This window comes from Rhinatrema bivittatum, chromosome 5 (assembly GCF_901001135.1).
Source record: "Rhinatrema bivittatum chromosome 5, aRhiBiv1.1, whole genome shotgun sequence".
Taxonomy (NCBI): domain Eukaryota; kingdom Metazoa; phylum Chordata; class Amphibia; order Gymnophiona; family Rhinatrematidae; genus Rhinatrema; species Rhinatrema bivittatum.
This window is the reverse complement of record NC_042619.1, coordinates 276,857,640-277,001,818: the sequence shown is the minus strand read 5'-3', so window position 1 is coordinate 277,001,818 and position 144,179 is coordinate 276,857,640. Positions and strand designations below refer to the sequence as shown.

Below are 144,179 nucleotides of genomic sequence, written 5' to 3'. Positions count from 1 at the left end.
TATGAATCTGTAATGAGTAAAACTGAGAAGGGAGTTCAATGGACTCTAATGGGATGTGTTCTCCTTTAAGAAGGATGGTGAGAGAAGTCCAGTAGAGGAAGTGTTCCTCCAGTATAAACTGGTGTGTTTAGATTTTGGTGGGAGGAGTTGGAAGGGACCCTTTTGGGGGGTAGGTTCAGCCAGCGTGGCCTCTCTTCTGAGAGGGCTTTCTCCTTCAAGGGGAAAGGCCTAAGGTACAGAGGTGTTTTTACAGTAGGGAATGCAACCAGAGGCCCTGACCTAAGTCCAGAGGTGGAGGAGAGTCAGGGCATCCCACAGTTTGTGGAGAGAAAAAGAAGCAAGGACGTCTCAGAAAGATGAGAGCTGGGGACACTGAAGAATCTCTTTCTTTGCTTTGATGGGTGCTGGGAAAAAATCCTGAATCATTACTGAAGACAATTACTATGTGTCCACTAAGGGAGTACTGATGCATCTAATGTGATATACTTTATGCTAAGACTGTAAGAACCATGGACTACTACGTAAAAGGAGTATCTGAAGAGAGAAAATTCTATTGGAGTACAGATTAGGGAAGATTTTTCAAATAGTTCCCCTAACCAAGAGGAAGGTGCATATAATTGTTTAGAAGTGGGTGTGTTAATCTTTTATGTATTTTTGTAACTATTGCATCCTAGCTGTGGAAGCCTATGTTTCTTGATCAAATGAGTGACTTTAAAGTCTATGTTGTTATATACTCTGACTGTTGGTAGTCACACCAGAAAATATAAGTTATTTTGGGTGAAATATATTTTCAGAGTGAGTACCTATTTTCTGGTTATGTTGAGTTTTGGGGCAGTGAGGAGGTCATAGAAGGGGTTCTCTAAAGTGAGATGTCTATCCAGTTCAGGATGCCTATCTATGCCTCTGGGCCTGAGTCCACTATACCATCTGCTCGGCTCACCAGAACCTCTCACATTTTATGTGCCCTTTCTCTGAGGGGTTGCATATAAAATGCCTTCTCCAAAGACTGTTGCTTAGTATAATTTGAGTTTAGAATTAATACTCCTTTCTCTCTCTCTTCCCCTCCCCCCAATCCATGGTTTCCCTCTTGTTTCGGTGACGAGGGTAGGGCTTGCTTTAAAAGGCACTTTCTATTGCAACCCCACTATAACCCCTGCCCCGGGTGGCTGCTTGCCAACCAGTGTATTTCACAAGACATTTTTGCTTGCTCTGTCTAGTGCATGATTGAAAATGTACCATAAGGATTGACATTTCACCCTGCTTTTCAGATTTACTTTAATGCATTTTGTGCACTCAATGCCCGGAGAAAGCTAATGCATTTATGTCTGCAAACTAGTTATAAAGTATGGCACATATCATAACCAAATCATTAAAGGTCTCTTGGAGGTTATCTATGTAGCTTTCATTTTTTTTAACAAAATGAATTTAATTCTGTGCCCTGGTGCTTTATTATCCTCCATTCAATTCTTTTTTAAATATCTTTTCAGATTCAGGGAGAAGCTGTTAACCTCAGACTTGGGTATGACCCAGAGATAAGACTGCTTCTATCTTTGTAGAATCATGATAGCTCTTTGCGGAGATATCTCCAGTGCTGTCGCCGTATACACTTAGACTTGTGTCAATGCCTAATGAGACCTAGCTAGGGAAGAAAATTATGGTGAGCTTATTCTAAAGGCTTTGCTCGAGACAGTGTCAGGAAGAGGTTTAGATATATGAACTCACTGGATCTTGAAGGCAACACAGCAGGAAACTGGAGGTGGTTTCATCTCTGTGGGTGACAGTCATAGTAGATGCTGCAAACAAGGGTCTTGGCAGTGGCTATCAAGTCTATTAGTGACAGAAATATAATTAAAAAGGAGGCAAATATTAACATCTCCAGAATAAAATAAGCATTAAAATACTAAGTTTATTTATTCAGTCAATGGCTATTATTTAGATACTGGTAGTAATAATTTGCATGGCACTTTTCAACCAAAAACAGATGACTGTACATTTTCAAACATTTTCCAGAACACATTGGACACATGATGAGAGACACAAAAAGAGACTGAATTTGCAGGAGTTTTTAACTTGTGAGCAAAATGGGCCAGTTGTCAAGGCTTACATGCTAACTCTTGTCATTTTGCAAATCTTTTATATACATTCATAATTAAATTACCTTATAACAATATATGAAAAAATATGGGTGTCTGTATAGAAAACCTTTGCTTCATCTTTTTCTTTTTAAAACCCCTTCTCAGCCAGGAATCTCCTTTCTAGCCCTGAAGGGCACTGGTTTTGCTTAGCCAGGGTCGGAAAAAGTTCAGTCTCTCTCTGGGTAGTGAGGATGGGGGGGTGGGGGCAGGATGACCTGCCCTCCCCCCCCAAAAAAAACCCCCAAAAACCATACTGTCCACACCAGTTTTGTGCACCAAAGAAAAGTAATTTTCTGAAAAAAAAAAAAGGCAGCAGAATTACAAAACTTTCACAATCCACAATTCAGCTCAGCAGAAAACCTGTAGGGAAAACATAATTCAAACTTGAAACACAGTCTACAAGCCAGCTTTCCCAGCCCTGCCCTGAAGCTCCAAACAGATACAGCTCTCTATCCTGATCTGCAGGCTCCACCGCAGTTCCTTAAGCTTGACTCTAATTTCCAATTTCTCCAAGTGTTCACGCTTCCCAGATTCCCTCGAGGATTTGTAAAAGCACCCCACTCATCAACTCATTTCACAGCGCTCCTCCAAACTAAATCACTCTCTGCCCCTAGTGGGAAGAATATTTTATACCACCTTTGAGCCTAGTCCCCCTTTTTTTGTACTTAAATGTTAATCAAATTCAACCATCCAATACCAAGACAACAGAATGCAACCCTTTACTAAAGTGATGTCAATCAATACTGGATGTAACAAGAACCTCCTCCCTCAACTTACAAACCATAATCAGAACATCCTGGATCAGGGCCTAGGTTCCAGGTGAACATTTGGAGATGAATCAAACTGCCACTCAAAGTAACAGTTCACATACCCCTTGTCCTTTTGGTGAACTTTCCTTTCCAGCAAGTTCCTCATGATAAATTTTAGCAAACCCTTCAGAACACCTCTGTACACCATTTGCCCTTCCCTTGAGAAAGATTTCCATTGTTACAGATAGGCCCCATTCTTTCCCATTGCCGTTTTTTCATTTTATTTCTGTCATTTTATTTAGTTTGATTTATATTCTGCTTTTTCAGGCACTTCAAAGCAGATTACATTCAGGTACTCCTTGTCCCCAGTGGCTCACAATCTTAGGGCCGGATTCATCAAGGCATTATCCCATAGACACAGAATGGGAGAAATGCCTTAGTGAATCAGGTCCTAAGACCTAGATTCATCAAAATGCTATAAATTTAGCGGAAATAGCACCTGCAATAAAAAGGAGGCATGCTTAGGCTAATTCCCCCTCATTGCATAGGTAATTTCTGCACATTTATCGCACCCACGCTATAATCCGCCACAGGTGCTACTGACCAGGCAGGAGAGAAAGAGAGACTAATATGTAAGTTTACTATTTATACCACTGTAAGAGGGGGCACTATTAACTCGGGGTAAGGTTTGAGGGGGGGGGGGTAGGTTTTTTTTTTGGGGGGGGCAGTTTTTCATACAGTCAGAGGAAAAACCTACCCCAGCCCCCAAACCTCACCCCAAGTTAATAGTGCTCCGTCTTACAGTGGTATAAATAGTAAACTTAAATATCAGTCAGTCAGTAGGTCTCTTTCTCCCTCCCCTGCCCAAACTGCTATTTGCAATAAAATCATTCTCGATCAGTTAATACATAGCTAATGCAGGCACAATGCACAGAAAAAAGGTGTAGTTATTTCCAGCGTTAAAACCTGCATTGCTGTGCATTACTCTATCGCATTTGAAGGTAGGAGCTGCTCATTACCATTAACTCCACCCACTTGCATAGTAAATGTTGCATTTGCATACTAATGTGTGTTGCGCTATTTACCATGCACATTATGGTGTTATCACATGCGTTAGGGCCTGTTGGTTTGTACCTGAGGCAATGGAGGGTGAAGTAATTTGCCCAAGGTCACAAGGAGTGGCAGTAAGATTTGAATCCTGGTTTCTCTGTTTGGCAGCCACTGTTCTAACCACTAATTACTCCTCTTCTCCATGATTTTAGTATAAGCTAAATAATTTTTTTTTCATACATGTTTATTAGTTTTCAAAGCAATGAAATACAACCACCACTAAAAAAGAAAGAAAGACTGTTTAAATGCACAGACTTCTACAGTAAAATAGATTAGCATGCACTAAAAGATTTAGCGCATTCTAAAATGACAGAAACAAAACATTTACATTTTTTTTTGTTTCAATGGCAACCAACAGAAAAACAAAACAACAAATGTTATTTCCCTGTCATTTTAAAATGACAGCACATCCGTATGAAAAAGTATCTAAACCAAGTCTCATGTTTGGATCAGAAAGGGCTGGGCATTCTGGCTGCAAACTCAGAGGGAATCTCCTTATGAAATGTAAATATCAATGGGGGAACAGATTTGTAGGAGGACTTGGAAGGGAGATGGGAAGGTGAAGGCTAAGCAAGAAGAACATTTGTTTCTTCTTGCTTAGCCTTCACCTTGGTAATTCTTGGTAATTTTCAGCCTCTGTTGCCAAGTCAGAGTTCCAGCTGCTATAAACAAATGTTCTTCTTGCTTAGCCTTCACCTTCCCATCTCCCTTCCAAGTCCTCCTACAAATCTGTTCCCCCATTGATATTTACATTTCATAAGGAGATTCCCTCTGAGTTTGCAGCCAGAATGCCCAGCCCTTTCTGATCCAAACATGAGACTTGGTTTAGATACTTTTTCATACGGATGTGCTGTCATTTTAAAATGACAGGGAAATAACATTTGTTGTTTTGTTTTTCTGTTGGTTGCCATTGAAACAAAAAAAAATGTAAATGGATGAGTCACATTATCATGATCCTCATCCTCTTCCTACATAATTTTTCAGAATGTACATGAAGCCACTTCTAGGGTGTACAGCATGATGAAATCTCCTCATGCAAAGTACCCCCATCACAATCGACTTTTTAAACTATTATGTTTTTTCTCTCTAACTCTTCCATCCCCAATTCCATGAATTCATATTTTTTCTTTATTCTTTTAATAGGATTAATCTACAGAGACAGAGAGCTGGTGTTTACTTTCTCTCAAAATGAAATTAGCGCCTGCATCTTCCCTTTGCCCAGTCTTTGAATACCCCATGCACTGTGGGTTAGTTCTGTAGAGAAAAAAATAAGATTTGATGAACAACAGGTCGCATTCATATTCAGGCACCAGCAGTGCCAATGCAATGGGGTGGATAAATGACGAATTATGAAACAATGCATTTCTGAATTCCATAGGAATCCCTCCCCTTTGAATTTGCCATTCCCTGGGCTATAAAGACCCTTATTTTTCCTGTGTGAAATGTGTACCATATCATGGCAGGAATGTTTAAAGCAACACGTCAAACACTCAAAATGACAAATTGCTTTCGGAATGAATTAGTATGCATGGGGTATTAGCTGCTACGCTTGTTTTGTACAGAATTTGTCTGCCATTCTTAATAAACAAAGACAGCCTTTTTTTTATTAATTCATTCTTAAAATTAACTAGGCTTTTTAATTAGGAATCTTGTTAAAAGATGCCTTGTCAGTTTGAATATTTGGTTGGTGTTTTTCTTCTTTTTGTGCATGTCAGATGTATGGCAAACAGGATAATTTAGTGTTGAACTTTGCTTCTAGTGAATCTAAATTTCAACGCTGCATGTTGTACACCTACAGAGGCATGACCACACATGTACTCACAAACACACACCTATCTGTGTAAGAAATATTACACATAGTCATAACACATACATGCTCACACATACCAGATTCCCGCATCTTTTGCAAAGGTGTTAAAAATAAGATTAAATCTGTAGCGGTATATAATGATTTGCAGAAACAAATAAGAAAGAAACAAAAATAAATCTGGGGGGTTTACAAAAATATTTACAGTTAAATGCTGGGAACAATGAATTCAAGCGTGATCCTGAGAGCAGAGTTTATGAAGTTCCTTTGCAGTTCATTCTGCAGAAGAGCAATCATCTAAAGAAGATTATTAATGCCTTTTAATTGGGCATGCCAGTTCTCATTAAAGATGAATGTGAGAGAAAGGACACATTATTTTGTTTTCTTAGAGCTGACGGCAGTGCTACACACTACATTTTCAGCTAGGGGGGAAGGGGAAGAGAGAGATCTCTGGATTTCAACTCGCAACCCTGAAGAAAGATACTACCATTATTACTACTAAGAAACATTTCTATAGTACCCCTAGACATACCTAGTGCTGCACATCTACATAAAATAGTCCCTTCTCAGGGTTTTGTTTTGTTTTTTACTATCTTTTTTAACTTCTCCCCCAAGAAGGAACTTCCATCCTCACCTCCTCTTGCTCTCAGCTGCTCTGCTCCTAAAAAATGGAACAAGATACCTCTAGTGCTTCTCCTGGAGACGTTACCTCACCTTCGCGGGAAAAAAATTCAAAGCTTGGCTGTTTAGCCAGGCTTTCCTTTAGTCTCCTCAGCAAAGTCATTCTCTAGAGCAGGGGTGGGCAACTCCAGTCCTGGAGTACCACAAACGGGACTGGTTTGCAGGACATTCCCTAACATTTGCATACAGTGGAAACGGTGCATGTAAATATACTTCATGCATGTTAATTGTGGATCTCCAGAACACCAGACCTGTCTGTGATACTCCAGGACTGAAGTTGCCTACTCATATTCTATCCTCTGTCCACCCAAATCTCTCTGTGAATCACAAGATTCTCCAACTTCCAAGCTACATCTGTCCAACTAAAAATATGCAATTTTTACCCATTAGTCCAACCTGATATACTCCATTTTTTTAATGTATTTACTTGAAATCTATTTCATATTTGTATATATCCATTACATATGTCCTCAATGCCCTTTTACTTTATGAAATCCACCTTGGTTCTTCCTTTAAGAAAAGGTGGAATATTAGATGCTTACAACCAACCACATAAATAAATGCATTTTAAAAGATGTGGCTCTTTAAGTGGAATTGGAACACAGTGAGAGATGAACAAGATGCACCAGCTCAGGAAAGCCATTTTAGGCACACACAGTATTGCAAGCGTCTGGAGTTAGCAATGGGGAAGAAGGACAGATAGGAGGAGCTTCCCTGATGAACAGAGATCATGATGAGGGAAGTAGAGGGAAGATTAAAGGGTAAAAGTAGCATGCAGCTGTGAAGTGATTGCACTTGTAGGTGAGAAGTAGTTTGAACTGAATGCAGAAGCAGATAGGGAGCAAATGAACAGCCATGAGAAAAGGGATAACATGGTCATAATGATGATGGAGGAAAAGAAGTCACACAGCTGAATTTTGGATAGACTGTAGCTGAGAAAATAGATTCATTGACAGACCTGTGAGGAAGAGGTTGCAATAGTCCAGGCAGAAGGCAACAAGAGAGTGGATAAGAGTTTTGTTAGTATGTTCAAAAAGAAAAAGGCAGATTTTTTGGTGACACACAGAAAGAGAGGTTTCAATAAAAGCAAAAGTAGTCTATGTTCCTATAAGTAAAGAAACACCTGAGCTAAAGAATTCCAAATTATTCCTATCAACTGAAAAGCAGGTTGTTAATACAAACAAAAAGAGCACTTTGAAATGTCTGTATGCCAATGCCAGAAGTCTAAGAAGTAAGATGGGAGAGTTAGAGTGTATAGCAGTGAATGATGAGATAGGTTTAGGGGTAGATTTTAAAAGGTGTGCGCGCTTCTCGCGCACACACATGGATGCACTGATTTTATAACAAGCATGTGCCTGCGCACGCATGTTATAAAATCCTATGGCCATGTGCATGTGCGGTCAGTGCACGCAGGGGGGCCCAATTTTGTAAGATTACGCGTGGCGATGCAATCAGGCCTCCTCAAGTTCCCTCCCAGTCCGCTCCAAACCCTTTTACCTACCTTTCTTTTTTTTTTTTATTGTTTTATTGCTTACTGCTCTTTTGGAGCAGAAGCAACTTGCACGTGCTGGCCAATTGCTGGTGCGCGCTTCCCCAGCACAGCAGCAAATGGCTGCTGTACCGGCCACCTCCAGCCCCACCCCTTTCTCTGGGCCCAGCTCTTCTGCGCGTAACGGGGATTATACGTGGGGCTGGGCCCCTTTGAAAATGCGCGCGGCGCTCGCAAGGTCCGGCCACATGCATAATCCCCGTTTTATATGAGTGTGGCCGTTTTAAAATTCGGCCATTAATTACATCTTAGAGACATGGTGGAAGGAGGATAACTAGTGGGACAGTGCTATATCAGGGTAAAAATTATATCTTAATGATAGGGAACATCAACTTGGTGGGGGTGTAGCATTTTATGTCCGGGAGGGCATAGAGTCCAACAGGATCATACAAGAGACTAAATGCTCATTAGAATCTGTATGGATAGAAATCCCATGCGTGTTGGGTAAGAGTATTATGATGGGACTATACTACCGTCCACCTGGACTAAAGTAATCAGACAGATGATAAAATGCTAATCAGGTCAGGGAAGTTAACCAATTTGGCAGTGCAGTAACAATGGGAGATTTCAATTATCCCAATATTGACTGGGTAAATATAACCTCAGGGCATGCCATAGACATAGCATTTCTGGATGGAATAAACAACTGCTTCATGGAGCAATTTGTTCAGGAACCAATGACAGAGGGAGCTATTCTTAGTGGAACGCAAGATTTGGTGAGAGAAGTAACGGTGGTGGGGCCACTTGGCAATATTGATCATAACATGATCAAATTTGAACTAATGACTAGAAGGGAGACAATAAGTAAATCTACAGCTCTAAGACTAAATTTTCAAAAGGCAAACTTTGATAAAGTGAGGAAAATAGTTAGAAAAAAAACTGAATGGTGCAGCTGCAAACATTAAGTGTACAATGGGGGGGGGTTCACGTGGTGTGATGTGCTGAAGAGGACACGTTTCCCTTCAGCTCCGGGCACCTCGCTCACAAACCCACTGGCTTTGACCCTAAAAAATGGCTAAGTGACCAAGAAACCGTGATCGCAGGGATCCAGCACATGTTTATAGTAAGATACATGCAAAAATTACCGCAACCGATGGCCTCAAAAAACAGCAGAAAGGAAAAGGAAAAAGACAAGGGATGAACAGGGGAGCCCAAGATGGCGGCTGCAGTCGGCGAGGCGGAGCCTGACCCGCCGAGCTTATTAACTGTGGAACTGTTGAGGGAAACTCTAGCGGGAACTCTCGACGAAAAGCTGGCCGGCATCCACGCTAAACTTTCTGAGGTGAGTGGGGCGCTCTCTGATCTGGGCCTGCAATTAGAACATGTGGAGAGCAGGGTTTCGACTGTGGAGGATGAAATGGCGGTGGCTGCGACAAAAATTCAATCGAACGAGTCAGTATTAAAAGACTGTCAGGAGAAAATTGATGACCTCGAAAACAGGTCGCAGAGGGCAAATTTAAGATTTCTGGGGCTCTCAGAAGAAGTAGATGATAGAGGCTTGGGAGACTTCCTGGAGGAATGGCTCCCAGAGGCAGAGGGCCTGCCTGAACTGAAGGGGGTCCTATCTATCAAACGGGCTCACAGAATGGGCCCCAGGAAGACAACAGACCAACGCCCGAGAATAGCCATCACGGAAATCCTAAATTATGCACACAAACAAAGAGTGTGGCTGGCTTTCTGACAAAAAAAGAAATCTCATATAAAACTCACAGAATCTGTATCACACAGGACTATTCAGTCCGGGTGTCCCAGCTCCAGAGACAGTTCTCAGCAGTCTGCAGGCTCTTGGTGACGAACCAAATAAAATTTGCATTACAATACCCATTGACTTTAAAAGTATGGATGGATGGCAAAGCGCACACCTTCACCTCGCCGGAGGAGGCCAAAAAAATACTACAACCAGGGGCTAAATAAGAAAGAGGGACTGCCAAAGTTTTCAAGTTAGAAACACTGGTTAAAAGTTGCTGGTTCTTTGTTTTTCTTTTTCTAAACGCTATTACCAACTCGGCGGATGACTAGCTAGAGCAGATCTTCAATACCTATGGAGGAACGCTGGCCCAGCCAGAGTGGGTTCCAGCATTCGGGGACTACAACTAACTGCCATTTCAGATGAAAGAAGGGGACAATGGCCTAGAGGCAGTCTTGCAAAGATGGCACATAAACCATGGAGAGTCCGTCACCACTCCGACTATGCAGAGTAGGATTAAGAACTCTGAAGATTAGCTGGCAACGGGCCTTTACAGAGGATTATTTTTGGCACACATCAGAGGACGAAGGCATTTGGGTCTAGATTGGGTAGCGAGGTGCCCGAACACCCGGACACTGATCCTCAGCTCCCTTCTGCGTGCAGAGGGAGAAAATCTGTGTGTTGTTGAATGTTGATTTTTGTTCTGGGGTTGGGGGGGGGGGGGGGGAGGGAGGAAGGATGGAGAGAAGGGGGGTGAGAAAAACAAGGGGCAGTGAGGGAGGCATAGTATGAGCCAAGGGTACAAGTTTGCTGGTTGAGCTCTTAGGAGGAAGGGCACAAATGAGAGCGATGGTTAGAAGCTTAGAAGCAGAGATGGGGGGGGGGGGGGAGGGCTGGGCTCCCCTCCCAAATGGATTATGGATAATAACCAATGACATGCAGTATGGAAAATAGGCATAACATGAATAAGATTGTTTCTTGGAATGTTCACGGCCTGGGATCACCAATTAAGCGGAAAAAGATCTTAAATAATCTCAAAAAATTAGATGGGGAAATAGCCTGTTTACAGGAGACTCATTTAAATGACCAAGAAAGTCTGAAGTTAAAACACGATTGGGTTGGGAAATGTATCTTTGCCCCAGCAAGTGGGTGCAAAGCTGGGGTCGCAATTCTCATACACAAAACAGCGGACTTTAGTATAAAGAACATGGTAGCAGATCCGGAAGGTAGATTCATCTTAGTGACAGGCCATTGGAGGGGGCAGGACGTGACGGTTTGCAATGCCTATGCGCCAAACAATCACTCACAAGAATTTTTTGTGAAATTACTTAACATTTTACTAGTGCACTTGGCAGGCTCGTTACTCTTGGTAGGCGATTTAAATTGCTTACATGACCCGGTCATGGATAAAACCCCAGTGGGAATAACATAAACAAACAGGAAACTTACCGGAGTAAACCTTCTTTGCCGAAGTCTCGATTTAATAGATGTATGGAGAGTCCTACACCCAACAGAGAGGTACTTTACCTTCTTTTACAACCCGCATGGGTCAATGTCAAGAATAGGTTATATCCTCATCACAAAATGGCTTTTCCCTCTAGTCACCAGGGCAGATGTAGAGCTGCTGGTCATATCAGACCATTCCCCAGTATCAATAAAGCTTCGGCTAGGGGAAAAATGGGCAGGAGACAAAATCTGGAGATTCCCTAATGGATTAGTGATGGACAAAGAATTCCAGAATTTCTTAAAGGACAAATGGCTGGAATATAAATCCCATAATGTGCAACACATGGACTCCCCACACCTGTTCTGGGAGGCAGGAAAGGTGGTACTCAGAGGGTCATTATAGCCTATCTCAGCGCTAAGGCAAAAAGAACAGATGAAGAAATTCTACAACTAGAAGCCCGGCAGAAACAAACCAAGGTGCTGTGGGTAACTACGCCATTGTAGACACATAAAAACACTTATTACAGCACTTTGTGACGACTAAGTGTGAAGTTTTTCGCACATTTTACAACACACTATACTCAGATAATTTGGATCCAAAGCAAAGCCAAGAGCAGACTTTTTCTGATATAGGCCTCCCCAAATTATCGAAAAGCCAACAAGACTTCCTCGATAGACCCATCCAAACGTACAAAGTTCTACATGAGATCAAGGTGGTGGCAAAAGGACCAGATGGGTTCTCCTATGATTTCTACAAAATTCTACAGGAGCAAATCGTGGTCCCCTTAACCGACTAGATTTTGGAAGGCCTAGAGAAAAATAAGTTTCCAGAGGAGTTCAACAGTTCCCATATCATTGTTCTACCGAAGGAGGGGGAAAATCTGAGTTTACCGGTCTCCTACCAGCCCATAACGCTTTTAAACAGTAACCTGAAAATTTTGGCAAAAGTCCTTGCAGACAGGTTGAGCATCCTACTCCCTTCTTTAGTCTCAGACCATCAAGTGGAATTCATAAAGGGCAGGAAGGCCACGAGTCACATACTAAAATTGATAACCGCTATGAATATCTCACAGCTGAAGAAAATCCCATCGTTGGCAGTAGGATTCGACTCTTAAAAAGCCTTTGATAAAGTCTCCTGGGCTTATTTTCTGTCCTAGTCAATGGAAAAAGGTCATCAAAGTTCTATCTCCAGAGGGGGGTAATACAGTGGTGTCCCTTGTCACCACTCTTAAATGTCTTATCCATTGACCCGTTGTTGAGAAAAATAGAAGGCTATCCAGACATAAGGGGATTTGTAAAAGGAACGAAAGGATTCAAAGTGGCGGCGTTTGCCAATGATGTCCTGGTCTTTCTGACACAACCAAACAAATCACTCTCTATCCTGTTAGATATCCAATCGCAATTTGGGTCATTTGCTGGACAAAAAATTAACAGAGACAAGTCCGAAGCTTTAGACATCTGTCATACTGCTCAGCAAGCGTGGCAGGGTTCGTTCCCCTTAAAGTGGGCAACTGGCAAGCTGAAATATTTGGGAGTCCTGATCCCTAGTGAATTGGATACTATTTACAAGATCAACATCCAGCCCAAACTTAAGAGCACGATAGATTCACTAACGAAATGGAGAATGTTACCCTTATCTTTAACAGGACGCATCCACCTCTGTCAAATGGTGATTTTACCAAAATGGATGTATATTCTTCAAATGCTCCCCATCTGGCTCAGATTCCGTGACCTCCACTGTCTAGCTTCCTATGGGGAAGGAAAAAAGCGCGGATTTCCCTGAATATCTTACAAAGGCCGGCGCAGGAGGGGGGCCCTCGGTTGCCCAAACACTTTTAGATACAGCCTTGCCTGCAATCTCAGATTCCTCCATGACTGGCTCTATGAGACTAACTTTTTTACACTGGGACCCTATCTCAGGGAGTGGTATGGGGAAGCATCCCTAAATGTGCTCTTACACTGGTAAGGCCATGTCGAAATACTTGGAAATACATTTGCAAGAAGATAGGGCTGAAACAGTGCATAACTCCCTTGCTAAGTATATCAAATAATACCCACTTTGCTCCTGGCTGCGGGACGTCAGTCTTCACAAGATGGAAGGGCATAGGATTACAATACTTGTACCAAATGGTACATCCAGACACAGGAGTCATGTATAACTTCTTAGATCTCCAAAAATGCTTTGTGATCCCTAAATCAGACTTCTTTGCCTATTTGCAGCTCCGGTACTTTATGAGCTTACTCGGAGATGACCAGGTACAACCAAAAAAAATCGAGTCTCTCACCAATCTCACGATGGCAAGAGATAAGAAAGACCCAAGCATCTCCAGATTCTATAGAGAACTGACGCTGGGCTGAGAAACAGATAACATTAGACCAATTTATATAAAATGGTCAACATGGTCCTCATTTCATCTATCCATTGAGGATTTTAAAGCTCTTTACTCAGGGAGACCCAATATAAATTCCTCTGGTGGGGATATATCTCTCCAGCCCAGGCTTTCAAATATAAATTATGTGCACCGCCTATCTGTCAAAAATGTGGGCAGCTTGACGGATCCTATACTCATTGTTTCTGGGAATGTCCCAAGATAAGGTCATTCTGGAGAGAAATAATACAATCACGCTCGAAGATATGGCAATGCCCACTACCAGGCAATCCTGACAACTGGCTTTTTGGGGCCCCTCGAGAAGCTTCCTCTGTCAACTCAGAACTGCTAGCATTCATAACAAAGGCAGCGATCATAGGGAAGTTGGTTATCCTGGCTGGCTGGCTAAAGGATAACGCGCCAGATACTGAACACTGGTTCCAGAGAATGTTGAATCTCAGCTCCCACGAATATCAATTAGCTCAAAACTCAACTACAAAAGGCAGAGAAAAAATGAATAAGATATGGAAACACTTCTTTTCATATATACAACTGAAGGTATCATCTTCTTAAGCACCAGACACTGCCGTTGCAAACCACTAGCCGGGAACTATACACCGGGAAAAAATGTGTGTATCGTTTCCCGGTGATGAAAATCTGATTAGATTACTCATTCACCAGCCGTGGTGGAACTCAGTTTGCGTTGGGTACCCTATGTGCTCTGTCAGTGCTGCGGAGTCCTCCAGCCTCTGTATACACGTAAAAGCCACTCTAACATAACTGCCATCTAAGGACATAGGGGAGGGGAAAGGGGAGGGGGAGGTAAGGGAGATAACCCTTAATGTGCACTACATGGAGCAGACCAAGATCGTGGGGATAAGGGACGCTCTTCTTTACGGGATGGAAAGAAGTAAAAACAGGAGTTGCGTACGAGCTTGAAGAAGGATGGGTTGTATGGTGTCACACAATAAGCTGACATAACTGTATCTGTATTCCAAATTGTGGTTTTGTGTTTAAGTTCAAGCTATAAAGTTTAATAGTTCATGTTCATATAACTTCAATAATAAACAGATGGAAAAAAAAAGTGTACAACAGGCATGGACATTGTTTAAAAATGAAATCTTAGAAGCACAGTCCAGATGTATTCCATACATTAAGAAAGGTGGAAGGAAAGCAAAATGATTACCGTCAAGGTTAAAAGGTGAGGTGATAGATTTTAGCCAAAAAAAATCCTTCAAAAATTGGAAGAAGGATCCATCTGAATAAAATAGGAAAAAGCATAAGCATAGTCAAGTGTAAAACATTGATAGGGCAGGCTAAAAGTGAATTTGAAATAAAGTTGGCCGTAGAGGCAAAAATTCATAATAAAAACGTTTTAAAATAAATCAGAAGCAAGAAACCTGTGAAGGAGTCATTTGGACCGTTAGATGACCAAGGGGTTAAAGGGGCTCTTAGGAAAGATAAGGCCATTGCAGAAAAACTAAATTAATTCTTTGCTTCTGGTTTACTAATGAGGATGTTGGGGAGATACCGGTTCTGGGATGGTTTTCAAGGGTGATGAATCAGGTGAACTGAACCAAATCACCTGGAAGATGTAGTAGGCCAGATTGACAAACTAAAGACTAGCAATTCACCTGGACTAGATGGCATGCACTTCAGGGTTCTGAAAGAACTAAAAAATGAAATTTCAGATCTATTAGTTAAAATTTGTAACCTATCTTAAAATCATCCATTGTACCTGAAGACTGGAGGGTGGCTAATGCAATCCCAATATTTAGAAAAGGCTCCAGGGGCAATCCAGGAAACTATAAACTACTGACCCTTACTTCAGTGCCAGGAAAAATAGTGGAAACTATTCTAAAGATCAAAATCACAGAGCATATAGAAAGACATGTTTTAATGGAACACAGTCAGCATGGATTTACCCCAAGGCAAGTCTTGCCTCACAAATCTTCATTTTTTTGAAGGGGTTAAAGGTGAGCCAGCAGATGTAGTGTATTTGGATTTTCAGAAAGCATTTGACAAAGTCCCTCAAAAGAGGCATCTAAGAAAACTAAAAGTCATGGGATAAGAGGTGGTGGCCTTTCGTGGATTACAAACTGGTTAAAAGACAGGAAACAGAGAGTAGGATTCAATGGTCAATTTTCTCAGTCAAAAATGGCAAACAGTGGAGTGCCTCAGGGATCTGTACTTGGAACAGTCCTTTTCAATATATTTATAAATGATCTGGAAAGGAATATGAAGAGTGAGGTAATCAAATTTGCAGATGATACAAAATTATTCAGAATAGTTAAATCACAAGCAGATTGTAATAAATTGCAAGAGGACCTTATAAGACTGGAAGACTGGGCATCCAAATGGCAGATGAAATTTAATGTGAACAAGTGCAAGGTAATGCATATAGGGAAAAATAATCCATGCTCTAGTTACATGATGTTAGGTTCCGTACAGGAAAAAGATGTAAGCGCCATAGTGAATAATACATAGAAATCATCGGCTCAGTGTGCTGCGGCAGTCAAAAAAGCAAACAGAATGTTAAGAATTATTAGGAAGGGAATGGTGAATAAAACAGAAAATGTCATAATGCCTCTGTATCACTCCATGGTGAGACTGCAGCTTGAGTACTGCTGTTTGAAATGCTGGGGGGGGGGGAGGCAGAATCAGGGCTGCCAGAGGAGTGGCACGTAGTGTCAGTGATAATATTTCTAAGGAGCTGGAAACCCAGTCATACTCCTGGGGTCCACATTCAGCTGCGGAGCGGCTACTTAGTTCAGCCGGATACACCTACTTGGCTAACTTAACCATGATATTCAGTGGCGTAGCAGCGTCGCTGAATATACCTGGCTATCTTAAAAGTTATCTGGACAGGCATACCTGGCTAACTTTAGACCTGCCCAGCAGTGCAGAGAGAGTGAGCTGGTTAACCTAGCAGGCTACCTCCACTCCTCCCAGAAATGCCCAGCCACGGAACGCCTCCAACTTGCCCAGCTATATGCTAGCTGGATAACTCGACATCTGGCTAGAATATAGACAGGTAAGCGTTTTAAAGTCACGGTTTGGCCATTTAGACGGATAATTTTTCAGTTTGCCGTCTAAATGGCATTTGAATATCTGTCCCCTAGAAACCCTACCTCCTGTCCTCCACCCTTCCCCAGCATTTGCCCCCTGGAGATTTGAGAGATGGGTGAGTGTTGGGATGCTGTGTGTGTGCTGCAATTTCTTAGGGCTGGTGCAAGATTATTAGGTGTCCTAGACAAACCTTACAAATTTGTGGCCCCCCCCCCCCAGCCCTCCCCATACACAATTAAAATGTATGCATTTATTTTTAAATTTCTTATTAACCATTTCCCCAACCATAACCTAAAAAGGGTGATTTTAATGAAAAAGGGCATTCAAAGCACAGTCTTCTGAGATAAAAATAATCACTTGCAACAGCATGTGGCCAACGAGAAAATCCTGCAGAAAAGACACTTGGAATCCATATGGTATTATGGCTACTGTAAAGCAAGTTGGGTGTAGGCTAGGCAATCAGAATAAATAGTCATGAATAAATAGAATTAAAATATAGTAAACCTCCCATAATCAAAACAGCATTAACTGCCAGCACTCAAAACAGTAATAACCCTGCTTAAGAAAAGGCAACACTGCAAATATTACACCAGGCCTTAAAACACCAATACACCTCTTATTAGGAAAACAGAACAAGCCAGGCTGCTATAGATACCTACACAGATATTAAACATTAGCAGTATACCTCACCTTGGTCACAAATGCAGAACACAGATAGACTGTCACCAAATAAGAATAAAAAGACCATAAAGTATAAATAGAAACATGCAGTTAAAACCTGAACTGGAAACCACTACAAGTCAGACTCATATGCAGTGCAATAGTACAAAAACAGAAACATCATCATTCCTCTTAAAACAAAATCAAGAAATACAGTATAAATCAATCATAAATAGTAAACCATAATAATAAAAAAATAATTTCAAAATAGATGATGGATAAAACAACATCTAATAATTAAGAAGAATAAGGATTAAAAAAAAAGTTTAAATGTTTCCCAATAATCAATTAAATATTTCAAAACAGCATTTGTATCAAATAACCCCCAATAATAAAAATTAATAAGGATACAAAATTTCCCACTCTTCATACCTGGAAAACTTTTGATTTTCAGTCACTCTTAGATTAGCCATGGATTAGTGGAGGGGAGGTGGAGTAGCAGGCAAGGAGGGAAAGTTCACATTTTCTCTTCTCCCTCTCATATACACACAAGTTAATTCTCACACACACACACACATGCGTGCGCGCACACACACACACACACACACACACACTCACACACACACACAGACACCTTTTAACCTTCTCTTCTCACTCCTCTCCCTCTTTCCTTCTCTCTCACTCACCTTTCAGTTATTCACCCCTTCTCTTCCTAACTTCCCTTTCCTCTCACTCACGCCTCTCTCCATCACTCCCCTCCTCCCCTTCCAGTCAGTCCCATCCACTCATTCCTCCCTCACCCCATCCTCTTCCCTTCCCTCATTCTCATCCCTTCTCCATTCCTCCCAGTCACTCACCTCCTCACTCCTTCCGTTGAACCCATCTTCTTCTTCTGACATTCTAACCACTTCCCTTCCCTTTCACACACAACCTCACTTCCACTTATCCCTTCTCTTTGTCACTCACCTCCACTTACCCCTCCCCTCCAAATCATTCATTTCCCCTTACCCCTTACCCCTTACCCTCATCCTACCCTCTTTAATTCCCTCAATATCAATCCCTTCTATGTCTTCTTTCACTCACCCTCACCGTTCTCCTTTGTCACTCCCACTTACCGCCTCCCAATCACTCAGCTCTACTCACGCTCTTCTCATCACTCACATTCTTCCCTCCTGTCACTTCCCTCCACTCAGTCCCTACCCTCCCCTTAGTAGAACTCACGGATAGTTGAGGTGTTCCAGAGGTAGTCCGGAGGAATGGGAGGCCTTGCAGGTTAGAACCCAGGAGCCGCAGAGCCAGCCCGAGGAGCGTGGTAGGCAAGGAAAGCGAGTCCCCAGTGTTACAGTTTTGGCTGCAGTGCAACCGCCTCACCACAAGGGGTCCCTCTAGTGCTGGCTTTCCGGACAGGCCCCGTCCATCTCCTCTGTCCACTCTATGCTCTGGGTGTGTCCTTATAACCCTGCCTGACAGTTGCCTTGGTGCTTCGGCATCGAGCTCACCTGGGCTCCCTGCTCTAGCCCTGCGCGGCCTTCGGGCCTTTCCTTGCCTAGCCCTGCGCGGCCTTCGGGCCTTTCCTTGCCTTGCCCTGCCCGGCCTTCGGGCCTTTCCTTGCCTAGCCCTGCGCGGCCTTCGGGCCTTTCCTTGCCTTGCCCTGCCCGGCCTTCGGGCCTTTCCTTGCCTTGCCCTGTGCGGCCTTCGGGCCTTTTCCTTGCCTTGCCTTGTGTGGCCTACGGGCCTTCTGACCTGCCTTGCTCTGCTTACGGCGTGTGGCCTACGGGCCTTCTGTGTATGTGTGGCCTACGGGCCTTCTGACCTGCCTTGCTCTGCTTACGGTGTGTGGCCTACGGGCCTTCTGTGTATGTGTGGCCTACGGGCCTTCTGACCTGCCTTGCTCTGCTTACGGTGTGTGTGTGGCCTACGGGCCTTCTGTGTGTGTGTGTGGCCTACGGGCCTTCTGTGTGTGCGTGTGGCCTACGGGCCTTCTGACCTGCCTTGCTCTGCTTACGGTGTGTGTGTGGCCTACGGGCCTTCTGTGTGTGTGTGTGGCCTACGGGCCTTCTGTGTGTGTGTGTGACCTACGGGCCTTCTGTGGGTGCGTGTGGCCTACGGGCCTTCTGACCTGCCTTGCCCTGCTTACTGTGCCCTGACCCAGCCTGAACCTAGACACTGCTATCTGCCGCCTGCCCTGACCCAGCCTGAACCTAGACACTGCTATCTGCCGCCTGCCCTGACCCAGCCTGAACCTAGACACTGCTATCTGCCGCCTGCCCTGACCCAGCCTGAACCTAGACACTGCTTTCTGCCGCCTGCCCTGACCCAGCCTGAACCTAGACACTGCTGTCTGCCGCCTGCCCTGACCCAGCCTGGACCCAGACACTGCTATCTGCCGCCTGCCCTGACCCAGCCTGGACCCAGACCCTGTATCAGCCATTCTTGTCTCTCTCAATCTGGAGCCACCCTTCTGGGTGGTGTTCACGACTCCTGACCGGAGCCCAGTCGTAACAGTATGCCGAAGCCATTTACATTGGGAGAGACAGTAAGGACTCAGTATTCAGACGGTGAGTCTCCACGCTTTATTATCTGTACCATTTGTCAAACTCTGAATTATCCTACGTACCTGAACTGTTTAGCTTGTCAGCTCTCGGACCAGGAGCACTGGATTTGCAGCAACTGTCACAAAAGGAATGTGTCTGTATACCAAGAATGCCTTAATTGCAATTCTCCCAAACCAGGCTGGTGGAAGTGTCTCTGTCTTCCTTGTCTTTTGCCTCCAGGCAAACCCTGCCCCCGCTGCACAGCTAACGGGCCACCTTCTCCTCCGAAAGATTCAGCCAGAGCTATCACACTCTGCCCTGCTTCTGGCTCAGCTAGGAATGTTTTCACCCTGGACAGTTTGCTAACAGAAGATTGTAGCATAACTTGTCACAAAACTTTTTACCAAAAAGCAGCTTATACTCCAAGAAAACCAAAAACTTACCTGGCCAACAGAACTTCTAGGACTTCCGTTCTAGGAGAGCAAGCACAAAAACAGATGGAACTCATTAACCCGAGCAGGGCTCTGCTTCCCACAGCTGCTGAACAGCCTGTAACGAGCACCTTCCCTAGACGTCCTAGAACTGCCTGTGCCTTCTCTAAAATGCTCCCCCAGAAACAAAATCAGGAGCTTCAGACTTTGGCTCGAGGTATCAAGCCCTTGGCAGTACAATCTGTGTCTTCCATGTACACTACTTCTAACCTTGCTGCTCTGCCATCTGAGCCTGCTTCATCACCCCAAGAGGGGGCCACGCCTGCTGCATCGCCCCGAGGAGGATCCAAGCCTGCTGCATCGCCCCAAGAGGGGGCCGAGCCTGCTTCATCGCCCCGAGAGGGGTCTGAGTCTGCTTCATCGCCCCGAGAGGGGTCCGAACCTGCTACCATGCCCCAAGAGGGGTCCGAACCTGCTACAACGCTCGGAGAGGGGTCCGAGCCTGCTACATCGCCCCGAGAGGGGTCCGAACCTGCTACATCGCCCCGAGAGGGGTCCGAGCCTGCTACATCGCCCCGAGAGGGGTCCGAGCCTGCTTCATCGCCCCGAGAGGGGTCCGAACCTGCTACAAAGCCCCGAGAGGGGTCCGAACCTGCTACAACACCCGGAGAGGTGTTCGAGCCTGTTTCATCGCCCCGAGAGGGGTCCGAGCCTGCCTCATCACCCCGAGAGGAGTCCGAGCCTGCTGCATCGCCCCGAGAGGGGTCCGAACCTGCTACCATGCCCCAAGAGGGGTCCGAACCTGCTACAACGCTCGGAGAGGGGTCCGAGCCTGCTTCATCGCCCCGAGAGGGGTCCGAACCTGCTACATCGCCCGGAGAGGTGTTCGAGCCTGCTTCATCGCCCCGAGAGGGGTCCAAGCCTGCCTCATCACCCCGAGAGGGGTCCGAACCTGCTACAACGCCCGGAGAGGTGTTCGAGCCTGCTTCATCGCCCCGAGAGGGGTCCGAACCTGCTACCATGCCCCAAGAGGGGTCCGAACCTGCTACAACGCTCAGAGAGGGGTCCGAACCTGCTACAACGCTCAGAGAGGGGTCCGAGCCTGCTTCATCGCCCCGAGAGGGGTCCGAACCTGTTTCAACGCCCCGAGAGGGGTCCGAGCCTGTTTCATCGCCCGGAGAGGGGTCCGAGCCTGTTTCATCGCCCCGAGAGGGGTCCGAGCCTGCCTCATCACCCCGAGAGGGGTCCGAGCCTGCCTCATCGCCCCGAGAGGGGTCCGAACCTGCTACAACGCCCCGAGAGGGGTCCGAACCTGCTACAACACCCGGAGTGGTGTTCGAGCCTGCTTCATCGCCCCGAGAGGGGTCCGAACCTGCTACAACGCCCCGAGGGGGGTCCGAACCTGCTACAACGCCCGGAGAGGTGTTCGAGCCTGTTTCATCGCCCCGAGAGGGGTCCGAGCCTGCCTCATCACCCCGAGAGGGGTCCGAGCCTGCTTCATCGCCCCGAGAGGGGTCCGAGCCTGCTACAATGCCCCGAGAGGGGTCCGAACCTGCTACAATGCCCCGAGAGGGGTCCGAGCCTGCTACAACGCCCCGAGAGGGGTCCGAACCTGCTACAACGCCCCGAGAGGGGTCCGAACCTGCTACAACGCCCCGAGAGGGGTCCGAACCTGCCTCATCGCCCCGAGAGGGGTCCGAGCCTGCCTCATCGCCCCGAGAGGGGTCCGAGCCTGCCTCATCACCCCGAGAGGGGTCCGAACCTGCCTCATCGCCCCGAGAGGGGTCCGAACCTGCCTCATCGCCCCGAGAGGGGTCCGAGCCTGCCTCATCGCCCCGAGAGGGGTCCGAGCCTGCCTCATCGCCCCGAGAGGGGTCCGAGCCTGCTTCATTGCCCCGAGAGGGGTCCGAGCCTGCTGCACTACCCCGAGAAGAGCCTGCTAAACCGGTCCTGCTGCCACCCCCGGAGGGGCTCAAACCAGTACCACTTACAGACTTTCTGACTCAGCCATCTGAGCCTGTTGAATTGCTCCAGCTGTTGTTGCCCTCGGAGGGGCCAGATTTCATCTTTGAGTACCCCCTGCTAAGATGGGACCCAGGAGGAGGGGGAGGCCTTGAGGAGGGGGTACTGTTACAGTTTTGGCTGCAGTGCAACCGCCTCACCACAAGGGGTCCCTCTAGTGCTGGCTTTCCGGACAGGCCCCGTCCATCTCCTCTGTCCACTCTATGCTCTGGGTGTGTCCTTATAACCCTGCCTGACAGTTGCCTTGGTGCTTCGGCATCGAGCTCACCTGGGCTCCCTGCTCTAGCCCTGCGCGGCCTTCGGGCCTTTCCTTGCCTAGCCCTGCGCGGCCTTCGGGCCTTTCCTTGCCTTGCCCTGCCCGGCCTTCGGGCCTTTCCTTGCCTAGCCCTGCGCGGCCTTCGGGCCTTTCCTTGCCTTGCCCTGCCCGGCCTTCGGGCCTTTCCTTGCCTTGCCCTGTGCGGCCTTCGGGCCTTTTCCTTGCCTTGCCTTGTGTGGCCTACGGGCCTTCTGACCTGCCTTGCTCTGCTTACGGCGTGTGGCCTACGGGCCTTCTGTGTATGTGTGGCCTACGGGCCTTCTGACCTGCCTTGCTCTGCTTACGGTGTGTGGCCTACGGGCCTTCTGTGTATGTGTGGCCTACGGGCCTTCTGACCTGCCTTGCTCTGCTTACGGTGTGTGTGTGGCCTACGGGCCTTCTGTGTGTGTGTGTGGCCTACGGGCCTTCTGTGTGTGCGTGTGGCCTACGGGCCTTCTGACCTGCCTTGCTCTGCTTACGGTGTGTGTGTGGCCTACGGGCCTTCTGTGTGTGTGTGTGGCCTACGGGCCTTCTGTGTGTGTGTGTGACCTACGGGCCTTCTGTGGGTGCGTGTGGCCTACGGGCCTTCTGACCTGCCTTGCCCTGCTTACTGTGCCCTGACCCAGCCTGAACCTAGACACTGCTATCTGCCGCCTGCCCTGACCCAGCCTGAACCTAGACACTGCTATCTGCCGCCTGCCCTGACCCAGCCTGAACCTAGACACTGCTATCTGCCGCCTGCCCTGACCCAGCCTGAACCTAGACACTGCTTTCTGCCGCCTGCCCTGACCCAGCCTGAACCTAGACACTGCTGTCTGCCGCCTGCCCTGACCCAGCCTGGACCCAGACACTGCTATCTGCCGCCTGCCCTGACCCAGCCTGGACCCAGACCCTGTATCAGCCATTCTTGTCTCTCTCAATCTGGAGCCACCCTTCTGGGTGGTGTTCACGACTCCTGACCGGAGCCCAGTCGTAACACCCAGTACGTGCACTAGCCCCCGAGGAGCGGGTACCAGACAGGGTTCAAGTCCAGGGCACAAAGTGTAGTCTCAACAACACAAAGCAGTAGTCGAAGATGTACGGAATTTGTTGCCAAGTTGGCTAGCTGAGGGCGAAGGTGGAGTTTAAATACACCCGTCTGATGATGACATCAACCGGAGATGCCCCTGAGGTTCCCGCCGAGGAGGCTTTAAAGGAGGGCCTGGTGGTGCACATGCGCACCTAGGAAGGCCCGAAGTCGAGGAAGACGGCAGTGGTGGCCAGGCTGCCATGAGGAGCCCTGGGGAACGCGGCGGTGAAAGCTGGCCCGAGCCGCGAGCAGCCCCGGTGAGGGCAAGAGAACAGTGCAGGAAGTAAGTACATGCGGTCGCAGCTGTCTGTGACCGACAGTCATAACAAGAGGATGTGGTCAGGCAGCTGCTGTGGGGCTATTTTGGGGAGTACTTTATGGTGCCTCCAAAATTTTGCCAGCTGAGATGCTCGCGGCCCTAAGAAGCACACATTCTCTATTTCTGTTTGCTGCGAGCGGGATAGGCCCTGCTTGCAGCACCACGTGGCTGCTCTTTGGCGGCCCCTATGGCTCGACGCCCTTGGCAACTGCCGAAGTTTGCTTAATGGACGCCCCGGCCCTGAGCATACCAGTGTAGAACTTGGGGGCTGCTGTGAGCAATCTCTAAGTTGCTCTTTGTAAAACAGTAATGCTTCTTATGGGGAGCACTGGGGAAATCATTAATTTATTTTTTTAAATTCTCCATGCTATAAAGACCACTTTTGATTTACTAATAGGTCTTACAACAGCCTAATGCAGTTATGGAAATAATTAGCCGTGTATGCATTCATGGACAGCCCTCCCACTGGTGGAGCTTACCCTTGGACCTGAGGCTTTTATAGCAGAGCTCTGACATAGGTTCTGGGGGCAGTATTATTTGGAAGTCAGAGAGAGAGGTTGTATTTCCCTAAGTTGGATTTTGGGCCTACCTAGAGCCTCAGAAATCCTCTGAGAACCCTCCAGAATAGGTCACTCCATTTTGATTACTGGCAGCCAATGGCCCGAGTGCAGGAGATCGCTCCCGGACCCCCGCTGGACTACCAGGGGCTTTTGGCAAGTCTTGGGGGACCCTCCTGACCCCCACAAGACTTGCCAAAAGTCCAGCGGGGGTCTGGGAGTGACCTCCTGCACTCGGACCGTCAGCTGCCAGTATTCAAAATGGCGCCGATAGCCTTTGCCTTTACTATGTCACAGGGGCTACCGGTGCCATTGGTCAGCCCCTGTCACATGGTAGGAGCACAAGATGGCACCGGCCATCCAGTGCTCCTACCATGTGACAGGGTTCGGCCAATGGCACGGATACCCTGTCACATGGTAAGGGCAAAGGGCCATCGGCGCCATTTTGATTAGTGGCAGCCGACGGCCCGGGAGTGGGAGGACGGCCCGGAGCGGGAGATTGCTCCCGGGACCCCCACTGGACCACCAGGTACCTGTAAAAAGTTTTTTGGGGGGTCAGGAGGGTGGGGAAAGCTAAGGGGTTAGTTTTAAAGGGTCGGGGTGGGTTTTTTGTTTATCGGCTCGGGCCCAGCCGAAAAACAAAACCACGATTGGGCCCGATGCAAAAAACCCCACATGTGAATCGGAACTGGAATCCGAACCGATTCCGGTTCCGATTCACATCTCTAATAAATATTGCCTCATAAATGTTAACACAAGTGTTTAATGGAATAAGAAAATAGCGGCTATTAATTAAAATAACTGGCTTATTTCCTTTTTTCTTTATATGCATTCTAACAGTCCCCATTTGAGGTCTCTTTTGAACTAATGTTCCTTTAGGATTGATTATATGAAATGAAATTATTTGTTTATTCTTCAAAAAATGTTCAATATTTCATTTAAGTCATGTTGTTGGCTATAAATTGTAAAAATTTTGAAAATAAAGAATTAAAAAACAAAACAAAACAAGGAACCTCCAGAAGCGCAGGCTACTCAGGACCTGGAACATCAGGACTTGGAACATCAGGACTGGATCACGGATCATCAGGACTGGAACACAGAACATCAGGACTGGAACACAGTACATCAGGAACAGACGAGACATAGCAGAGACCAGGAACATGGATGACGAGGGATCCCAAAATGAAGAAAGGAAATGCCAAGCAGGAGCAGAAACATGGAGTCCTAAAGAGGACTAGCCACTAGCGAAGGCAAGGAAGGAATGGAAGCAGGGCCCTTAAATAGGGCTGAATAGGAGGAGATGACCAGGGAGGAGTTCAGGTGGGACCCAGGGCATATCCGGCCGTGGGCCCTTTAAATATAGAAGGAAGGTGTGGCCTCACCCCTTAGGGGAAGTGGGCAGGGCCCTGGACAGTGGAGTCCTTGCCACAGCGTGCAGGAACTGGAGCAGACCACGACCAGGCCCCACGTTGGAGCGGTGGCGTCCAGGCCGCGGAGCTGACAGCTGGGAGCGGCTTCCTGCTGCAAGTGAGGCCAGGGACTGTGGCCTCCGGGCTGCGAAGCGGAGATGATGTCAGCGGCTCCTGCCACTCTAGAACGCCAGCACGGCCCCGCTGTGCTGAAGAAGGAAGGCGGCCTCCGGTCTGAGAAAGGACGTTGGTGGTGGCTCCTGCTGCTCTGGGAGGTCCGGGGACGACAGCGGCCTCCAGGCCGCGAGGTAAGCGCCTGCTCGCGGCTGGGCCTGTGAGCAGAGTGCAACAAAAGCTAGCCAGGGTCCCTGTACTCCACTTGTACATTAAAGAGGGGTTACAATTACATAACTTTATACAATTGCTAGAGTGTGAAAAAAATACTTTTAATGACTATAAGGTCAGGTTGTAAGTGAAGATGTCAAATCAGTAGGTATTACATTTATGGAATAGTTCTCATATATAAAAAGAGAACTTAAATATTATTTGTAATTTATCAAGAAGCACATGAGAAAGGAGTCTCTAATTGTTAAATCTGGATTAAATTCAGTTATTTTACAAGTGTACTGCTAACATCCTAGGGAAGCCATGGCTGAAGTTTTGTCTCATTTTAAGGATAACAGAAAAGAAAAAAAAATCTCAGTGACTGGCAACTAAGTTAAGTAGGAAAATGAACCAGTGATACTGTCTGAAGAAAGTCTGAGGCAGCTGGGACTGCTCACTTGGAGAAGGGGATGAGAACATGAGATTACGGTTGATAGATGTTTGAAAGCTCATTATGTGGACCAGTCAGATTCCTTTCTTACATTGGGTATTACGGAAAAGACAGGCAGACATAATTTGAAGCTATAAAATGAGAAATGTAATTTGTTAGTGTGATCAAGTTTCCACCTAGAGCGGCCAGGTATTAAGTACAGCTAGATATTTTGGAGGGTGAACCTGCGTAACTTTGAAAAGAACATCACAGGTAATGGATATTTATTTTATCTGATTGTAGTTTTGAGCATTTTCTATGCAAAAGCATTAAATATTTCAGGCATTGGCTAATATAATATATGATGCACTGCAGAGCTGTGGTGTCTATGCTGCAAAATTCTAGCTAGATGTGAAATAAAATAAGCTTTCCAAAATGTATGTGTGCAATTTTGCCCCTGCTTGCCTACTTATAAAAATAGTGGGCCGGATTTTAAAAGGGTTACGCGCATAAGGTACGCGCGTAACCCTTTTAAATCCCTCCTGCGCGCGCTGAGCCTATTTTGCATAGGCTCGGCGGTGCACGCAAGCCCCGGGACGCGCGAAAGTCCCAGGGCTTGCAAAAAGGGGCGATTGGGGGCATGGTTTAGGATCGGGGGGCATGTTCGGGGGCATGTGGGCGGTCCGGGGCGTGGCCGAGTGCCCCAACACAGCGGCCTGTGTCGGTGCCTGTCGCGCCGGCGCACGTAAGTTACTACTGCCCGGAGGCAGTAGTAACTTTTAAGATAAAGGTAGGGAGGGGTTTAGATAGGGCCGGGGGTGGGTTAGGTAGGGTAAGGGAGGGGAAGGTGCGGGGGGGGGGGGGGGGGTGAATGGAAAGTTCCTTCCAAGGCCGCTCTGATTTCGGAGCGGCCTCGGAGGGAACGGGCAGCACGTGCAGGGCTCGGTGCATGCAAGGTGCACAAATGTGCACCCCCTTGCTCACGCCGACCCCGGATTTTATAAGATACGCGCGGCTACGCGCGTATCTTATAAAATCCGGCGTAGATTTGTAAAATCTACCCCAGCATGCATAAAGTAAGCAGGCCCAAAGAAAGAGGCAAGTATCACCCAAGCTGGCCCGAATATCTATATAAATAAAAATGTTAAATAGTTTGTACGTCGTCGCTAATCTCGCCAACCGCTTAACCGAATGCGTTCAAATTTGCACACAACATTCACTTCCCATACGGGAAGGATCTTATACACTTACATTACATATAGATCATACCTGTGACAGGTAATACAAGTTTAAAAATTGCTTACACAAAACAGCGACATCTGGTGGCCGTCGGCGCAAGCGAAACTCTTACACCTTTCACACACACTCACACACCACACCCCACCCCCACACAGGGCTATTGTCTTTCATTCACACTCCCTCATAACACACAGAAATCCACACTCATCACACCACACACCCCCACCCACACGCCTGCCAATGTCACTTACTTCACCCACCCTCCCAAAACACACCAAAACACGGATTCCTGGCTGCTACATTGGGAAGCCACGCATTTCACACACCCTCCGAATTTAATTTAAAGTATCCTCTTCCACCCACCCACGCACTGCACTCCGATCACACACTACACCTGATACAAGTCCGTGCTTCTCCGCCAGCACCACAGGAACGGTCCGGGACACATCGCATTCAGTAGGGCCGTCGGATGCCAGCAACCAAAATGGCGCCGGCGGACCTTGCCCTTACTATGCTATACGGAGACAACAATGACGTCGGTACACCATGTGACATAGTAAGGGCAACAGCCCGTTGGCGCCATATCCTCAGCGGACATTTGCCCTTACTAGGTCAGGAATCATGACGCACCACTTTCACCGGTGAAGTTTTGCGACATGGCAGCCAGCGGAACAAACCCTAGCACACACCCTCGCCACCGGCTGGCAGTTTACACATGTAGCCGGGGAGGAGCACGGTGGGGGACCGTTCTTATTTTCCGCTGCGCGTTTTTCACAGGGGGGGCACTCATTCTCCACATCTCCCGAGAGGGGGGCTGTAGCATGGGTTGCTCTAATTCGCCGGGTTGGGGGGGGGGGCCAGGAAGGTGTGCTTGCATATTTAAACTATTCTTTGCTGGTGCTGTTCATTTGGGGTAAAAAAAAAAAACACAAAAACACAAACTGTAACCTTTACTGCTCTGTTCTGTTTTTTCAACTTAACCAGGCTCAGCTACTGCACCAATTGCTTTCAAATTTGGACACAACCTTGCTTTCACTTTCGGCAAGGTTCTTCTCTATCTAGATTACATAGATGTCACACGGTTACAGAAAAAAACATGTTTTTACATGTGTGTGGGGAAAACAGTGACATCAGTTGGACAGACATGCAACACACGGTATCTACCTTGGGAAATGAAGCTGCTGTACTGCGCATGCGCGGGCAGGAGCGCACGTCGGGCACAGCGGGACCAACATGGTGCTGGGAGGGGCAGCAGCGGTGCACGTCGCGCACAGCGGGACCAACATGGCGCTGGGAGGAGCAGCAGCGGCGGACCGGCAGCAATATCGGGCGTGGTGGTGTCGACCGGCCAAAATTCGACACCTGGGAGGAGCTGCGGCGGCAATCTGGTACGGCTCACGTGCACGACAGGGAAGGATCCTCGCTGACCTCGCGCCTTCGGGAGCGGGCCACGCAGAACCACACAAGAGGGAGAGGGATGGGGGGGGGCAGCTGGGGGGGCATTGCAAGCTGGAGGGGATCAGAATCAGGGAAGGAGATTGAGAGAGGGTGCGGTGTCACTGACAAAAGGGTAGGGAGTAGGCGGGGGAGGTGACATGAGGGGAGGGTGAATGAAGGGGGCAGTGAGTGTCAGTGGAGAGACTCAGAGGGGAGAGGTGAGTGTGAGGGGTGAGAGTTGTAGAGGGGATAGGGGAGTGAAGGGGGGGTTAGTGACCGAAGGGGGAGGGGTGAGTGTGAGGGGAGAGAGCTGGAGTGGGGACAGGGGAGGAAAGGGGAGGAAAGGGGAGGAAAGGGGGGTGAGTGACCAAGGGGGAGGACGATGTATGTCTGAGGTATATGAGCAAGGGGAAGGGGGAGGGGGGGGGAAGAACCTGACTCTGCCACTGCAACGCGTGGCCGGGCACAGCTAGTATTAAATGTAGCAAGAGGGGAAAAACAAAAAAACACTTTGTTTAAAATAAAATCTCTGATTGTAAAACATGTCCTAAATTGGTATAAATCCAGTCCCACCACTACCCCTGGTGGTTCTGACTTTGGAGGCAGGAGTCAAATTACAGCTTTGAAGGCCCCACATAGCTGTAGATGCCCTGCCTTCTGATGTCTAAAATCACTTCCTATTCCTTAGGGGACTCAGTGGGGCAGTAGATGAAGCAGTCCATGTGTGGAGTCATCTTTACCAGGCCAGAGGATACAATGCCCCCCAAATTGTTCAGTTTTGGGGCTCCCATTCAGTATCTTGGGGTGGAAGGCCTGCTGGAGCTGAATATTCCTAGATACCCTCACTCCTTAGGGTTAACCCTGCCCTGAGAAACGAAAATGACAGATCAAGAACTTTCATGAATAAGACATTCCTGGTCTCAATATACAGGAATAACAATTTTTAGGGATGTACAGGGGGAAAAAAAATATTTTCGGTTCGTTTTTGAGACATTTTTCCCCATGAATTTTGGTTTGTGGATTACTTGATTCTTTTCATTTGTGTGAAAAAAAACAAATTAAACAATCAAACCCCCTCAAAATGGCCAAAAAAATGAAAATGAGCCCTCCCTCTCATCCTTCTGGAAAAATTCCTGGACCAGGATCAACCCCGACCCCTACTTACCTGGTCTGTTGGGGATCCACCAGCGTTGAGTAAGCCAAAGCCTCAGACTTGCCTGACGCCTGGGCCTCAGTCTAGGCCAGAACTTGGACCCAGGCCCGATACCACGGCTCAGGCCGGAGGCCAGGTCCCGACTTAGGAACTTCAGCCAGATCCAGGCCTGACACCACAATCCAACCCAGAGGCCATGTCCCGAAGTCAAAGCCTTGGGCCTGGGCTCAGGCCAATTGCTGCAACTTGACCCAGAGGCCGGGTACCAATTCTGGGGAGACCCAGTGCCATGACCCAATCTGGAGGCCGGGTCCCGATAATGGGGCCTTGGCCTATGCCAGGGCTCAAGCCCGATGCCATAACCCAACCTGGAACCAACACAATGACAGCATCTGCTGGGGTCATGCCAGAACTAATTAACTCTGGTGCATTCACCCCAGTGGACGGCGCCATTTTGATGTACAGCAATTTACCCATCATTGCGCTTTGGAGCGAAGAAAGAAAAGGATAAGAACATAAGAAGAAGAACATAAGAAAATGCCATACTGGGTCAGACCAAGGGTCCATCAAGCCCAGCATCCTGTTTCCAACAGTGGCCAATCCAGGCCATAAGAACCTGGCAATTACCCAAAAACTAAGTCTATTCCATGTTACCATTGCTAATGGCAGTGGCTATTCTCTAAGTGAATTTAATAGCAGGTAATGGACTTCTCCTCCAAGAACTTATCCAATCCTTTTTTAAACACAGCTATACTAACTGCACTAACCACAACCTCTGGCAACAAATTCCAGAGTTTAATTGTGCGTTGAGTAAAAAAGAACTTTCTCCGATTAGTTTTAAATGTGCCCCATGCTAACTTCATGGAGTGCCCCCTAGTCTTTCTATTATCCGAAAGAGTAAATAACCGATTCACATCTACCCGTTCTAGACCTCTCATGATTTTAAACACCTCTATCATATCCCCCCTCAGTTGTCTCTTCTCCAAGCTGAAAAGTCCTAACCTCTTTAGTCTTTCCTCATAGGGGAGCTGTTCCATTCCCCTTATCATTTTGGTAGCCCTTCTCTGTACCTTCTCCATCACAATTATATCTTTTTTGAGATGCGGCGACCAGAATTGTACACAGTATTCAAGGTGCGGTCTCACCGTGGAGCGATACAGAGGCATTATGACATTTTCCGTTTTATTCACCATTCCCTTTCTAATAATTCCCAATGCTTGAAGAATTGCTCCCAGGCCTGGGTTCTGAGGCCTGGGCCCTTAACTTGGGCCAAGGTACAAGTTTTGGGACCCAACCTCCTGGCTGAGGCTGTGCCATAAGGCCTAGGTCACTGCCTAGGCCCCAGCATGGGGACTTGGCCTCCAGGTTGACCTGGGTCTGGGCCAAGGCCTCAGCATTGGGACCCTGCCTCCATGTTGGGTCATGGCATCTGGCCTGGGTCTGGCCAAGGCCCCAGCATCAGTACTCGGCCTCCGGGTCAGGTCGTGGCATCAGGCCTGGGCCTGGGCCCCAGCCTAGGCTGAGGCCCTGATGTCGGGACCCAGCCTCCAGGTCATTTTCCTGCATTGCACCTGGTCCAGGCCAAGGCCCTGATGTCAGGACCCTGCCTTCAACGGATACCTGAAGGATCAGATAAGGTTTTCTTTTTTTTAATTATTTTTATTTTTGGGAGTCTCAGCCAAGATCCTGGCTTTGGGCCCTGCCGAGATCCCAGCATTGCACTCAGGCCTAGGCTGTGGTCCTTGCTTTGGTTCTTGGCCTATGCCCGAGCATGACACCGGTTCCTCAGTCTAGGCCCTAAGTCAGGCCTCACCTAGGGCATAAGTTGCTGCCTCTGCTTTGGGCCTCGTCCTGTGCCATAGGCAAGGCCCAAGCTTCAGGCCTAGATCTGGGCATGATATATTTGTTTAAATGAAATTGACTAATAAGGTTCATTTAATTCAGGGGGCGACCGATTCAGAGCCAGCCAAATGAAAGAAATTAGCCTTAATCATCACATTTTGGACTTTTGTTTTAAACAAATGCACATCTCTACCAATTTTACAAATTAAGTGGCTGATGCACAAACCCATAGTATTTAAAAGAGGTTGGCAGTTTTTTCTTGTAATTTTGCTATGGATGCAAATGAGCTCATTTGCATCTGTAGCAAGATTTCTTGCAAAATGTACTATATATTTCATGCCATTGCAATGTTCAAAACATTGTGCTGGTGGCAGCTTTAGACAGGGCTATCATGTCGTATAGAGGCCGTGTGGCACCCTACCAAAAGTTAAGGGAAATATCTAATGGGCCAGTGGCCTCCTCACTCCACATGAGGCAAAAATGTGTGGGTGTGGTGGAGCATGAAAAAACTGTGGTCTCCCTTTGTTTCCCCCGGACTTACCTGATAGCTGGGGAAGAGGTGTCTTCTGGGGGCAGAAGTGGCACTTGCTCCTGCCCATCGGCTGCCATTTTCCAACATGGCACTCTCTGACCAGTTGACTCTATTCACTCCCATGAACAAAAAGTCCCACTTTACCTATACGTTTTTGCCCTGTGAGGGCTGAGAGGGCCACTAGCGTACCAGTGACTTTCATTTACTTTTGGGGGTCCCTTCTGAGGGCTGTGTGGTCCCTTTTTAGTGGCACAGTGCTTCACACAAATCCCTGTTCTCCCTAAGGTGTAATTATTTCTTAGTGTAAAAGGTACTGTGAAACTTTTTTGGTGTGCCATTTTCACAAAATCCCTCTCTAGCGAACTGCTCTGCATGATTTTACATTGTAGCAGATCATTGGGGAAGATTTGAATAAACTTTTGCACATAGCTGAATATATGTGAAAGTTTATCAATGTGAACTCTATTTTTGCAAAACTTTTTTAAAAAAGGTTTTCTCATGAAAAATTTCATGCAAAACACCCAGCTTTCATGTTTTATTATTTCTTGGCTTTCTGTAAAATTTTTAAAGCAGAAATTATTTTTGTAAAAAACGTTTTGCACTGTAGTATGCTGACCTCTAAGTTATGAGGAGAAAGTCCACGGATGTTGGATGAGTTGAGAAACACTTGGATGCAAAGGTTGAGGATTCTGTTTTCTTTTTCTTTTGTTTTATGTTCTTATTGTTTTCAATTTTGGACTAGATTTCATTGGAAAACTATTTTTATTCCTAACATTTACATACATATACCTATTGTGAAAATTTGGTTGCTGTAAGATGACTGGTTTGGTAGATAATGTGTATGTAAACAGGCAGACAAAGTGAATACATAAGTAATATTTTTTTATTTTTTTAGAAAAAAATAATACTAAAAAGCAGCCAGAATTCTCTCTGGATGCTTGGCCATGTACATGGCTCGATAATTTTTCAGGAGTGAACCCACTGTGATTTTAGCCAGCAACTGTAATACTGCCTCATGGTATGTGTGACTGCTGTGGACCCTTGCTGCTGTGATGTGGTTGATGTAGCTTATGGGGCGAGCCCCATAGGACCTCACTGACAGCTGGTAGATGTTCTTGGGCAAGAGACTGGTCTAAGTCTTCAACAGTCCCATTTCCCACAGGTTTGGCCCTTGGGTTCCAGGGGCCAGCAGGACTTAGAAGACAGGGTTGAGGTCAGTGGTATGTGATGTCATTTATAGCAAGGGATTCAGTTTTGTTCCCTCAGTCCCCTCTCCCCTTCCACATGTACCATCCTCCCACCCTCCCCAGTCTACAGAAATATTGCTCCCTCAACCCCCTTTCCCCTAGGACACATAAGATACATGGAACCCATATGGCAATAGGCCTGTTGTAATATGTAATGGGTATGGGCTTGGCCCTTAGAAAGCCATGAATAAACAATTACAATATAGTAAAACTTCCATACTAATTGCCAGCATCCAAAGTACAACCCTACCAATGAAAAGGCAACACTGCAAATATTTTATCAGGCTTTGAAACACAAATATACCTTCTATTGTGAAAACAAAACAAGCCAGACTGCCTAAAATATCTGTAAAATAAAAAAAATACATGTACCTCAAAGTGTTGTACAAAAGCTTTTAAAACTACATAAGTCCCTTCTTCAGATGTCAGATTATGTTGCGGTCCCGGTCACGGTACTCGCGACTGGGGCCTTACCTCCTGGCTTCTGGCATCGGGTCCAGCCTCGCTGGAGAGCTTCGCCGGGTTCCGGACCTGTTCGGCGGCGTCCCCGCGGGGGCGACGCCATCGGGACGCCCAAGCCAGCCGTCCTTCTCCTAGGCGCGCGCACGCACAAGGAGGCCAAAGATATAGGCCCTTTCCCGCCACTCACTGCTCCACCCGCTCCCGTGACGTCAGACGCCGGTGGGTATGTAAGGTCAGCGCTTGCCTCTAGCAGACGCCTTGCAACGAGGTTACCTTGCGGTTCCTAGTTGCTGTGTGCCTCGGAGTTCGCTAACTTCTCGCTTGTAGCCTGCTTCAGTTCCAGCCTGGTTCCTGCTTCTGTGCCTTGCTTCAGTTCCAGCCTGGTTCCTGCTTCTGTGCCTTGCTTCAGTTCCAGCCTGGTTCCTGCTTCTGTGTCTTGCTTCAGTTCTAGCCTGGTTCCTGTTTCTGTGTCTTGCTTCAGTTCCAGCCTGGTTCCTGTTTCTGTGCCTTGCTTCAGTTCCAGCCTGGTTCCTGTTTCTGTGCCTTGCTTCCATCACAGCCTGGTTCCTGTTTCTGTGCCTTGCTTCAGTTCCAGCCTGGTTCCTGTTTCTGTGCCTTGCTTCAGTTCCAGCCTAGTTCCTGTTTCTGTGCCTTGCTTCAGTTCCAGCCTGGTTCCTGTTTCTGTGCCTTGCTTCCGTCACAGCCTGGTTCCTGTTTCTGTGCCTTGCTTCAGTTCCAGCCTGGTTCCTGTTTCTGTGCCTTGCTTCAGTTCCAGCCTAGTTCCTGTTTCTGTGCCTTGCTTCAGTTCCAGCCTGGTTCCTGTTTCTGTGCCTTGCTTCAGTTCCAGCCTGGTTCCTGTTTCTGTGCCTTGCTTCAGTTCCAGCCTGGTTCCTGTTTCTGTGCCTTGCTTCAGTTCCAGCCTGGTTCCTGTTTCTGTGCCTTGCTTCAGTTCCAGCCAGGTTCCTGTTTCTGTGCCTTGCTTCCATCACAGCCTGGTTCCTGTTTCTGTGCCTTGCTTCAGTTCCAGCCTGGTTCCTGTTTCTGTGCCTTGCTTCAGTTCCAGCCTGGTTCCTGTTTCTGTGCCTTGCTTCAGTTCCAGCCAGGTTCCTGTTTCTGTGCCTTGCTTCCGTCACAGCCTGGTTCCAGCTTCTGTGCCTTGCCTCAGCTCCAGCCAAGATACCTGCTTGTTCCTGGTTCACCTTCTCAGCGTCCTTACTCGCCTAAGTCCCCTCGGCTGGACTCCTACGGGCTCCTCCCGGGGGAGTCTCGGCTTCCAGGGTGAAGTCATCACCACCGATCTCCTAAGTCCCAGCGGCCGGGCTCCTACGTGCTCCTCCCGGGGGAGCCTCGGCTTCCAGGGTGAAGACACCTCTTCAGTTCTCCTAGCCCTAATCCCTTGACGCCCAAAGGCTCCTCCTGGGGAGTACGGGCTCCCTGTGTGAAGGCCACCTCCTTCACCTGGCCTGGTGTCCGCCTCCCGGCCTGCTCCCTCTCATATGGAGACAATAGTCCATTTTACCTTAGTCTCCGGCAGGCCGGCCCAAGGGTCCACTAAACAGTATAATCACAACAGATCAGAGTCTTTCACATCTAAAGACGGGTCTTATATTGTCTCAGTAACTCACTTACAGTATTTCTGGATAACACTTACATAGCTCCAATAAAAGCTATCAAATCCTCCCAAGAATACAGTTTACCCCAAGAGACAAATCTGCCATATCAAAATACCAACTCCCAGGACTCAAACAGCAACCACCCTACCCAGGACTCCAAATGACAGAAAATCTTCAGTGATGTAAAACTACCCCAAACCCCACCCCGAGTTCAAAATGCCCCCTCTTACAGTGGTATAAATAGTAAAGTTACATAGTGATCTGTACAGAGGTGCTCTCTCTCTCTTACACAAAAACCTTTTTAGTCTGTAACATGCCTGTGGTGGATTAAACAGAATGCAATGCAAAATTTAAGCCTAGCTTGAGTACATGCGGGAGCAGGGAAAGTAGTCTAACCACACCCCTCTTTTTTATCACAGGTGCTATTTTTATCTTATTTACAGCTTTCTAATGAATCCTGGCCTAGGTTTGTACCTGAAGCAACAGAAATTAAAGTGACTTGCCCAAGGTCACTGTTGCGCCTGGAGGTGGACCTATGTTCTGGAGCAGGGTTGGTAGGCTTCCTGGTCGGGCTCAGGAAGCACCTGCCACCAGGAGGTGGAGCAGAGGAGGAGACAGAGGCTAGCTGGAGCTTCACCACTGGAAGTCCACGGTCCCCCCGGGTTGAGCCCTTGGGGACCTGGGCCGCTTGGACTTAGGTGGACCTCACAGGGTCTCCAGAAAGGAAGTTCAGTGGTGTGCCCACCAGGATCAAGGGTGCACAATCAACGTCAAGGCTAGGGGTCTGAGGGACCAGAGAAGGTCAGAGCAGTGTCTTTGATGACAAGGCTAGGATCAAGGCCAGAATCAAGGAAGCAAGGTCAGTAGTAGCAGAGGTCATGTTCCAAAGGTCAGTCCGAGAGTAGTCAGCCAAAGCAAAGGTCAAGTTCCAGAGCTCAGACGTGGTCGAGTAGACAGGCAGGAGTCAGTATCCGGGTCGAGTAGACATTTAAAACTCAAGGTTTTAAAACTCGAACACATTTATAACATTCGCATATATGCGCAAATGTTATAAAATGGCCTCGTCACTGGCACGAGCTGGCCTATGAGTGTATATGTGCGTCCGCGCAGCTTTTTAAAAGTTACTAATCCCATTTGTACTTATTTTAGTGCACTAAATGCTTTCGGTAACACTAAACAACATGAAACAAAAATGCATATTCCAAATTTGGTCTCTAGCTGGGTGCTCCTTGCTGTTTTTTTCCCCATTGCTCTAACCTCTACAGATCAGCAACTGGTGAACTATTATCTATCATGGGCCTATTTTAAATCTTCCTAAAGCTTTGCCATGCTCCACAAGTGAATTTATTAAGTGCTGTTTAATTGGCTTATAATGTCATAGACTTTGCTTAGTTAACAGAAATACAGTTACTCTTCTACTATGTGTTTAGCTCTTCAGAGAAGGGCTGTTTTATTTTTCTCATTTATTTCAGGGGAAAAAATAAAAAAGGTAGGAAAGCAGTGAGCAGAAGTACCCATAAAGTAGACAGATAATGGGTTCTAGCCCAGCAATTAATTTATATAAAGGAGAGCGGGAGACTGTTTGCTGCTCTGTTCATGGACCTGATAGCAAAGATTTTAAGTTCCTATATCTCTGTTCACTATAAGGTGAATTTTAAAAGCCCTACGTGCGCCAAAGCTGGGAGATACATGCGTATCTTGGGCTGATGCGTGCCATGCTGATTTTAAGAAGTGTCAGAGTACATGCGTATCTCCTGCCACGCACACAAATACAAAAGTTAAAAACGGGGCAGGGCATGGGTGCGTTCTGGGAAGATCACTTGAAATGTGTATTTATGCGCCCAGGCGCACGCCAGGGTCCCATACCGTGTAACTTTACTTCTGCTATGGATGGCCTGTAAGTTTTAAAATAAAAAAAATCAAGGCTAGTCAGCGGAGTTTGAAGGGTTGGAGCTAACAGGGTAAAAGGGAGGCTATCTAGCTGGGGGGGGGGGGTTTAGAAAGTTCTATCCTTTACTGGCGTCAACTGGGAACAAACTGGGGAAAAGGGTATTTGCATTGGCATGCATGCCTAGCAAAATCCCCCCACTTACGCGGTAGAGGTGTCATTTGCACACACATGCGCACATCCGTGTAAAATTGCAGGCACATCTACGTGCATGCTGCTGATTTTATAGCATGCATGCTTATACGCACCAATGGCGCCGGACCAATGGCGCCAGACCCTGCACATGTGGCACACAGCGACTGGCTAGGACCCTCTGGGGACCGAGGAGGCCGACCATGTTCTCTGCGCCCGCACTGAGCTCCCACTGATCAGCGATCCGGCACATGACTGAGAGGCCCGCCCCGCTGACGACGCCGAGGACCGCCCCACACCCAATGTCACCAACAGAGCCAGGAAAGGTAATTAAAGCCCAGCGCCTACCTTGGAAACCCTCCTTTCGGCACTGGACCCTGCACATGTGGCACACAGTGACCGGCTAGGACCCTTCGGGGACCGAGGAGGCCGACCACGTTCTCTGCGCCCGCACCGAGCCCCCACCGATTGGCGATCCGGCACACAACTGAGAGGCCCACCCCACTGATGTCGCCGAGGACCGCTCCATGCCCAACGTCACCAACAGTGCCAGGAAAGGTAGTTAAAGCCCAGGGCCTACCTCAGGCACGGCGTGCCAGGCGCCACGTGCCGAAGGAGCGTGAGCATAGGGGCATGCCCCTTAGTGCGCCCCTTTGAGTCTCCCCTCAAGCAACTACCACCTCTTCTACCAGAAACCCATTTCATAGACACCTCTTCCCCTTTCCCCCCACCACCCGACCAACCACACCAAAAAGCTGGTACCAACCCCTCCAACCAAAATAACTACCGATTCTCATCTTAACTCACCAGAAACCAGAGACAGCCCCACCTACAAGCACATCCCCACATGATCAAATTCTGCTCAACCAATATCCCTTTCTTATACCCTACCCCCAACATGGAATGCAGACAGACAACAACAAACCAGTACTGGACAGCCAAAAGCACAAAAACAATCCGCCCAATCAACCCACACAACCCATGAAAGCTCATCACAATCCCCATCAATCCAAACGCTCAAATCACAACCCTCACTGTATTAACCCTACTCTTACTTAACGCACAGTCCATAACCAAAAAGATCCCGATAATACATGACCACCTACTTGACACTCACCCAGTCATACTCTGTGTAATGGAATCACGGCTCAAAAGCACAGATGTCGCCCTCATCAACCAGCTATCCAAATCAATCTACAATATATTCTCCATCCCAAGACCAAAAAGAAAAGGAGGCGGTATCCTACTTATGGCTCTAAAGAAATACAAACTCAAAATCCACCCCATCAACCTACTACCTCCCATCGAAGCAAACATATTCAAACCAAAATACCTACAAATTCTTCTGCTATACGCCCTACCTGGAGCACTCCAACACAACCTGTCCACATTAATTGAAATCATCACATCCAACATTATCATGGATACCCCTGTAATTGTACTGGGTGATTTCAATCTACACATAGATAAAACACCCCCCACACCAACATGTGACCTCCTCTTAGATACCATGACAGCAATTGGCTTCAAACAAATAATCAACTCCTTTACCCACAACTCTGGACACACCCTAGACTTAATTTTTATCAACGAACATATATCACAGACCAATCTACCAACGATTTCCACCATCCCATGGTCTGACCACAAACTCATCCAAACCAATTTTCAATTGCAACACCCACTCCCAGAGACACACAAATACAACAAATTCATCGAATTCACCAAACTATGCACAAGCGACGAGCTAATGGAAATACTACAGACAAACTAAAAGCTCTAAACAAGAATGACACACACACTGCAGCAAACTCAAGGATCTCCATCAATTTGGAAATAGCAAAGATCAAGTGCCCAACTATCAAAAAAGAAATCAAGACAACCAACAAGTACAATGCCCCTTGATACACCCAGAGTTAAAAAACACCAAACACCTATTAAGACAAGCTGAAAAAAGACCCTTCTCCCCTCCTAAAGGACAGATACAGAACCATTCTATACATATACAGATCCGACACAGAAAAAGCCAAACGCGACTACTATGCTAAAAGGATTCATGACTACCAATATAATCCTAAAACCCTATTTACATATATCACAGACTTGATACAACCACCCACCTACACACCCTGTCAAGAAAACCCTACAAAAACCTGCAAAGAATTTGCCCACTTTTTTAACAACAAAATCACCAAAATAATTGCAACTAACCCACACATGAACAAGACCCCCCCCTCAAACTACCACACTTAATTACAAACTCATGGAATCATTTCGAAACAGTTGCCTCAACAGAAATTGAAGCAATCATCCAAAACCTCAATCCCGCCACACATACCCTTGACTCCATCCCAATAAAACTCCTAAAACAAATCCCCAACACCATCTCCAGACCTATAGCAGACATTGTTAATCTATCTCTTGAACAAGGCATCTTCCCAGACATCCTCAAATGCACTGTCATCAAGCCAACCCTCAAAAAACCTCAACTTGACAAGTCCGACCCATCAAATTTCAGACCCATCTCCAACCTTCCTCTTATAGCCTAGATCCTCGAAAAAATTGTCAACCGTCAACTCACCGAACACCTGGAAAACCAGAATATGCTATCTCCATCACAACACGGCTTTAGAAAACATTTGAGTACGGAAATGCTACTTCTCACCCTCACCGACTCCATCCTCAGAGGCCTCGACAGCAGACACTCCTACCTGCTGATCTTACTAGATATCTTAGCTGCCTTTGACACCGTCAACCATGAAACACTATTAAACAGACTTAGTGAAATATACCTATGCAACACCACACATGAATGTTTTAAATCATACCTATCAGACCAATCTTACAAAGTGAGACTAAATGCATCAGAATCCACACAAATACCCCTTCCACACGGTGTCCCTCAAGGTTCATCCCTCTCATCCACCATCTTCAACATCTACATCCTACCCCTATGCACCCTTTTATCCGATTTAAACCTATCCTATTTCATATATGCAGACGATGTCCAAATCCTGCTCCCTCTAAAAGAGACAATTGCAAATGCAAATACCCTAAAACTCTGGGACACACATCTCCAGAAGATAACCCAACTACTGTCACAAATGTCACTTCACCTCAACCATAAGAAAACTGAAACTCTACACATAACTAACAAATCTACCACAGCACTCAGCTTCAACTATGCAACATCAAAGATGGAATATAATATAGCCCCTATAGTCAAAGACCTAGGTGTCATCATAGATGGTGATCTAAACCTGAAAAAACATATCAATTCAATAATAAAAGATGGATTCTTCAAACTTCAAATCATAAAAAAAAGTCAAACCACCCCTTTACCCCCATGACTACCGAACTGTTCTTCAAGTGCTACTATTCTCTAAACTTGACTATTGCAATGCCCTCCTTCTGGGTCTCCCGTCCATCGCCCTTAAACCACTGCAACTACTTCAGAATGCTGTGGCAAGATCACTCACAAACATCAAAAGATCTGATCATATCTCACCAATACTCAAAAACCTACACTGGCTACCCATCCCACACAGAATACATTAAACATTCTAACTCTCATTCACAAAGCTCTATACTGTGACAGATTTGACTGGCTGAGCACGACCTTCCATTTCTACATTCCCCAAAGAAACCTCCGATCCACTAACACAGGGCTCATCCCAATACCCTCACAAAAAATGGCACACCTGACCGCAATACGAGATCGCGCTCTAACGATAGCTGGTCCCTCACTCTGGAACAGCCTACCGTCACAAATAAGACTGGATCCCTCAACTCACTCCTTCAAAAAAAACCTCAAAACATGGCTTTTAAAAAAAGCATTCCCGTCAGCTACCTAACCCTCTCCTCACCACAAGCTGCACCCCACTACATTTGCATCGACAATGCCTTCCCATTACCCCCTAACACATTATCAATACGACTAACATTCATAGTAACAGCCAATCGTAACCCACCAATGTTACCCATTGAACCTATGTTATCCATTGAATCTAATTATAGAACTTTTATAACCTATGTTTTCCATTGATCCTATTTATAAAACTTTTATAACCTACCCTAAATCAAACTGTAAAAAACCTGTTCCTACTGGGGTAGATTTTATAAACTTGCGCACACGCGTACTTTTGTTCGCGTACCAGGCGTGAACAAGAGTACGTGGGATTTCAATAGATATGCGCGTAGCCGCACATATACATTAAAATCCGGGGTCGGCGCGTGCAAAGCTGCCCAAAATTGGCAGTCTGCGTGTGCCGAGCTGCGCAGCCTGCCTCCGTTCCCTCCGCCTCCCCCCACCTCCCCCACCTTCTCCTCCCTTCCCCTACCTAACCCCCCTACCTCTGTCGCGAAAGTTATGCCTGCTCGAGGCAGGCGTAACTTTGCGCGCGCCGGGCCGGCTGCCGCGCGCCATGTTACGGTCCGGGGACTGGTCTGGAGGCCGCAGCCATGCCCCTGGAATGCCCCCGGGGCTGAAACCACGCCCGCAGCGCCGCCCCTGGATGAGGCGCCAGCCACGTCAAGCCTCTCGAGATGCCCCCCAATGATGCGCGGATCGCGACATGCCCCCCTGACACGCCCCCCCCCCCAGGAAAGCCCCGGGACTTACACGCGTCCCGGGGCTTTGCGCGCGTTGGAAGCCTATGAAACATAGGCTCGGCACGCGCAGGGGGTGTTTGGGCCAGGTTTTCGGGGGGTACGCACGTATCTTACGCGCGTAGCCCTTTGAAAATCTGGCCCACTATGTTTATATGTTATACTGTTAAAAACATTGTTACCTTTGTTTGATCCTAAGACATAAGGTTGCTCCTAGTTATACTCTTAATTATATTGTTACAGACGATACAAAGTTACAATGTAAAATAAGAAGCCTTTCTCTTCTAAGAACCTCTGTTATACTGTAAACCAATGTGATATGCCAGATCGACCACCTGCATATAAAAACAAACAAACAAATAAATAAATAAATGGCTGCGTCCATTTGTGCGAGCTGGCATACACGCATACATGTACGCCCGTGCAGCTGTTTAAAAGTTACCATCTGTATTAAGGATGTGCTGCTGTTTGTAAATGACAAGGAATTCATAACAATATTTGTCGTTTGTTTTACGTCCTTCCCATCCAAGCACAGTTTAGTTTTGTTTAATTTCTGCATTGTAGTGTGTTCTAACTCCTTTTAGTGTGAGCTAAAGTGATTTAAGGATGTGCTAAAATTCAGAAGCAAAACCAAATGAAAAGAACATTTAAAAACAAAATAAAAAAGCTAAATGAAACAAAAGATGTCCCATGCCCATCCCTTCACTATACAGAGCAAGTAATTACAAAGAAACAATATGACTACACATACTGGTTACTTATTGATTCTAAAGCTCTAGATTTTCAGACAAATATCACGTGCCTTGGGATGTGAGAAATAAATATTGGCACTCTGTGCTGGAGAAATTGAAGCCCTCTGTGTATTCTGTGATGACTTAAGGCCATAGAAATGTACGTGTAATTATTTCAGAAGCTCCTACATCCTGCCTTCTGGTAGGGTTAGGCAATTTGGTCCTTTGAGGGGTTGCAGTCTGGCCTGCTTTTTTTCAGCCAAAGTACAAAAAATTCACCAAATGTATGCAGATGAATCTGAGGAAGATGCATTGTAGATAGATATTTTGAAAAGCAGATGGGTCTATGGCCCTCAACAATGGGTTTTGCCTGCCCCTGCCTTGTTAGGAAATACTATAATTCAAACTTCTCTAACCAGACTTACGATACATGGGTATCATTCCTTTATGTACTCAGTCTTACATACAATAAGTATAGTCATCTACCCAAGCAGCCATCATGTATTAATATCTCAAAAAAAATCTAATAACTGCAAAAGCTTAAATCTTCATAATATTTCTTAAGGGTTAAAGAATTGAAAAAAAAAGACTTATACAATTATACTTCCTGAAACTGCTGTAGAAACACACCTGACAATGGCTGTGTTTTGGCACTCTGTACCTGCATAAAAGGTCCAAATTTCAAACAAAGGAGCTCATTTACTAAGCATTTTTCCCATAGACACAGAATGGGAGAAAAGCCTTAGTAAATCAGGTCCAAAGATGGCTATTCTGCTAGGTGCAAGCCCTACTCAAACCTGAACACCAGTAATATATCTTCCGGATAATCAACTCAACCTCCAACAAAATCTCATTAATAAACTTCTTTGTGTGAGGTGTTTTAAGACATGGCCTATATGTCTCTGAATAAAGGGGTGGAGCGTGGGCAGTCCAGGGCAGGGCGTGGGCGTGCCAGAGGCCTCCATAGGGCTAGGCTGGGGGATCGTGCACGCAACCTACGCCTGCTTGGAGGCAGTCGCAACTTGTAAAATAAAGGTTAGGGGGGGTTTAGGTAGGGCTGGGGGGGGCGGTGTGACGGGGTCACTATGCTAGACTAGATAGGAAGAATAAAGCTAGGAACCAAAGATTCAAGGGAAGGGGGGGAAGGAAAATACAGCAACACCAGGCAAGAGACGTCCCTTGGTTCCTTCCCCCGGATGTTACAAGGACAGAAGAACCACAGGTGTGGGAGGTTAAGGGTGGGACTTCCCTGGAGCCAATCAGCTGGCAGAGGAGGAGGAGTTTCCACAGGATAAAAAGGACTCCCTAGTAGAGCAGTCTCAGCCTCCTGCTGGGGACCGAGGAGGAAGGATCGGGTGTCCTGTCTGCTCTGGGAGACTTCGAAGCTGGACATTCCCCAACCGTGTGAAGGACTGCCGCAACTATCACAGAGAAGGTAAGCGTGGGAACTTCTGTTGTTGGACGAATGACAAGGATACTTTGCCTGGAGAACTGCCAGTGGGTGGCTGTACCTCTGGGGAAGGGTTGAGGTCCCAGAGGTACGGAGGGAGGTGGCAGTTATGCCCAGTGGGGCCGGACTTTTGAACTATGGACTTTGAGAGGGACTTCTGAAGCCAGTGGTTGGAAAGTGAGTTGCTGGCTCAGTGGGGAAGGCATCTGCTTTCCATCCAGGTGGTGAGGGTTCACATCCCACCTGGGGACTTTTAAGATAAATATATTTAAACTGCTATTTGAGTTTCCAAGGGACCAGGGAAGCTTGGTCAAGGTTTGGACCCAGGAACGGATGTACGCACCAGGGAAAGCGTCACAGGCAGGTTAGGGAGGGGAAGGTGGGGGGGTGGAAGGAAAGTTCGCTCCGATTTGGAGTGGCCTCAGAGGGAACGGGGAAAGCCATTAGGGCTCCCCTAGAGCTTGGTGTGTGCCCACCCTGGATTTTATAACATGCCCGCGGCTGTGCATGCATGTTATAAAATTGGTCATACATTTGTGGCACCGGGTTGCGTGCACAAATGTACGCCCGGGCGTACGTCTTAAAATCCGGCCCAATGTATGCAGCTCTTTGACTTTAAAAAGTTTTAACTTTTGCAATTTTGAGGTTTTTTTTTTTTAAATATTGATAAATGATGCAAACTTGGGCAAATGATTATATCAATATAAGAATAATACTAAAAACACTTTTACATAAAGCTTTGATACCCACAGGACTATTATACTAAAATCCCAATACAGATGTTTCAGATATAATATCTCTTCGTTTTTCTGTTTGGTTGTATATGTATGTGGGGGGTTTGCTTCTAAGTTTTGTATATTACTGGGAAATACTTCCATAGCTGGACAAGTCTGGGCATTCTATGCCGCCTAGAGTTTCTTTTTAAAAAAAGCTGGTGACTAATAAAAAAGGGGCAGGGCATATAAATTCACATAAATATATAAATAATCTACATTTATCCAACACACAACAATAAGAGATAAGTGTTTAATAAGATGTCTGACAAATTATGCATTTATTTTCCTTTCAACACAAAGCAATTTGATCTTCAATCTATGTGCACAATTAGGGTCTGACGGTCAGGTGGTTATGTAGAAATATAAAGTATGTGGGTTGACTACATGCATATATTTTTAAAACTTCAGTATATGAGCAACCAAGTAACACCGCCCAGGTGTAACTTGGTTTTTACTTTGGCTAAAAGTATGCACACCCTAAAACTACATGCATGCTTTTCACTTGCTAAAAATCCACTTGGGGATTCAGTCATTCTGTTCATGTAACTCCCAAATATTTTAAAGGAAATCTGAAAACCTGGCTGTTTAGCAGAGCCTACAATGGATCTGGCTGAGACTGATTATAAAGCAACTGTTTTTTTTAATGTTGTTTTATCTCTATTTTATTTATATAAATCTATTTTATTTATATAAATAATTGTACAGTGACTACTTCATATCTAGCAAGGTCCTCTCTAAAACCCCACTCATTCTTTAATGTATTCTCTATTTAATATATTCTTTATTATTTGCTTATTTATTTAACCCCCAGTTTACTTGACCCAAGTTTAATCTCCTGTTCGATGTAATTGCACTGCTTTTGGTCATGCCTGTTTAATGTTATAATGTAAACCGAATTGATATGTAACTTTGCTACATGAATTCCGGTATATAAAACTTAAATAAATAAATAAATAAATATTATACCTTATGATGCCTGTTTTAGCAAAGCAGATTGTTGAGCCGTGTGAGACCAATTGTAAACTATCATATCTTTTATCTCGTATTATCTTTTAATTTCTTTTATATTGGATTTAACCTTTAATATTTAATTATTTTAGTTGACATTATTCTTGAAAGCCTGTAATCTTACTTCTTTATCTTAATTATTCTAGATTTTACATTACAACTATGTATTTATATTTTTTAATTTTGTAAACCGTTGTGATGGTATAATTGAATGACGGTATAGAAAATGTGTTAAATTAAAAAAAAAAAATTTACCCATGTAAAATTAATCCCTACATATTTAAGTGCAGAGCTTTTTGTTCTAAATATTTTGTTTCTATTGAATAGAATGGGTACAGAATAGATGGAAACAGCGAAGTAGTCTCTATGCTACCCTCGTACTGTGCCCAAACCATCCTCTGGAGGTACTATCTCTAAGAGTGAGAGGGTAATTCAGTTTCTGTACCTGTGCAGTCTTTGGCCTTACTGCCCAAGTCTGTCAATGGGGGTTGCCAGTCAGAACTAAACTATGGTAGAGGTTTTAGTGCTGTGGATACTGGTCCTCAGGGACCAGGAATTAAACCACAGTCATTTTACAGAGACCACAAAATATGTTTCAGATGATAAAGCCTCTGTGACGAATCTTGAGGAAGCAGGGCACAATGGGGGGTGGGGTGTCTAAAGAGAGTCAGGGGTAGTACATCGATAGGAGGGGTTGGAGTCAGGATGGGGAGATGGAGTTTCGGGGGTGGAGGAAAGAGAGAGGGGATGGGCAGCTCGTGATTGGCTGAGGAGGGGAGTGCAAAAGGGTGCCCCACTACCAGGGGCACTCCTTTTACCTCGGTTTGCTAGGCATGGTCACCAGGGAATATGCTATAGTAATGTCAATGTATTAGCACATAATTATATTGTTTGATTGTTGCTAAATTGCTGTGAGGCTGCGGCCAAAGCTATCCAATAATAAAACTTCATTCTGTTCGACAGGCATGGTGGCATTTTATTTCAAGGCACAAGGGGGTGGGGCAGATAGCATGAAGGGTGGGGAACAGAGGGGCTGTAAGTCAGGGCGAGGGGGGAGAACTAAGGCCTAACCCCTTCTAATATTGTGGTTTTGGAAACTACTGATCTGAACCAGATTTTAACTGGTGACCCAAGGGTGATAAGATTTTTAAGTTACGCCCAACTCCATTGATTCATCCAGCCCTTCCCAGAAGAAAAAAGGTAAGTGCAGAGGTGTTCTATGTTACATCCATAAGATGTAAATTTGGTACTTAGTGGAATGGGACCATGGACCAAAACCAGCTACTGACTAACAACCAGAAAAGAGTACAAATTAAATTACAAACCACATACTATTACTTTTATTGATAGCTGCCAAACCATTTTTTAAAATAAGAAAAACTTGTTGGATGGACAGACTTCACAATTCACAGTGGAATGGCCCATGTGCTTGTTCCAATGCAGATGTCAACATAGTCCATAAGAAGGGAAGGGTTGCAGTATTAGGCCTCCAAAAGCAAATTATCTGGAAGATGTATCAAGTCCCAGTAGTGCTCTAATGCACATTAGTGTATATCACATGATATACATTTATTTATTTAGATTTATATTCCACATTTCATACTTTTTTAAGCACTTCAAAGCAGACTACATTCAGGTACTGTAGGTATTTCCCTATCCCCAGAGGTTTTACAATCTAAGAGGGTTATTTTCTAAAGCTTTATCGTGTGCATTAGGCCCTAACGCACGCGATAAGGCCATATCACATGTAAAAAGGGCCTTTTCACATGCAATATAATGCAAATTAGGGGAAGGGGAGGAGTCGGGGCAGGGAGGGGGGCGGAGTCAGCGGTAGCTTCGCTACTGGCGATTAATGTTACTAACATTATCGTTGGCAATAGCACGCCAAATAGCACCACCTTTCACGATGGCGCTATTCGGTGCGAAAGCTGGCAAGTGGCGGACCGCTGTGGTGCGAAGACTGCGGGCTTTCGCAGGACCGCCACCCCCTTCACCCCCCACCCCCCGTTTTCACAGGATTCATCATTCTGCGAAGAATGATGAATCCAGACCTAAGTTTGTACCTGATACAAGATATTATGCATGGCCCTGCCCAGCTTACATCCCCATAGCAATGAGCTGCTTTGCATGTATGAATAATGCAAATGCATGCAAAGCAGCTGATTGCTAGGAAATTTGATACTAATATTTTATCACGGTCGACTGAGAAAATGGTCAGCTGGGATAAAAGAGCAATACCTCCTGGAATCTCGATAAATGTAACGTTAGAGCCCTGGACCCTAATGTACATCCCCAGGCTTTTATGTTAAATTTAAAAGGCTAAAAAAATGATAGAGTGGGGGTAAAAAATGATCCCCTTTCAACCCAGGGATATTTATTTTAACCTTTTGGGGGGGGGGGGGGGGGGCATCACTATATGTGAAATGGTTACTTTTTAAAAATTTTAAGGAATCTTGGCCACCTCGAGTGGCGGCCCCTTGTTGAGTTGGAGGTCAGCCCTGTCCCTCGCTCAACCTTTAATTTAACTGTGGAAAAGTTTTATTTTTGGCAGTGACCCTTTAAAGAGATGATGCTCCCTTGAGGTTGGGGCCGCCATCACACTTAAAGGAATGTTAGCTACGTTCTTTTGTCCTATGGTGTTTAGCTGTGAGACAAAAGAATGCATCATAGATTTGCAATGATTTTTTTCGGGGGAGGGACTCCACTGTCGCGGCAACACTCCTCTGTGATAGTGGGACCCATCATGCAAAAAAAAACAAAACGCAGTTTAATGCATCCGGAGTAATGTTTGTAATATTGTGTCAAAAGAAATGTCTCTTGATCATTGCACTGTATTGCTGTTGTGCTTTGGTGTTTGGACAGTTCTTCATAAACTATATCCTCAGTCTACTAACTGCAATATTTCTTTCTAGAAGCTTTCCAAACTGAAGTCAAGTGCCTATAAAACACTTCCTCTTTCATGTGATAACAGGCATAAGTGCTATTCATCTAAGATTAATCAAGAATAAACTCTCTTACTGTTTTAGCTGCACTTGGAGAAATATGGCCTAATTGCCATTTTATCAATCCCTGTATCCCCACCAAACAAATATTATAACAATTAGCAGTTTAAAAAGTTACAGAGAAATGATGTCAGTTTTAAGTTCAACAGCAGGATGATAACGAAGGTGAAATCTGGTCTTACCTGCCAATTTCCTTTCTTTGAGTCCTGCTACATTAGTCCAGACTAGTGGGATATCTCTGTCTAATAGCTGTTGTGAGCGGGCACTTGAGAGCATGAGCCCCTATGACGCAAAACAACCGACACAACCCCGGGGCTGGCTGTGGTCCAATCTGCAGGCACAGGCTAAGCTGAAGCTGATGACTGGAGCCTTGGGACAAACTTAAGGCTCAAGAGGCGTTACGAGCGTGGAGGTGCTGTCGCTTCTAAAGGGAGATGTGAGCTCTTGGATTGCCACGCCACTCAAGGAGGAGCCCTGAGAGCACAGCAAAAGGTGAGCTGATGCAAGCACGGGAAAACAAGGAACAGAACAAGGCTCATGGACAAAGACTCAGGAGCAAGGTACAGCAGACGAGGGTTCAGGAACAAGGTACTGTAGACAAGGTAACAAGAGCGAGGTTCTGTAGACAACAAGTCAAGAGAAAGAGCTAAGTTGAGACTGCGTCGCAGCACACCCTACACAGCCCACCCACGGGGCTGGTCGTGGATCATGCTGGAACCGACGTAGTCAGGAGCAAGGTTCTGTAGGCGACAAATCAAAAGCAAGAGTTGAGACTGCGATGCAGCATGCCCTACACAGCTGGTCGCGGACCACGCTGGAGCCGCCGTAGACTCTAGATGGAGGACGAGACCAGGACATCAGGAACATTCGAAGCAACAGAGGACCAGGACATCAGGAACATGAAGGCATCTGAAGGTACGGACGAAGGAACATTGGACATCAGGAAGATGAAGACGGAGCCGTCAAAGCAGAAGAAGATCACGGAGGACCTGGACCGAAGATGAAGACACAGAAAACTGTGAAACTTGATCCGAAGGCCTGGAGTGACTGAAAAGGAGCTCTTGTATATGGCTGCAGCAGGAAACTGAGTGGAGCTGGCTTCTGGTTGGGCCGCAAGCACTTCCTGTCGCTGGCCCTTTAAAGAGAATGAAGAGGCGCATGCTGGCACCTAGAGGAGGGCCCAGGCAGAACTATGGACAGTGGCAGTCTCTACGCACAGATGCAGAGAGGAGAAGGCAGGCTTTAGGAGGGGCCTCCAGGCCGCAGGATCACAGAGCGGCAGCGGCCTCCTGTTGCTGCTCAGGAGGGACTTCAGCGGCGGCTCCTCACCGCAAGGGGAGCTGGTTGGTGCGGCCTCTAGGCCGCATGAAGATGGCGTTGGTCCTGCCACATGGGAGGCTCTGCTGGCGGCATTTCAGCCGTGAAGAAGATGGAGGAGAGGCAGGCACTAGCAGGGATGGCTTCCCTGTTGTGTAAAGACCCCGACAGTGGCTTCAGCCGCAAAGAGGAAGTAGAAGTGGCAGCGGCGGCAATAACCATGAAAGACGGCTCCCAGCGGGTTTGGCCCTGCCATCCAGGGCAGGAAACTTCCGCGGCCTCGGGGCCGCAGGGGACGGTGGCAACAGCGGACTGCCATGCTCAAAGAGGGAGCAGGTAAGGAGTCTGCCCACATGCCATAGGCAGATTCACAACAGTACATCCCCCCCTTAAAGACCCCCTCCCCAAGCCTATCAACAGCTTAGAAGGGTGGAGGAGCACTCCATATCGTCAGTGGATGATCAAGTGTCCAAGGACAGAAGTTGGAAGATTCTTGGTGAGGAACTGTAGCGATGGTAATACCGTAGCTGAAGACATGGTGAAAAATGTCGAAGTTCCAGGCAAGACGTAGACAAGACATGGAAGACACAAACAAGCAGGGTACAGGATTGCAGGACAGCAGGCTTGCATCTCACTTTCTAGTGAGCAAGGGGCAGAGTTCAAGGGCAAGACGTCTAGGATGAACAGAAGGCATAGATGAATAGTAACTTGGAATGAGGACTGGTTTTTGTTTCAATGTAGTCAGAGCAAACGTGGCAAGTAGACAAGCATCATCTTCATGGTGGTAGCAAAGAAAAGACGGATCAGACTTCAAGCTGGATTCTATAGATGTGAAGATGGAACTCCAGGAGAGTAAGTAAGCAAACTTACTTGTGCCAGCTGCTTTTGGATAGCAGTTGTGTCAGGAGGACTGAAATGGAAGTCTGATGCACATAGTTCAGATGATGGAGAGTTGATCCTGGAGGCAACTTTGTCTAAAGATGAAGAATTCAATACCGAGGGAAGGCCCTTAGTGGGGGTCGTAGCCAGGAGACCCACAGGATCTTCACCAATGGAAACCTGAGATCCCCTCGGGAGGAACCCTTGAGGATACGAGCCGCTTGGACATAGAATGGTCACCTGGGGACAAGTGTACAATGAGAGTTCCAGAGGACATAAGTTGAGCAGGAAGTCGAAGCCAGGAGACCCACAGAATTTTCAGCAATGGAGACATGAGATCCCCCCGGGAGGAGCCCTTGAGGATCCGAGCCGCTTGGACTTAGGTGGGGTTTGCGGAAGGCGAGAGTCCGAAGGGAAGTCTGAGGCTAGGCAAGCAGCAGAGACTGAAGACAATCCAGGAGTCAAGATAGGTGGCGAAGCGAGATGCCAGAGCACGAGCCAAAGACAAGAGCCAGGAAGACGAGCAGGCAAAAATGAAGAAACTCATGATTGCTGCTTCCAGGCTTGCATGGCTAGATGAAGGAAGCCTTTACAGTTTGGTATGAGAGTGTGCATCTTGGGAAATCCATGAATATTTCAGGCATTCACAAGGTGGTGAACTTGTTCTCTGACTTGATGGTCAGTAGGTGTCGCCATGGCACTTATGCAAGAGACTGTTTGCTAAAGAGAATTGCTTCGATGACTATGAAGTTCCCTTAGGGCTGGGTTAAGAAGCCACTCACGACAGATGGAATTTCAAGAGACAGGCTCGAAGACAGTAAAGAATTTCATGGGTACACATTGAATCTCCAAACATTGCGGCCGATGGAGAGCATCCTGGCAGAAGTGAGTCACTAGTAGAAGACATAGGAGGTGGCAAAGGCTCAGTGGCCTCATTGAGCTGTACGGAAGGCTTCCTGGGATGATGAACTGAAAATAACCGCATGGGTTCCTCTGGATCGAAGGAAGTAAGGTTGCTTCACCATATGGCCTCAAGGAAGACAAGGTCTCTTCAGGGAGATGAACAGCACGGCGGTGCAGGCATACTGGACCATTGGAAGATAGTAATGCAGTCCTTAGCTTCGCAGAGAGGCTGTACAGCAAAACAGATGGCAAGGAGCCAGGATCTTCCAATCCGGATATTGGTAGCTTGGAATGCTGCGTGAGGGACGCTAGAGGACTCATGATGGCGAGCTCTGGGTGCAGGATAGCTTGCGATGGTGATCCTGGGTAGGATCCATTTGCATAGAGCGGAAGCTGGATCAAATCGTGGATTCAAAGTGATTCGCTGAGATGAGGTCAAAGTGAAACGCATGAAGGTGATGTCTGCAACGAACCGACAACTAATCCACAGCTGGAGTCATACTTGCGTACGTGGAGAGAAACTTCTGGTTGAAGCTGGCTCCATAGCAAGCACTCAGACAATGCAAGCAGGAGTGAAGTCAGAAGCAAGGAGACGAAGACAGGTCTAAGGTGCAGGCGCCTCCTGCTGGTCGTAGAACCAAAGACCTGGGGGTGATCTGGAGTATGCCTTAATGAAACGTACTCTCTGATGCTTGAGAACTCTGGTCATTGAAGGTACTGGATGCTAGATTTGGAAGCTGGGTGCAGATGCCTCCTGCGTGCATATGGAACCCAGAGAGCTGGACCACATCAAAGTGGAAAGAACGAAGATGAACTCTGGAACAGTGGCAGGCACCTCCTGCAGGTCGTGGGAACCAGACAGCTGGTAGAAGAAAAACATGGAGCAAAGAGAAAAAAAAATTTGGTTAAAGCATAGTATTAAATGTCCAGAAAGCTAGAAGCAAAATTCTGAGCCAAAATCAAGTGAACAGAAAGTCCATGAACTAAGGTGAGAGAATTCTCTGGGCAAGAGCAAGTTGAAGAAAGTCCAAAAACTGAAGTAAAAGTTTTCCAGGCAAAAATCAAGGCCAAACAAAATGTCCAAAAAACTAGAGCTCAACACAGTCACGGCTTACCAAGCTCATGGCCTTCGGATACTGTTGCGAGTGCGGAGGCGTGGTCACTTCTGATGGGAGATGTGAGTCCTTGGATCACCACACCACTCAGGGACAAGCCCTGAGAGCACAGCGATAGGTGAGCTGATGCAAGCACAGGCAAACAAGGAACAGAACAAGGCTGGAGCAAAGACAAGAAGACTGAAGGTCTGACCATCTACCGGACCTGCACACCCCAAGAAGACCAGCAATGCAATGTTGGTCAATGAACAGTCCTCCGACTATTCCAAGCCTTTTTGGACCTGCCGCGGGTTAACGGCAATAGGCGGCTGGCCGGACAGAGGACAAGGGCAGACAGAGGCCTTGGAACATGGAAGACTCTTGGTTGAAGACATAGGCGAAGACTCTTGGACAAAGACTCAGGAGCAAGGTACAGCAGACGAGGGTTCAGGAGCAAGGTACAGCAGACGAGGGTTCAGGAACAAGGTATTGTAGACAAGGTAACAAGAGTGAGGTTCTGTAACCAAAGAATCAGGAGCAAGGTTCTGTAGATAAGTCAAAAGCAAGAGCTGAGTTGAGACTGTGACGCAGTGCGCCCTTCACAGCCCACCTGCAGGGCTGGCCGCGGACCACGCTAGTCCGTAGACTCTAGACGGAGTATGAGACCAGGATATCAGGAACATCGAAGCAACAGAGGACCAGGACATCAGGAACATGAAGGCATCTGAAGGTATGGACGAAGGAACCTTAACTAACCATTAATAGAGCCTTAACTCACCATTAACAGACTCTCAGACTTTACCTTAACACGGTAAAACAACAACACTGCAAAACTCCATAACTTAGCAAATACCAAAAATTTTGTAAATTCTGTTAAACTTCCTATCGCCTTTTCTGCTCCCAGTTGTGTATTTCCCTGTTTTATTGTAACTACAACGTTATTTAGTTCAACACCTTTTAATGTTTTTTATTGTATCTTCTTTTGACACCCCTTTGTTAATTGTAAACCGACATGATGTGATACCTATCGCGCATGCCGGGATAGAAAAACACAAATAAACATTGGACATCAGTAACATGAAGACATCTGAAGCTACGGATGAAGCAACATCGGACATCAGGAACATGAAGACATCTGGAGGTACGGAAAAAGAGACATCTGACATCAGGAAGATGAAGACGGAGCCATCAAAGCAGAAGAAGACCATGGAGGATCTGGACCGAAGATGAAGACACAGACGACTGTGAAACTCTATCCGAAGGCCTGGAGTGACTGAAAAGGAGCTCTTATATATGGCTGCAGCAGGAAACTGAATGGAGCTGGCTTCTGGCAGGGCCACAAGCACTTTCTGTCGCTGGCCCTTTAAAGAGAATGAAGAGACGCGTGCTGGCGCATAGAGGAGGGCCCAGGCAGAACCATGGACAGCGGCAGTCTCTATGCACAGACGCAGAGAGGAACAGGCAAGCTTCAGAAGCGGCCTCCAGGCCGCAATATCACAGAGCGGCAGCAGCCTCCCATTGCCGCTCAGAAGGGACTTCAGCGGCGGCTCCTCACCACAAGGGGAGCTTGTTGGTGCGGCCTCCAGGCCGCATGAAGATGGCGTTGGTCCTGCCACGTGGGAGGCTCTGCTGGCAGTGTTCCAGCCACAAAGAAGGTGGAGGAGAGGCAGGCACTAGCAGGGATGGCTTCCCTGCCGTGTAAAGACCCCGGCAGCGGCTCCAGCCGTGAAGATGTAGTAGAAGTGGCAGCGGTGGCCATAGCCGCGAAGGAAGGCTCCCGGCAGGTTCGGCCGTGCTGCACAGGGCAGGAAACAGCTGCGGCCTCGGGGCCACGGGGGATGGTGGCAGGACTGCCACGCTCGAAGAGGCAGCAGGTAGGGAGTCTGCCCGCATGCCACGGGCAGATTCACAACAGTGGAGCTGAAGACTTAGAACGGGAACACTTGTAGACTTGGAGCAGGAACACTCGAGACTTGGAAGTGGAACATGAGACTTGGAAGAAGAACAAATGAACCAGGAACTAGGACATCTCTAATGAGAATCAGCAACCCATGCTGGTCTCTGGGGTAGCCCTCTGGCTGCTCCATAAGCCCTTTCTGATTAAATGCTTAGGAACAGTTGGAGCATAAGACCAATGAATGCTGAGGACTCAGGACACTGACAAGACAAGGCTGAAAGCTCTGAAGACATGGGACATGACGAAGGTTCTGAAGATTTGGAATAAGACAAAGCCTCTGAAGGCTTGGAACAAGAAGAGGGCTCAGGACTTGGAACAGGCAGATGGCTGGAACAAGAATTCCGGAAACCAGAGACAAGACTCAGGAACTTGGAACTCAGACTCAGGAAATTTGACTTGGAACTCAGAACTTGGACTCAGAAACTCGGACTCAGGAATTCAAAACTCGGATTCAGGAACTCAGACTCTCAACCCAAGGAAAATGAATCTGAATAATTGAACCAGCTGAGGACTTAGACTGAAGAATAAAGAACCCAGAAGACAAAGACAGGAACACCAGACTTGGACCCCATGTGACGAAGACAGGAACAGGAGACCTCTGGAACGCAGGAGACAAAGACAGGAGCACCAAACAAGGAACAACAACAGGAACTCAGAGGACCTTGAAGGCCAGGAACTCCATGTAAGACCACAGGACTTAAAGACTGTGAAGGCAATGAGGTAGCATTTGAAGAGCCCTTTTATAGGGCTGACAGGAAGGACATCATCTGGAGGCATCAAAGGTTTTTCTCTCTATGGACTCTTTAAATCAGGAACTGATGCACATGCGTATGTCTAGGGGATCCTGTCTCAGTGACGTTGGTGATGAGGGAGGAAGGTGGCAGCTTTCCAGACTGAAAGATCATGGGTCATGTTGGCAGCATCTCTCAGCTGCAGGAAATGACAGCCAGGCCCAGGCAGCGTCAGGTACAGCAGCACTTTTGGCCACGTAGGAAGGCAGAGGCAATGTCAGTGGCATCCCAAGGCTGTGAAAGGAGCATAGCAGGTGTCCAGCTGGCAGTAAGGCCACTCGTGGGGCCCTCCCACAAGTGGTATTGCAACAGTACCCCCTCCTCAAAGTCCCTCCTTCCGGCCTCTTTGCTTTGGCTTTGGAGGAGGCATAGTTAATCCCTTACCAACAGGGACTGAGGGGCAAACACAGGATTCAAAGATACTTGATTACAGTACTGAAACGAAGAACCATTCAGGTCAAGCTGGACAAAGACATGGCTGCAGACTTGGATGAAGATATGGCTGTAGGCATGGACAAAGACATGGTTTAAAACACAATGAAGAGTAGAACCAAGGCTGAAGAATTTGAACAAAAATTTGGGGACAGGTACCTCCTGTGGGCCACAGGCAAAAAAAAAAAAAACTCAGGAAAGAACGAGTCAAAGCATGGAAGGCCTGTCGTGAGAACATGTTTACGGCTCATGGCCTTTCCAATTTGTTGTGAGCCGGTGCTCGATAATATGAGCCTCTGTGCCGTGACACAACCCCGGGCTGGCCATGGTCCATGCCGCTGGTGGGTGAGCACATCCAGACATGGGCTAGGTTGAAGCTAAAGTCTGGAGCCTTGGGACAGACTGAAGACTGAAGTGGAGCTGAAGATTTGAAACAGGAATACTTGTTGACTTGGAACTGGAGCACTTGAACTTGGAAGAAGAACAAATGAACCAGGAGCTAGGACATCTTTAATGAGAACCAGCAACCCATGCTGGTCTCTGTGGTAGCCCTCTGGCCATAAGCCCTTTCGAACTAACCCCTTAGGAACGGCTTGAGCATAGGACTGACAAAGGCTGAGAACTCACAAAATTGATGACAAGACATGGCTGAAGGCTCTGAAGACTTGGGACACGACAAAGGCTCTGAAGACTTGAACAAGATAAGGGATCAGAACTTGGAATAGGTAGATGGCTGGAACAAGAACTCTGGAAACCAGGGACAGGACTCAGGAACTTGGAACTCAGACTCAGGAGCTTGAACTTGGAATTTGAAACTTGGAGCTCAGGAACTTGGACTCTAAAACCAAGAATGAGGACTCTGAAGACTTGAACCAGCTGAGGAATTGGAATGAAGAGCTCAGAAGACAAAGACAGGAACACCAGCCTTGGACCTCAGACGACAGAGACAGGAACAGGAGACCATTGGAACTCAAGAGACGACAACAGGAACACCAAACCAGAACAAGAGACCTGGAACACAGATGACCTTGAAGGCCAGGAACTCCATGGAAGACCAAAGACTTAAGGTCTTGCAAAGGCAATGAGAGAGTATTTGAAGAACCCTTTTATAGGACTTGCAAGAAGGATGTCATCTGGGGGTGCCATGGGCTTTTCCCATTGCGGGCCCTTTAAATCAGGAAGTGAGGTGTGTGCGTGCCTAGGGGATGCTGGCCTCAGCGATGTCGTCAGTGAGGAAGGAAGGTGACAATGTTCCAGGCCGCAAAGATCACAGGTCACATTGAGGGTGTCTCTCAGCCACAGGAAATGTCAGTCAGGCCCAGGCAGTATCAGGTACAGCAGCGCTTCGGGCCACATAGGAAAGCAGAAGTGGTGTTGGCAACGTCACTGTGAGCTGCGGCGGTTGAAAAGCACCTCACCATCAGGCGCCAGCGAGCGGGGAGGCCACCTTCCATCCTGGGCCCCCGCAAGAAGTGAACACCATCTTAAATAAAAAAAAAAAAGAAAAGGAACTATCATCAGGAGGTGAGGGAAATGGGTGACTGCGATGTGTGACCACGCCCCTCCCCCGACGTCACTGTGAGCTCTGGCGGCGGTTGAAAAGTGCCTCACCATCAGGCGCCGCGCGCCGTGCGTCGGGCGCCGAAGGGGCGCGACAAAGGTGCTCTCCCCTTTGTGCACCCCTTCGTGCAACCCTTTGTGCTTCATTTAATAATTTTTCTTTTATGTTTTCTGTTAAATAACCTTTTTTTCAAGTTTCTACCTTATGCCTTTGTTAACAACTTTATTATATATGTTCTCTGTATTTGACTATGGAAATATTTTTTTCTGTTTTATGTAAACTGGTATGATTTGCATTTTAATGTAAGAATGTCGGTATATAAAAATTATAAATAAATAAATAATCCCAAGGCTGCAAAAAGAGCAGAGCCGGCATCTAGCTAGCATTGGTTGATTGAGGTCAATCGCAGGGTCCTCCCACTAGCAGTTTCGCAACAATAGCAGATTGAGACGGAAACACACCCTTTTTCAGTGTCATCATCGCTCCATATATAGATTGTTGCTGTACCGGCAATAGTATTCTTATATCAAAGCAATGGCAAATACCAACTGCCCCTAAAACACAACTTTAGGAACAATAAATAGAGACTTCATTTGTCTGCAGCTTTTCATGTGAGAAACATCTAAAAGCTAAGTGGAATTGTTAGCTTATTTAAAATATCTGGGCCATGTACAACCTTTGTCTATATTTGTCTTAATGTGTGTCTTTAGGGGAATACTTTTAATTTAATTAAGAAAAAAGAGCAAAAGTCTATATTGTGGCTGAATAAAAAAAGAAAGGCAAAAACAAAAAGCTCCTTTTCTTTTAGCCTTGTCTTTAGGGAGGTGCTCTTTTTAGCAAATTAAATTAATAGCCATAAGACTGGTGTCTTCATGCAAGTCTTTAAGCATATATTGGAGTACTGATTGCTCCACAGTGGAATAGAAAATTTCCCAGTAAGTGCATGTCAAGGAAAAGGTATGTTTGCTCATAATCTGAACTGCTCATAATCTCCCTTCCCTTCTACTCACCCACCCCTGGGATTGCTCATCTAATTAGGAACATATTTATTAAATTTGATAAGTTACATTGTAAATCATATTCAAAGTGTTCCATATCAAAATAAATTCACAAAATATCTATTATTCAATGTAATAACTGTGGTGTCTTTATGTTAAGGCAAACCATTTAAAATTTTAGAGCTTGCCCCATTTGTCTGCAGGTCTCTTCAATGAATAAGGTGTTGATTCAACTCAAATTATAATTAGAATCATGGAAATGACGGCAGAAGAAGACCAAACAGCCCATTCAGTCTGCCCAGCAAGCTTTCACACTTATTTTTCTCATACTTATCTGATACTCTGACCACTGAGGTCAAGGCCCTTATTGGTAACTTTTTCATTCTAATTTGCTTCCACCCCTACCATTGATGTAGAGAGCAGTGCTGGAGCTGTATCAATGTGAAGTATCAAGTCTAATTGGTTAGGGGTAGTAACTGCAGCAATAAGCAAGCTACTCTCATGCTTATTTGTTTACCCAGCCTGTGCAATTTAGCACTTGTTGGTTGTTGTCTGAATTTAAATCCTGTTTTATTCATTCCCCCTGCCATTGAAACAGTGAGCTGCGCTGTATATGTATTCAAAGTGAAGTATCAGGCTTGATTGGTTCAGGGTAGTAACCACCACAACAAGCAAGCTACTCCCACATTTATTTATTTACCCAGACTATGCAATTCAATCCGTGTTGGTAGTTGTCTGAATGTAAATCCTCTAATCTTCATCCCCCCTGCATTGATAGTGAAGTATCAGGCTTATTTGGTTTGGGGTAGTAACCACCGCAACAAGCAAGCTACTCCCACGCTAATTTGTTAATACAAATCCTTTTTCCCACATTTCTTCTTGCCTTTGAAGCATAGAGCAATGTTGGAGTTGCATTAACCGTGTAAATGTTTATTGAATAAGGGTATTAATCACCAGGTAGTAGCCGTCATTCCCGCAAGCCACACCCATGCCTCTTCTCTTCATTCACATCCTCAAGACTTTATGGATCCACAGTGTTTATCCCACCCTCCTTTGAAATCCTTCACAGTTTTGGTCTTCACCACTTCCTCTGGAAGAGCATTCAAAGCATCCACAACCTCTCCGTGAAGAAATACTTCGTGACATTGGTTCTGAGTCTTCCTCCCTGGAGTTTTAAATCGTGACCCCTGGTTCTGTTGATTTTTTTCCAACGGAAAAGGTTTGTCGTTGACTTTGGATCATTACAGCCTTTCAGATACTTGAAAGGTTTTATCATATCACCCCTGCTCCTCCTTTCCTCCAGGGTATACATATTTAGATTCTTCAATCTTTCCTCATAAGTCATTCGATGAAGACCCTCCACCTTTATGGTCACCCTTCTCTGGACCACCTCCATCCTGTCTCTGTCCCTTTGGAGATACGGTCTTCAGAACTGAGCACAGTACTCCAGGTGAGGCCTCACCAAGGACCTGTACAAGGGGATAATCACTTCCATTTTCTTACTCAATATTCCTCTCTCTATGCAGCCCAGCATTCTTCTGGTTTTAGCTATCGCCTTTCACATTGTTTAGCCGACTTCAGATCATTAGACACTATCACCCCAAGGTCTCTCTCCTGCTCCGTGCACATCAGTCCTTCACCCCCCCATCGAATACTTTTCTTTCGGATTTCCACACCACATATGCATGACTCTGCACTTCTTGGCACTGAATCTCAGTTGCCATATCTTTGATCAGTCTTCCAGCTTCCTTAAATCCCATCTCATTCTCTCCACTCCTTCTGGCGTGTCCACTCTGTTGCAGATCTTAGTATCATCCACAAATAGATAAACCTTACCTTCTATTCCATCCGCAATGTTGCTCTCAAAGATATTGAACAGGACAGGTACCAATAATGACCCTTGCGGCTCTCCGCTCTCTTTTCCAAGTAAGTTCCATTTACCCTCACACTGTCTTCTGTCCTTCAACCAGTTTCCTATCCATGCCACCACCTTGGCACTCATTCCCAAGCTTCTCGTTTTATTCACAAGCCTCCTGTGCGGGACCATATCAAAAGCTGCGCTAAAATCCAAGTAGTTGACATTGAGCGCTCTTCCTTGATCCAATTCCTTATTCACCCAATCAAAAAAGTCTATCAGATTCATCTGACAGGACCTTCCCTTGGTGAAACCATGCTGCCTCTGGTCCAGCAATTCTGCTGCTTGTAGATAGTTCACTATTCTTTCCTTCAGCAGCGACTCGATTACTTTTCTCACCACCAAGGTGAGGCTAACTGGCCTGTAGTTACCAGCCTCCTCTCTGCTCCCACTCTTGTGAAGAGGGACTACCGCCGCTCTTTTCCAATCACTCGGCACCACTCCCATTTCCAGGGATCTATTGAACAGGTCATGCAGCGGAGCCACCAGCACATCTCTGAGCTCCCTTGGTTTCCTGGGATGAACCTCATCAGGCCCCATGGCTTTGTCCATGTTCAGTTTTCCTAGCTCTTCCCATACATTCTCTTCCATAAACGGAGTTTCATCCATTCCACTCCCCTCTAGTTTCTTGTTAACTAACGATGGTCCTTCACCGGGGTCTTCTTTGGTGAACACCGAACTGAAGTATTCGTTTAATATTTCTGCCATTTCTTCATCTGTTTCACCCATTGATCCTTTTCACCTTTCAATTTCACTATACCACTTTGGACTTTTATCCTTTCACTGATGTATCTGAAAAATGTTTTGTCACCTCGCTTTACCTCTTTGGCAATCGTTTCTTCCGCTTGACTTTTCGCTTTCTTGATTACTTTCTTCGTCTCCCTCAGTTTTACCAGATATTCTTCCTTGTGATCCTCCCTTTGGGATCTTTTATATTTCTCAAACGCTGTTCTTTTATCTTTTATTTTATCAGCCACCTCCTTTGTGAACCAGATAGGTTTCATTCTTTTCTTGCTTTTCTTTACTTTTTTTACATATATATTAGTCGCTTCAGTAATTTCTCCTTTTAATTTGGCCCACTGTTCCACATCTCTCATTTTCTCCCATCCTTCTAGTTCTTCCATCAGGTACTTCCCCATTTCAACAAAGTCCGTGTTTTTGAAACACAAAACCCTGGTCTTTGTGCGACTTCTCCATAACGTATTAGTGATATGAAACCATACCGTTTGATCACTGGTGCTGAGGTGGGCACCCACCTGGACATTAGAGACATTATCTTCATTAGTGAGCTCTAAATCGAGTATAGCTCCCTCCCTCATAGGCTCCATTACCATTTGTTTGTACAGAGCCACTTGCAGGGCATCCATCATTTCTCTACTACTGTTAGGTTCTGCAGAAGGGATTCTCCAGTTTACATCCGGTAGATTAAAATCTCCGACAATCATCACTTCTCCCTTCTTACTCATCTTTTGGATGTCTTCAATCAGATCTCTGTCTAGTACTTCCATTTGATTTTTAGACCTATAAACCACGCCAATAAAACGGATGCCCCATCATTTTTTTTTTTTTAGGACGGCCCATAAAGCTTCTTCTTTGCACCATCTTCCCTGCAGCTCGGATGCTTGGATATTGTTTTTGACATAAAAAGCCACTTCTCCCCCTTTTCTGTCCTCTCTGTCCTTTCTTAACACATTATATCCTAGTATGGTAGTATCCCAATCACGAGAATCTCTGAACCACGTTTCTGTACAGCAACAATGTCCAAGTCCGCCTCTACCATTAGGGCTTGCAGGTCTGGGATTTTATTGCCCAAACTATGAGCATTTGTGCACATAGCTTTCCAGCTATTTTGGTACAGGTTAATGCCTTTCTTGGACTCTCTATGTGACTTATTTAGCTGACGTTTTGTTATCCACTTTGCCCTTTTTTATTTCTCAACCAAGCACATGATGAACTCAACTATTTTACATTGTTTGTCAAGCCATACGAACATTCACAAATGAAAAGAACAAGAAGTGCACCTTTGTACTAAGTTACAAACATATCCTTCTGGTCCTTGTTTACATTTGAAAGCTAAAAAATGATTAGCAAATCAACCTTAATGAGAAACATATCTTGATACTAAAATCTTCGCTTGGGGCCCTGTTTCAGAGCAGGTAAAAATGATCATCCTTGTACTGATGAAAAAGAACTTGAACGTGAAATAAAAGCAAACTAAAGGAGCCATATACTAAGCAGCACAATGCATTAACATGGATTAAATGCTGAAACTGGTACTTAATGTTCATTAAAAACATGAAGAGTAAAGGGGAAACTCAGATCAGTCAGCATTGTTTTTAATGATAGTGCTATCACATTAGAAGTTTGGGGGCTCCTATTGGTAAGGGGGTGAGTACCAGGGGTGGAGGGCTTAGGGAATAGTACCATGTTGTTCACTAAACTGCAGTACTTGATTAGTGAATAACAAGGGGGCAATGGAGTATCAGCGAGTAGAAAGCAGGCACTCAACGCTGAGTGCCTGCTTTCTTAACGAGCACCCAACCACCTCTTCCAGGGACACAATGACCTACCATGCTAAAAAGGACGCACTAAGGAAAATTGTGTGCCCCTAGCCTGTCCTTGTGTTCGGGTGCCTAGGAGACATGGCTGGGCACCCATGTCTGACTTGTCCTAAGCTCCCTCCCCCGAAGGTGTGGCCCGATGGATCAAGTGGTCTGGGTCAGATCCGAGTGGGGGGGGAGGGGGGAGGGTTAGTACCTGAATGGAGCTCCTTAGGAAAGCCCTTTGAAAACGTAAAATCTTCTCCCTCCCATGGGCCAGGAACCCCTACTGGAGAACTTCCTCCGGCAGGGCTGTTCCGATTGGTCCTTTTCACTGACATTTGTCAGCAATAAGTGAAGGAATGAATAAATCAATATTAAAGTGTCGGGTACTTAATATTAATTGATTCACTCTTTCACTTATTGTCGATTGGTCCTTTCATTGTCACATGTCAGCGAAAGAACCAATCATCTTTCAGAAGGCTCTTCTGAAAGGGGATTGGTGCTTTCTACTGAGAAATGTCAGTGAAAAGGACCAATCGGGACCAGCCCTGCCAGAGGAGGTTCTCCGGCAGGAGTTCCCGGCCCACCGGAAGGAGAAGATTTGAAGTTCTCAAAGGGCTTTTCTAAGGTCCTCCATTCAGGTACTGAACCCCCCCTCCCGGATTTGACCTGGACTGCTTGGCCCATTGGGCCAGACCTTGGAGTAGTTTTACCATTGTTTTACATTTTTTTTTTTTTTTTTTTACCTAACTCCTTTTTGTTCCTCCGACTTAATATCGCCATGATATTAAATTGGAGGAAGTAAAGAAAAGCTGTATTTTCTGCTTTTCTGTACAACTTTTTCGGGTGCTCAGAAAGTAACGCCTGCTCCGAGCAGGCATTAATTTCTGAGCACAAAAATGTGTGTATTGGATGCACATTTTTTTACTGCATGAGTGAATAACTAGTAGCCTCATCGTCATGCATTTGCATATGATGAGCGCTATTAGTTTTCCGGCACGTTGGACATGCATTGTGGAGGCGTTAATGCCCTTATAGCATAAGGGGCTGTGGACATTCCTACACAACCCATGCCCAACTGTGGGTTAAACAGTGCATTTGGCAGAGTGCACTATATTGCATCGACCTCCAGGGCACAGTTCTAACATAGATCACTATCAGGCCGATACAGTACAGTGCGATCCGACGGAGCACACTGTTAACCCGCGATTGGACGTGCGTTTACGACACGCTAGCTTTACCCCTTATTCAGTAAAGGGTAATATCGCATCTAAAACATGCGTCCAACCCCCACCGAACCTAATAGCGCCCGCAACATGCAAATGCATGTTGATGGCCCTATTAGGTATTCCCGCGTGATACAGGAAGTAAAATGTGCAGCCAAGCCGCACATTTTACATTAAGAAATTAGCTCCGGGGAAGTGCACAGAAAAGCAGTAAAAACTGCTTTTCTGTGCACCCACTGACTTAATATCATAGCTTAATATCACGGCTCGCGGGTTGAAAACCGGACGCTCAATTTTGCCGGCGTCCAGTTTCCGAGCCCGTGGCTGTCAGCGGGCTCGAGAACCAACACTGGCAAAATTGAGCGTTGGCTGTCAAACCCGCTGACAGCCACCGCTCCTGTCCAAAAAGAGGCACTAGGGACGCGCTAGTGTCCCTAGTGCCTCTTTTTGCCGCGGACCCTAATTTAAATAAATTAATTTACTGTATCGCGCGCACAAAGTAAACAAAGAGTAAGTGCAAAGCTATTAAAAGAAAAGTGAATTTTAAAAAAAATTCCTCTTATGCACATCAGAGGGACTCATGCCAAGCACAGCACACATGTTCAAATTTTAAATTATTTTCTAATAAAAGCAGTGTCTTGGGCTTTCTCCTTGCTTTTTTATACAAGAATTTTTTTTTTTTTTTGCTGTAATTGCTAAGTATTGTATTAAAGATGGTCAAGGTAATCTGCATTACTGTACTGATACTATGGAATTTTATGCATTATTATTCAGTAGCCCTTATTTAGAATAAACACATGCTTGTAGCAAAAAGAGGTCTTGGCACTCACAGTAATTCATATATAAATTTCATCAAAATGCTCAAATGCTGTATTCTCAAGCTCTCTTTATAACATTGGTTATAATAATTGTAAATCTATATAAATGTACATAGGGCTGTACAAGTCAATCACTGCTTCCAATCTGTGTTTGAGCATTAGTAGAGGTTTTTTTAGGCCCAATGCTTTCCTCCTACTGCTTTGGACTATTATCTTAATTGGAAGTGGCACCTATTGGGTAAGAAGCCATAAGCCCTCCTTCACAATTATGAGAATATGTTTCCTCAATTTAGACCAGCAATTACAGTGAAAGCTCTTGGCCGAGGGCCACAAACTATAGCTTCCTCTGGAACCTGCCTAGCTGGACCTTAAGTCTGGACTCTAGATGTTGCCATTGAGTGATAGATGACAGTCTCTCCCCATAAGTGCTGAGAATGCTGTCTCTGTAGCATTCCCAGCTGACAGACGTTTTGCCTAAGAATCAAACCTAGGATTTCAATATTGCAGTGCTGCACACTGCCATTGAAACATCAGGCCAACCCTTGAGCATAGAAGGTTAAGTGATCTCCTTAAGCTCAAATGCTGAGCGGTGAAGAGTGAAATCATGCTGAGGCCTCAAGACTCACAGTTGTGTTTTATTTAGATACTAGGAACTGTACCCGTTCTATGCCCGGGTGGCGAGCCTTTTTATTGGCAGATATGCTCTTGCATGGAAGCGTTAGCTGAAAGGGAAAAACTAAATTGTTTTTACCCAGGGCAAGGGACGTGGAGGCACATTTGCTAAACCCAGGGCTGGCAAAGTTTATTTACCAAGCTGTCTCTTGCACTCCCCCACACCCCCTCTCCTCTCTCACACACACACATTCTCTCTCATCAGCATCCCCCCACCCACCCTCTCGTACCACACTAGGGATGTGAATCGTGTCCTCGATCGTCTTAACGATCGATTTCGGCTGGGAGGGGGAGGGAATCGTATTGTTGCCGTTTGGGGGGGTAAAATATCGTTAAAAATCGTGAAAAATCGAAAAACCGGCACATTAAAACCCCCTAAAACCCACCCCCGACCCTTTAAATTAAATCCCCCACCCTCCCGAACCCCCCCCCAAATAACTTAAATAACCTGCGGGTCCAGCGGCGGTCCGGAACGGCAGCGGTCCGGAACGGGCTCCTGCTCCTGAATCTTGTCGTCTTCAGCCGGCGCCATTTTCCAAAATGGCGCCGAAAAATGGCGGCGGCCATAGACGAAAAAGATTGGACGGCAGGAGGTCCTTCCGGACCCCCGCTGGACTTTTGGCAAGTCTCGTGGGGGTCAGGAGGCCCCCCACAAGCTGGCCAAAAGTTCCTGGAGGTCCAGCGGGGGTCAGGGAGCGATTTCCCGCCGCGAATCGTTTTCGTACGGAAAATGGTGCCGGCCATACGCATATGGCCGGCGCCATTTTCCGTACGGAAAATGGCGCCGGCAGGAGATCGACTGCAGGAGGTCGTTCAGCGAGGGTTCCGGCGCCTCACTGAACGACCTCCTGCAGTCGATCTCCTGCCGGCGCCATTTTCCGTACGAAAACGATTCGCGGCGGGAAATCGCTCCCTGACCCCCGCTGGACCTCCAGGAACTTTTGGCCAGCTTGTGGGGGGCCTCCTGACCCCCACGAGACTTGCCAAAAGTCCAGCGGGGGTCCGGAAGGACCTCCTGCCGTCCAATCTTTTTCGTCTATGGCCGCCACCATTTTTCGGCGCCATTTTGGAAAATGGCGCCGGCTGAAGACGACAAGATTCAGGAGCAGGAGCCCGTTCCGGACCGCTGCCGTTCCGGACCGCCGCTGGACCCGCAGGTTATTTAAGTTATTTGGGGGGGGTTCGGGAGGGTGGGGGATTTAATTTAAAGGGTCGGGGGTGGGTTTTAGGGGGTTTTAGTGTGCCGGCTCACGATTCTAACGATTTATAACGATAAATCGTTAGAATCTGTATTGTATTGTGTTCCATAACGGTTTAAGACGATATTAAAATTATCGGACGATAATTTTAATCGTCCTAAAACGATTCACATCCCTATACCACACCCTCCCCAACCCCCTCTTACCAACCATGCTCTCTGTCACCCCCCCTCTCTCACACACATATTCTCTCTCACTGGCATCCCCCCCATGCTCTTTCTCACACCCTTCTGCTCTCTCTCACCCTCCCCTCCCCGACACACATTCTCTCTCTCACCAGCATGCCGTGGGACCTGTGCTGTTTGTGGCGAAGATGAAGGCTAGGTGTGCCATTCGCGGCATATGGGGGCCTTCCATTTTCACCTTGAGCAGAAAATAGCTGCGGAGACCCTGGCATGCCACGAACGGAGCGTGTCCCATGGCACACGCTCCATTCGCGGTGAAGATGAAGGCCCGGGTGCGTCAATCACGGCACACAGGGGCCTTCTCTTTTCGCCGTGAACGGCACGCCGGACCTTCATCTTCGCCGCAAACAGAGCATGTGCGGCGGAACGCGCTCCGTTCACGGCATGCCAGGGTCTCCTCTGCTATTTTCTGACTGTCCCACGGTGGCCACTGTCCTTCCGGTTTTGAATAGTCTTCCAGTGAGGAAGGAGATCGGCGAGGTGAGGGAGGAAATCTGCGGGAAGGAGGAATTCTGCACAAAATCTGCATTCCGCAGTAGCGCTGAATTCCCCCAGGAGTAAGTCTTGTAGCTGATGTTGTGACATGGCTGATGTACGGCGTGTTTGATCCTCCAAGGCGGCCAGGGAGCTGCCTGCGCCATCTATCAGCAGGCTGGGGAACATGCGCGACCACTGACGGACACACTACCAAGCCCGATATATTATGGATTAGGCAAGGCAGCCTCCATTTGCCTTAAAGTAGAACAACTCTACACAGATTTATATATTGTAATGGGGGGAAAAGTAGATTTTTAACTTTTCTGAACAAAATGTTGTTCCATTTTTTTTAAACTTCAATTTTTAGTAAAGTTCATAGAAAATTCCAAACAGGCAAACAGCATTAAATAAACACAACAATCAAACTCTCACATAAGGATGAAGGGTTTCAATTTTTATGATCACTGGAAAAATGTTTAATAAAATTGATAGCAAAGCAAGGTATCTTGTCGGGTCATCTTCACTTCCACAACTGGTCCCTTGCACTGAGTCAATTCATGTTGGACTATTTATACGGAAGGAAAGTGAGGCATTCTCAGTCAGATCTTTGGGAATTGCAATATTTCAGATTCTAAAAAAATGCATTTTGATCTATTATTTCATCTGATATGTAAGTGGCAAAATGAATGTCTTAAATGAAAGAATGCAAATATTAGTGAAGAGACATTAATTGTTTTGGTTAAGACCTTTAAATGTAATCTCATTCACATGTACTCTTTTAATGCCTATTGATACTTAAGGGTCACCAGAAAAATGACATTTTGACTTCTTAAGAAGACAGACATTGCCAATAGTCTTTATAAACTCCATAAATTGCAGCATTTCACTAGGTTTCAATATTTTATTAAAAAAAAAATGTTTTGCACTAACCAGTGTCCTTGATGGAATACATTTAAACACATTCATAAATACTGCATAAAAAATATCAACACTAAAAACCAGAGAAACAGAAAATCATAAATCTTCTACCAATAACCAAATTCACTTACACTACTGACACTCACCAGGGTACCAGAACTCCTTATACATCTTTACTTAGCTCCTACTTGAAGTCCCACAATACAAAACCCTGTTTAAAAAAGAATATTTGTAGCTGCTTCTGAAAGGATTTGATAAACTTTTTTTGTCTCAAATTGTAAGGGAGAGCATTCTTAAGCCACTGGGCCAGATACCAAGAAGATCTTTTCACATGATTTAATGAATCAAATGTAATGCAAGGAAATCTAGAAGGTTCTGTCCTCCTGACCTTAAATCACGAGAAGGATTTTAAGAGAGAAAAAAGAGATGCTAATGGGTCCTAACACTTGACAAGCAATGAAGAATTTAACATCTATGTTCTGGGCAAGTCTCCTATTGTATACATGTAATTCGGTTTGTGTTTAGTTATGTCTGCTCAACAAAGCCAAGATAGAACTCTTTCTCTTTACCCCAAACCTCTTCCCTTCTTACCACTTTCTCTATTCCTATGGGTTAACACTGTCATCCTTCCAGCCCTCTCATCCCGTATACTTGGGGTCATCTTCAACTCTTTACTCCCCTTTCTACACAAATCCCAAGTACTCCTAAAATATGTTGTTTCTTTCTCTACATCAGAATAGCTAACTGCGGAGGTACAAAACTTTCTCTATAACACCAGAATCTGTTCCTTTCTTTCTGAACACAATACCAGAAATCTTATCCACTTTCTCATCACCTCTTGATTTGACTAATGCAACTTGCTCTCATAGGTCTCCCATTAAACCTTCTCTTGCTACTAAAACATATCCAAAATTCAACTGCATAAATTATCTTTCACCATAAGAACATAAGAACATAAGAAAATGCCATACTGGGTCAGACCAAGGGTCCATCAAGCCCAGCATCCTGTTTCTAACAGTGGCCAATCCAGGCCATAAGAACCTGGCAAGTACCCAAAAACTAAGTCTATTCCATGTAACCATTGTAACCATGTAACCATGTAACCATTGCTAATGGCAGTGGCCAAAGTTGCTATACCCATTTAAGCCCTCTTCTCAAGTCACTACATTGGTTCCCTATCTGTTTCCGCAAACAGTGCAAGCTCCTCTTACTCACCTATAAAAGCATTCACTCTGCAGCTCCTCTCTACCTCTCCTCTCCTATCTCTCCATACACCCTTCCTCGTGAACTCCACTCATAAGGAAAGTCACTCCTATCTATGCCATTTGTTTTTACTGCCAACTCCCACCTCCATGCTTTTCATTTTACTGCACTATACACTTTGAATAGTCTTCCCTAAGTTGGTGTTTTTTATTCTTTCTCTTGCCTTACTTAAATCCAGTCTAAAAACCCACTTTTTTGAGACTGCTTTTAAATCTTAACCTCTGATTATCTCACTTACAACCTTATTGATTTTAACCATTTTCTTAATAAATGAAATTCCCAAAATCTTTTTTTGCACTGTATATTTGCCTTGATTAGATTGTAAGCTCAACAAAGCATAGACTACTATATGTGCTTTTTTAGGAGTGAGAAGAAGTAAAAATTTCATTTTGTTTTTTGTTTCATTTTGGGGGTTTTCCCAATTAATTTTGTTTTGCTTAATGTTTATATTGTTTATTTCATTAAACAAAATAAATATTAATCCCTCTCCCAAAAAATAAACCAGAAAAAATGAAACGGGGTCTCCTGTCCTACCACCTGAAAAAGAAGCTGGAGTCAGGATCCTCCCCAGCCCCCACTTAGCTGGTCTGGGAGGGATACAAAGCTGGGTTCTAGGCCCAGGTTGGCCTTCTGTAGGCCTAGGCTGCAGTAGGTTCCTGTGACCTCAGCCTAAGCCCTATGCAAGGTCCAGGCTTTGAGGCCTAGACCTGACCCTGATGCCCAGTCCAGAGACTTGGTCCCAATGCCTGAGCCTTGGCCTAGACAAGGTCCAGGGGCCTAGGCCCAATGATAGGGCCTGGTCCAAACCCAGGCCCAACACTAGCCCGTACATCAAAATGACACTTTCTACTGGGGAAGACACACCAGAGTTAATTTGATTCCAGTGCATCCCAGTAGATAGTGTTATTTCAAGGAGTATAAAAGAAGACAGAAGACAGCTGAAGAATGCCTCTGATATGTGGTCTCCAGACCTGAGACTGACCATGGACTGAGGCCCTGGTATTGGGACTCAGCCTCCAGGTTGGGCCCCAGCATTGAGCCTCGGTCCAGGCCAGACTTGGCTGGAACATCAGATCAGGCAAGTCTAATTTCTGGGGGGCCTGGGCCTTTGCTCAGATCTTGACCAAGACCCCGCATCGGGCCAGGTTATAGACTGAGACCCTGGCATCTCGCTTGGGCATATGCTGTAGCCCCTGCATTGGGCTGTGGCTTATGCCTAGATAAAGCAGGCCTCAGTCTTGGGCCTAGGCTGAAGTGTGGGAGTCATGCTCAGGCATAGGGCAGTGCTCCTGCTTTGGGTCTCGGCCTGTTTCCTTTCCAAGGCCCAAGCTTTAGGCCTAGGCCTGGGCCCAGGCCCAGGCCCTATGATTTACTTTTGTTTTCCCAATTTTCAAAATGGAACAAAATTCTGGCTTAATTTTGTCAGAATTTAAATCATTCCATTTTGAAAATGACCCAAACGAAATAGAAAATGTCGTCTTATTTCTTATTAATCTCAAATTCCCATTCCTAGTGCTTTTGTACAGCACTGCATACATTGAGTAGTGTTATAGAAGTTATAATTAGTAGTAGTAGTGTTAGTAATCAGTGGTGGTCTATCAGAAATTTCTCATAAGCAGAGGTTAGCCAATTTTCATATAGAATTTAATAATTTTTTCTAGTAGAAACATGCACCTCCTGTCTCTATAACTTATATAGAAGCTAGAAAATATAGCTAGGGTGGAAATTTTGATAGGGGGGAGATAAACGTGAGTTCAGCTTCTGAAGAATGTCTATGGTAAGCAAAATCATATCAGACCCAAAAGAGATGTGCTCAAAGTGGTTACCTGAAATGAAAATAATACCCACTCTGCAAATGTCAAGTTTGCAACCCATCACAATAACTGTGTAAAAATCACAGATCAGACATACTGACCTGACAGACATAGTGGAAAATTGGTAATATGCTCCTGACATCAGCAGGGTAGTCCCCTGGTCAAGAGCTTTGTCCATTCAGGTATCTGCAACAAGGTACTAACCAAACAAGTGTCTATGACCTTAATAACCCATTGTGGTACCCAGAAATAAAGTGTCAGATACTGCTCAGGATGCCACATACAAAACTAATAGCGTAGGTGCAGCGAGAGGAAAACTGAAACAGGTGACAGGAAGTACTGGGAGGAGAAGATGTCACAGTGAAGATCCATTGCCACACAGATACACCCTGATAAAGAATGTAATTGTCCACTCACTACTTAAGCAGATTGTCATCAGGCAATATAAATTCTAGCTGGGAGTTAAGATTATCTGTTTAGGGCTATCTGACTAGCACACAGGGTGAGCAATGAATGTATTATTGTTAATGTTTCCTCATCATTTAGAACCTACCCAACTAGATAGGGGTGTTATTCCCCTGTATAAGATTGGCAGGGGTAGTTTCCTGGGGGCCTGAGCTCACAGTAGGAACTGTAGGCCATATCAGAAAATAAGTAGCAGCTTTGGAGCTGATATCTCATTAGGGTTGTATATTAGTTTGAATCAAATTCATAAAATACAATGAATGAGGCCATTTTTTATTCATTCCAAATGAGCTGTATGTTTTGTATATTTATAAAAAAAAAGGACCTCTAGCAGGACCAAGTCTCAGGTTGGTCTCATCACTGAGGCCTAGGCCCGGTGATGGAGCCCGAGCCATCACAAGGCCCAAGCCAAGATCCAGGTTTGAAGCTGGGGCTGGGGACTGGCCTGAAGCCAGATTCCAAGGTCTAAGTCTGACAATGGGGCCTGGGTCCCATCACTGAGGCTTGACCCAAGCCTGGGTTCCATTGCCTAGGCCTAGGGCCAGGCCTGACATCAGGGCCAGGTCTGAGGCCTGGTTCTGTCACCAAGGCCTAGGCATGATGCTGGAGCCCCTGCAAAAAAGACACAAATGATCAGTTGAAGTTCTTTTCAACAATATCTACTGGAGCCCCAACATTGAGCCTAGGTCTTGGTGACAGAACCAGGCCTTGGGCTAGGCCCAGCATCAGAACTGGGCCTAGGCCTGAGCTTCATTCACAAGATCTGGCCTAGGTAACTGGCTCTGGCACTGGGCCCAGGTCTGCATGATGGGATGGGGTTTGGCATTGGGCCAGGGCCTAGGCCCAGACTTCAGCAATAGGAATCAGCCTTGAACTGGGCTTGGCATTGGGCCTGGTCTTAGGCCTAGGCCTCAGTGATGGGATATGGCCCTGGCCCAATTTTTTGTTTGACAGTGAAGTTAATAGGGCCTAAGGATTGCTTTACCCTTTGACATCAATGTAAAATGAAAAAAAATAAAACAAATAACAAATATTTATTTTTTTTGAGATGAACCTAACAAATGATTTTGATCTAAGAAATAAATGAATGAACTGAAACAAATGTTTTTACTTTGTACATCCCTATGCCTCATGCTTTGCTTCTTAGTAGCAATGTGCATTTGTTTAAAAATGCATGGTAATTTGAACCAAATCAGTAATTTGTTTTATTTGTTTTAGATTGAAATGAAATCACAATCGTCCCAAAAATTCCTAAAATTTCTGGGTTCCTTCGTTTTGGAAAATAGTGCACACTATTTTGCAAAGTAAATAACAATGAAAAAATGAAACAAAAAATAAAATAAAGCCCATGAAATGAAAAAACAAAACTTTATCTGAAAATGAATACAATGAACCAAAGCAGGCTAAATTTACCTGTACATTCCTAGTTTACAATGGAGTACCTAGTTGGATTGTTGATAATGTTCCAATTCACAGTCAAGCCAAAAATCGTGAGCTGTAACAAATAATACAGTAAGAAATAGAGGTCGGGGCAGGGCTTCATTATGAAATCTAGAAGTTGAAAGGAATGTCAAATACATACTTTTTGATGTAGGAATTGCCCATATACTTCATGTTGTATGGGATAGGTTAAACCATTCTAAGAATAATCAGAACAAACAGTTTATAGATGCGATGGTTTAGCCTATCCCTTATGCCAATGAGCTAGCTGAAAATCCTATTGTGATAATATAAATGTCAGTCTCTTTCTTTTCTGTTCCAAGGTAAGGTTGTAGCCTGTACAGCTTTGCTATACTCTTGTTGTTTAATCAGCAAAACACATGGGAGAAGATTAACTGCTATTTGACACTTAATTAATATTGATATTAGATTAGGAAAGTATTCCACTTGAAATTTTCTTGGAGTTAAGAAGACAGAGTGTAAAAATGTCTAGAGACAATTAGGCAAAGCTCTGTATGCTCATATCAGAGAGCTGCAAGACAGAGCTGCATAGAGCTGAATAAGGAAGAATTAGTGCAAAAGGAATGTGCAGGAGGAGATTTTTCATTTTAGCTCATTTTTTTTCATTTCTGGGTTGTGTATTGGAATTTATTTTGTTTAATGTTTAGTCTGGTTTGCTTCATTTGCCAATCTGAAATACACATTAAATAATAATAATAATAATAATAAAAAAAAGAAACATTCCCACTCACTTATGGGGTCCCAGCTCCTACATATACCAACAGAGGTTTCAAAGTAAAAAGAGGCAGAAGGGAGCCAACCAGCTATAATTTAAATATGTTACCAATTGCAGAGTCAGTTGGCACTACATTGTTTTAGGGTCATTAAACAATATGGCGGTAAAGCATTACAGCACTGAATGATTTACAGCCCTGCAACTGGCCCCATTTTTATATTGCAGGCAGCGGGGCAAGAGCAACTGAGGCTTGATCCTGTCCCTTTCTGCTTTGGAAACTACAAATGGAGGAAGTAATAGCTGTAGAGGGATGCAGCAGGGAGGGGAAGGGCCATTTGTGCTGCTAAATAGTGTGCACTGTTTGCTAGCAGACACTCTTTATCCACAGATCTCTCCAAAAGATTTCTGTTTTTACATATTTTGAAATGATTATTTTCAGTTCATTTCATTTGGACTGAACTGAAAATGGATTCATTTATCACGTTTTACCCAACTGGGTAAAATGAATGCACATCTTTATGTAGTTTAATTCTAGAGAGACCTTTGGCATTTTTTAGAGCAACCCTAAGGGCCGAATTTTAAAAAGATTACGTGAATTTTAAAAAGATTACTCCGGACGATTTACGCGCGTAACTGGGTTTATGCGTGCCAGACCTATTTTAAAAAGGCCCGGCGACGCGCGTAAATCCCCAGGCTGCATGTAAGTCCCGGGGCTTGCAAATAGGGGTGGGGTGGGGGTGGGGAGTGGGTGGGGTGGGGCGGTCTGGGGGCGGGGTCAGGCTTCCCAGGGCTGAAGTAAGTTTCAAGATAAAAAAAAGAAGTCATCAAAGGTAGGGGGGAAAGGGTGGGGAAGGTAGGGGAAGGGAAGGTGGGGTGGGGGGAAGGAAAGTTCCCTCCGAAATCGGAGCAGACTGGGAGGGAAAGGGGGAAGGCAGCATGACTCGGAGCAGGTTCGGCGCAAGCAGGTGCACAATTGTGCACCTGCTTGCGCGCGCCGATCCCAGATTTTATGACAAGTGCGCACCTGTGCGCGCATTTTATAAAATCGAGCGTACATGTGTGCGGTCAAGTAACTTGCGCACATGTACGCCCGCGCGCAAGCTTTAAAACTCTACCCCTAAGGTTTTTCCCTTACCCAGGGTTTTGGGATTAGTCAGGCTCTGCTTATAAAATCCAGGCTGAGCATGCGTAGTTTTGTTTTTTAGAGAGTAAGGAGGAGATGTTTCGTGATCCCCACATTCATGCCGCACAGCCTGTTCCAGAGGGGTCAGGACTTTGCTTCCCTGTCAGTGCCCCATGGACCTGCAAGAGGGACTGTCCTGGGAGAAAATAAGAAGAGAGTGATTTTTTGACTCTTGGAGAGATCTTTATTTTCCTGACCTTTTCCAGTTCAGGAAGAAATGGGATAGAGGCTATTTTGTCCTGCCCTTGTTAGAACTGTGGACCCTTGAGCTGGCTTGAGAGCAGATGGATCCACCGAAGGAAGGCCCTCTGGTGGCTCTCGTAGCCGGGAGGTGTTGCAGGACCAGGAGACCAGACTGGAACTTCACCTTTACCAGACCTCGTTCCCCGCAGGTTGAGCCCTTGGGTGCTGGCAGGACATAGGCGAAGGTCTCCTGGCAAGGAGAGTCCAGTAGACAGTCCGAGTTGAGGCTGGCAGAGATCCAGAAGAACGGAGATGGTCCAGGAGTCAAGGCGGGCAGCAGCGGTGCAATACAGTAAACCAGGCCAGAAGTTGGGGCAGGCAGAAGACAAGCAGGAACCAGAGAACACGCCAGAGGTCAGGAAGGGCAGAAGACAGGAGAATCAGGATACCAAGCCAAAGTCAGAGTCGAGAAGACAACCGAAGACAGGAACTGGAGGAGGAGTGGAACCACAGGAACATAAGAACATAAGAAAATGCCATACTGGGTCAGACCAAGGGTCCATCAAGCCCATCATCCTGTTTCCAACAGTGGCCAATCCAGGCCATAAGAACCTGGCAAGTACCCAAAAACTAAGTCTATTCCATGTAACCATTGCTAATGGCAGTGGCTATTCTCTAAGTGAACTTAATAGCAGGTAATGGACTTCTCCTCCAAGAACATATCCAATCCTTTTTTAAACACAGCTATACTAACTGCACGAACCACATTCTCTGGCAACAAATTCCAGAGTTTAATTGTGCGTTGAGTGAAAAAGAACTTTCTCCGATTAGTTTTAAATGTGCCCCATGCTAACTTCATGGAGTGTCCCCTAGTCTTTCTACTATCCGAAAGAGTAAATAACTGATTCACATCTAGCCGTTCTAGACCTCTCATGATTTTAAACACCTCTATCATATCCCCCCTCAGTCGTCTCTTCTCCAAGCTGAAAAGTCCTAACCTCTTTAGTCTTTCCTCAGGGGAGTTGTTCCATTCCCCTTATCATTTTGGTAGCCCTTCTCTGTACCTTCTCCATCGCAATTATATCTTTTTTGAGATGCGGCGACCAGAATTGTACACAGTATTCAAGGTGCGGTCTCACCATGGAGCGATACAGAGGCATTATGACATTTTCCGTTTTATTCATCATTCCTTTTCTAATAATTCCCAACATTCTGTTTGCTTTTTTGACTGCCGCAGCACACTGAACCGACGATTTCAATGTGTTATCCACTATGACACCTAGATCTCTTTCTTGGGTTGTAGCACCTAATATGGAACCCAACATCGTGTAATTATAGCATGGGTTATTTTTCCCTGTATGCATCACCTTGCACTTATCCACATTAAATTTCATCTGCCATTTGGATGCCCAATTTTCCAGTCTCACAAGGTCTTCCTGCAATTTATCACAATCTGCTTGTAATTTAACTACTCTGAACAATTTTGTGTCATCTGCAAATTTGATTATCTCACTCGTCGTATTTCTTTCCAGATCATTTATAAATATATTGAACAGTAAGGGTCCCAATACAGATCCCTGAGGCACTCCACTGTCCACTCCCTTCCACTGAGAAAATTGCCCATTTAATCCTACTCTCTGTTTCCTGTCTTTTAGCCAGTTTGCAATCCACGAAAGGACATCGCCACCTATCCCATGACTTCTCACTTTTCCCAGAAGCCTCTCATGAGGAACCTTGTCAAACGCCTTCTGAAAATCCAAGTATACTATATCTACCAGTTCACCTTTATCCACATGTTTATTAACTCCTTCAAAAAAGTGAAGCAGATTTGTGAGGCAAGACTTGCCCTGGGTAAAGCCATGCTGACTTTGTTCCATTAAACCATGTCTTTCTATATGTTCTGTGATTTTGATGTTTAGAACACTTTCCACTATTTTTCCTGGCACTGAAGTCAGGCTAACCGGTCTGTAGTTTTCCGGATCGCCCCTGGAGCCCTTTTTAAATATTGGGGTTACATTTGCTATCCTCCAGTCTTCAGGTACAATGGATGATTTTAATGATAAGTTACAAATTTTTACTAATAGGTCTGAAATTTCATTTTTTAGTTCCTTCAGAACTCTGGGGTGTATACCATCCGGTCCAGGTGATTTACTACTCTTCAGTTTGTCAATCAGACCTACCACATCTTCTAGGTTCACCGTGATTTGATTCAGTCCATCTGAATCATTACCCATGAAAACCTTCTCCATTACGTGTACCTCCCCAACATCCTCTTCAGTAAACACCGAAGCAAAGAAATCATTTAATCTTTCCGCGATGGCCTTATCTTCTCTAAGTGCTCCTTTAACCCCTCGATCATCTAACGGTCCAACTGACTCCCTCACAGGCTTTCTGCTTCGGATATATTTAAAAAAGGTTTTACTGTGAGTTTTTGCCTCTACAGCCAACTTCTTTTCAAATTCTCTCTTAGCCTGTCTTATCAATGTCTTACATTTAACTTGCCAATGTTTATGCTTTATCCTATTTTCTTCTGTTGGATCCTTCTTCCAATTTTTGAATGAAGATCTTTTGGCTAAAATAGCTTCTTTCACCTCCCCTTTTAACCATGCCGGTAATCGTTTTGCCTTCTTTCCACCTTTCTTAATGTGTGGAATACATCTGGACTGTGCTTCTAGAATGGTATTTTTTAACAATGACCACGCCTCTTGGACATTTTTTACTTTTGTAGCTGCTCCTTTCAGTTTTTTTCTAACAATTTTTCTCATTTTATCAAAGTTTCCCTTTTGAAAGTTTAGCACGAGAGCCTTGGATTTGCACACTGTTCCTTTTCCAGCAGGAACAAGAACAGGAAAAGGCACTAGAACAAGCTGGAACACAGGAACGGAGACTGGAATGCAGGAACAAGCAACTAGCTACTCTCTCAAGCTGACCTGTTGCCAAGGCAAGGAAGATAAGCATTAAGTGGGCTTAAATAGCCCCAGCCGGTGATGTCAGCATTGGAGGCTGGGCTGAGGTTTCTCGCTGTGGCCCCTTTAAATCCCCAGCTAGGCCGCACACACGCGCTTAAGGGGGAGGAGCCCAGGAAGCAGTCAGCGGTGTCTCCCTCATGGGGAGAACCCCACAGTGGAGGCCTGGTGTGAGCTGCGCGGCAGGACCACAGAGGAAGACAGAGGCCGGCATCTGCCAGTTAAGGTAGGGTGACCCAGCTGCGGCGGTCCACGGCCGGGATTCCCAACAGCCTTAGCAGTTGTAAGGGGTTCTGCAGTTGCCCAGAAGTAAGAGAGAAGAGTTTTGTTTTTTTCATTTTTGTTGGGTGGAAACCTAATTTCTTTTCACCAGGAAGGGACATTGACTCAGTAATTTGGGTGAGAAGGAAAGGATATTTTTTTTTGCTTTGTATCAAGAGTTTGAATACTTTTGGTGATTTGAACTTTCATCATGCTTTTCCCTGAAAAGCGTGATGAATATATTTTGAACATCATTGCAAGTGTCAACCCAGGGTATTTCAATCCAACTAAAACACCTATCAGGTCATCAAGGAGTGAGTAGGCTTGAGAGAATGACTGAGATGAAGTTGACTGTTTAAAGGTCCCCACTCCATGAGCCTATGTCCTTGAAGACTTGCCTACTCCCCACTGGAAGATCCCTGGCACCCTGGTGGCTAACAGATATGGTCTGTAGAAGGGAGAATCAAAGGTCTGAGAAAATAAGATTTTCCCCAAAGATTGTTATGTGTCCCTGTATTCCAGGAGTCATCTGAAGAGGGGGTTGCATTTATAGAGAAAGTTGGAGGTTAACTAAATAGCTGGAGCTGGCTCTAGACTAATTGGTGCTCTGTGTGAAAACTGAAATTGGTGCCCCCCCCCCCCCCACCATAATCTCTGAAAAATAGCAGCTTCACTCAATGTACCTGCAGCCTCGTTCTTACCTTCCATCTGGAGAAGGTACAGAGAAGGGCTACCAAAATGATAAGGGGAATGGAACAGCTCCCCTATGAGGAAAGACTAAAGAGGTTAGGACTTTTCAGCTTGGAGATGGCTGAGGGGGGATATGATAGAGATGTTTAAAATTATGAGAGGTCTAGAACGGGTAGATGTGAATCGGTTATTTACTCTTTCGGATAATAGAAAGACTAGGGGGCACTCCATGAAGTTAGCATGGGGCTCATTTAAAACTAATCGGAGAAAGTTCTTTTTTACTTAATGCACAATTAAACTCTGGAATTTGTTGCCAGAGGATGTGGTTAGTGCAGTTAATATAGCTGTGTTTAAAAAAGGATTGGATAAGTTCTTGGAGGAGAAGTCCATTACCTGCTATTAAGTTCATCTAGAGAATAGCCACTGCCATTAGCAATGGTAACATGGAATAGACTTAGTTTTTGGGTACTTGCCAGGTTCTTATGGCCTGGATTGGCCTCTGTTGGAAACAGGATGCTGGGCTTGATGGACCCTTGGTCTGACCCAGTATTGCATTTTCTTATGTTTCCCTAATTCCTCTTAACTTCTATCCCTCTCCTTCCAACACTGCCTATCTCTTCGTTCGCATCTTCCATTTCTGCCACACCTATCCCCATTGACAGAAGAATTGCACTGGAGACCCAGCATCTATAAACATTGCTTCCTGCTACTGGTGCCGCTTTCTTTCTTCTACAAGGGAAAGGTGCCAGTGGCAGGAAGCAGAATTTAGAAGTATTAGGTCTCCAGTGCAGATCTACTGTTCACAGGGGTGGCAGTAGCAGTTCTTCAGCCCCATGGGATGCAGGGGAAGAGAAAGCAATTGAGACAAAGCCATAGGACCTGAGGAGGTTCATCCAAGGATACTGAAGGAGCTCAGAGATGTGCTGGCGGTTCCGTTGTGTGACCTTTTCAATAGATCCCTAGAAACGGGAGTGGTGCCTAGTGATTGGAGAAGAGCGGTGGTGGTCCCACTTCACAAGAGTGTGAGCAGAGAGGAGGCTGGAAACTACAGGCTGGTTAGCCTCACCTCGGTGGTGGGAAAAGTAATGGAGTCGCTGCTGAAAGAAAGAATGGTGAACTATCTACAGTCGGAAGAATTGCTGGACCAGAGGCAGCATGGATTCACCAGGGGAAGGTCCTGTCAGACAAATCTGATTGACTTTTTTGACTGGGTGACTAGGGAATTAGATCGAGGAAGAGTACTCTATGTCATCTACATGGATTTCAGCAAAGTTTTTGATACGATACCGCACAGGAGGCTTGTGAATAAAATGAGAAGCTTAGGAGTGAGTGCCGAGGTGGTGGCCTGGATTGCAAACTGGTTGACGGACAGAAGACAATGTGTGATGCTAAATGGAACTTACTCGGAAGAGAGAGTGGTGTTAAGTAGGGGTGTGCATTCGTTTGCAACGTAATGGCAATCCACAACGTATAGGGCCATATTCGTTGTATTCGTGGGGAAGCGAAACGTATCGTGAATCCCCACGAATACAAAAAATCTTCACCGAATTATTCGGCCATCTAAAGGAGCGAATTTAAACAAACCCCCCAAGACTTAACAAAACTCCCTTGTGGTCCAGCAGGGGTCCGGGAGCGATCTCCTGCACTTGGGCCGTTGGCAGCCAGTAATCAAAATGGCGCTGATAGCCTTTGCCCTCACTATGTCACAGGGGCTGACCAATGGCACCGGTAGCCCCTGTGACATAGTAAGGTCAAAGGCTATCGGCGCCATTTTGAATACCGGCAGCTGACGGCTTGAGTGCAGGAGATAGCTCCTGGACCCCCCGCTGGACCACCAGGGAGTTTTAGTAAGTCTTTGTGGGGGGGTTCAGGAGGGTGGGGGGTTGTAGTTAATTCAATTTTAGCCGGGAAATGAATATGAATAAACGCATGAACGTATCGGGGGCTCCCCTTGCTGAATGCAACGTATCTGCCCCCTGATGAATACAAATACCAAATGCAAAGTATGCCATCCCTCTGCACATCCCTAGTGTTAAGCAGAGTGCCGCAAGGATTGGTGTTGGGACTGGTCCTGGTCAATATCTTTGTGAGCGACATTGCGGACGGGATAGAAGGTAAGGTTTGTCTTTTTGTGGATGACACTAAGTTCTGCAACAGAGTGGACACGCCAGAAGGAGTGGAGAGAATGAGACAGGATTTAAGGAAGCTGGAAGAATGGTCGAAGATATGACAGCTGAGATTCAATGCCAAGAAGTGCAGAGTCATGTATATGGGGTGTGGAAATCCGAAAGAGCTGTATTCGATGGGGGGTGAAGGGCTGATGTGCACAGAGCAGGAGAGAGACCTTGGGGTGATAGTGTCTAACGATCTGAAGTCAGCGAAACAATGTGAAGGTGATAGCTAAAGCCAGAAGAATGCTGGGCTGCATAGAGAGAGGAATATCGAGTAAGAAAAGGGAAGTGATTATCCCCTTGTATAGGTCCTTGGTGAGGCCTCACCTGGAGTACTGTGCTCAGTTCGGGAGACCGTATCTCCAAAGGGACAGGATGGAGATGGTCCAGAGAAGGGCGACCAAAAAGGTGGATGGTCTTCATCAAATGACTTATGAGGAGAGACTGAAGAATCTAAATATGTACACCCTGGCAGAAAGGAGGAGCAGAGATGATATGATATGGACTTTCAGATAATTGAAAGGTTTTAATGATCCAAAGTCAACGACAAACCTTTTCCATTGGAAAAAAATCAGCAGAACCAGGGGTCATGATTTAAAACTCCAGGGAGGAAGACTCTGAACCAATGTCAGGAAGTATTTCTTCACGGAGAGGGTGGTGGATGCCTGGGACACACTTCTGGAGGAAGTGGTGAAAACCAAAACTGTGAAGGATTTCAAAGGGGCGTGGGATAAACACTGTGGATCCATAGAGTCTTGAGGATGTGAATGAAGGGAAGAGGCATAGGGGGGCTTGTGGGAATGACAGCTGCTACCTAGTGGTTAATAACCTTATTCAATAAACATACACACAGTAAATGCGACTCCATCATTGCTCTATGCTTCAACGGTAAGAGGAAATCTGGAAAAAAGGATTTGCATTCACAAAAAAGCGGGGGAGTAGCTTCCTTGATGCAACGGTTACTTCCCCAAATCAAATAAGCCTGGTACTTCACTTTCAATGCATATCCAGCATAGCTGTCTGCTTCAATGGCAGGGGGAAATTTTCAATGCATATCCAGCGTAGCTCTCTGCTTCAATGGCAGGGGGGAATGAAGATAGAGCATTTACATTCAGACAATGGACTGAATTGCATAGTCTGGGTAAACAAATAAGCATGGGTGTAGCTTGCTTGTTGCAGCAGTTACTACCCCTAATCAATTAAGCCTGATCATTCACTTGGAATACATATCCAGCGCAGCTCTCTGCTTCAACGGCAGAGGGGGAATGAAGAAAAGAGGAATTATATTCAGACAACAACCAACAAGGACTGAATTGCATAGTTTGGGTAAACAAATAAGCATGGGTGTAGCTTGCTTGTTACGGCAGTTACTACCCCACATCAATTAAGCCTGATACTTCACTGGGTAAACAGGGAGTAGCTTGCTTATTGCGGCGGTTACTACCCCTAAACAATTAAGCTTGATACTTCACTTAGATGGAGCTCCAGCACTGCACTCTACATCAATGGTGGGGGTGGAAGTTAACTAGAACCAAAAAGTTACTAATAAGGGCCAAGAGTAACAGATAAGTATAAGAAAAAAAATAAGTGTGGAAGCTTGCTGGGCAGACTAGATGGCTCCGTTTGGTCTTCTTTTGCCAACATTTCTATGTTTCTATGTATCTATGAGAGCAGTCGCATGTGGTGGCATTCTAAGTAAGGGATTCAATAAAAAGTAAATACACGGTATCCCCTTTTCTTTCACCTTTAACTCCCCCTCATACAATCATATTTCTTTCACTCTGTTCCCCACCATCTGGCATAATTACCTAACTTTCCTTATCCCTTACCTCTCCTTATAAAATCGCCTAAGTTTCCCTGTCTCTCCTAATCCCTTATCCCAAAGAGTGAAATTTAACATCACAGTAAGTGAGACTGAAGGCCAAAGAGTCATATTTTTCTGGTAGTGTATCTGTGGTATAAATCTGGAAAGATTACAGAATTGTATTGTTTTGAAATTGAAAGGAGCAACACAAAATTATGTTTAGTACGGATGTGCATTCCATTCAAACAAATTTAAAAAATGCAACAAATAAGGTCAATCTGTTATAATCGGGGAACCATGAAAAGAATCGGGGCCCCCCTTGAACGAAATGCACATTATTTATTGCATTCGTTTGAAAGGAATGCATTGGGCCTAAGCCTAGGCCTGAGGCCAGGGCCTCATTTAAGGCATAAACCAAGGCCCAAAGCAGGTGCCATGGCCCACATCTTAATGCAACACTGGCACCTTGGCCTAACCCTAGGCCCAAAGTCAGGGCCTCGCCTAAGGCATAGGCCAAATGCCAAAGTAGGGTGTACAGTGTATATGGTGTTGGGCGGGGCACTGGCCCGGGGGTGAACAAATCTAGGGGCGGGACTGAGGCCTCCGGAACAGCCGCCAACCTAAATTACAGTGCCAGGGTATGGCGCGCCGGCAGCTGGCTGGCGCACGCAAGTTACACCTGCCTGGAGGCAGGCGAAACTTCAACAATAACGGTAGGGGGGGTTTAGATAGGGCTGGGGGGGCAGGTTAGATAGGGGAAGGGAGGGGAAGGTGGGGGGGCAGAGGGAATGGAGGAAGTCTGTGTGGCTCGGCGCGCGCAAGTTGCACAATTGTGCATCCCCTTGCGCGCGCCGACCCTGGATTTTATAACATGTGCGCGGCAGCGCGCGCATGTTATAAAATCAGGCGTAGATTTATTTGCGCCGGGTTGCTCGAACAAATCTACGCCCGCGCGCAGGTTTGAAGATCTGCCCCATATTATACTATTCAGGTATATAGACTAGTTCATAAAGAATATTGTGGGGTTAATTTCAAAGCCCTTTACAGGCATTAAACAAGGATTTATGCATGCAATTAACATGGCACAAATCCTGCGCACAAATCCTGGAAATCGAAAACATCCTCAAGAAGCTAAAACCTTCATCACACCCATTGGACGCAATACCTTCCAATCTTCTTCTCTCCATCCCAAATGTTATTTCAAAACCTTTAGCAGATATAATTAACTGCTCCTTGACACAAGGTAAGGTACCAGACCAGCTAAAACTAGCCATCCTCAAACCCCTTCTAAAAAAACCTAACCTTTCGACTTCTGACCCTGCAAACTTCCGTCCTATAGCGAATCTCCCTCTTATCTCCAAAATCATGGAAAGAATTGTTAACAAACAACTGTCAGAATACCTGGAGGAGAACAACATTCTCTCCCCTTTCCAATTTGGATTCCGGAAAACTCAAAATACCGGTCCTTTTAACCTTGCTATCGGACACCATCCTTCTTAATCTGGAAAGAAAACAACCTTACCTCCTTGCTCTACTTGACTTATCGGTGGCTTTTGATACCGTTAATCACACTATCCTTCTGGAGCGTCTATCAGACATTGGTATCCAAGGAGTAGCACACAGCTGGTTCAAATCGTTCCTTAAAAATAGATTGTACAAGGTCAGGATCAATAATAAGGAATCACACCCCATCAGATCTAACCTGGGAGTCCCGCAAGGATCATCACTCTCTCCCACTCTTTTTAACATTTACCTGCTTCCACTTTGCCAATTACTTTCCAACCTAAATTTAACGTTTTACCTAATCACAGATGATGACCAGATTCTTCTCCCAATTATATATTCTCTTCAAAAAACTTGGGCCTACTGGAACAGTTGTCTATGATCTATCAACAGTCTTCTCACCAGCCTAAACATAGAAACATAGAAACAAAGAAACATAGAAATGACGGCAGAAGACCAAATGGCCCATCCAGTCTGCCCAGCAAGTTTTGCACTTTTTTTTTTCTCATTCTTATCTGTTACTCTTGGCTCTTAGTAACCTTTTGATTCTATTTCCCTTCCACCCCCACCATTAATGTAGAGAGCAGTGTTGGAACTGCCTCTAAGTGAAATATCTAGCTTAATTGGTTAGGGGTAGTAACTGCCACAATAAGCAAGCTATACCCATGCTTATTTGTTTACCCAGACTAAATAATTCAGACCTTGTTGGTTGTTGTCTGTATATAGACAACAACCAACAAATAAGCATGGGTATAGCTTGCTTGTTTTCAATACAAATAAGACCGAGTTCCTCATTTCGCCAGATGAAAACCACATTCTCCTCAACTCTCCGAGCGCTTATCAACTCGCTAAAACAGTTATCAACCATTCCCCTTCTGTCAGAGACTTAGGGGTTTGGCTTGACAACCAATTCAAATTAAAGTCATTTATCCACAACACTACTAAAGAATGTTTCTTTAAATTACAAGTTCTTAAAAAACTGAAACCTCTCCTGCATTTTCGAGACTTCCGTTTGGTACTTCAGTCTATTATCCTCTCTAAATTAGACTACTGCAATTCTCTCCTCCTAGGTCTCCCTGCGTTAACTATCAAACCCTTACAGATGGTCCAGAATGCTGCTGCTAGGATACTTACCAACTCAAATAAAAGAGACCATATTACTCCCATCCTTCATTCACTTCACTGGCTACCCATCAAATTTAGGATCTCGTTTAAAGTCCTCATGATGATCCACAAGGATATACATAACATCGCCCCACTTAAGCTTAGTACTCAATTCAGTCCTCATACTTTAGACAGACCAGTTAGAAGAGCGTACAAAGGATCCCTGTATGCTCCTCCGGCCAAATCCACTCTAAGAAAGCGAGCATTATCAACAGCAGGGCCTACTCTTTGGAACACTCTGCCACCGGATCTACACCAAGAACCCTGCCATCAAACCTTTAAGAAACAGCTAAAAATGTGGCTTTTCAGACAAGCTTTCCCTGAAACCCAAGATCACGCTGACAGCGTTCAAAGGACATAACCAAGGCTTGAGGAGGTCAGGCTAGGGGGAAAGGAAGTTCCCTCTCAGGCCGCTCCAATTTCGGAGTGGTCTGGGAGGGAACAGAGGAAGCCAGCGTGGCTCAGCATGCGCAAGGTGCACAATTGTGCACCCTCTTGTGCATGCCGACCCTGGATTTTATAACATGCTTGCGCTCCTTTTAAAATCTACCCCAGTATATACCTAAGTAAAAAGGTTGAACAGTTCAGTTACTCACCTTGGAAAGGTGTTAAAGTAGTGTGATTTGGTTTGATTAGGTACCAACATTTGTTAATCAAGAGAGCAGTGAGTCACTCTGGCTGACTAACTGAAGTGTTAAGGTTGTGTGATTGATTTGATTAGGTACCATCATTTGTTAATCAAAACAGCAGTGAGTTACTCAGGACAACTAATTGTAGATAAATCTCCAAAGGGATTGCTTTGCACTAATTTACCTTAGAAGCACATTATATATTGCAAAGGAAGAGCTCAGTAACACACAATCCAGTGGGAGCACTGACAGGAGAGGATCACCTTGCTGGTGGCTGAGAGGAATCAGTAAGTTTTGCTTGGAAAATTTCCTTTTTTTTAAAGTATTGGGGCGGAGTTAACTATTGGGGAATATTATTTACTGTGTTTGTGTGTGTGTGTGCTTTTAATAGTCAGTAAGGCAGTGAATTAACAGAAGTTAGATTGTTTGTATTTCCCAACCCACCCACCCCTAGCTCATCCTTTAATTTATAGGCAGGTGCCACTTTCACACTAAAAAAAACCAAAAACAGCCTTTTAACTTCACGAATTCCTCACACCTTATTGAGAGTTTGATAATTCCCATGTAGGCCACTACGAGACATATAGTGGATACACTAACATATTTAAAGGATGCTAATTAGACACATTCCTACTCCCATAGCAACCAAAAACTTAACTAGGAACTGAACAAATTTTTTAAAATATATCCGAAGCAGAAAACCTGCTAGGGAGTCAGTTGGACTGTTAGATGATCGAGAGGTTAAAGGAGCATTTAGAGAAGATAAGGCCATCACGGAAAGATTAAACAATTTCTTTGCTTCAGTGTTTACTGAAGAGGATTTTGGGGAGATTTCCGTACCAGAGAAGGTTTTCATGGGTAATGATTCAGATGGTCTGAACCAAATCACGATGAACCTCGAAGATGTGGTAGGCCTGATTGACAAACTGAAGAGTAGTAAATCACCTGGACCGGATAGTGTACACCCCAGGGTTCTGAAGGAACTAAAAAATGAAATTTCAGACCCATTAGTAAATATTTGTAACCTATCATTAAATCATCCATTGTACCTGAAGACTGGAAGGTGGCTAATGTAACCCCAATATTTAAAAAGGGCTCCAGGGGCGATCTGGGAAACTAGAGACCAGTTAGCCTGACTTCAGTGCCAGGAAAAATAGTGGAAAGTGTTCTAAATATCAAAATCACAGAATATATAGAAAGTCATGGTTTAATGGAACAAAGTCAGCACAGCTTTACACAAGGCAAGTCTTGCCTCACAAATCTGCTTCACTTTTTTGAAGGAGTTAATAAAGATATAGATGAAGGTGAACTGGTAGAAGTAGTGTATTTGGATTTTCAGAATGATTTTGACAAAGTTCCTCATGAGAGGCTTCTAGGAAAAGTAAAATGTCATGGGATAGGTGGCGATGTCCTTTCGTGGATTACAAACTGGCTAAAAGACAGGAAACAGAGAGTAGGATTAAATAGACAATTTTCTCTGTAGAAGGGAGTGGGCAGTGGAGTGCCTCAGGGATCTGTATTGGGACCCATACTTTTCAATATATTTATAAATGATCTGGAAAGAAATGCGACGAGTGAGGTAATCAGATTTGCAGATGTCACAAAATTGTTCAGAGTAGTTAAATCACAAGCAGATTGTGATAAATTGCAGGAAGACCTTGTGAGACTGGAAAATTGGGCATCAAAATGGCAGATGACATTTAATGTGGATAAGTGCAAGGGGATGTATATAGGGAAAAATAACCAATGCTATCGTTACGCAATGTTAGGCTCCATATTAGGAGCTACCACCCAAGAACAGCTAGCCATTCTTTTGCACACTTGCTGCACTGCTCCTTGAACCATAACTGATTTCATGGCCCACTAGCAGTTCCACTGTACTGCACACTTGTGAACCTACCTATGATCTGCATGACCTACTCCATGACACAAACACATCCTACTGGACTAGTGGATCAGTCAGATGCAGCCATAGTTCAACAGGAAGAGGCATCCCCCTCTATGGTTGTCCATATGCTCTAACGGATTGACATCTCCCATAACACTCTGCCTTAATGCTATTCCCCTCATCCCACATGTTCATATCCTTGTGCCACTCAGCCTTGCTGCCTTGTGCAGATTTTACACTTTATATTCTTAACTTATTTCTGCCTGTACCTTCCTGGCATACTCCAGCTCTTACACTTTGAGAACTTCTTGCCAATCTGTACCTCTCCCATGCTTTTGAATTCTTTATCTTGATACCACTCTTTCTGATTCTTGGTCCCTTTATCTGTACCTTGGGATTTTTTTCTTCTACATTTTCTGCTTCATTTCCCCCTTCATGTTGCCTTTGGGTCCTGATGCCACTTTTGGTGCCACTTTGCCTCTCATGCTGCCATCAGCTGTTCATGGCACTATTGCTGGGCAGCCATCCTCTTTCTAAATCTAGAGGTGTCCTTCCTCCTCTTACTGCTTCTTTGCTTCACGTACATTGCATTAGAGAACACCTGTCAATCCTGTAATCCTCATACACATTTGCGGAGCCTTATGCTACTATTTATACAATTTTTGATGCCACTTTGCACACTCTAAATATCTTAAGAACATAAGAATATAAAAAATGTCATATTGGGTCAGATCAAGGATCCATCAAACCCAGCATGCTGTTTCCAACAGTAGCCAATACAAGTACATAGCAAGTACCCAAGCATTAAACAGATCCCATGCTACTAATGCCAGTAATAGCAGTGGTTATTCCCTTGCAGTTCTTTCCCGCTTCTGATGATTTCTACTTACAAGTTTCATTAGAATTGATTTAAAAAAATCACTATTCTAGAGCCGATAATAGACTATAATAATTCCCCCGTAGGTTTTAATGGAAAACGAATGCAACTAATGATATGAATAAACAATTTTCTTTTTTTATTGAAACTAATGAAACAAATATTGGTCCCATTGAACCAAATGAACAAACCAAAACATTTTTTTTTGTTCTGCACATATCTAATAAGTAGTCCACTATTTTGATAAATGGATTTAACCTTGTAAACAGTACATATTAATACTGTACTGTTTTGGAAAGAGAAATATCCTAATGAAAAAAAAAAAGCAATTTACCTCCTGCATGCAATTTCAGCTGTACCATAATGAGGAAAGCTGGAGGTGCAGGCTGAGAACCATAGCTGCTAACCTTTGTAATGAAGACAGCACATGATGATGAAGCTTAGAACCCTTCTGCTGTTAGCTTTCTGGTTGACTGGGTGAGAAGTGGTTATCAAAACAAAAATAAAGAAGCCAAATCTTGGTCCATATTTCCAAAGGTAGCTAAACAATGTGATGAGAAAGCATTTAGAGATGCAATCATATAAGAGCCTGAAGCTGTTAATCACAACCCTGTTGAAGGTTAATTGATACCATAGCACCCTGCCACTCAACTCAGTCAAAATGGGTTGAAAAACAGTCCAAATCACTTACTCCTTTTATTAAGATTTAAAAAATGTTTATTAAAAACAACACCCTTTTTGTACTTCAAAAATTAACAGTTCAAAAAAATTAGGTGCAACTATTCCAAAACTTGTTAAAAACAAACATGCCCTGGGTTCTTTCATTGAATTCTTGCCTGCCTCACAAAAGTATGCTTCATAAGGAAAATAATCAGTTTCTCTCCATTTCACTCAGACTTTTAACTGTAATTCGGCAGCAATGAAAATGTTAATGCTAAGCAAGAGAACATTCTTTTTCTTCTCCAGAAAAACTGCAAACATTTTAAGACATTCAAAGCCTAGAAATAGAAAGACAGATTAAGGTACCTGTGTGTGTGTGTGTCCTGAGAAAGTGATTATAAACTAAAGCAGCAGTCTAAAGTACAAGGTGCAGTTTTCTACCGAAAAAAAGAATTCAAGGGTCATGATATGACGTCGGAGGGCAAAATACTCAGAGGAAACATGAGAAAATGCTTCTGTACTTAGAAGATGGTAGATACCTGGAATAACCTATTATGACTGAATTTAAGCAAGCTTGGGATAGATATAGAAGACAGAAGTTGTTGCATAAGTGTGGAAACTTCTAAGCTTATCTACCTAGAATGGTAAATAACCAAGAAGGGAATACAACAAGACTGAATTGGATGAGGACTAACATCCTGAAGACGGTTAAGTTTGCATGGCTTATAACTGGGAGATATCCTTAGCTATAGCAACTTAAACAAAAACAGCTGGGTAGACTAGGCAGACCAATTGATTCTTTTCTGCCATCATTTTTTGTTTTACTTACTGTAATCCTGTATTACTGTGGCAGATCCCCTTGAATAGTTACTAGATGGCACAGGATTCCTGCCCAATAATAATAATAACAGCTTCATGCCATTTTCTGTTCCATTTCTGTCTCTCCTATGAGGTTGACTGTGATTAAAAAATGGCGCAGGCCATCCATTGCTCCCACCACGTGACAGGGGCCGACCAATGGCACTGATAGCCCCTGTCACATGGTAAGGGCAAAGGGCCATTGGCGCCATTTTGATTGGTGGCAGCTGACGGCCTGAGAGGGGGAGATCGCTCCCAGGACCCTGCTGGACCACCAGGGACTTTCAGTAAGTCTTGGGAGGGGGGGGGGGCAGGCAAATCTTGAGGAGTCAGGAGGGTGGGGGGTTGCAATTAATTAAATTTGAAGGGTTGGGTTGGTTTTGGTTTGTTTTTTTTTAATGTGCCCTTTCTCCCCTCCCCAAAAATGATAAGAAAACCACATGAAATTTTGTGGGTTTTCTTATCGTTTCATCGCCCCCCCCCCCCCCCCCACCGAAACGCGATGAAATAGGAAATATTGTCTCTATTTCCTATTTCATCACAAAACAAATGCGCATCCCTAATAGAACGTGTGGAAATTTTGAGTTGGTTCTTGGAGAATCAAGAGCTGTTTTCCTTTTCCCCTGCTAAGTGGGCCCACTAACCCAACTTGGTGTTTTTTCTGCGTTCAAGGAAATCCCTTTTTAGTACACTCCCTGTCTGAGAGGGTCTGCTTTATTTTGGGGGGAGAGAGAGAGATCTGGGGGAATTTTGATCAGGTTTTTTTTCCACCCCTCCTCACAAATTGGAGATAGGAGATTGAGAACTTGGTTCAAGACTGGAGACATCAGACTTTTCCCATGTAGAGAAGTCACATAGATTTAAAAGGAAGTGTGGGACAAAACATCAAGATCTGGAGACTCCCACCCAGATCTCCACCCCAAAAGGAACAGGACACAGGCTGTGGGCAAAAGACAGTGTTGGACTCAAGTAGGTTTTTTTTGTGCTTTTAGGGGTTCTCTCATAGGATTCCACTACACCCGGGGGTGCTTGTACATAGATGAGGAAAAAATGAAAAGCTAATTCCAAGGAATTGGAGAGAAGGACACGTTACCAACAGCAGAGAGATTACGTAAATAGTTCCACTATACAGTTTCAGTTATGTAAAGTATATTAGACTATGATTGACGATTTGTAAATAATCAGTACATTTTATTTGAACACCCAGTCTGTGTCCAACCTGTCTGTCCCTGAGGAAAATACAGTACCAAAGACATAACACATACTTAAGGAGAACCATTCCATCACCTAGGCCAGGAAGGATTTCATTCCCCCCACAGCAAGAACGCACACCTGGGATCTGCAGATAGAGGAGATATGATGAAAGAGGTAGCCCTAACTACAAAACATTTTTAATGGCCCTAGGGGAAATAGCAAACCTCCAAACAAAGGGTTACATTCTTTTATTCTTGTAGACATCTATTGATTGTGTATGAAGCTGTTCACAGGTTATCCACAATTGCACACAAACTACACACAACCATATTCCTTGCAGAAATTAGCAGCATTTGTATGGTGTGAATTCTAAAGTGCAACTACTGAATAGTAAATCCTGTTGGGAATCAGGTTTAGAGGAAACCACTACACAACTGAAATTACTAATATTCTGACAGCGACTTTTAAATATTTGAAAAAGGAATTTTTTTGACTACTTATTATAAATGGTGTTAGTTTCATTTCCCCTATCACTTCTGTTTCTTTAACCTTTGAGAAATGCACACAGTTGTATTCTAAGGGGAAATGTTCAGAATGTTAAAGCAATTTTAAAGTGGGATTTTAAAGAATTTTAAAGCAAGATAAAGCGACCAGCCATGAAAAGATCTATTAATGGCTCACTTGTAACACAGATTTTTCGGTAAACATTTATAGTGATTACATTTTTTCTTATATAAACTTTTCAATAGGCAGTAATTTTATTTTAGCCTGAGTTTCAGTATGAAAATATCAGACTAGTTATTTCACAGAAGGCTCTATATTTTAATTTTACAGATCCAACATTGCCTTAGTAAATAAAACAGTATAAACATAGCTTTAATTGTGCTTTCATTGAACAGTCACAAACAGATCCATGTATAACCCCAGGCTTCAGGGTTGCAGTCTGAAGAATTCAGGGACACTCTCAGTTCCAAGGTTAAGTTCTCACACATCTCACCGCAGCCCCTGGGTGTGGCTTCTCTGGATGGGGGAGAAACAGAAGTAGAACCTCTGAATGGGGTTGGGGAGCCTGAATCTCCAGGCCCCAAAGTTCTCAGCGAATACCTCTCTCTCTCTCCCTTTCTCTTCAAGTATATGCACAGTTGCTGAATCCTCTTCACTATCACCAATAATTCACTGGACACTTTAGTGGGATGTTCCAAAAAATAAATTTGTCTGAAAACAACTTCTTCAGAGTAAATCAACTGGCAATCATGCATTTGATTTTCAAACAATCCAGGTTCTAACCATAGTCTCAGTCCTGCTCCTTTGAGCGAGTTCCCCTCAAGGTAGCAAGCCCTACGGAAAGCCTTTCCTTTCCGGTGGTGGAAGTCAAGCTCCTGGTAGGGTATTTGGGTTTCCAGATCTCCTATGATATTTACTGGATCTCTTAGGTGTAAAATCCCAAATACAGCGACAGATGAAATTTAAAACTTCTTCTCCCGGGCAGGGATAATGTACTAAAATGCATCCCAACAAAATAAAACAAAAACCTTCTCCCAAAATATAGAAAAACTATTCTCTGAGGCAAACAACTGCCTATCCTTCCCCATTTTGTAGAATGGGTACTACAGCTTTTATCCCTAATGACTGCCAGCTGGTGGGTGGGAGTGGAATCCTCCTAGAAGCAGGAACAGAGAGACCCCACAAAACAAAAACTCTCCAACAATCAGGCTAGGTGCTATCAGGTATGCACACCATGCAATTGTATAGGGCGGCACACCCGGGGGGCGCAATAGTGGTGGAAGACGTGGAGGCCTCTGGTGGACCCCATCCCACTGACAGCAGAAGAAGAGGAGGCCCGCGAGGCCACCGGTGGACCCCATCCCACCGGCAGCCAAAGAAAGGAGAAGGAGCCCATCCTCCTGTTCCTTCTCTATGCCAGCATGTGGTATCGACAACATGTGCAGCAGCTAGCATATAATCTGTGCTGTTGTCACAACGCACGAGATCCTCATAGGGGAAGTGCTAGCCCCACAAGATTTGACTAGTGCAGGGGCCGGCACACAAGGAGGAGCAGTATAATGGGTTCCCCCATCTGCTTCTGATGATATATGTGTGTTTGTGTGCATGTGAATGAATGAGCCTGACGGATGTGGTGTGAGGGTATCTGTGTGTGTGTGTGTGAATGACAATTTGACTCTGGTGTGTGGGGTGTGTGAATGGGAGCCTGAGTGGGGTGTAAATATGAATGGGGGCCTGACTGGGTGTGGTGTGTATGAATGGGAGTGTGACAGAGTGCCCTATAAAAACCCTCAGAACACCTTAATAGATCGTCCCAGCAGTCTGGGCCTGATCTACCTTAACACAGAGAATTCTGGGTCAGGGCGCCTTTTCTGGGCAGGAATAAAGTGTGGGCTCAGAGGAGAGCAAGAAAGGCCCTGGGGATAAAGAGAAGGCAGCTCCTTATAACATAACTGACCTACTGAAGTTTTTTTGTTGATGTACTGCAAGGTAAGCAGTTTGAACTGTGTTTCATGTATGAAGAATAAAGCTTTACAAGAGGAAAACTGGAATCCAGACTGTGAATCTGTCCTCCAGCCAGCCATAGACCACTCGCGCTCTGTGACAGGGAGCCTGACTGGGCTGCAGGTATTCATGGGAGCCTGACTGGAGTGTATGTTTGAATGGGAGCCTGGCTAGGGTGTGTGGAATGTGTGAACGGGAGCCTGATTGTGTGTGTGTGTGTGTGTGTGTGTGTGAATGGGAGCTTGAGTGTATGTGTGTGTGAATGAGAACTTGAAGGGGGTGTGTGTATATGTGTGTATGTGAATGGGAGGCTGATTGGGGTATGTGTGTGTGAATGGGAGCCTGATTGGATTGTGTGTGTGTGTGCCTTAATGGGAACCTGACTGGGTGTGGGTGTGTGAATGGGATCCTGACTGGAGTGTGTGTTTGGGTGTGTGTATGTGTTGATGGGAGCCTTTGTGTGCAAATGGGAGCCTGAATGAGCGTTGAGATTGTGTGTGTGTGTGTGTGTGTGTATGTGAACAGAGCCTGACTGGGGTATGGGTGTAAATGGGAGCCTGATGGGGGTATGTGTGTGAATGGGAGCCTACCAGGTATGTGTATGTGTGTGTGTGTGTGTGAATGGTAGCCTGACTGATGTGTGTCTGTGTGTGGTGTATGTGTGTCTGTGTGTATCTGAATGGGACCTTGACTGTGGTGTGTGAATGGAATGGGATCCTGACTGGTGTATATGTGTGTGTGTGTGCACAAATGGAAGCCTGACTGTGTTTGTGCGAATGGGACCCTGATTGGGATGTATGTGTGTGTATGTGAATGGGAAACTGACAGGGGTGTGTGTGTGTGGGAAGAGGGCCTGCGACAGAGTATGAGATTGAGTCTCTACTGTGTTTTGATTACTGGGAAAAACAACATTCTGTGTTAAAAAAAAAGACTGAGGAGCGGGTCAGCACAGTAATTGTTCGCACGGGGCAGCAAAAATGCTAGCACCGGCCTTGCCAACAATTGCTCACATAACTCTGAGACAACCCATTCCAGACTGATTGGGTACTGAATAGGGTTCGCCTCTCCCCTCCTCGTAGGTTTAAGACCATGGGACGTAGATTTGTAGAACTGGGGAAACCTCAAAACTTACACTCTCCTGAGCACCCTCATGCAGTTATGCAGATGGGATACCACTCTCAGCACTGATTAGGAAAGGTATCCTCCCTGCTCACTCCCTACCCAAAGCCTGAGCTTGGGTCACCTTTAGTATTCATATTCATTTCTTTCTATGGACTCTGCTCTCGCCTTAGATGTACAGCCATAGTCTACTATTTATGTGAATCGGATTACTAAACGGCAGTTTTACTGTACGTGTGTGGCATTTGTGGTGGTAGGCATTTGTGGTGTCTCAAATTCTGGGGACAGGGCAGTTCCCAAGTCTGGGCCAAAGGGGAGTTAAGATTGAGTCTCCTGTCTAGCAGAACTCATGCATGTCCTCTTTTTTTTTTTTATTTTTTTCTTTGTGGGAAGGAAATGTCTAATGCTCAGAGCAATAAACTGCAAACCAAGAAACCAGTGTTCATACCACACTCCTCCCAATAATGTTCTTTGTGACCTTGGGCAAGTGACTTTATCTCCTGAAGTTGCAGGTGCCCATTTAGATTGTGGTATTGTCTTATCTTATCTGAAAAATACCATAATCTATCTTGAGCTACAGTGGGACAGGCGATCTAGAAATACAACCATTATAGTGAAATTAATTCAGCTGGGATCACTTCTGTTAATTATAAAATAAATGAAATAAAATCCCTTATAAAAGGCGGCCTGAAAAAGAATCCCTGAATTTTTTTTCTCTTTCACTGCTGTAGTTCCACTCAGTTTTAATTATGTTTGTGATGGGTGAAGTATTAAAAATAAAATTCCCCCATAATGCTTTCTTAAATGTGGTAAGAAACTGAAATGCTTCTGCTTGCTTTGGGTTAATAGACTCTAACTTTAAAGCAATTGTGGGGATTGTTAGCTTTTAAAGCAGACCTATGGCAATGCAGGGCAGTTAATACCTTCCGTGGGTGTCACTGGCACCTCTTATTTGGTAACGGTTATTGTGGGTATTGTTTGGCCTGAGAATGGCAAGTGGTCCTTGGAAGCCGTATGCAATCCGAGGTGCTCTTACTGAGCATGAGGTACTACCACCAGCAAGAACAAACTTATTATGAGTCCCTACTAATAATGAGGAAGAGAGAGAGGGTGTAGAAAGAGACTTGTGAATGTGCCACATTTTATTTTGTTTGCAAAACCATTCACCACAGGCTTTAGCGAGTGAGTTTCCCCTCATTTTAAAATAAATAGAGGGCCATTCTGGTGATCCAGTGGAGGTGTTGGGGACTGTCATGTGGGTGGCGGCTGGCTTTGATCCATGGCCAGCTGAAGATGCAGCAGAGGTAGCATTCACTGCACTGGGGGGGGGGGGGGGGGTGCAGTAATTGTGCAGTGGTGACACCTAGTGGCTTCATTTAGGACCTATGACTGCAGGATGCCAGAAGGAGACCTGGTGCACGGTCCCCCGCCAAGGATTTTCACTGCATTGACCGTATTAAAGTAAGTTGGGAGGAGATATAAAATAGAGGGGAGAAAAAGAAAGCAGTAGGTAGTCGGAAATGAAGCCTCATGGGCCCAGATCCCAGCCCTGGTTCTGATAGAGCTGGAGGAAACTTTTGGATAAAAAAAAAAGGGCACATTTCAGCCACCATTCACCGGCGTCATCCACAATTTTCCTGTTAAAGTTCTTTGAGAGAAGCAATTGCAAAAGGTGTATATTTTTAACAATTTCTGAAAAGGTACAAAGCCTATTCTGACCTTTCTTTGCCTTCTGTTACAAATATATTTGTATATTTGTATGGGTAACAAAGATGTTGGTTTAACATATTTTATGTGCGTGGATTTCGGTACTTTTGCACATTATTTTCTAGATTCCAGAGGCAGGCATGCAAGAGAAATCCTCCATGGAGGGAAATAGTTCCACTTTAGAGGTTTTTGGTTTTTCACTTTGTCTGTTTTGGAAACCAGTTTTGAAACTGCTGAATGACCCATCTTCAGTCTTCCTGAAATATTCATTTAATCCCAGTTTGAAAGCCAATTTGAGTACAGGGTGTCAGAACGGAAGTCCGTATGGCAATGAAGTACAGTAAAGCACAAGTGGCTGCGCGTAGGAGTTCTCTCCCACATTCTCTTGCAACAGCTGCTGGCTTGGGTTTTATTAATAAAAATTGTATAAATTGGTTTTTTTTTAAAAAGTTATTGCAAAAAGTGCTGCTTTTGGAAACCTTCAAAGGGTTTGACCAGATTCTTAAATGGCTGTGAAATAGTTCTTTGAATCCTGAGACATTAGAGGACCATTTTCAAAGCAGTTAACATGGGTAAATGGCACTTTACCAACCTAATTTTTCTGTCTGAAAACTGATCTCCCCCAACATGGTTAAAACTAGGGATGTGAATCGTTTTTCAACGATTAAAATTATCGTCCGATAATGTTAATATCGTCTTAAATCGTTATAGAACACAATACAATAGAAATTCTAACGATTTATCGTTAAAAATCGTTAAATCGTGTTAGTGCGCACTAACGGGAGTTAGTGCGCACTAACTCCCCGTTAGTGCGCACTAACTCGATTTAGTGCGCACTAACTGAAAATGATACAAATAAACACTTTCCAGGTCACTGAAGGTCAGTTAGGAATGAATATGTGTTCCTATTGGCTGGCTGCCCTCTTATCTATTGATGTTACCACTGAGGTGATGGTTGGGGGGATGGGAAATGGAACTGGAAACTCATGAACACCAACAGAAAATGAAACAAAGTGTTCACACTTCCCAGGTCAGTAAAGGTCACTTAGGAATGAATATGTATTCCTATTGGCTGGCTGTGCTCTTATCTATTGATGTTACCAAGGTCACGTGACTAGAACTTGTTTGTTTATTATTTTTGTTAGCAGGCACGTGAAATTTGCCAATCACAGTGCATTTTAGAAAGGTGGTCCTGGCTGGAACTGTACACAGTTCAAATATATGTAATCATTGTTGGTAACTTGGTAAGTGTATTTTTTAAGTAGCCACACTGGCACCAGTATGTTTACTTTTCCTCCTACTTAACTCACTAGCTCAGCTTTGTAAGAAGGGCTTCTCTGCTTGTGTGTTGCTTTTGTTTGGTGTGAGGAGAGCAGAAACATCAGATCTTTATTCAATCTACTACAGTCATCTCTTATATTAACCTACTCAATTTTTTTTAAATGATTTTAAAAATCAGGAGGGTGGGGGATTTATTTTAAAGGGTCATGGTGGGTTTTAGGGTTGCTTTAGTGTGCTGGTTTCCCTGCCCTCCCCCCCACTGGACCCCAGGTAATATAAGGCACTTTGGGGGGGTTCGGGAGGGTGGGGGATTTATTTTAAAGGGTCGGGGTGGGTTTTAGGGTTGCTTTAGTGTGCCGGTTTCCCTGCCCTCCCCCCCCCACTGGACCCCAGGTAATATAAGGCACTTTGTGGGGGTTCGGGAGGGTGGGGGATTTATTTTAAAGGGTCGGGGTGGGTTTTAGGGTTGCTTTAGTCTGCCGGTTTCCCTGCCCTCCCCCCCACTGGACCCCAGGTAATATAAGGCACTTTGGGGGGGTTCGGGAGGGTGGGGGATTTATTTTAAAGGGTCGGGGTGGGTTTTAGGGTTGCTTTAGTGTGCCGGTTTCCCTGCCCTCCCCCCCACTGGACCCCAGGTAATATAAGGCACTTTGGGGGGGGGGTTCGGGAGGGTGGGGGATTTATTTTAAAGGGTCGGGGTGGGTTTTAGGGTTGCTTTAGTGTGCTGGTTTCCCTGCCCTCCCCCCCCACTGGACCCCAGGTAATATAAGGCACTTTGTGGGGGTTCGGGAGGGTGGGGGATTTATTTTAAAGGGTCGGGGTGGGTTTTAGGGTTGCTTTAGTGTGCCGGTTTCCCTGCCCTCCCCCCCACTGGACCCCTGGTAATATAAGGCACTTTGGGGGGGTTCGGGAGGGTGGGGGATTTATTTTAAAGGGTCGGGGTGGGTTTTAGGGTTGCTTTAGTGTGCCGGTTTCCCTGCCCTCCCCCCCACTGGACCCCAGGTAATATAAGGCACTTTGGGGGGGTTCGGGAGGGTGGGGGATTTATTTTAAAGGGTCATGGTGGGTTTTAGGGTTGCTTTAGTGTGCTGGTTTCCCTGCCCTCCCCCCCACTGGACCCCAGGTAATATAAGGCACTTTGGGGGGGTTCGGGAGGGTGGGGGATTTATTTTAAAGGGTCGGGGTGGGTTTTAGGGTTGCTTTAGTGTGCCGGTTTCCCTGCCCTCCCCCCCCACTGGACCCCAGGTAATATAAGGCACTTTGTGGGGGTTCGGGAGGGTGGGGGATTTATTTTAAAGGGTTGGGGTGGGTTTTAGGGTTTCTTTAGTCTGCCGGTTTCCCTGCCCTCCCCCCCACTGGACCCCTGGTAATATAAGGCACTTTGGGGGGGTTCGGGAGGGTGGGGGATTTATTTTAAAGGGTCGGGGTGGGTTTTAGGGTTGCTTTAGTCTGCCGGTTTTCTCGCCCTCCCTTTCCCCTCCCCCTTCCCCCAATTTACTAGTAAACTAGTGTGTTGTCTTACACTAGCCAGCCACTACCCCTGTGTTGGTCCTGGACTTGCAAATGCACGTGAGCCTTAAATTTATAAATAAATTGTTTGTGTTAGTAGTGCAAGTATAAGTAAATATAATATTATGGGGTAGCCTAGTGTCAATGGCTAGTGGCTGGCTAGTGGCTACTAGCCATGCCAGTGAGCCACTAGTCAGATTACTAATCACACAGTGACCTGTCACTGACTAACGAAGTCACTCACTAACTGTATTTAACCCTTCTATATATCTTATCTATTAGGTGCTGCTCAGTACACTGCTGTGCCAGCTTACTTGTTGGTACTGGACTGGACTTGCAGCCATAACGTTTTAAAATGTTTGCTGGTAAGAAGAAGAGTGCTACTGGAAAGAAAATTCCAGTCAGTAGGAAAAAACTGCGATTTGATGATACCCCTTCTACTTCAGCGAATGTAAAGGAGCAAGGTAACTTGCAGGACAAGGAAGGAGCAAAATCTGGAAAGGTGAAAGTGAAATCTGTGCGGCAGCAGCAAAGTTTATTGATGGATGAAGTGCTACAGAAAGTGCTGAATAGAGAATCAGAGGACTCTGAGTCTGAGGAGGAGGATGACAATGATGATAATCAGGATGAGGAGAAAAACACCGCCAATGACAGTGATAGTAGTGATGATGAATCAGATGATGGTAGTCCGATTGTCAAAAAAACCACTGTCAGCGCCAGTAGTATCCTCTCTAGTCCTAAACCAGTTGAACTTTTGCAGGTTACTACAAGAACAACTTCTGCTACTTCTACTCCTAGTACTACTACTCCTACTCTGATGACAACACTGACAAGAAATGTCCAGCCTAGAGTAAGGGACAGTAGAAAAACATCTAAGGTTTGGAATCATTTTAATGTTACGGATGATTGGAGATGTGCTCAATGTATCCATTGTAAAAGGATGGTGAGCCGTGGAAGAACTATTGGACATCTTACTACCACCAACATGAAATATCACCTTGAAAGAGAACATAAAGCACTGTTGCTTGCAGAAGAAGCTGCAGGGAAGCCACAGAAGGAAATTACTTCAGAAGATTGTGTGTATGTGAAGCAGAAGCAGTCTTCTTCTTCTCCTCTTCCCCGGCAGCTGCGGCAAGCTACTGTTGAGCAGATGGGGTGGTGTCCTTCTTCAATTTCACAGACTAGGAAGCAAGTAGTATCCAAAGTGGTGACACGACAAATTGCTGTAATGATTGCTGAGGATGATCAGCCACTGCAGATTGTAGAGAATAGTGGATTTAAGAAGCTGATCCATCTTTTAGCCCCTGACTACAAAATTCCTTCAAGAACTACATTTACCCGTCAGGTGATTCCTTCCCTGTACTCACAATGTCGTGCTGAAATGCAGATTGTGATGGCAAGGGCAAAGGGAAGGAGCATACATCTCACCACTGATCTTTGGACTAGTAAGAATGCAACACATGCATATTTGTCTCTAACAGCACATTGGTGGCAGCTGGATGAGGCATTAACTGACAGCACAAGCACAAGCAGTGGCAGTAGCACCAGCAGCTCCAAAAAGCTTTCTCCAGGATACCGGTGGGCTTTACTGCATGCTCAAGTGCTAGACCAGAGACATACTTCTGCAAATATCTTACAGACAATTCAGGGGATGATGGAAGGATGGAAAGGGCTACTTAGAAGCAGTGATATGGAATGTTTAAATGGATATATCATTACTGACAATGCTGCCAATATGATTAAGGCTCTGGAGGATGGTGGATTCAAAGGCATCCGATGCTTTGCACATACACTGCACCTGGTAGTGAGGGATGCGTTGGGGCTAGGTGCCAAGGAAGTGCAAGGTACTAGTCGTCAAGCCCTGAAGCGGTTGATTGAAAAGTGCCGCAAAATAACTGGGCATTTCAATCGCAGTGTGAAAAGTGGGAAGGAACTCAGAGAAAAACAAAAAGCAGTTAGGGCACCATTGCATAACCTCGTACAGGATGTGCCTACCAGATGGAATTCCACCTATCTTATGTTGGAGAGGTTGTCTGAACAACAGACACCTCTGCATGATTTGGCAATGGAATCTGAAATTGGATTGGAAAATCCACTTGGATGTCAGGACTGGACAAACATTGCACAGATGGTGCATGTCCTCAAGCCTTTCAAAGTATATACTGATGCACTGAGTGCAGCTACAGCCACGTTAGGTGATATCATTCCTGTAATATATGATCTGGAGCAGGTATTACAGGAATATCTGCATCAGACAGATTTGTCGAAGGAAGTGTTGCAGCTTGTGAGATGCTTAAAAGAGCAAGTACAGAAAAGGTTGAAACCTCTAATGGAGAAGGATAGCTATATCTTAGCTACTATGTGTGACCCACGTGTGAAAGGCAATGTTGCTCTCAAGTGCAATACTCTTGCATCCTGGACAAATAAGTTGATTGAAATGGTTAAAAAGATTTCAACTCCTCCCACTCCATCCTGCTCAGCTGCTTCCAGTTCCACCAGCTGCTTCCCTCCCATGATGACAACCCATTCTCCTCCCAAATTTCATGAAACTGGTCCTATTTCAATAGCAAGAGCAAAATTTGTCACATTTCAGAGTGGTGGGGCTGCTAACCAGCAGCACCTGCAAGAGAAGGTTGCAGAAATTCATGTGAATAATTTTCTCTCTGAGCCAGTTGAGAGCATGGAGTCAGATCCCCTGAGATATTGGGCAGAAAAAGCTTCAATGTGGCCTTATCTTACCAGAGTAGCACAACACTTTCTTTCCTGCCCACCCACCAGTGTGCAAAGTGAACGAGTATTTTCATTGACAGGGAATATTGTGAGTCCACTCCGTGCACGTTTGAATCCAGACTTAGTAGAGGAATTGGTTTTCATCAAAATCAACCTTCCGCTGCTTCATAATGTGAAAATTCGCTGTGACTGGGAGGAGGAGTGAGTCTCTTGTCTAGGATGGGGATGCAAGGTCATTTGGGAACACAGCAGGATGGAGCATTCAGCAGAAGCACTGCCAGTGCCTCATGATAGAACTGCCCCTGCCTCTTCACCTCAGGTGTCTGCTGTGCTGTTATCATCTATCTTGTCAGCTTGATGAATAAGGACTTTGTATGTGCAAGAAAGAAACCTAAGTTTGTGTCTATCAACTGTGTGCGCTTATTTAGCAGCTGTTAGAAAACAGGCAGTTAAAGTACTTTTGAGTTTTGACCATAGTCTCTCTAAGCAGTTAATGTATATCATACTGTGATAGGGGCATGGTTTATTTTTCAGGCTGAGACAGTTTATAGCTCAGCTTACCAAACCGGTCCTGGGGATTCCACAGCCAGTTGGATTTTTAGAATATCCACAAAGAATTATGCATGAAATACATTTGCATATCATGGGGACTCAGTATATGCAAATTTACATCATGCATAAAATCCTGCTGAGTGAGTGGTTATTTATTTGGAAAACCCTGGTTTGTAGGGACCAATTTGTCTCACTCTCTAAATAAAGCCTGACCACGTAAGTTAGTGCCTAAATCAAAACCATCTCCAGTTGTGTCATGAGTTACCTAACCTCCCTGTGGTCAGTAAAAGGTTTCTCTGGCCGAGATTTAATTATTTCTCCCTGCGGAGCAGATACATGTTAAGTTGAATTTTCAAGTTGCATTAATAAAAAACAGCATTTACGTGTTTACATAAATAGCATATACTTCTTTATATAGTACAACATGAGTAAATCTACACGTGTGAAAAAAGGGATGGTCTAGGTGTTCCCAAGTGGAGGCCAACATTTATGTATGTTAGTCGCTATTTTATAAGAGATTTACTGTATGTGTAGATTTGGCAGCTTTATATTTACTCTCACTCTTTATCTGGAGTAAGTGATAGTATAAGAAGTCTTAACAGTCAAATCATGACTAGGTCGTGGTCTGGGAGAAATGGGGGAAGCTGAGGCTGATCTTGATGAGTTGCAGATGGACTGGATTGGAAACTGAAAGACTAATTGATAACACTGGTAATTTTATTGCTGTGTGCATGTTAGAAAATCTGTTGACTATAAATCCCAATTTATAATAATTTTAATAATTGAGTCCACTAATATTTCTCAAATTTAAAACATTTTATTAACTACAAAACTATAACGAAATTAAATAACACTGTTATAAAAATATAACTTTACAATGACAACATACCAAAAAAAAATTGTGTTTTAGCACCCAGTACTCAAGGATGTGGAGAGGAGAATGGCAACCCGAGAGGAGGATCCTGCTCTGGAGCAGAGGGCAGTGGCATCTCCTCCTCACGAGGCATCTCATGAGGAGGAGATACCTGTGCCCTCAGCTCCTGAAAGGCCTCCTCCATGGCTGACAGCCTCCTCTGCACATCCTTGACATCTGCCCTGATGCTGTTTACTCCCTGCAGGAGCTCCTTCAGCATGCCAAACTGCGCATGTGCAGTACATACGCAGCTTGGAGGAGATCCTGCAAGGAGTAAAGCAGCAGTGCTGGTGCTGGTGCTGCTGGGCCCGGCTGTGGCTGCCTCCATCCTTTGGGCACTGGCAGTGGCACTGGTGGCTGTGGCTGCCTCTTCTTGCCCTGTAAAGAAATGTAAAAAATTCTACATAAGATATAGAACAGGGGTGGGCAGTTATGGTCCTCGAGGGCCACAAACCAGTATTGTACGCACCAGCAAGTTTACAATATTAAAATACATTCAACCCCTTAGTTTACTAAATTGTAGGGTTTTGGAAAAATGAGTTTATAGTCTACAACCTCGGAGAGGGAGAGTGGAGGGATATCATTCTAGATAATTAGAGATAATATTATATAAATATATAACATAACATACATCTATCCCACCCTATATAACTGACTGATCACAAACAATAATTTTGATTTTCTGCCTCAGACAGATACTAGACAAACTACTACTACTAGTACTACAACATACATACTGGCCCTGTGGGCCAAAATACAAGCCATTAAGCCCGTACACACGTGCTACATTAAAAAAAAATGTTTTTCAGTTCATTTTTTAACATGGCACTCTTCTACAGTTCTTCTTCCTCACTCATCCTCTTTCTCCCACTGCCTCCCTCCCCTCTCACAGTGACTAATACCCCCTTCCCTCAGTCTCACATTTATCCCCCATTCACATTTGCAGCATGTTGGTCAATGGTCAGGGCTCAATTATCTAATAATATAATACCTGGCCCACCAGTGACGGTTTGCTCCGTCCTCCTCTGCTGACAGCTACTGGGCCCAGGAAGCCCTGCCTCGTCCCTGCTGGTGTGTGGTTCTGTACGAAGACACAGATCAAATTTCACAGAACAACAGTTAAAATTTAAAAAAAAGGAATTGGAACTGACACAAACAATATTAAACACAAATTCCATTACAATTAATTGAATAATATTTGTGTACTTGTGGAGTATTCTCAAACAGCCTACCAGGCGAAGGACGCGCTAAAGTCAGGCGGACCTCCTCAAGCCAATCACCCTCGTGAAGTCTCAGATGCCGACCTGAGAATTAGAGGTAGAAAGGAAATAGAATAACATTAATTGATTAATAAATTACTTACAAACACAACATGCCCTGCTAGGTTATTTTTTTATGCAATATATAACATTTAGTAATAAAAAAAAAATTAGCTATCTTTTAATGTGGCATTCAAAATTCCCAAATACAAATCACATCATTTCAAAATGATAAATAAATATAAATAAATATAATACACCACTAACATTATCTCTCACCTTTCTTCTTGAGATCTTCGATCTCACGCGGGTAAGAGGCTCTCCGGCAGAACTCCTCCTGGAGAGCCACCCAGGCTGCAGACTCCCTTTGAAGGTTAGGCCTGCTGCCTGAGGGGGTGTAGAGATGCTCCTCATCCAGGAGGAGTAGCCGGGCTAGGAGGTCCACATCTGCCTGTGTGAACCGTGGCTTCCGGGACCTAGCATCACGATCGGCCTTTGAGGAGGACGGTTGGGCTGACTCCCTATCATGATCCATCTACAATGAGAAAATAAAAAAGAAGATGAAAAAAAGTAAGTTCAGAAGCTCAGACTGGAAAGGGCTGAAGTATCCCACCCTTCACATCCCCCACTGCTGGTATATGGGAGAGAGAAGGGGAAGGGGAGGGGGTGGGGGGAGGTGAAGGGGCAAGCAGCCCCACTCCCTGTGAGGGATGGGAAGGGAGAGCCAGCCCCACTCCCTGGGAGGGATAGGAAGGGAGAGACAGCCCCTGAATGCAGGGGCTGTCTCTCCCTTCCCATCCCTCCCCCCCCCCCCCACCACTCACCCACACACTATTCACTGGCTGGGACATGGGGGAGGGGAGGAGTCAGGGTCAGGCACTGTGTGCAGGAAGATCACAACACCCCTGGTGCCAGGGTTAGGGCACTGTGTGTGCAGGAAGATCACAACACCCCTGGTGCCAGGGTTAGGGCACTGGGTGCAGGAAGATCACAACACCCCTGGTGCCAGGGTTAGGGCACTGTGTGCAGGAAGATCACAACACCCTGACCCTTGAAAATAAATCCCCCACCCTCCCGAACCCCCCCAAAGTGCCTTAAATTACCTGGGGTCCAATGGGGGGCAGGGCGGGGAAACCGGCACGCTAAAGCAACCCTAAAACCCACCCCGACCCTTGAAAATAAATCCCCCACCCTCCCGAACCCCCCCAAAGTGCCTTATATTACCTGGGGTCCAGTGGGGGGCAGGGTGGGGAAACCGGCACGCTAAAGCAAACCTAAAACACACCCCGACCCTTAAAAATAAATCCCCCACCCTCCTGCCAGGGTTAGGGCACTGTGTGCAGGAAGATCACAACACCCCGACCCTTGAAAATAAATCCCCCACCCTCCTGCCAGGGTTAGGGCACTGTGTGCAGGAAGATCACAACACCCCGACCCTTGAAAATAAATCCCCCACCCTCCTGCCAGGGTTAGGGCACTGTGTGCAGGAAGATCACAACACCCTGACCCTTGAAAATAAATCCCCCACCCTCCCGAACCCCCCCAAAGTGCCTTATATTACCTGGGGTCCAGTGGGGGGCAGGGCGGGGAAACCGGCACGCTAAAGCAAACCTAAAACACACCCCGACCCTTTAAAATAAATCCCCCACCCTCCTGCCAGGGTTAGGGCACTGTGTGCAGGAAGATCACAACACCCCGACCCTTGAAAATAAATCCCCCACCCTCCTGCCAGGGTTAGGGCACTGTGTGCAGGAAGATCACAACACCCTGACCCTTGAAAATAAATCCCCCACCCTCCCGAACCCCCCCAAAGTGCCTTATATTACCTGGGGTCCAGTGGGGGGAGGGCGGGGAAACCGGCACGCTAAAGCAACCCTAAAACCCACCCTGCTATGGCCGGCGCCATTTTCCTTACGAAAAAACGATTTGTGACAGGAGATCGCTCCCAGACCCCCGCTGGACCCCCAGGGACTTTTGGCCACCTTGGGGGGGCCTCCTGACCCCCACAAGACTTGCCAAAAGCCCAGTGGGGGTCCAGACATTCACCACCACCTAATAATAATGAATTATTAATTCAGTGATATAACAAATCATTTAAAAAAAATTGAGTAGGTTAATATAAGAGATGACTGTAGTAGATTGAATACAGATCTGATGTTTCTGCTCTCCTCACAGCAAAGAAAAGCAACACACAAGCAGAGAAGCCCTTCTTACAAAGCTGAGCTAGTGAGTTAAGTAAGAGGATAAGTAAACATACTGGTGCCAGTGTGGCTACTTAAAAAATACACTTACCAACAATCAATTACATATATTTGAACTGTGTACAGTTCCAGCCAGGACCACCTTTCTAAAATGCACAGTGATTGGCAAATTCAACATGCACTAGCATTTCAGGTGCCTGCTAACAAAAATAATAAACAAAGAAGTGCTGATCATCACATTACTTTTTTTGTCAAGCTTCCAACTGTTTCCATTTCACATCCCCCCAACCAATGCCATTACCTCAGTGGAACCTTGGTAACATCAATAGATAAGAGCACAGCCAGCCAATAGGAATACATATATTCATTGCTAAGTGACCTTTACTGACCTGGGAAGTGTGAACACTTTGTTTCATTTTCTGTTGCTGTTCGTGAGTTTCCAGTTCCATTTCCCATCCCCCCAACCATCACCTCAGTGGTAACATCAATAGATAAGAGGGCTGCCAGCCAATAGTAACACATATTCATTCCTAACTGACCTTCAGTGACCTGGAAAGTGTCTATTTGTATCATTTTGAGTTAGTGCGCACTAACTCGAGTTAGTGCGCACTAACGGGGAGTTAGTGCGCACTAACTCGAGTTAGTGCGCACTAATCGGAAAAAACGATTTTTAACGATTTTTCAATGAAATAATCGTGCCTAAGACGATTTTCTTGCCCTGCCACACGATTTCTATCGTTAAGACGATATGGAAAACGATTCACATCCCTAGTTAAAACTATACACATTCTTCTGCAATGTGTGTACTTCTAGCCATATTTATACAAGACATTCCCAGGGGCTGTGCTTAGGTTGAGGAGGATAACGACTTGCGTAGATTGCATCGCCAACTCTATGCACGTTATTTTCAATGGATAAAATACTGGGAAGACCTCATTGGCCAGATTGCCTTATAATTGCAGATAAAGAATATAGGAGAAGACTCCCAGTGGTGTCCATCCTACTGGAGTAAAGAGAGTATTGCACAAGAGCACTAATGCACCCCATCCTATCTGGACAAAGTACGTTACAAGAGAGCCCAGATGAAGCTGATCTGATCCTTTCATGACTGAAGAATCCTGCAGGAGAATCCTTGGAGGGGAAATAAGCAGCAAAGTCCTGCTGGGCCTGGGTAGGTGAAAAGGGAGCAATGCTCTGCCTGGATCTGGTAGAATAGCACAGTGGAGACCTACCAGGCCAGGGGTGAGAAAGAGGCAGCAGAAAAGAGGTCAATATTCAAATGCATTTATCTGGATAACGTTTGTGTTATCCAGAAAAATGCAAACTTTTGAATATCAGTGCCAATTATCTTGCTAAATTTTAGCCGGATAAGTCATTATCCGGCTAAAATTTAGCAAGATAATGTAGGGTGTTTTGGGGTGTTCTGGAGCAGAGCTGCAATAGATGAATACATTATTTGGCTAACTCTGATATTTGGAGTTAGCCAATTAAGCTATTCGGTGATGTGTAGATATGGGCTCGAGGACCCAGTCAAGAAATTATGGCTTGGAAAAAAATTAATGGCAGCTATCCTCTAACATTTTGGAAAACAATCTCTTGAGGGACTTTCATCAACAATTCCCAGAGAAACCCAGGACCTTAGGGAGGGGGTTTAAGATGGGGATCATTGTTGCATTTGTCAGTCCGCAGGCTGCCCCCACGAACCACTGCACTTACCTCCCTAGCTAGGCCATCTCATCTGACTACCGATGCAGCCATATGCCTCCTTGTGGCCGGAGACCACAATCTGATGCAGTGAGGTGTCACCAACGCATCATGTGGCAGAACACCGCTGGCCTCAATCAGCCATGCTTCTCCTTAGGCGCACATGTCCCTGACATCATGATACTTAAAGGGCCCACGGCAGGAAAAGTTCTATGATGCCTAATGATGACCTCACATGCTAAGCTCTATAAAGGGTTCTCTCTCTCCTCTTCCCTTACTGCCCCAGCAACAGGTCCAGCAACTGTTTAGTAGTGCTTGTTGCATCCCAGTGTTCCTGTCTTCGTTTCAGCCTGTTCTAGTCTTTGTTTCCGCCTGCCTCAGTCGACAAATCCAGAGCAGTTCGACCAGGCGAGCCTGGTCGAACTGCTCTGGATTTGTCTGCATGCCTCAGCCCTATTCATTTCTCTTCTTCTTCCTCAGATAAATACTTGGTTTTGACCTCTGCCTGAACTGTGGATATGCCTGATCATTGCCTGCCCATTGACCACTGCCTGAACTCTGGATATGCCTGCCTGCTGCCTGCCTCTTACCCTTGCCTGGACCTCGACACATCTACTAGCTGCTGCCTATGACCTTTGCCTGGCCTCGGACCACATCTCCAGTCATCAGCAGAGACCCTTGCCTGTCCTACTGGATCCGGCACAAAGCTCAACCTGAGGGGAACATAGGCTGGAATAGGTGAAGGTCATGTCTGCTTTGCCTGGGTTCGCCTGCTGACAGCGAGAACCTGCAGGTCTCCTTCCTGCAGGTAGAGCCAATCTTGCCTCAGCCCAAGGATCTACAGATAAACAGGTAATTACTACTTACTGTGAGGTGTAATTATTTTTTAGTGTTGGGGTCACTAGTGCTTTCTTTAATATAGTAACAACTGTACCTTCTCAACTAAAAACATATCTTAATTGTTTAAGATCTTTGATGTTTATTTTGTGATTTCTGATATTTTTAGCTATTGTTTTGCTTTAACTGGTATTTTTAAGCATATGTATTTGGATTACTCTATGTACAATCATTCTAATTTATTGTTTGAAGTATGTACATATTTTTGTAAGTTACCTAGAGTTCAGCACCAGGTGACTAATATATATAAACAAAAATAAAGAAAGAAAGAAATGAGACATTCATTATGTTTAGTAAAAGACCAAAAGCCTTATTTGAAAGACCATGGATTGAATGAGATGGGTATGGATCCAATAAGTAATTAGATGGCCTTACTTGATTTAAATACCATTCATGTTGTGCTCCTCTGTGGCTGGAGCCATGGGAGGCGCTTACCTTCAAGGCCAGGAGGCCGCAACAGAGCCGGGGCCGCGCCTGGGGCTGCTGACGCCAGGTTCTTCCATGGCCCGGCTGCCATCTTGCTGGTGCCGTAGGAGCCATGCCAAGCCTCTCCGATGCGGCAGGAAGCCACCGACACTCTTGACCCCTCCAGGGTGTAGGGGTCCTCGCTCCTGCGGCAGGAAGCTGCTCCTCTGCCTCCTCTTCGTGGCTAGACGCCGCCGACGTCGCCAGGGCCTGCCCTGAGGCCCAGCTTCTCTGCTCCGTCTCCTCTCTGCACAGCGGCAGCATGGCCACTGTCCAGGGTCCTGCCCCTTACTTCCTAAGGGGTGGGCCCGCTGCTTCCTTCTGTATTTAAAGGGCCAGTCAGGTGGGGCCCATCTGAACTCCTCCCACGGAGTTGCCTGCTTCCTGCCCTATAAAACGGCATTTCCATCAGTTAGTTCTTGCTTCAGCAAGGAGCTAGTCCTCCTGGGCTAGTCTTCCCAAGCACTTTTTGTTTCCAGCTCTTTCCTGGCATCTTGATTTTGTCCATGGACTTCCGTGTATCCTGTATCTTTCTATCTCCTTGATGTTTCCAAGTTCCGTGATGTCCTGATGTTCCTTGATGTCCTGATGTCCCAAGTTCTATCATGTTCCCGGTCCTATTGCTCCAGGTCTGGTGGGACCCGTGCCTCCGGAGATTCCCTGCTTTTACTCCGAGTTTCCAAGCTCTAAGGTTTTATCTTGTTTCCCAAGTCCCGACTCCAGAGGATTCAAGGGGTTTCCAATAGTCTGCGCTAGGAGACTTCCTGAGCCTGTCCCGATCTCATGGTCTGCGACCAGCCATCCGGCTGTGTAGGGTGTGAAGGGGACAGTGTGGTCCACGACCAGCCCCACGTGCTGTGTAGAGCACCTGAGGGTCTTGCTCATCCCTCTTGTTTCCTGTCTTCGTCCCAAGTTCCAGTCTTCACTCCAAGTTCCAGTCTTCTCTCCAATGCCTATGACCTCCTTCCTCCATGACCTCTGTCCAGCCTGCAGCCTCTGCTACACCCTGTGGCAGGTCTGAAAGGGCTTGGAACAATCGGAGGACCATTCAGAGACCACCATTGCATTGGTGATCTCATGGGCATGCAGGTCGACGAAGGATTCGAGGTTCCTGATTCCCAGACCTGGACTGTCTTCAATGCAAGGGCACACATTCTCCTTGTTCCATGCTGGAGATCCCTAGGTTGCGCTCCGTCCCATTGTCAGCGCAACAGGATTGCCAAGCCTTGAGCATCCCAAGCTTGAGGCCAACGCAAGCTCCAACAATTCAAGCTCTAACAGTGAAAGCTGATTGAATTCATGCCAGCCTCCTCTCCAATCCCTTGCCAGGCCTTTTGGGTCTCTACTGTCTTATATTCTATCCTCTCTCCCTCCCTCTCCCCTCCCCACCCTCAATTCTAAAACTTTTTCTTGGAGAAAGGAAGCTAACAGTCACAATCTGGTACAATATCATAATGTAAAGACTCATTCACTACAGCCCATAATAAAGGATCCTATTTACTAAGCGTTTTCCCCATAATCTAAAAATGGGAGAAAACCTTTAATAAATGACCCACAAATATCTCACTACTTTAAATAACATTCTCAAATTATTTCCAGTCTTCTCCACCAGTCCTGAGAAAAACCTTTTCTTAACCTCTAGTATCTTTTTAAAATATAAATTTGCTGCTTTTTGCCAGGCCATCCCATCTAGAGAATTCCTTGGGGGTCGATATTTAAAAGCCATTGAGACACATAACTGAAAAGTTGTCCTCTAAATGGCTTAGCCACTGTATTCAACAACTTATCTGGCTCAATTCTAGCCGGGTAACACTTTAGGTCAGGGGTGATCCAGGGGCAGGTGGTAGGCATTCCAGGGAGGAGCAGAGTTAGGTTAACTGGCTAAATCCAGCCTCATTATAGGGCAGGTTGAAGGTTAGCCAGATATACCTAGCTAACTTTAAGATAGCCGGGCATATTCAGTAGTGCTGCCGTACCGCTGAATATATAAATTAATTTAGCCAGATAGGTATATCTTAGCTAGCTGCTCAGTGGCTAAATATCAGCCCTCTTGATTTTCTCCAATATCTCTCTAAGGTAAGTGTTGCAAACCCCACTTTAGATCACCTAAGTCTGCTGAAAACCACGGTAAGGATACAATGTTGTTCTTCTTAAATGTCCCCTCCTTTGTGGGCTGACTTATTCTACACCTTCCCTGGTTAAATCATACCATCCTGTAACTAAATCCTCAATTCTTTATCATCCACAATATCTTCTTCTTCCTTTCATTGCACTAAGAACTCCATTACCTCTCCAAATTTCTCTTGATCAATTTTTTCTCTTCTCTTTGAATACTTATAATAAAATTTTACCACAAAATGGTCTCACTGGAGCACTCTTTGTGTTCCTAAATAGTGCGAAATTATCAGCTTGATATGCCATCTGGTCAAGATCATTTGTAATTAAAATATCAGGGAATTGTGCTTTTGAACAAGAATATAAGCCACTTGCAAATTAAAATCAGCCAACAGTAGAGTTAAGTTTGATATAAGGAAAGTGATGAACCTCGCTGAAATATGAATGGGTCATATTTACCTTTATTGTTATATTAGAAGGAAAAAAGGCTCCCACCCAGATAATGGGGTCTGTATAGTTTGTTACAAGAGATTTCCTGTATTGTTAGGTTAAATTATGATATGTGATGTAACATATTATTTTCTTGTAATTTCATGTATAATGAATGTAAGAAATTTAATAAATTGCAAATAAAAAAAAAAAAAAATCAGCCAACAGTAAAACATAAGTTTGCAATAAAACAACTTCCAGGACTTGATCAATCAATTCCATGGAACACCTTGGAGGACAGTAACCATAATGAACAAATAACTGGAACTTTAAAATCTAATTTAATTAAAATATTCTCACAGCCTAATATATACTGTATAGACTGATCATAAAGCCTCTGAAATGGAAATGAATCTTTAAATATCACTACAACACACCCCCTCATTTATCTACTCTTATTTTGTAGTGCTATCTTATAACCCCTGGGGCAGATTTGTGAGATAGCAGTTTCCTTTGAATTATTAATCCAGCTTTCTGTAATAAACACCAAATTAGCACTATTCTCTAGGGATGTGCAGAAGGAAAAAATTCATTTCATTTTGTTTTTTGTTTTGCCAGGACACAAATATGTTTCATTAGTTTCATAGGGGGAAAAACAGATTCGTTTATTAGTTTCATTCGTTTTTCGCTTTCCATTAAAGTCAATAGGGGAAGTATTTGCAGCATATATTTGGCTGCAGAATTGGGGTTTTGTTATCAATTCTGATGAAACTTCTGGGGAGCAATCATCAGAACGAGAAAAGAGCTCCAAGGTACTTAGACGGTGGCAAAGTAGCACCAAAGTGGTGCTACTGCCCAGTCTGCCCATCCAGTGATGTAAGGGCTGAACAGACAGGCACAGCGTTTGGGGTCAGGCCCTTGTAGTGACATAAGGGCTGGACAGTGGACAGGCAGGCACAGCGTTTGAGGTCAGGCCCTTGTAGTGATGTAAGGGCTGAACAGACAGGCACAGCGTTTGGGGTCAGGCCCTTGTAGTGACATAAGGGCTGGACAGTGGACAGACAGGCACAGCATTTGAGATCAGGCACTTGTAGTGAAGTAAGGGCTGGACAGACAGGCAGTGTTTGAGGTCAGACCCTTGTAGTGACTAAGGGCTGGACAGACGGGCACAGCGTTTGGGGTCAGGCCCTTGTAGTGACATAAGGGCTGGACAGTGGACAGACAGGCACAGTGTTTGAGGTCAGACCCTTGTAGTGACATAAGCGCTGGAAAGACAGGCACAGCGTTTGAGGTTAGGTACTTGTAGTGATGTAATGGCTTGACAGACAGGCCCAGCGTTTGAGGTCAGGCCCTTGTAGTGATATAAGGGCTGGACAGACAGTCACAGCATTTGAGGTCAGGCCCTTGTAGTGTCATAAGGGCTGGATAGACAGGCACAGCGTTTGAGGTCAGGCCCTTGTAGAGATGTAAGGGCTGGACAGTGGACAGACAGTGGACAGGTCAAGCCCTTATAGTGACATAAGGGCTGGAAGTGGACAGACAGACACAGCATCTGAGGTCAGGCTCTTGTAGTGACATAAGGGCTGGACAGTGGACAGACAGGAACAGTGTTTGAGGTCAGACCCTTGTAGTGACATAAGTGCTGGAAAGACAGGCACAGCGTTTGAGGTTAAGTACTTGTAGTAATGTAATGGATCGACAGACAGGCACAGCGTTTGAGGTCAGGCCCTTGTAGTGACGTAGGGGCTGGACAGTAGACAGACAGTGGACAGGTCAAGCCCTTATAGTGACATAAGGGCTGGAAGTGGACAGACAGGCACAGTGTTTGAGGTCAGGCCCTTGTAGTGATATAAGGGCTGGACAGAAAGGCACAGCATTTGAGGTTAGGGGCTTGTAGTAAAATAAGGGCTGCTCATTGGACAAACAGGCACAGCATTTGAGGTCAGACCCTTGAAGTGACGTAAGGGCTGGACAGAGAGGCACAGCGTTTGAGGTCAGGCTCTTGTAGTGACATAAGGGCTGGACAGACAGGCACAGCATTTGAGATCAGGCCCTTGTAGTGACGTAAGGGCTGGACAGTGGACAGACAGGCACAGTAGTTGAGGTTAGGTACATGTGCTGATATTATCTGGAGCATATGAGGCAACTGGAGCTGCTGCAAGGCTTTAAATTGCTTTTATTTATATTGCCATTCACAGGGAAAATTTGGAAACCCAAGCAAAGGCATGTTTATTTTCAAAAACACTAGCATTTCCATCAACTCTGTTACCAGCCTTTAGCGATGAGGCTCACGATATCCCCTGTCATTGAAAATACATGTTCACTGGCCACACTGGTTGGTGGACATGACAGATATTGCTGAGCCACTTTGTCTAGGTGTGGCCAGACAGTGGACTTGTGTGCCCAATATGCCAGCGGATCTGTCTGCATGTCCTCTGTGGGCTCTGTGAGATACCGTGACACTGACATTTGTGCTGGTGTCTTGGGTGGGCTGAGAGTCCTTCTTGCCAGCTGCTTTCACTCTAGCCCGTTTCAGACCAGATGCTTTTTTATGGGCAACATAGCTTTGGCATACTGAAGTGGAGGAGGAAATACTAGCTGTCGCTGACAGAGTGCTGCTCCTGTTGGGCTTGCACTATTCTCTGAAGTGCCCGCTGTTTCCTCTTCTGCTTCATGTTTTGAAACTTTCTTTATTCAAGTTTTTTCCAAATGAACATACAAATTAGCACAAACAACAACAACAGAAAAATAACAGGGTAATTTCCCCTAAGAACCAGTAAAGGAAAACTCCCTGTCTTTCTGCCCCTCCCCCCTCCCACCCCCCCTCCCAATGTCCAAATAATGGTGGATGAGATAGGTGATTAAAAGTCCAACCGGAGGAGGCTTGATAGGCGTTCATGTCCAGATATGAAGAGTCTCATGCTTTTGTCCGTTCAAGGTCCTCTAGGGCTTCAAACTCACAGACCATGGGTCCCGGGGCTCTCCAAGTCGTGGAGTCAAAAATTTTGTAAAACCAGACCAAATTTGTTTAATATGTACAGACCTCTTTGGCATTGCCACTGTAAGGAGGGCATACTCCATAGAGCAGAGGCGAACCATTTTTTGGAACCAACTGTCATAATTTGGGGCAAAAGTCTCCAACCAAGCGGTTAAAATTAATTGTTTCCCCATCAGGCTTGCTCTGCCTATCAAAAGGCTCTCAGGGTCAGATATAGCTGCCGGTAAACAAGTTCCCAAACCGAACAACCAGAGATTGGGATCCGGTGGGAGCTTTCGTCCCATAAAGAAGGAGCACGCCTTACTAACCCGTTTCCAAAAACCGGTGATAGTCGGACACTCCCAAAAGCAGTGGAAAAAAGTACTGTTTGTGGCGCCACATTTGCGACAGTGGGAAGAAGGTGCTATTTTCATTTGGTGAGCTCTGTTTGGAGTAATATAGCTGAGCCAGAGAAATCTGTACTGTACTTCTTGTAAAGATACATTTTCAGACAGCAAAGGTATATCATGAAAGCATTTGACAAACTCAGCATATGTCAACGTAAACAAGGCCCATTCCCTCCATTTATTATAGGGTAAGGTAAGGATATCTGTAACCGAATATGCCAGCAGTTCCTTATAAAGCAGGGAGACCTTGTTTTTATTACTCCTTCCTATCAACACTAACTCCCTTAATTTCTGTACCGCGTCGGGATCAACCATTCCTCGCTCTTCCGTATGAAGGAAGTGAGCGATTTGCAGATAAGCAAAGTGATCACTGCTGGGCACCAAAAATCGTCCTTGAAGTTCTATAAAGGAGAGGAAAACGCCCGACCTCTCCTCGTACAGATCTGATATATATTTAAGACCCAAAGGTATCCAGCGTTGGAAGGCTCCCCCCCCGGTCCCCGGCGGAAAGAGATCATGTCCTGCTATTGTTAAAAACTTCAATTGTAAGTTGTTTAGGCCCCCAATTTTGCAGATAGAATACCATGCCTTCCTACACAGTCCAATTAAGGGTTGTGATTTCAAATGGTAAGGAACCTTCTGAATCGGCAATTGTATTAATGGGTTTAGGGTCCGGACTCCATACCATTCTAACAAATGGGCATGGGGGGTCAATGTGGACAATCCCGATATCCAGTCCCTAACATGCCGCATCCCACAAGCTAGATTATAAAGTTCTAAGTTTGGGCATCCCAGTCCCCCTTGGTCCCTCGGTCTCATGAGCACGGCCAATGGTATTCTGGCTTTCTTTCCCCTCCAGAGGAACGAACGGAGGGCTTGGTGTAAACGGAAAAGGTCCCCCTTTAGGATCCAAAGGGGGGCCAATTGAAGGAGATATATCCACTTAGGGATAAGTATCATTTGAAATAAATGAATACTTCCCATAAGAGTCAGTGGCAGCGATGCCCACCCCTTGAGAGTGGCAAGGGTTTTTGCAAGTAAGGGTTTAATGTTCGCGATATAGAAATTATCCAAGTTTGTGGGGATAAAGATACCCAAGTATTTGAGTGAGTCCACCACCCATCGAAAAGGAAAATCACCCCGCCAAATGTCCCTCAGTGTGCCCGTGACATCAAGAGCCTCTGATTTTTCGTAGTTTATCTTTAAGCCAGAAAACAAACTGTATTGATCTAAGATATCCAGGACATACGGAAGTGAGTACTGTGGTTGGGTCAGGTAGATTAACAAATCATCGGCAAAGGCGGCCACCTTAAAAATATGGTGAGGCCCCCCAAACCCCTTTACCTCTCCACTCTCCGCAATCGTCCGTAACAGGGGGTCTAAAGCTATAATGTAGAGCAGAGGGGAGAGGGGGCACCCTTGGCGCACTCCCCTCTGTATGGCTATGTCCCCTGATCGGCAGTGGTTGGCTAAAATTTGTGAGGTCGGAGCATCGTAAAGTAATTGCACGTAAGACAGAAAGTCTCCCCCAACTCCGAATCTCTGTAAAACCCGGAAGAGATACGACCAGGAAACTCGGTCAAAGGCCTTCTCAGAGTCCAGCCCGACCACCAAAGCCGGAATTTTTTGTGCTCGGCAGATGGTCATTGCTGTAAGCAGTTTTGTAATAGTCGCGTTCGGTTTCCGCCCCTTCACAAACCCCATTTGATGTGGGGAAATCAAGTAGGGGAGAAAAATCTTTAAGCGCTCCGCTAAGGTTTTTGCTAGAATTTTAAAATCACAGTTTAACAGAGTGATTGGTCTATAGGAAGACGGGATAGTTTGGTCTTTACCCGGTTTTGGTATAAGTGTTATGTGGGCAGCATTGAAGGAGGCGGGGAAACCCTCTCCCACAAGTCCCGCTTTGAAGTAATTGGTTAGGGGTTCATTGATATAAACCGACAAGATTTTGTAAAAATCGTAGGAAAACCCATCGGGTCCTGGGGATTTTCCCGGGTGGGCTGCTGAAATTACTTGTGAAACTTCATAAGGCTGGAGTGGTCTGTTTAAGAATTCCCGCTGGGCCGCTGACAAAGTGGGTAAACGCAGGTTCTGGAGAAAAACCTCTGCCTCCGCACTCCTTTCTCCGGTCTCCAAGCTATATAAACTTTGATAGTATTGCTGGAAGGAGGCACATATTTCTTTTTCCTCTACCGTCTCCTGCCCCGACTGTGTTTTCAAGCGCGCTATAAATGAGCGGGGTTTTTGATTTTTCGTTAGTCGGGCCAGCAAACGGCCCGGTTTATTCCCAAATTTGTAAAGTGATTTCTGTCCCCCCCATAAATAAAGTCTAGCTCTCGTGTCTAGTAGAGTATTCAAGCGGCCCAGAATACTATAAAACTCCACTCGATTCGCACTAGTGTGACGAGCCGCAAAAGCTCGTTTCGCCCGCTTCAATTTTTTCTCTAGATCTAAGATAGATTGGTTTATTCGTTTGCTTCTAGCCTGAACATAGGAGATTATCTCGCCTCTTAGGACAGCTTTCGCCGTTTCCCAGAAAAGGAGGGGAGTGGCAGTGTGCTGGCGGTTGTCCTGCGCAAAGTGTTTCCACTTTTCCTTAAGAAAAGCCTGAAATTGGGCATCATCTTTCAGAAAAGTAGGGAATCTCCATAGTCGCACTTGGTAGTCTGAACCCGGGGTTCGTATATCAATCGAGATGGGGGCATGATCAGTGATTACAAGGCTCTCTATGGTTGCTTGGGAGATAGTAAAAAAATCTGGTGTGGAGACTAAAATGTAATCAATACGAGACATGGTCTGGTGGGACCTCGAGATATGTGTATAGTCCCTTTCACTGGGATGCAGTGTTCGCCATACATCTGTTAAAAGTAGTTGCCGACACAGATATGCCACTCCCTGTTTTTTCTCTCCCTGCAATCTGGAGCACGGGGTATTCCTATCTAAAATGGCCTCGTGAACACAATTGAAATCCCCAGCTACATACAAGGTACCCTGACTGTGAATGTGCAACAGATTTTCAAGGTTTACAAAAAAGGCATGGCAGTAGACATTCGGGGCATAGATATTACAAATGGTTACAGGCATATTATTCCAAACACCTATTAGGATAACATAACGACCCTCAGCATCACTGAGGGTCTTAGTGACCTGAAATTTAACATTCTTATGTATTAATATAGCAACCCCTCCTTTCCTATGCACCGCCTCTGCAAAAAAACAGTGCCCTACCCAGTCTCTCTGTAACTTTTGGCTTTCCAGGCCCGTAAGGTGTGTCTCTTGAATACACGCTATATCTGCGTGTAACCGCTTTATGTGGGTTAGCACCTTATTTCTTTTAACTGGGGTGCCTAGCCCATTTACATTCCATGATATTAACTTAGGCATGATAGCACCGAAAAACTGAATGTTCACTGTAGCTACTCTCAAAGACGTGCACTGGAGGTGGCACCCAGCCTTGCCCCCCCCGTGCGGACATTTCTTCTGGTAGGGATTCCTCCCTAAAGAAAACTAAACGCCTTGATTCTTTGTTTTCTCCAGCCACCCTCCCTTTCAAAGCCTCGATCCACCATATCATCATCCAGATTGTTAATAGATCAACCATCCCCTGCTCCCAGTTCCCACTCCCCAACTTCCCCTCTTCCCCCCCCCTACCCGCTCCCCATCCCCCCCTCCTCCCCGTAAACCCCATAAACCCCAATAGAAAGAACAAAACCTCCCCTGCACTCGGTGGAGGTCTGGAGATCATTTGGATGTGTCCGGGTACATCCACTCCACAATTGTAAACCAGAAAATAGTACTACTGTAAAGATTTAGTGCCCAGCAGGCCCGGGACATCGGTCCATGCTCGCCCGCACCCAAGAACAGCGTCCCGGCGGCATCCATAATCTTCCTCAACGGTATATATGGGTAGGCTGCGCGTCTTGTCCGGCCCATTGTGTCTTTTAAGTCCCGTACCTCCAGGGAATTCGTGGCGCGCTGTTCACATTCGCAGTGTCTCATTTTTTTTTTTTTTTTCGGGAAGCTCACCTCAAGCACAGTACTGATTTGAAGCTAAAAAGACGGGGTAAGACGACTACCCGTTGTGCGCCACATAGCGAGTAGCTGTCCCACAGATGAAAACCAAATCCGGACCGCATGTGTCTACGTGCGGCCATATTGGTTCCCCACCTCGTGCGCTCCTATCGGGACATGCGCTTAGGCCTACTTTTGGGGCGACTAGAAGCATTCAGCGACCCGAGTCCCCAGAATTAAGGTATATCTGGCTCTCCCTGTGGATAGTTGGTTGGGTCAGTTAAAAAAGCCTACCTCTCCCAAGGCTCCAGCAGACCCGCAAGTAAAAGTTGTGGTCAACGGGGCAAATCCACTGCATCGTCCCCGTCTCAGGGTGCGGCAAGCCACGCTCCCGTCAGGGTAGAAAGAAAGCTAACCAGCAGGCCAGCCGTTATTTTTGTGTGTTCTGGGTTTTATGTCCGACTCATCCAGCTTTCCAGTGTCTTATTTCCTTCCTCGTTTCCTTCCTCCTTTTCCGTCCTCGTTTCTCCCTCTTTTTTTTTTTTTCTGTGTTTTTTTGTTTTTGTTTTTTTTTTTTGCTTTAGGGACAGGGTAGTTGGCTGTTCTCCTATAAGCCAAACACACCGCGTCGTTCATCGTTCGAGTAGGTTGTGTGGTTTGTAGGTTCTCTTTTTTGTTTTTTTTGTTTTTTTTTTAAGCCGGAGCTCCATTCAGCTTGGTAAGAAATACTTGCGCTGCCGCTGAAGTCTCAAACAGGTGAACGTGATCGCCATGCCAGACTTTCAATCGGGCGGGAAAGAGCAGGGAAAACTTGAGCCCTTGATTGTGGAGGGAAGTACAAATAGGAGCAAATCCTCTTCGCGCCTCTGAAACCGTAGCAGAAAAATCTTGAAACAAGCGAATGGGTTGATTTTGATATACCAAATCTCGCTTTACACGGGAGGCACGCCATATCTCCGTTTTGTGCGCCGAGTTAAGGATCTTAGCTATAACAAGCCGCGGACGCGAGTTTGTCTCCTTGCGGGCCCCCAAACGGTGGGCGCGCTCCACCACTAGTTTGTGTTGTAAATGCGGCAGACCCAGGGCCTCCGGGATCCAGCCCTCCAAAAGACCACAGAGCGCTTTCTCCTCTATACTCTCGGGGAACCCTAAAAAACGCAAATTGTCTCTCCGCGCTCTATTTTCGAGCTCGTCTATTTTTTCTTGGAGGAGTTTCAGCTGTTTGGCTGTGTTTTCCAGTTTTCCTTCGGCCTGTGTTGCTTCATCCTCCACAGTAGAGAGTCTGGATTCCACCTGATCGATTCGGGGAAGGAGTTTATGGAGGGTTTCCTTCACTTCCCCCAATTGCTGAGTTATGTGGTCTAGCTTGTCGTCCAGGGCCTCCCGAATGGCTTCCTTAATATCTGTAATAGTAAGCCCTGGCGCTCCAGAGTCGGGCCCTCCGTCTCCCGCAGCCGCCATTTTCGGTGCAGTCTTTGGTTTCTCTTTTTCTCTCCGTCCCGCCTTAGTCGCCATCGGTGGAGTTAACTTATTCATATAATTGATAATTGACATAAGCTTGTAAGCGAAGTTATGTTTTGGAAACGTACCGAGTAGTTTTTCGCGAGGATTTTGCGCGCTATGTGGAGGGAAGCCCGGAGCTGGAGGGGAACACGACCGCCCAGCTCACCACATCACGTGATCTCTCCTCTGCTTCATGTTTAATCTGTCTCTGCCTATGGCGCTCCTGTTCACAGACTTTTACTAACAGCAGGTCCTTCACAAATGTGAGACAATCAGACTGTAGGGCGAGTTTCCCTTTCACAGACTGTGGTGAGCATGTATGTGTGGTCATTTGTTAAAGGTCTTAATCTCTCTTACAACTGCTTCTGCAAAAAGTCCAGACAATGCAGCACCTCTGCTGTCATTCCCTCTTTTTGTTTAAAGCCCTCCAAATTTTCCTCCAGAAAATGAACTATAGGAATGGATGCCTGGAATGCCCTTCCGGAGGAAGTGGTAAAGTCTAAAACTGTGAACGACTTCAAAGGGGCGTGGGATAAACACTGTGGATCCATCAAGTCTAGAGGGCGTGAATAAAGAGGAGGCAGCAAAACACTGCACGGAGCGGCAGTAGCCACAGAGGCATTCAATCACTGCACGGAGCGGCAGTAGCCACAGAGGCATTCAAACACTGCACGGAGCGGAAGTTGCCACAGAGGCATTCAAACACTGCACGGAGCGGCAGTAGCCACAGAGGCATTCACGGAGCGGGATGCCAGTGGCCAGTAGTTGGTGTCCCACCTTCACGGAGCGGAAGGATGGAGGGCTGCTATCTCCAAAAAAAAAACCAAAAAAACAAACAAAAAAAAAATAAAAACAGGGGTGGGTAAGAGTATGGGGTAAGGGTGTGGCCTACTTGTTACAGCAGTTGCTACCCCTAATTGAGCTGGACGTTCACTTGGATGAAGATACGGCGCTGCTTTCTAAATTGGTGGTGGGGTGGAGGGGAATTAGGGCTGGAGGGTACTGGAAGCCAATAGTAACAGGTGGGAGAGAAAAAAAAAGGGGAAAAAAATGGATAAAGTGCGTAGCTTGCTGGGCAGACTAGATGGGCCAATGGTCTTCTTCTGCCGTCATTTCTATGTTTCTATGTTTCTATGTTATGTCAGCCAAGGTGGCACTTCTGGAACTCAGCTCCTCCGTGACATCCTTGAAGGGCTGCAGGATTTTTACCAGCTGACTCATGACTAACGAATCATGATGCCCTAGGGGACTCTGCACACCTATGTCCATTGCCGCAGAAAGTTCATGAAGGGGTGTCTACTGCTCCACTAACCTCTGCAGAATCATATAGGTGGAATTTCACCAGGTGCCAATGTCTTGAATGAGACGCTTGTGAGGCACCTCCAAATCAGTCTACTTTTGTCTGAGAACCTGCCCCACCTTCATACTTCTGTGGAAGTGCGTTGCTATGTTCCTACACTTGTGTATTAACGTATGCAGGTATTCATTCTCTTCATGATTGGACTCCAACACCAGAGCTGACTTCACTACCAGGTGCAGAGTGTGTGCAAAATATCGGATGTTCTGAAAGCACCCGTCGCATATTGCCTTTACCATGTTTGCACCATCGTCTGTGACAAAGAACCCTGCCTGAAGATTCCTATCTCGCTGGTGTAGCTGCCAGCCTGTTATAATTAGTGAGGTTTGGGTGGACCCTTGGATACTGTGGCAGCTGACCACGTCCATGGGGGAAAGTCCCGTTAGGGGCCACAGGTCAGGCTCAGCTCTGGACAGACAAACACAGATATTTCTTTATTTAGACAGTTTGAGAAACCACCAGAGGTGGCAGTAGTGAGTAGAAGATGTAGCCCGGCTGGGCTAGTATTCCCCAGGGCGCTGGAACAGCGGTTCCTCCGGTAGCGGTGCTGTAGTGAAGAGAACTGAGAGAATGAGTACAATAGAATATTCACAGAGTCTCAAATATGGAGGAGCCCCGAGATAGGGAGAGCTGGCCCTCAAGGAGTGAGTACCAGATCCCTGGGAGCAGAGAGACTCATTGGCAAAGTACTCATACAGCGGTTCTGCGTAGGAGATGGCACTGGCACTGGAATGGAGGCAGGCCCTTGAGGAGTGAGTAACTGGTTCCAGGGAGACAGCTCTGAGGAGTAGATGATGGTAGTACTCACTGATGGTGTCTGTAGTGAATTCTTCCAAGTAGAAGAGGAGATAGATGCAGGTAGCGGGTCAGGGAACATGGCCCCTCGAGGAGTGAGTACCGGTTACCTGATAGGGACCTGAAAGAAGCAAAAGAGGCCCCTGAGGAGCGGGTACCCCGTTAGCAAAAAGAGTCCAATGGAAGCTGGAGAGGCAGAGTAGCTGGGTACGGAGAGCGAATCCCATCCGTAAGAATCCCCTTGCTAACTCAATGGCTAGCAATAAACTGTAGGCTTAAATATCCGGGCAGCATGACATCATCACAGGGGGACACCCCTGAGGAAAGCGCCAATGAGGAAATAAGAATGAGGGCTGCGCGGTGCGCGCGCCCTAAGGTACCTGTAGAACATGGCGGGAGGCAGTGCCCAAGGTGGTCCGGGAACACCGGAGAGGATGGCAGGCGGACGCTGCAGCAGCCAGGCATCCGTGAAGAGCAGGAGGAGCCGCAGAAAAGAAAAGGTAAGCGGAGTGAGGCCGTCGGGAAGTGACCGTCGCAACACAGCCCTCCAGCATCTGTCTGATGCATGCTAGAATATTGGCTGAGGTATGGGCCTCGTCCGTCAGGTGGGTGTGCAGTAAAGGCCATCTCCACCCTGATACTTGTTAACTAATAGAGCTGATGCCTGCCCCTGCCTCAGCCAGGTCCCACCAGTGTGCTGTCAGGGAGAGGTAAGAGTGTGCAGCATTCATGGTGGTCCAGATATTGCAGGTGAAATGAACACTCCCCTCTGCCTTAGCTAGCAGTGCTTGGATGCAACTGCGACACTGGTTGTACAGGCTGGGGATGACCTTTCTGCTAAATGTGCTTCTGGAGGGGACTTTGTAATTTGGAACTAAGACCTTCAGCAAATGCTTGAAACCCACATTCTCCACTACCTGCAAGGGCTAGTCATCAAGGGCAATCATTTCCCCAGTGCTCCTGGTTACAACTTTTGAGGCTTCCTGCCATCTTCCCCGGGATAGTGTTACCGAACACCATCCCATTTCCTCCATGGTGGGTTGTCGCTTCTGACACACGGCAGGGGCTGGTGGCCTGCCACCTGACTGCTAGAAGGGGCTGAGGGCGTGGGATGACTCTGCTCCTTTTCAACCACTTTATGCTGCCTGGAAAAAGGGGTCCCTGACTGGTACTGCCACCATCCCCAGATGTCAGTACTGTTGGGTGTTGCTTCTGCATATGATGCATTATGCCAAAATTAGTCAGGAGGCCCCCCCAAGCTGGCCAAAAGTTCCTTTTGAGCCCAACGAGGGGTCCGGGAGCGAACCCGAGGGGAATCACGTGACGCCGCGTCACTCTGACGTGGCGCCGACGTCACGTGATTCCCCTCTGGTTCGCTCCCGGTCAGGAGGCCCCCCCAAGCTGGGGGGGGGGGCCTCCTGACCGGGAGCGAACCCGAGGGGAATCACGTGACGCCGCGTCACTCTGACGTGACGCCGACGTCACGTGCTCCTTGCAAAGGAGTTCAGGAATGGCGTCCTGACCCCGCTGGACCACCAGGGAGTTTTGGTAAGTCTTGGGGGGGGGGGGATTAAGGCGGGTGAGGGGTTTAAATTTTTGTTTGCACATATGGACATAGACTCAACTTATGGAATTCTCCATATGTCCATATTGACCGCAAATGGGGACCCCCTTTCGACTTATGGACTTATGAACTTAAACTTTTGGTCTGCACATCCCTACTAGAGTCTGCTGTCACACTGCTGCTTTTGGGTCTCGCCCTTTTGTCTTGCATGACTCAGCCTCCCCTTCCCTCATCTCCAAAACAACAGGGTCAGAAACAGGTGGTGGTGCATCATCTTTAAATTTCATTTTTTTCCGGATAAATCTGCCTGCCTCTCCAGAGAGTTTAGATTGGAACAGCTCCCTTTTTAACTTTAATGGGGGACTGACACTGCCTCCTCTGCCAGTCCCAATCTCTTGTCTACCTTTCCCTGACATCATCGATTTAATGTCACTGCCTACTAGGGATTTCAATTAAAAGAATTATTTCTTTATTGGTGAATGAACACCTCTGTACCAATATATGTGAGTGTGGAAAACTACACAGATGCACAGTGCAGTGCCTTGCTGTACACTACAACTGAGACTGCTGTATGTGCGCATAAACACATTTTAACTCCAGAAGATTCCTACTGGGAATTTGGATTAAAAGAACACTGCTGTACCAATATATGTGAGTCTGGAAAACTAAAACATTTGCACAGTGCAGTGCCTTGATGTACACTAAAACTGAGACTGCTCTGTGTGCACAAAAAATGAAACTGCAGAAAAAAGACTAGAAGCCTGAGCAAGCACAATTCCTAGTGATGCTGCTTATTGTTTGAAAATACCAACTCCCAGACAGCCCCTGCAACTCTCACACCATCTCCCACCCATACCACCCATACACTGCCTGCAACCTACCCCAGGTAGGTAAGATCAGCAGCAAAATGCCACTGCTGGCAGCTTGTCTCATTGGGAGAGACAGAGAGACAGTCTGAATTCAATAAAAAAAAAAAAAAGGGCAGTAAAAAAAAAAGCCTGGCTGGCACAGCAGCAAAAACGAACAAATATCTTTTTCAATGGAAAATTCTATCAAAGTAGCAAGCAGCAATAGCAATTGAATACAGATTTGGGAATCTCGGAGAGAAGCAATGAGCTTCTCAGTGAAATGCCAAGAAAAAAGTGAGTGGCACGCCGCATGCTTAAGGTATATATAGTACAGCAGGAACAGCATCACAGAGCACTGAGCCTATTTGAAACAAGGCACCAGGGCAGGGCGCCGTAGGCGCCCTGCGCTGGCCAGAAAAAACGAAGTAAGTCCGCTCAGCGCCGTCTACATCCCGTAGAGGAAGCGCTGAGCAAGGAACAAACAAAACACAGCCTCAGATCAACAAGATGCCAAGTTGACGAAAGGCACAAAACCCAGGGGAGGACTGGTGCGAGACAGCCCTCAGCCAAAACACACTGCCCTAGGGCAGAAAGGACTCACAACGGCCGCAGCCCGTGACCTTTAGCACATCATCGGAAGTCTCGAAACCAGCAACCCAAAAAAGGGGAAGGGGGTGAGGGCTGCCGGAGCGCTGCACCTAGATGAAAAGGTGCAGAGTGTAAGCGGGTGGGAGGGGGGCGGGCAGAGGACACAGCGGACAGCCCAGGTGGCAGAGAACAGCGGGATGGCGTTCCGGTGGACTGCCACTGCGTGCTCCGCCCGCAGCCTGGATCGGACCAGACGTCTGAAGTAAGCCTCGCAGGCGGCCGGATGCTCCCCTCCCAGCTGAGCCTCCCTCGTACATCGAATGGATTGTTTGGCCTCGGCCAGGAGGTAGTTCACCAACCGCGCTCGGCAACGAGTCGCCGGGCTCCCTGGCGCGGTGTAGCCATAGACCAGGAGGTGGGGAGAAAACGCCAACCAAAACTGCAGCAAGAGGTTCCTGAGGAAGCTGAGGAATGGAGTGAGGCGGGGGCAGAACCAGTAGATATGCGGCACCGTCTCCGGCGCCTGGCAGAAGGGGCAAGCCGAAGTGCCGAGGACGGCTGCCACCACCCGGCCAGAGAGGATAGCCCCGTGTGCCACCCGCCACGCCAGGTCCGCGCTCCCCCGTGGGATCAGAGGGGTGTAAAAGGATCGCCATCGGGGTCCCCTATCCCCGCTTATCGTTCCTCTCCAGACGGTATCAGGGCGGGCAATCAGCGCCAGGTAATGGACTATATGAAGAAACAACAAATACATCGCCTTCCTCCCAAACTCCTCGAAGGAAACCTCAGGGAACAGGTGCAACCTGCTGAGGGACCGCGAGGGAAGGGGTCGGGCCGAGAGAGGGGGGTCCCGATGAATGGGGCCTATACTCAGGTCCGGAGGGGGGGGAACGGAAAAACCACGGGGACCTCCGGCCTGCAGACCCCCCTCCTGTTGAAAGAGACTCGTGCACAGGGCACCCTGGGCTCTTAAGGCCTCTAGCGCTGCGGTGACAGGGGCGGGATCGGGAAGGCCCATCCGCTGCGCCAGGATGAGTGGGTGCATCCAGGAGGTACGGTCCTGCGACAAAAGGTGACCGACCTTGGTGGTTCCGGCCGAGGCCAACCGACGGCATACCACGGGGGATTCCAAGATCTCCACACCCAGGGCAGGGTTGTGGAGAAGGGGTTCTTCCAAAAAATCCTCCGTGGGGACCGCCGGCCGCCTCGTCACGGAAACCATGCTCCAGGACTTAAAAACTTCTTGGTAGAAAGACGGCAGCGACGAGAGGTCGTGGTCGTACCCCCTCGCCTTTATCACAAACAGCTGCCAGTCGTACTGTAACCCGCCCACCTGGCGAAAGAAAAAAGCTGCCAGGGGGCGCCACAGCGGGGGCGGGTCTGCATACAGAAACCTCCGCAGGGCCTGGAGGCGGAAGGCGTGCTTCTGGCTCTGGAGGCACACGAGTCCCTGTCCGCCCTCTTCCAAAGGAAGGGCCAAGGCACCCGCGGAGACCCAGTGCTTCCTGCCGGCCCAGAAGAAGTCCAGCAACTTCCTCTGGGTCCGGGCGAGGAACCCCGCGGGGGGAGTCAGGGCGGTCAGCCTGTGCCACAGCATGCTGGACACAAGCTGATTCGCCACCAAAACCCGCCCGCGGTAGGACACCAACCGCAGCAACCCTGCCCACGACCGCAGGCGGGCATCGACCTTCGCATCGAGCTCCTGCCAGTTGGCATCGGCCGTGGGTTCCGCTGCGGAGAGGTGGACACCCAGATATTTCAGGGTCTCCCGGCTCCAAGAAAAATTATCAAACTCGCTCGGGAGCTCGCCCCTCTGCCACAGTCCTACCACAAGCCCCGAGCATTTGGCCCAGTTGATCTTGGCAGAGGATTATTTATTTATTTTATTTATTTAATTTTATATACCGGCAACCGTTTGCACATCGTGCCGGTTTACAAGTAACTTACAACAAAAGATATATAGGCGTAGCCTTTACAGAGAACGGTGTATAACATAAACGCAGTAACAGAATAAATAACTAAATAACTAATAAATAACTAAATAACTAAAGGGAGGGATGGAGGGGGGTAGTCGAGACAAATGGGGGGGCAGGGGGAGGGTGCAAACAGACACAGGGGGATAAGATATGAATTGGGATTCGAGGGAGAAATATGTACACTTGTTATATACAAAATTGTATGAATCATTAGGAGGGGAGGGTATTGGGTGTAGGACCTGAACGGGGGATGTTGGAGAGAGATGAGGGTTGGGCTGGCATGTTAGTTGGTGGAGCTGATGAGGAAAGGGGGTAAGCTTGGAGGAAAAGCCAGGTTTTGAGTTTCTTTTTGAAAGTAGGTGTGGAGGTTTCGGTACGTAGGTCAAGAGGCATAGAGTTCCAGAGGGAGGGGCCTGCAAGGGAAAGGGCTCTATTGGTGGTGGAGATGAGTCTAGTGGATTTTATGGAGGGAGGGATAAGGGTTCCACGGAGGGAAGCACGGGTGGGTCTTGTGGAGGTACGAGGGAGGAAGGGTGGGTTTAGCCAGTTGTAGTGTTCGTTAGTAATACTTTTGTGGATGAAGGTGAGGGTCTTGTAAATAATTCGTGAGTGAATGGGAAGCCAGTGGAGATCAATGAGGGTGGGAGTGATGTGGTCTCTCTTATTGACATTGGTGAGGATGCGAGCAGTAGCGTTTTGGAGGAGTTGTAGAGGTTTGATGTGGGTAGAAGGGAGTCCAAGTAGGAGAGCATTACAGTAGTCAATCTTTGAAAAAATTATGGATTGGAGTACTGTACGGAAATCGGAAAAGTAGAGAAGGGGTTTGAGTTTTTTGAGGGTTTGTAGTTTGAAATAGCAGCTGCTAAGGATAGATTTGATATATGGTTTGAAGGTTAGTTGGTTATCAAGTATAACACCCAGGTTTCTTGTGTCAGAGAGAAGGTTGGGGGAATGTAGGGTGGAGAGAGTGGGTGTGGCTGCATGTCTAGAGGAGACGAGGAGGAGCTCAGTTTTTTGCGGATTGAGGGCTAGGTGCATGTCAGTGAGGAGCTGGTTTATTGAGGCGAGAATGGTGTTCCAGTTTTGGATAGCAGTGAGAACAGAGTTTTTGAAAGGGATGAGGATTTGCACATCATCCGCATAGATGAAATGTGTGATACCAAGGTTGGAGAGGAGGTTTGTAAGGGGGAGCATGTAAATATTGAATAAGGTGGAAGAGAGGGAGGATCCTTGGGGAACGCCACAGTCGAGATTAACAGGAGGGGATGTAAAATTGTCTGTGAGGACTGTGTAGGTACTGTTTTGGAGGAAGGACTTTATCCAAGAAAGAGCAGTACCTGAAATTCCTATACTGATGAGGGTGTTGATGAGAATGTTGTGATTTACGGTGTCGAAAGCGGCGGAAATATCTAGCATGGCAATGAGGTAGGAGTTACCGGCATCCATTCCTTTGATGATTGTATCTGTAAGGGAGAGGAGTAGGGATTCCGTACTAAGGTGTTTTCGGAAACCGTATTGTGTTGGTAGGAGTATATTGGATTGTTCTAGGTATTCAGAGAGACGGGAGTTTACTAGTTTCTCAATGACTTTGGAGAGGAAAGGGAGATTGGAGATAGGACGGAGGTTAGATAGATTGGAGGGATCAAGGGAGGGTTTTTTTAGAATGGGTTTGACCACAGCTTGTTTCAGTGAGTTAGGGACCAGGCCGTGTTCTAGGGAGCAGTTCACGATTTTGGAGAGTGTGGTGGCTATTGTTTTAGGAATAGCGAGGAGAAGTTTAGTTGGGATGGTTTCCGAGGGATGGGAGGAAGGTCTCATCTTTTTTAAGATGTTCTCTATTTCTAGAGTTGAGGAGGGTTCAAACGAAGGGAGGATGGTGGCTGTGTGTGGGGTGGGGGGGGGTTATGCTGTTGGTGTTAGGGGAGTTTTTGGTATTAGGGGTGAACTTGGCAGTGATGTTGGATATTTTGTTCTTAAAGAAGAGGGCAATTTCATTGCATCGGGTCTGTGTGGAGGGGACTTGGGGTGTAGACATGTTGGGTTTGGTGAGGTTTGAGACTAGGGTGAATAGTGCCTTTGGGTTGAATTGGAGGTGGTGAATTTTTTTAGCATAATATTCTTTTTTGGTTGTTTGAATGGCGTTTCTATATGTGTGCATGAGTTGGTAATAGGTGGTTTTTGTGGCAGGAGAGGGGTGTTTGCGCCAGTGTCTTTCAGCTGCTCTAAGCTGGATTTTTTGGGTTTTGAGCGTATGGGTGTACCAGGGTTTTTTGGATGCTTTGGTTTGTGTGATTGTTTTTCGAATGATTGGGCATAGGTTGTTGGCGATTTTTTGGGTAGTTTCTGTCCAGGAGGATATGGCACTATCTGCTGACTCCAGGTCAATGTGATTTGGGATGTTGGAGCAAGCCGTTGCTAGGGTGTCTAGGGGGCAGGTTTTACGAAGTTGGAAGGATTTAGGCTGAGGGGGAGAGGAGATGGATGGGGTTTGTAGAGAGAGGGTTGTATTGATAATGGAGTGGTCAGACCAGGGGACAGGGAGGCATGTAGGGGGGTGGATGACGTTGATGAGTGAGTTGGTGAAAATAAGGTCGAGGGTATGACCGGCTTTGTGGGTTGGGGAGTGGATAAGTTGGGTGAGGCCCATTGCGTCTAAGGATGAGATGAAGGCTTCGCATGGTGGGGATTGTGGAGTGGAATCAACATGGAGGTTAAAATCGCCAAGGATTATCGTGGGGATGTCGGGGGAGAGAGAGACAGTGAGGAATTCGATGAGGGGGGAGGGGTCTTTTTCTAGTAGACCAGGAGGGGTATAGATTAGGCAGATTTGTAGAGATTGCGATTTGAAAAAGCCTACTTCGTATTGCTTGGGAATATTGCAGGTTTGTGGGGTGAGCTCGAATTCTCTTTTAGCTATGAGGAGTAGGCCCCCTCCTCTTTTCTTTTTGCGGGGAATAGAGAAAATGTCATAGGTTTCAGTCGGGAGTTGGTTAATGAGGGGGGTGTCACAGGGTTTAAACCAGGTTTCAGTTACTGCAAAAATTTCTGGTTTGGAGTCAGTTAAAGTATCGTGGAGGAGGTGAGTTTTTTGCTTCAGGGATTGGGCGTTAATGAGAAGGAGAGAAATGAGGGAGAGGGTGAGGGTTTGAGAGCTAGGAGATATGGGGATGGGGGTTAGACGCCTTTTTTGAGTGTTGTGTTGGCTGTAGGGGGGGAGGGATAGCTTTGAGGGGTATCTGAATAGGTAATTGGGGGGACAGAGGTAGTCGTGTGGAGGCATTATTGGATGGGGGGCAAGTAAATGTGTGTTGGGGAGAGAGACAGGTTGTGCGATGAGGGCACAGTAATGCTATTGAGTAGATTAGTGCAATTGAGAACAGATGATTGCAAGTAGTTAAAGAGATGCAGTTTGGCAGATTAATGCAGTTGACAGCAGCTGGGTGCAAGTGAACAGATGAATGCAATAGAACAGTTGAATGCAATGGAACAGTTGAATGCAATGGAACAGTTGAATGCAATAGAACAGTTGAATGCAATAGAACAGTTAAATACAATTGAACAGATGAGTGCACTGGAAACAGATGAATGCAATTGAACAGATGAGTGCACTGGAAATAGATGAATGCAGGTAAGCTGATGAATGCAAGTGAACAGAGAAATGCAATAGTACAGGGAGGGTAGGCAATTAGGTAGAGTAGGTTATGAGATGCGGATACTGTAAAGTCATTTCCCCGAGACAGTCATTTGAAGGAGACACACTTACGTATTATACGCTTAAGGTGAAGGTAAAGTGTGTTGGAGGATTTATCTGGAGGAGTGGTCTATGTCCTGTCTTTCGTGAGCGTGGATTCTCTTGGGGCATTTTCTTGTTTTCGAGATGACAGGTGCGGTGGCTCCAGGCTGGGTCCTCTTGGCTTTAGTCACGTTGCTGGGTACAGGTTGGGAGGTATGAGAGGATGCTGCTCGGGGTGAGCGAGGGTCGACACGAAGGGGCGAAACAAAGGGGCAGGCCCCTTTGTTGCGCTCCTTCGTGCACGCGACGCCCGGCACGCGATGCCTGGGAGAGTGTCTGTTTAAATACGCCGCCGGTCGCGCCTCTGACGTCACCGCAGCGACGGCTTTGTGGGCGGTTCGTCTTTGTTGTTGGCGGTTCGGGGCGTGGACTCGCGGCCCGGATCGAGGCCGGCAGGAGGCGTGGGCTCGCGGCCCGGATCGAGGCCGGCAGGAGGCGTGGGCTCGCGGCCCGGATCGAGGTCGGCAGGAGGCGTGGGCTCGCAGCCTTGCAGGTAGGATGAGCAGATGGAGAGAAGGGCCGGCGATCGGCGAGGGAGCCCGATCGGAGTGAGCGGAACAGGAGGCCTTACCCCGACGGGCTTCAGCGCCGATTGCGCAGGCCAAGTTCACCGCGTTCACCGATGGAGCGCCGAGGAGAGCAAAAGGAGTAGGTCGAGGTGAGTGTCGGTTTAAATACGCCGCCGGTCGCGCCTCTGACGTCACCGCAGCGACGGCTTTGTGGGCGGTTCGTCTTTGTTGTTGGCGGTTCGGGGCGTGGGCTCGCGGCCCGGATCGAGGCCGGCAGGAGGCGTGGGCTCGCGGCCCGGATCGAGGCCGGCAGGAGGCGTGGGCTCGCGGCCCGGATCGAGGTCGGCAGGAGGCGTGGGCTCGCAGCCTTGCAGGTAGGATGAGCAGATGGAGAGAAGGGCCGGCGATCGGCGAGGGAGCCCGATCGGGGTGAGCGGAACAGGAGGCCTTACCCCGACGGGCTTCAGCGCCGATTGCGCAGGCCAAGTTCACCGCGTTCACCGATGGAGCGCCGAGGAGAGCAAAAGGAGTAGGTCGAGGTGAGTGTCGGTTTAAATACGCCGCCGGTCGCGCCTCTGACGTCACCGCAGCGACGGCTTTGTGGGCGGTTCGTCTTTGTTGTTGGCGGTTCGGGGCGTGGGCTCGCGGCCCGGATCGAGGCCGGCAGGAGGCGTGGGCTCGCGGCCCGGATCGAGGCCGGCAGGAGGCGTGGGCTCGCGGCCCGGATCGAGGTCGGCAGGAGGCGTGGGCTCGCAGCCTTGCAGGTAGGATGAGCAGATGGAGAGAAGGGCCGGCGATCGGCGAGGGAGCCCGATCGGGGTGAGCGGAACAGGAGGCCTTACCCCGACGGGCTTCAGCGCCGATTGCGCAGGCCAAGTTCACCGCGTTCACCGATGGAGCGCCGAGGAGAGCAAAAAGGATGCGGATGAAAACACCCGCTGGCAGGCGCGCATCCTCGCCATATCAAGCGGGTCCGAAATCAGGAGGAGCACGTCATCGGCGTAAGCAGAGAGGGTAAGGTGAAGCCCGGGGTCCTGCAGCGCCAAGCCAGTGAGCTTCCTGCGCAATAAGCACAGGAAGGGTTCAATGGCCAGCGCGTACAGTTGCCCGGACAAGGGACAGCCCTGACGTACTCCTCTCCTAAACGCCAGAGGCGCTGTTAGGGACCAATTTACCTTAACCAGACACTCTGCGGACTCGTACAGGAGGCGGAGAAGACCCACGAATCGGGGGCCGAAGCCGAATTCCTGCAGGGTCCCCATGAGATAACCGTGATCCACCCTGTCGAAGGCTTTCTCCTGGTCCAGAGACAGAAAGGCCACCGACAGGTCCATCCTACAACAGTAGTGAAGGAGATCCCGGACTAAAAAGATGTTATCAAAAATCGAGCGGCCCGGGATCGTGTAGGATTGGTCTGGGTGGATCACCTGAGCAAGCACGGGCCCTAGCCGCAGCGAAAGCGCCTTGGCTAGGATCTTATAGTCCGTGCAAAGGAGAGAAATGGGTCGCCAGTTGCGCAAATCGCGGGCATCCCCTTTCTTGGTGAGCAGCGTCAAAACCGCTCGGCGACACGACAGCGGCAACTCCCCGTTCTCCAGGGCTTCCGCCAGGACCCGCAGGAGATCAGGCCCCAGCAGGTCAAAAAAATGGCGAAAAAACTCAACCGTCAGACCATCGATGCCCGGCGTTTTGTCGTTGGGCATCCGGTTCAGGGCCTCAGAAAGGTTCGCCAGACTCAAAGGCTCATCCAGCGCGTTTCTGCTGCTCTGCCTGACGGAGGGAAGCCCCTCCCACAGGATCCTGCAGGCGTCCGGGTCGACGGGATCCGGGGAGAAGAGGGTCGAGTAAAAGTCCCAGACCTCCGCCCGAATCCTCTCCGGATCACTGAAGGGGGCCCCGTCGGCAGCCACCAGGGCCGTGATCTGCTTCTGGGCGCCCCTCCTCTTCTCCAACCCAAAGAAGAAGCGCGAGCCGCAGTCCATCTCCCGAAGGAAATGGATCCGCGACCTCACGAACGCCCCCCGGCCTCGCCGCTCTTCGAGGTGACGGAGGGCGCACTTCTTCTCCATGTATTCATCACGCAGAGCCTGATCCGCAACATCAGAGAGGGCCGCTTCGAGATCCAGCACCTCCCCCTGCAAGCGCCAGATCTCTCCGCGTCGCTCCCTGTTAACGCCCCTGGCGTAGTCCTGACAGAGCCGTTTGAGGTGGATTTTCCCCACATCCCACCACAGGCACCGTGAGGCAAAGTCCCCCTCAAAGGTGCGCCATTCCACCCAGAACTCCCGGATCGCCGCCACGAGGCCCTCCTCCTCCAATAAGGAGTTGTTGAAATGCCAGTGGGTGGCCCGAGGCCCGGCCGAGTCGAGCCTCACCTTCACGAACACCAAATGGTGGTCCGAGAAGGCCGCCACCTCAATGGCACTCGAAAGGGTCCGTGACTTTAAGAAGCCCGTGACATAGAGCCGGTCGATCCGAGAGCGGCTGATTCGTCCCTCCCCCACTCGCACATAGGTGAAGGAGGGGGAGCCAGCCGGGTGATGCAGCTGCCAGGCATCGACCAGGGAGAAGCGACGGATCGTCTCCCCCAAGTATGCGGCGGAGGCGGGGTGCGGCTGCACGCCAGAACGGTCGGCAGCTTCGAGGGTGCAATTAAAATCACCCCCGAGCACCACCTCCTCCGTCGCATCCAAGGTCTGCAATAGGGTCGACAAACGGCGAAAGAACACCAACCTGGCGGGTCCATCGTTCGGGGCATACACATTGATCAAATGGACCGTGCAGCCACCGACGCGGATCCGCAAGTGTAGCATCCGGCCAGTCACGACAGATCGGACCGATAGCACGTCTGCCTGCAGGGACTCCGCGAGCAGGACGGCCACTCCCCCGGCATGTCTGGAGTGGCTAAGAAACGCCCTGCCGCGCCACTCCAGAAGCCAAGCCGCCTCGTCCTCTGGAGCGGTATGGGTCTCCTGCAGGAGACTTACGGAGTACCCTCCCTTCCGAAGATAGGAGAGCACCCAGCTCCTGCGGAGGCCGTCCCTGCAGCCGTTGACATTCAGAGTGCTAAAAGTCAGAGCCATCCTCTGTCAGAACAAAAACAAAAGTGCACCCAACCGAAGCGCCCCCTCAGGGAGCTACTTCGGAACAAAACCTCCGAGCCCGTTTGATGTCCTTGGCCCCCGGAGGTTTACTACCCTCGAGATGTGCCACGAGCGCGCCCGCTATCTTCCGGAGGCGCTCCTTGCTCGGCCATCGCTCGAGGGCTTTAGCGACACGAAATTTCCAACTGCGGGTAGCTCTAAGGAGCCGGTCGAGCTCAGAGACCGCCCCCCGTAAGGACTGGTCAAACTGAGCCGCTCCCGACCCCGGATGAAAAAGGGCCGGGGGGCCTCCTACCGGCGCGCTGGAGGAGAGCCGCGGCTCGCAGGAGGGCGCCGCGACGTCCCCCAGCTCCCCGTCGCTAGCAGCCGGAGTACCTCCGGGGTCCGGACACAACGCGACAGAAGAGATCCCCACCGGTGGCGCAGGGGTCGCTCGGTTCGTCTGGGGAAAGGGGCCACACCGTCGGATCGAGGGCGGCGGCATCAGTCACCATCTCGTCACAGTCGCCCGCGTCGATAGGCCGGGACAGGCCTCCCTCCCCCCCACCGTGGCCGGGGGCCCCGGGGATAAGCCCCGGGGTACAGCCTGGTTCCCCGCCTTTACCAGGCTCCTCTCCCGAGGGGTTCCCCTCCTTCCCCCCAGGTGCCACACTAAACGGGTGCGTCGCACCAGGTGGTGGCGGGGGGAGAGGGGGAAGGGGGGCCCTCGGGAGGCCGGGACCGGGGCCGAAAAGGAAGGGGCCGTCGCCGTCAATCGCGTTCGGGTCCAGGACGGAGCGGAAGGACAGGTCAATGCGGGGCATGGCGGTCCCATGCGAGGCAGCTGTGGAGGACGCGTCAGGCTCCCGCCGGTCAGCGCTCAGCGGGTCGCCCAGTGCGGGCCGCAGCGCTCGCCGCTCGGCCGTCAGCCGTGCAGTGGTGAGACTATCACCCTTGTAGGTTTTATCGACCCGAGCCGCGGGCTCACTGAGGGGTTCCCCACGCCTTTTGCCCAAACCCGACAGCGAGCAACTAGGGGCGCTGTCGGGACCGGGAGACAAGTCCACTCCGCCCTGAGACCCAGACGCTGTCACTAACAAGGCAAGCTTACATTTTTTCTTCCCCTGTGGGCCAGGGGAAGAGGGACCGTCAGTCGGTAAGGGGCCGCCGCCGCAGCTCTCAGGCACACCCGAAGTAGGCGTGTCTCCGCCGGAAGCGGGGACCACCTCCGCAGCCGAACTCCGCAAGTCGGGTGGGGAAGAGGCCGCGGGGACAGGCGCCACAGCAGTAGATGAAGCAACATCAGTGGGGGCGTCGGTGGGAGGAGGCCGGGGACCCTCCTCGGGACGAGCGCCCTCCGCCTCTAAGGAGACTGGGGGGCGGGTCCCCCGAGGGGGTACCAGCAGACACCTCCACCGCTGGGCCGCCGCCACGGGAGTCCGGAGCCCCCCGCGCAGATGATTGCGGGGGGAGGGTAGGTTCACTCCGAACACTTACCTCAGCGACAGCAGGGGCCAGGGCCTTCGTGCGTTTCCGGCGGGGCTGGGCACCCGCAGCCAGCGCTTGAGGGGCAGGTGGCGTGGCAGTGTCTGGACAGCAGGGTTCCTCTCGAACTCCGGAGACGCTGGCTGCCGGACCACGCCCCGAGGGAGCTGGGGCGTTCCGTGGAGGGGCCGGGCAGGCTGTCGTGGCTGAGGTGCGCGGCTCTGCGGCCGCCGAGGGGGTGGCCGTGGTGGGCGGTCTGGCCAGGGGGCATGCCTTGCGGGTGTGCCCCACCCCCTTACACGAGAAGCACCTCGCCTCCCCCGCTGCGTAGTAGATCCGATAGGCATAGCCCTGATGGGGGATGACAAAAACCCCCTCGGCCTCCTCCCGCCCCGCCTTCAGCTTGAGCATGGCCGCGCGCCGGTAAGACTCAACGTGTTTGAGGGCGCGGTCCGAGTGGCCCATCGGCAGGGTGGTAATTTGAGACTTCAGCTCCCCGAGGCGACCAAGATAGGCCGCCAGCGCCTCGTCGGGCAAGAAGGGCGGGACATTCGAGAGGAAGACCTTCGTCCCCACGCCATCCAAGGGTTCCAAAATGTGAAAAATACCCTTCACCACTAACCCCGTGACCAGCGCCGCCTGCGTAGCAGCAAGGTTGGCCAAAAACATAACCACCTTGCCGTACATTTTTCCGCAAGAGACGAGATTCCTGGCACCCACCAGCTGAGCCATCGCTGAGGCGTAGTCCTGGGGTTCTTCACCCGGGAGGATGGAACACCGGACTCCGTGGCGACGGCTAAGACCAGTCCTGGGCGCGGGACCGGCTCTCGGCGGTGGGGCGGCGCCCGCAGGGGGACGGGAAGGGGGAGTCAAATTAGAGGCGCATCCCGCCGCCACAGCCGCGTAGGACAGCACATGCGGGCCGAACGGGATGCGGTAGCGTCACACCTCCGCCCACGGAGCCGGGCTCAACGTGGGTTTTGCTTTTGGACTTGGCCTTGCCCCCGGGCTTCGGGGGCCTATCATCGACGGCGGGAGTCCCGGCTGCGGAGCTGGTCCCGGCGTCCGGACGGACGGGCGGGGGGGGCGGCAGCGAGAACAACGGCGGCCGTCGGAAGTATGGACCCTGTAGGGGTAGAGAAGACAGCCGGAGGAGGGCACCCACCCAGAACAGAGGGGTTCGACAAGTCCCTCCCCAAGCTTTCGGCACGAGCCCCCGCCGGAGTAGGCGTCCCAGGGGGGGCAACAGCCGGTGCATGGGCGCTATCCACCCCCTCGGCTGACCCGCTCAATTCCCAGCCCCCCGATGGCGAGAAGAGAAACTGGGGGACGATGCTATCTACGTGGTGGCGCGGTACCAGCACGAGCGTCGCATCACGGGACGTGGAGGGAACCGGGGGACCTGGCACGGGGTGGGGGGCCGTGAACCGGGTGACTGGCTCTTTGGTCACCAGGGCTTTCGCCTTAGCGGGCCGGACGGTGGAAGGAGGACCAGAGGAAAGCGAGTCAGGAACCTCCAGCACGGGAGGGGCAGCAGTGGTTGTCGGAGTCTCCCCACCCCCCGGGGTCCCCGAGGCAGAGGGCTTTGGCAGCAAAGGCACAAGATGAAGGGTTGTAGAGGGAGGCACAGCTCGGGCAGTATCGGCAGGCACTGGTGAGAGCACATACCCGAATCGAGCCAGCGCGAGGGCATCGAGATCACCACCCTCCCCCGAGCCCCTCTTAGGAGTCCTCCGCGGCATAGTAAAGAAAGAAAACGTGGACGAGGCCACGAGAAACTAACGCAGATGGGCGGGGCTGCGAAAGCCGGCGCGAGGCAGGCAGGGAAGGAAAAAGCCTGGGCTGCGGCTGAAAAGGGCAAGAAAAGAAATGCCCAAACTCAGGAGAAAAAAAAAAGCCTAAACGCAGGCTCGAGGGACAGGGGAAAAAAAAAAAAGGCCCAAACTCAGGGGAAGAAGCCTAAACTCTGGCTTAAGGGGGAAAAAAAAAAAAAAAAAAGAAAGGAGAGCTCAAGCTCAAATGGAGAAAAGCCCGGACTCGGGCTTGAGGGGCAGGGGGAAAAAAAAAGCCTAATCTCAGGAGAAAAAACCCAAACTTGGGCTTAAGGGACAGGAAAAGAAAAGCCTTAACCCGGGGGGGGGGAAGCCTAACTCAGGCTGAAGGGGCAGGAGAAAAAACTAAACAGGAGAGAAAAAAAACATAAAAGCCTAACGCAGGCTAAAGGGGCAGAAAAGGAAACCAAACAGAGAAAAATAAACAGCCTAACTCAGGCTGAAGGGGCAGAAAAGGAAACCAAATGGGAAAAAGCCTAACTCAGGCTTGAAAGGTAAGAAAGGAAGGCTTAACCTTAGAGAAAAAAGCCCAAACCAGGCTCTGCTAATCACAGGGAACCCAAATGGGGAGAAAAACAGAAAAAAACAGATACAGACGAGGGAACAAGGCAGGGCAGACGCAGACAAAACGTGCCGTGAGTCTCTCCGGGCGGAGCCCAGCCCCCACCGTTCCCCAGAAGGCAAGGAAAAAAAAAAAGAACACCACCAGATGTTCTTACCTTACTGCAGGGTGGGACGGCAGGAAACTCGCAGGCAGAGAAGAAAAACAACAAGGCGGCCGAAGAGAGCCACAGCAGAAGCAGGGAGGGTTGAGAAGAGGAACCAGAGGGAGGGGGTGACGGGGGCAGGGAGGCTGGGCTGCCGTGCAGGAGAGAAGTCCAAACAAACAAACTTTTCTCCGCTGCACGTGGGAGCAGGAACCAAAAAACAAAAGGGGGAGGGGGAGAAAGAGGAGTCTCCGGTGGGACCAAGGAGTGCAACAGCACTGCCTCAGAGCTCCACTGAGGGGAAGAAGGAAAAAAGCTGGAACCCTGGCCGGTCAAAGAGGCAAGCCAAACCGGCAGAGTTCCGGGGGAGCAAGCAAACCTCCGGCAGCAGAGCCCGAGCACCTAGTGAGCGTGGCGACTGGCTGCATTAGAGAAATGCTTAGCTCTGATAGGTTGCATTCTCATCTCCTTGCCAACCTGTCTGACCCACTCTATGACAGAGCTATGAGGTCACTTATGACTCACAGGAAAGGGCTGGATTTTGCTATGAATACTCCCACATGGTCTTCTCCTCTTTCAAATGGCCGCTAAGAAATCACTGCAAACCAAAAGAATGAAACTAATATGATATGTTTCATTCGTGGGGGATCGCCATGCATTTCTCGAACCCACGAATCAAATGAACAGGGACCTATGCATTGCGGATTGCACACTCATTGAAAATGAATGCACATCCCTACTATTTTCTAATATCAGATCATAAATATGCAGTCAATATTTCTGAATATATCGTGGATTAAGCAACAAACAATTTAAGTTTCCCCCTCCATCACTCCTTATTAAATCCATTCTGTTAAAATTTGCCTCCCTCTCCGGTATTCTCAACCATTTTTTCAAATCCCTTACCTGACCCTCCCCCTGTTTCCATAGGTGTTACACTTGCCGACCACGGGGCTTCGCGGTTGGCTTCACTCACCTCCTGCCATCCTGCAGCAGCGGCAGTGGGCCCGGGCTCTCTGGCAGCATCGGGGAACCACTGCTGACGCAAACCATCCCATCCTGGGGCTGTAGGAGCCTACCCTCTCTCTTCTGCGGCTGGGCAGCAACTGACTGCTGCTCCCCTGCTGGCCTCTCCTACGCAACCGCGTGTACCTCTTCCCGGGTCTTGAAGGGCCGGTGGCAGGAAATTACTGTAGGCCCTTCCTGATGACATCACAGCTCCAGCCTATTTAAGGCTACATCTGGCTCCCAGCAGGCTGCTTGGCAACAGGTCTCCTTGCTTCCTGCAAGTTCCTGAGTTCCCCGCCTTTGCACCTACCCTTCGCGCCTCTCCGCTTGACCTCAGCTGCCCTTGGACCGGATATCAACTACGAGCATCGCTGCCTGCCATGACTTCGCCTGGACTCTGACTACGAACTTTCCCACCTGCCACGACCTTGGACTTGACCCTGACTACAAGCTTCGCCACCTGCCACCACTTCACCTGAACAATGCCTTCAAGGCTAAGCCGCCTGCTACGACCTCAGCCCGGGCACTGACTTGGTCCAGTGCTAACCTTGGACTTTGGCCTGCTGCAGAGACCCCACGTAAGTCCAGCCGGTCCCCGTACCCGAGGGCTGAACCAGAGGGGAAAGAGGCTGGTAGTGGTGAAGCCCAGCAGGGGTCTCTGCCACCTCCCTGCCTCACCATCTGATGGAGGGAACCTGTGGGGGGGAGCCTCCCTACAGGTGGAGACAACTCCTCCTCGGTCCAATGGTCCACAAGCAGAACAATAGGAAACAAAATAACATAAAATGAAACAAATGACTGACAACTTAAGAAGATACAAA

At 46.9% G+C, this 144,179-nt stretch overlaps 1 long non-coding RNA gene across 1 annotated transcript; it reads left to right on the top strand.

Annotated features, from left to right (window-relative positions):
• Window positions 1-44,944: 44,944 nt before the first annotated feature.
• On the top strand, window positions 44,945-112,114 carry LOC115091625. The gene is made up of 3 exons (XR_003856786.1): window positions 44,945-45,031; window positions 110,268-110,476; window positions 111,490-112,114. It is a non-coding gene; the product is annotated as an uncharacterized LOC115091625 (long non-coding RNA).
• The last annotated feature ends 32,065 nt before the right edge of the window (window positions 112,115-144,179 follow it).